The sequence below is a fragment of the Gossypium arboreum genome, chromosome 12, assembly GCF_025698485.1.
Source record: "Gossypium arboreum isolate Shixiya-1 chromosome 12, ASM2569848v2, whole genome shotgun sequence".
Classification (NCBI taxonomy): domain Eukaryota; kingdom Viridiplantae; phylum Streptophyta; class Magnoliopsida; order Malvales; family Malvaceae; genus Gossypium; species Gossypium arboreum.
Genome location: NC_069081.1, coordinates 362,793 through 506,971, shown reverse-complemented (window position 1 = coordinate 506,971; position 144,179 = coordinate 362,793). Strand labels below are relative to the sequence as shown.

The 144,179-nt window shown below is 30.9% G+C and overlaps 9 protein-coding genes and 1 long non-coding RNA gene across 21 annotated transcripts; 7 read left to right on the top strand and 3 right to left on the bottom strand.

Annotated features, from left to right (window-relative positions):
- Window positions 1-6,634: 6,634 nt before the first annotated feature.
- LOC108459369 (uncharacterized) lies at window positions 6,635-8,485 on the bottom strand. The gene is made up of 6 exons (XM_017758730.2): window positions 8,300-8,485; window positions 8,078-8,191; window positions 7,700-7,978; window positions 7,485-7,598; window positions 7,173-7,245; window positions 6,635-7,064 (listed from the first exon to the last, which is right to left on the bottom strand). The coding sequence occupies exons 1-6, from the start codon at window positions 8,366-8,368 to the stop codon at window positions 7,027-7,029; spliced, it is 687 nt and encodes a 228-aa protein (XP_017614219.1). The 5' UTR covers window positions 8,369-8,485; the 3' UTR covers window positions 6,635-7,026.
- An 874-nt stretch (window positions 8,486-9,359) lies between these two features.
- LOC108458330 (serine/threonine-protein kinase STY13) lies at window positions 9,360-12,998 on the bottom strand. The gene is made up of 6 exons (XM_017757682.2): window positions 12,153-12,998; window positions 10,797-10,918; window positions 10,430-10,638; window positions 10,167-10,341; window positions 9,858-9,992; window positions 9,360-9,772 (listed from the first exon to the last, which is right to left on the bottom strand). The coding sequence occupies exons 1-6, from the start codon at window positions 12,478-12,480 to the stop codon at window positions 9,569-9,571; spliced, it is 1,173 nt and encodes a 390-aa protein (XP_017613171.1). The 5' UTR covers window positions 12,481-12,998; the 3' UTR covers window positions 9,360-9,568.
- A 3,769-nt stretch (window positions 12,999-16,767) lies between these two features.
- Window positions 16,768-17,896, top strand: LOC128285629 (uncharacterized). Its single transcript, XR_008276144.1, has 2 exons — window positions 16,768-17,179; window positions 17,256-17,896. It is a non-coding gene; the product is annotated as an uncharacterized LOC128285629 (long non-coding RNA).
- A 17,905-nt stretch (window positions 17,897-35,801) lies between these two features.
- Window positions 35,802-43,492, top strand: LOC108460229 (protein NETWORKED 1D-like). The gene is made up of 6 exons (XM_017759645.2): window positions 35,802-35,920; window positions 36,158-36,364; window positions 36,641-36,733; window positions 36,852-37,143; window positions 37,469-41,706; window positions 42,018-43,492. Exons 4-6 carry the CDS (start codon window positions 37,041-37,043, stop codon window positions 43,215-43,217), a joined length of 5,541 nt encoding a protein of 1,846 aa, XP_017615134.1. The 5' UTR covers window positions 35,802-35,920; window positions 36,158-36,364; window positions 36,641-36,733; window positions 36,852-37,040; the 3' UTR covers window positions 43,218-43,492.
- A 141-nt stretch (window positions 43,493-43,633) lies between these two features.
- LOC108460230 (sulfate transporter 3.1-like) lies at window positions 43,634-49,553 on the bottom strand. The gene is made up of 12 exons (XM_017759646.2): window positions 49,063-49,553; window positions 48,770-48,977; window positions 48,280-48,451; window positions 47,896-47,961; window positions 47,363-47,476; window positions 46,330-46,446; window positions 46,072-46,198; window positions 44,716-45,002; window positions 44,435-44,625; window positions 44,249-44,334; window positions 44,101-44,177; window positions 43,634-44,016 (listed from the first exon to the last, which is right to left on the bottom strand). The coding sequence occupies exons 1-12, from the start codon at window positions 49,403-49,405 to the stop codon at window positions 43,843-43,845; spliced, it is 1,962 nt and encodes a 653-aa protein (XP_017615135.2). The 5' UTR covers window positions 49,406-49,553; the 3' UTR covers window positions 43,634-43,842.
- An 18,258-nt stretch (window positions 49,554-67,811) lies between these two features.
- LOC108457674 (serine/threonine-protein kinase Nek4) lies at window positions 67,812-74,960 on the top strand. 9 transcript variants are annotated; one of them, XM_053023221.1, is made up of 17 exons: window positions 67,812-68,173; window positions 68,295-68,369; window positions 68,832-68,951; window positions 69,137-69,304; window positions 69,489-69,555; window positions 69,942-70,007; window positions 70,164-70,210; window positions 70,330-70,375; window positions 70,469-70,549; window positions 70,675-70,717; window positions 70,845-70,894; window positions 70,979-71,060; window positions 71,201-71,250; window positions 72,312-72,385; window positions 72,632-72,683; window positions 73,116-73,574; window positions 74,106-74,960. In XM_053023221.1, the coding sequence occupies exons 4-17, from the start codon at window positions 69,219-69,221 to the stop codon at window positions 74,745-74,747; spliced, it is 1,845 nt and encodes a 614-aa protein (XP_052879181.1). In that variant the 5' UTR covers window positions 67,812-68,173; window positions 68,295-68,369; window positions 68,832-68,951; window positions 69,137-69,218; the 3' UTR covers window positions 74,748-74,960. The 9 variants fall into 9 exon arrangements, with proteins under 9 accessions (XP_052879181.1, XP_052879180.1, XP_017612231.1 ...); XM_053023220.1 differs by having other exon boundaries at window positions 68,256-68,369; XM_017756742.2 differs by lacking the exon at window positions 68,832-68,951 and having other exon boundaries at window positions 69,171-69,304.
- A 1,237-nt stretch (window positions 74,961-76,197) lies between these two features.
- On the top strand, window positions 76,198-78,473 carry LOC108457746 (uncharacterized). Of its 4 annotated transcripts, none has more exons than XM_017756871.2 (3): window positions 76,198-76,592; window positions 77,152-77,874; window positions 77,992-78,473. In XM_017756871.2, the coding sequence occupies exons 1-3, from the start codon at window positions 76,344-76,346 to the stop codon at window positions 78,238-78,240; spliced, it is 1,221 nt and encodes a 406-aa protein (XP_017612360.1). In that variant the 5' UTR covers window positions 76,198-76,343; the 3' UTR covers window positions 78,241-78,473. The 4 variants fall into 4 exon arrangements, with proteins under 4 accessions (XP_017612360.1, XP_017612361.1, XP_052879422.1 ...); XM_017756872.2 differs by having other exon boundaries at window positions 77,152-77,948; window positions 78,023-78,203; XM_053023462.1 differs by having other exon boundaries at window positions 77,152-78,473.
- Window positions 78,474-82,739: 4,266 nt separating this feature from the next.
- Window positions 82,740-85,778, top strand: LOC108459327 (VAN3-binding protein-like). Its single transcript, XM_017758683.2, has 7 exons — window positions 82,740-83,304; window positions 83,386-83,493; window positions 84,011-84,443; window positions 84,569-84,799; window positions 84,898-84,947; window positions 85,054-85,111; window positions 85,206-85,778. Exons 1-7 carry the CDS (start codon window positions 82,927-82,929, stop codon window positions 85,466-85,468), a joined length of 1,521 nt encoding a protein of 506 aa, XP_017614172.1. The 5' UTR covers window positions 82,740-82,926; the 3' UTR covers window positions 85,469-85,778.
- An 18,134-nt stretch (window positions 85,779-103,912) lies between these two features.
- LOC108457630 (protein TIFY 4B-like) lies at window positions 103,913-109,341 on the top strand. The gene is made up of 9 exons (XM_017756681.2): window positions 103,913-104,326; window positions 104,462-104,604; window positions 104,763-104,932; window positions 106,630-106,720; window positions 106,815-106,977; window positions 107,222-107,275; window positions 108,473-108,530; window positions 108,627-108,832; window positions 109,030-109,341. Exons 1-9 carry the CDS (start codon window positions 104,209-104,211, stop codon window positions 109,044-109,046), a joined length of 1,020 nt encoding a protein of 339 aa, XP_017612170.1. The 5' UTR covers window positions 103,913-104,208; the 3' UTR covers window positions 109,047-109,341.
- A 1,240-nt stretch (window positions 109,342-110,581) lies between these two features.
- LOC108457631 (heat stress transcription factor A-7a) lies at window positions 110,582-112,684 on the top strand. Its single transcript, XM_017756682.2, has 2 exons — window positions 110,582-111,075; window positions 111,851-112,684. The coding sequence occupies exons 1-2, from the start codon at window positions 110,788-110,790 to the stop codon at window positions 112,568-112,570; spliced, it is 1,008 nt and encodes a 335-aa protein (XP_017612171.1). The 5' UTR covers window positions 110,582-110,787; the 3' UTR covers window positions 112,571-112,684.
- The last annotated feature ends 31,495 nt before the right edge of the window (window positions 112,685-144,179 follow it).

Sequence of the window (144,179 nt, the reverse complement as noted above, 5' to 3'; positions counted from 1 at the left end):
AGACCTTCAAATCAGCACAGTATTTTGTGACAGTCAGAGTGCCATCTTTCTTACAAAAGATCAAATGTTTCATGAGAGAACAAAACACATTGATATTCGGTATCATTTTGTTCGTGATATTATTGCTCGTGGTGATATTGTTGTGAGCAAAATTAGCACTCATGAAAATCCTGCAGATATGATGACTAAGTCACTTCCTATAACCAAGTTTGAGCATTGCTTAGACTTGGTTGGTGTTCATTGTTGAAGTTAAACCCTTAAGGGGTTTTTTGGAAGAGGTGAAGAACTTGTTTATTGAAAGTTCGCGATGAAGAACTTGTTCATTGAGAATTTGTGTCAAGGTGGAGATTGTTAGAATTAAGTGACCCAAATTCTTATTTAAATAAAATACGATGGAAAATAAAATAAAAGTAAAATCCATATAGAACTAGACTTCTTTTATTTTATTTTAGAATAAGGTTTTAAACCTTATTAAACTCCATCTATTTTATATTGATTAGGATAAGGTGTTTCAATCCTACTAGAATATGGCTTTGCAAGCCTATAAATAGACATAGTTTATTCCTCTTGTATTTGAGTAAAAATTTTTCGACATAGTGAATTTTCTTCTCCTCTGCGTGGTTTTTTTCCGAAAGGGTTTCACGTAAAATTTATGTGTTCTTTATTTTATTTATTTTATTTATTTTATTCTATTTTATTTTTCACAATATATATATATATAAAGCAAATAAAAGGAAGAAAAAGAATAGAAAAATAGAATAGCATGAAACGAAACAGAAAAAGGAAGAAAAGAAAAGAAAGAAAGGGAGAAAAGGGAAAATTGAGATTTCAAGGTTTGGAAGTTTAATTGGTAAGTCAATTTAGCCCTTTTTACTTAATTTTGATGTTTTGGAAGCTTTGGAACAGGGTTTTGATGAAATTAAGAGGATATTTTGAAAATTTTTAGATTCCTAGATATTGTTCATGATGAATAAAATGATGAATTAAGGTCTAAATTGATAGAAATTCAAGTTCGAAGTGAAATAAGGATTGAATTGTAAAGTAATTCATAAGTTTTGAATGGTAGGGACTAAATTGAAATAATTTCGAAATTATGGTCCTATGGTGAAATTAGAGAGTTGAAATAAGTCTAAAGTGAAAATTTAATGAAAATATTGAGTTAAATATGAAGAATAAAAGTTAGTCTCGATTTAGGGACTAAATTGGAATTTAGGCAAAAGTTTGATAGAAATTGAAATATTCAATATGAAAATTGAATGGTAATGTATTGATAATATTTAACTAATTTCCGTAGCTAGCGTTGTGCCGGAAAATCTCGGCTAGGCAAGGAAAAGACAAAGTTGACGAGGGATAACTCGGAAATTACGGTTTATATTTCTACAATCCGAAAATAGTATTTAATTATTGAATTTATTACTTAATATGTATAGAAAGTGCTTTGAGATGAATATTTGAATTAGAATAGATATCGGTTAAAATTGAAAAGTGAAATTATTTATTTATTGTTGAATTTTGATTGAATATTATGATAGTAATTGAGGTGAGAATTATTGTGTCATATAATTGAAATGGATTGATTAGGTATGTGTTAAATTTATTGAATTTATACGGATATATGTGATTATTGTAAAATTGAATATTTGTTATTGAAAAGTGAAATGAATTATATTGAACTGAAAATATATATATGATTAGCTGAAATATGTACTGAATGAAAACTGAAAGTTTACTGAATACCCTATTAATAGTATCGGGCTAAGTCGAATATAGTTGGCATGTCATAGGATTGGAAGTGTTCAGGGATATTTCGATTTTGTATCGATGAGACATTATAAGTGTCACCTTACTGTTACTGTTCCGGATTCATTTCGAAGAGGTACTCCGTACCTTACTGTTACTGTTACTATTTCGGATTTGTTCCGATGAGGTATTCTATGTACTGTTACTGTTACTGTTTCTATTACCATTACGGTGTATTCTGGCTCCTGCCGATGAAACACTGTATGTTATTCCAGTGTATGGGTTGGATCCGTGTATCCGTCAATGTTCGAGTCATGTTAATAGGGGCAAATAAAGGTACTGAATATCTGACTGCTATTGAATAAATGACTGCTACTGAATGATTGAATGTTACTAAATGAATCGGATAAATTGATTGATACTGAAAAATATTGACTGATACTGAACTTGGATTTGAACGAATTACTGAACGAAATGTGATAGTTGAATATTATTTACTGATATTGAATAGTGAACTGAAGTATGAGTGAGATATATGAATGGAAAATATCATTGTTTAGATGATTTGTGAATTTATTTTCAAAAGCTAGTCAGGTTAATAGATGATAAAGATTAAATGAGTTATAAAGAATGTATCCATGAAATGAATAATTGAATATTTATGATCATTATATGATTTTTAAATGAATGTTATATTTTCATATTATTAAGAGTTTGGATTATAGAAATACCACTGAGTTCATACTCAGCGTACGGTTTGTTTCCGTGCGCAGGCTAGGTTAAGGTCAGACCGTTGAATCAACATCTTAGGCAGATCCCAAACTCAATAAAGTAATGCATGTTAATTGTTGATAATGGCATGTACCTAGGATGTCTTAAGTGTGTTATTTTGCATTGTGATTGTAATAATGAAATAAGTAAATTGATAATTGATAATGATAAATGATTAGTGTTTTAAGTCAAGTATTTGATAATATATAAAATGTGTTTGGATTGGTTTAGTATTGGTATTTGTATTGGTTGTGGTTTGAAATTTGCAGGGTTGGCTAATAAAGTGTGAAAGGCTCATTATTGAGTCCACACGGCCTGGCACACGAGCGTGTGACCAGACCGTGTGAGACACACGGCTTACACACGGGCATATTGTTAGGCCGTGTGTCCCTTGCACTTAAAAATGTCCAAAACAGAATGTCCAGGTTTTGCCACACGGGCAGAGACACAGCATTGTAAAAATTGCATTAGATTCGAATTGAAAATAAATCCACACGGGCTAAGCACAGGGACGTGTGACTTAGCCGTATGAAATCAAATTATTCGTAAGCTACAAGTCAGAGAGCTCCATGGGTAGAGGACACGGGCGTGTCCAAGTCGTATGAGCCACACAGTTAGCCCACCACGAGAGTGTCTCCTAGGCCACACAGGCGTATGGTACTGTTCATAAAGAAGAAATTTTGAAATTTTAAAAAATTATTGGAAAAAATGAAAATATATTTTTATTTAAATATTTGAATCAATTTTAAATTCTAAAATCCCTATTGTTATAAAAAATTTACCTCAATATCACCCTAATCCAATAAAATTAATCTCATCAAAACACTTTTGGTTATACTAAATCCATATATATATATACATATAAAATATTGAGTTTTCAAATGAAATAAGACTAGTTTCGTATTGATGTGAAACTTTTCACTTGAAGGTAATTATAAAAAAGAAGTGGGTTTCAGTTCACCAAATTATTTAGGAGCTCATCAACCTTCATTGACCTAAGACAAAAATCTTGTCACTGTCTTTTCATTATTTTTACATAGCCTTCCCCAACCCTGAATTTGATGATGCACCCATCACATCATAAAGGGACCTCCTCCATTTCATCACTTGTGAACCAGACCCCTTCCACCTGGCATTCTTTCACGTTCATATGTCCAGCTTTTAAATTATTATTATTTTTCCACGTTATTTTCAAGCCTGACTTCTTCTTCTTCTTTTTCTTCTTCTTCTTCTTCTTCTTTTATAAGTAATCAATTAATCATGTAATTATATAGTTTTAAAAGTATGGGAAGAGTTCATTTGGATTAGTTCTTGAAAGGGTCTTTAATAAAATCTTTCTTAAGGATACTCCTGTTGAATATGGGTGTTATCTTTGCCTTGAGATTAAGACAAAATATTGTATTCAAATTATTTATATTGACTTGTAATTTTGGAAGGGTTCAAAATATAAAATTTCCTTTTAATTAAAGGTTTAAAAGGAATTAAATTGAATTATAAATTTTAAAATGATTAAAAAATAATCAATAAGGTCAAGTATCAAAATTATAACTCATATCAAATACGAATATCGATTTAGACTAAAAATAACACAAATACTATATTTTAGATGCAAAATTATTTATTAATCCTAAAAATAATACATTAAAAAAGTTCATAAAAAGAAACAAATTTTTAATATCCTCAGCACCAAAACAAAATCCACCAGCTGTAGCTCAGATGGAAATCTTTTTATTATTATTATTATTTTCCTTAATTAATTGGATTCTTATGTGTAATAGGTGTCACCCTAAAATTGATGCTAGCAATGTAATGGTGATGCTAAATCTTGCTAAAAATGATCATCTGGTAACCTCTTTGACTTATGAAGCATAAACTACTTATAGAAAATATTGGTGCTCAAGACTTTAGAAATCAAACTTAAAGCAAACTGGTCCTACCAAAATCCCCAAAAGCAGTATGCTTAAGCAAAAGATTAATGGGAATTTAAAATAAAATTTTAAAAAAAAAAAAAACGAGAGCATAAATGAGTATTGGTATCACATAGCTTTCATGGTTTAATTGATCCTCACATTGGCCATGCTAACAACACTCCAAGAAGCTATTTTGACATTGAAATGTCTGATTTCAACTTCAACCAAATGCTTGCCATTGTAAGTACTTGAGAGACAAAAATGGAAATCAATGCTTGCCTGTACATGTTAAAAAAGACTTTGTGCTCCTAATACTCTAGTCCTGGAATTTTTCCTTGTACCTATATCAAGGGTTCACCCCACATGTACAGTTTCATTTGTTGCAGTCAACATCATTTAACTAACATAGCAGTACCATGTTGGTATTGGTTTTTATGGCTACTGCGAAATCTAAACCCCTTTTAGAGCTCAAGAAATGAAACCCATTTTTGTGAAAGGAATTTTCGGGTGGGTTTCACAATAGACACTAAAATCCATAGCTGACAACAAATGGTTGGTTAAAGAGAATTTGACTAGTTTATGTCTTTGCAATGAAACAGGCCAAAATATGCAGATACAATGGATGTTAGGATGTTGCTTTCGGCAGATTTCAATAAAGCAGAGATCGAAGCTTATGGTTAAGGTTTTCTCAACTTTGAGTGTGTCACGAATGAGTTCATTTGTCATTATTCAGTGTAATATACAAGTCTGTTTTTATTTTTAAAATCAACTCAAGCTAGTTTCGACTATTTCGTAAATTTTTATACGATTAATATTTTAATAATCTAACCATTAGATTTATGAATATATTTGTACTTGTCATACATGTAAATTTTTTAATCGACTCGATATCTCTATCGTATCAATCTAAAATATTGTTTATATTAGCCCTCAATTTTTTTCAAAAAATACATTTAAGCCTTTGCTTCTTCTTTTTTTCACTCATTTAGGTACTTAAACTTTTAAAATGCATAAACAAAGCCCTCAAACCTTTTCAAAAAAAGCAATTAAGCCCCCACTTTTTTTTTTTGCACTCCATTGGATAATTGAACTTTCAAAATGCATAAAAAACCCTCAAATCTTTTTTAAAAATAATTAAGTCTTTTTTATTAAAAATTAGCAAAAATTATAAAAAGATAAAATCTATAAATATTATTAAATTTTAATAAAAATTCAAATATTAAAAATTAATAACAATTAGAAAAATATAAAATAGTAAAAATATAAAAATTGTTAACTTTTATAAAAATTGTAAAAATTATAAAATATATAGAAGTATAAAAATATATAAAATTTTATAAAGTCGTAAGAAAATTATACAAAATGTAAAGAAATATAAATTTCATAAAAGAATTTATAAAAATTATTGTGCCATAAGAAACATTTTATAATTTTTCTATAACTTTTATTGATTTTTTATCATTTTATATCAAAAATCCCTCGTTAATTTTTTATGATTTTTATAAAATTTTACAAACTTTTTATGATTTTTATAAAAAATTCTATTTTAATAAATTTTAAAATTTAATAATTTTTCTAAAATTTATTTTATATTTTTTCTAATTTTTAATAAGAGCAGGGTTTTAATAGCTTTTTGAAAAATTTTAAGTGTCTTTTGATATATTTTGAAAGCTCAATTACCCAGTTAAGTGGAAAAAAAAATGGGCTTAATTGCTTTTTTGAAAAAATTTGAAGGCCTTTTTTTATACATTTTGAAAGTTGAAGTACTCAATTAAGTACAAAAAAAAAGTTTAATTCTTTTTTTTTTAAAGTTTAAAAGATTTTTACACCCTTAAGTCTTTATATTAATATATATTTAACAGATTAAATTTTTTTCATAAAACAAATAGTTAGAAATTTTTAATTTATATCAAACTTGACATATATAATTTACATGAATAGAATATGAAATATGAAAATTAAATTATTAAAATATTAATTGTTTAAAAATTACGAGATAATGTAAAACCATTAAATTTTAAACCAATATAAATGGATCACTTACCATATATATTATAAGACACATACCGCACTTTTAATTTATTTATGTAATTACATAAATAACCAAATGAGTCATTATTGCTTAGCCTATGAGGTAAACAATTCAAGCCCAAGACCTACACTTGAGAGGAAAGGAGATGGTCCAAAATGTACTAAAACCTGGTCCAGAAAAGTTTCCTTCCAAGAACATTTTCACTTTTATTTGCTGATACACACACATATATTCCAATGGCGCCCAGGTTGAAACTGAACCAGGAAGATCCACGCTTTACAATTTCAGGTTTCAGCCTTACTACTCGGCTGACCATCAGAAATGGAAAAATGATTAGAACGACTACTTTTAATCACTTGAATGAAGTAAGAGCTAATTGGAATACAGGATTCAGAATACACCCAAGTTGAAATAAATCATGTAATTGTACACCATGATCAAGTCCAATGTTCAAAACGAGAGCATTACAATTGCAATATACAGAAACTATCACAACATAAAGACCCTAAATCATTAACCACCTTCTTCCATTGCATTAAATCAAAATCTTTAACAGATTTCTCAAAAGGAGGCTCATCCAACCATTGTTCGCTTGCGGCCCCTTTGTCGCACTGCAGTTCATCGCCAACCAACAAGAACACAATAAATGAGATTAGGGTGGTACAAACATATGAAGTGGTAAACTTGCGAGCGAAACTTAAAAAAACAGACTGCAGTACCTTGAGCTAGCTTGTTCAATGTGGAAGACCACTGCTTTGATGATTTCTTGTATGCAGCAAGTATAAGATCCATCTATGCATCAAGTTAAGCACATCCGTAAGATGATGATAAAAATTCACTCAAAATGACCATTTTAGGATCTTCATTCAATTCCAAAGTTGCTTAGTTAAACTGATATGTAAAACCCAGATTTTTTTGGTATTTTAATGAACCTATTATAAACAAAAAGAAAGCTAATCTTCCAAAACACTACCATGTTTTTGCATACATAATGTTCATTAGCAAACACAAGAACATGATGTGTTTCTTACCACATTCCCACAGGAAGAATGCATTGAAATCAAGGCTCGTTCCAGTACATACAAGTCAACAGCTTTGTCTTCTGGAAGGGTTGATGTAAAGCTAAGACCAAAATCGATAAGGACCTAAACAAGGAAAAGGCCATTTAAAGATTATGCAAAGAGGAAGTAACGTTAACTAAAAGCATACTCAAAGCTAATTATAGAAGTAAAGAATAACCACTGACGAGCTTATTAGTTCCATTTCTGATCAACATATTTGAAGTGGTGAGGTCACCGTGGACGAGTCCACCGTCGTGTAATTTGCCAATCGCGTCGCCAATTTGGGTGGCGATATCAGTTAAACGCTCTTGAAAGACTCCTGTTGACCCAATTCCGAGAAAAACATCTTTAACGGAAGGCCCTTCGACGTACTCGAAAGTCAGGGTATGGATCACAGGGTCGACGGCGTAAAGAACCGGAGTTAAAACGCCAAGCCGTCGAGCCTTGGTCATGCACCTAGCTTCCTTCTCCGAACCAAAAAGAAAAAAAACACTAATTAATTCAATTGGTTTCTACGAAAGAAAACAAGAGCGGGGGGGGGGGGGGCGAGGAGGAACACGAACCGCGTTTAAACGCTTGAGAGTGAGTTTAGAATCAAGAGTAGGGTGCCTGTATTTCTTGGAGAAGCGTTCTTTGACGATGGACCTTTTTCCAGCGAATACGGACTCGAAAACTCTCTGTAAAGGGCAACAATAACAATGGAATTAAACAGAATTTGCAACATTTTTTCCTTTTTTAGGTTTCTTAGAAGGAAAAAGGGAGAGTTTTTTTTTTTCTTTACTTACAGCTTCAGCTCCTTGCTTAACGAGAACGAGGGCGGCATTTTCAGAATCAGGTTTAGGGTCAATCTCCATTGGAGAGGTTTATGATATCAAACACAACAACAGATTCTTCAGTTACCTGATAAGTTGGAGCACTACCAGGCGGCTGTAGCGAGGGATTGAGGAATTTGACCTTTTTTTTAATTATTATTAGGGTTTAAGTTTGTTGGGCCCTAAAATGGATAACAAATTAATATGGGTCCGCCCTCAAAACCCAAAAGAATAATTTGATAATTTTAAAATTTTCTCCAAGTCCTTGTACTATTCGTACATTCAGAACGTAGTCCTTCTAAATTTATTTTAAAAAAGTCGATCCTCAACTTTTAGGATTTAAAATAAAATTTAATTATTAAAATTTAAAAAATTGTTAAATTTAAGTTTATTATAATATTTTTTGTTATATGATTACTGATTTTTTATTTTAAAATATGACGCTAACAAATTTAACAAAAGAATTTATTCAAAATAACAATTGGACCTAAATTTTAAAATCTAAAAAGTAAAAAGACACGGCTAATAATCTCTTGGCCTAGTAATAAAAGCATAAGTTCTATCCAAGCAATCCTATTCCTCTCCCTCAATTAACAAAAAAAAAAAAACACACACCTAACTCCAGCTCATCACTCTGAAAGAAATTCCAACATAAACTGGAATCATTGCAGGAGCGGGAGAGCTACAATGGTGTAAAAGAACAAGAAATAGGTATAAAAGTTCAAAAAAGGTAAGAACTTGGCTTTGGAATTGGATTAATTATCATTTTTACCCCTCCAAGTGCAGCTCAAACAACACATAATTAGACTTTGCTAGTATGAGCTTTGAGAGGGATAATCTTTATTGTTTGATATAGACATAATCTGATCTTGAACGACATTATTGGTGCTGGTTAATGAAATTTTATGGGATATTAAAACACACACATACAAACACACATAATTTGTTCTTGCCACTCGGGTCTGGTGGAACATTTGTATCTGCATATCTGAAGTCTGAACATTATATTTCCCAATATTCCATTTCACCCATCTTTACCGACCAAAAGGGGTATATATATATATAAAATTTTAACCTTTACATACTACTATATGGTTACATTCATGTGTAGTATAGAAATCAATGACCTTATTGAAAAACCAGCTAGAGCCAAACAATGATCTGTTTCATGTTCTCTGGCAACTAAACATGTATATATGTATATATATGTACGACAAAATAAATGAATGAGCTAAAGTTTTATCAAGGGCCGCGCCGTGTGAAACAGAAACAACCAGGGGATTGGTCATCAGGTATCATGCCACCTCCCTTGCTTGTATCTACTGCTTCTAGCAACCTCACCACCTCATCCATGTCTGGACGTCTGTCGGGGTGTGCATCCCAACATTTCCGCATGATGCTTGCCAACGAACCTGGGCAACATCTTGGAATTTCGGGTCGTAAATTCTGCAACCAACAATCTCCTCTGTCAGTTAACATGTATACCGTCATACAGTAAGACCAAAAGTATCGAGGCAATTTTAACTCGTACCTGTCGTACTACTGCTGATGAAACTTCAGCAAAACTAAGATCGGCGTAAGGCATATCGCAGCAGTATATTTCCCATAAGCATATACCGAAACTGTAGACATCGCATCTCCTATTGTAAGGCTTCCCATCAAGGACCTACAAAAATGGTTGCATTATATTCTCGTTCTTTAAAGAAAAGGAAAAGGAGGGAACTTCAAGCATTTAAGTGATCCAATTGTTGTTGCGGTTGATCAGAAAAAAGTTTGCATCGTTACGATAATTACTGGATAAATAAATGATACAATTAATGGATGTCAAGGGAGTGGATACCTCTGGAGCCATGTAACCAAGAGTGCCTGTTTCCCCAGTCATATCTTTTGGATTCTGAGCTTCAACTCGAGCAACACCAAAATCAGCAATTTTCAAATTTCTACGAGCATCTAGCAACATATTTTCTGTCTTCACATCGCGGTGTACAATCTTTTTGGAGTGAAGATAGCTCAAACTGCAGAAGTTGAACAAAAGATATTCATTACTTTTCCGTAGAGTGAACACCGGAAATCCTAGCATGCATAACAAGAAAAGTTGCTCACCCTCTAGAGAGGTCCAAAGCAAGTTGAATCACAACCTTAAAGGCAAGTTTCTTCCTCCTGTTTCTGATCAAAAAATTCTTTAATGTCCCGCCAGGAAGGTACTCTACAACAACACAACATGCTCTCGATGGAAGAGAATTATTACTCTCGCTTGTTGAATCTTTGGACGGGATCTTAAGGTTGGAAGTTCCCATTGAAGCTCCAATAAACTGAAAAACAACAGTCACAACTTGTGACATTAGAAGGAACTCATGAAAACCGGAAGAAAAGAAAAGGCAGTGCCATCCTCCCATGCCAACTGCAACCAATATAAGATGTATAATGAACTGTCTCGCCCACATAAAAGAAACAATATCATCAATATTACCTTTGTAACATTTGGGTGGTCAAGCTTATGCCAAACAGCAACCTCTTGCCGGAAAGATGCCCGAAGAGCTGCAGCTTCAGCAGCTGTAGCAATCCCATCTTCCCCCCAATCCAATACTTTCACTGCAAAATTAAGAAGTTTTTGTAATTAGAGATATCAGCAAGCCAAATGTTTGCTTAAGAACTTTATCATTGCAGCGAAACAGATGTTTTCGGATCAAATAGGGGCAGAATATGGGCAGCAAGTCATATAGAGTCCATGACTTGACATCACTGATTACTTCCCCTATACACATGTTAGAATCAAACATCAGAAAACTTAAGGCCACCTTTGAAAACACATATTTGCATTCAAAACAACTGGAATTCAAATTGACCAAGTTTATTCAGAAATTTAAGGAAAGCCATCTAAAGAACTCGGTCAAGAACAAGGCGACTTGGAGCTCCATGGCAACTCCAATTAAGCCCTTTAAACCAAGTAAACAGAAATGGGCATGAGGCAGTTGTCCTTTTATTGAAAGTTCCATAACCAAAGCAAGTATTCATTGAAATCAAGATCAAAATTTTGTAATTTCAAAGTGAAAATAAAAAGAGCTGCCAAGGCAGTCTCATTTTGTAAATCATGCAGCTTCATTGACAGTTCTAGTAAGCATGCATCATTCGTATGCAGCATCTAGACAAATTGATACTAACTTAAGGTCAAGTAGAATTGAGATAAAAGTACTATAGAGGTCTCTGAACTGATAGTTAGATTGCATTTTGTTCTCTTTACTCAAAAAACAGGCAAATTAATTATTGTAGATCAAAGAGCAATCTAGTCTTTTTTGTTAAAATTTTCATCCGTTTCTACTATTAAAAATTGGTGTAGTTGATAAAATAACCAGCCACTTGTACCTCATACTGATTTACTGACTTACAAGGACCCAATTTGTAATAGTAAAAATAGATTGAAATTTTAGAAGGAACATTTTGTGCTTTAATCTAATATATAGGAACTAATTTAATCATTTATTGAGCAAGGTCAAAATACAATCCACCCGGTTGCTTTTACCTAGAATTGATGCTATAATTCCCTAGACATCCTGTAACTCACCTCAAGTTGCAAGCGCCACTATGCCACAAACTATTCTGTATTAGACATATGATCCTCGGCTAAAAATCCAACCCTAAATATTCTTCTACTCCTAAAGAATTCACATCCCAGGGTCATGTTTGAACAACATAGAAATTGTAATTGAACCCAACACAACAAATCAAAAACAGTAACTAATAACATCTGCATAGCAGTCGATGATGAACAAGAAACCCAAGATGGATTCTGGATTTTAGCAACATATAAACACATAAAACAGGTTACCTGCAACATCCTGGTTATCATAAACACCTCGGTAGACTATGCCATAAGTTCCATGAGCTATAACATGTCTTATATCAAGCTTAGCCAAATCGATTTCCCACTCGTCCTTCTTAGTCACAAGCGAAACATCTTTGTCCCTAGACCAAGCCTTGCTCAAGTGCTTATCCAGTTGCAAATCCCAGCTCTTAAAATCTATCTTATCAGCTCTTGTAAACACGTCCTTGTTGTCGCTGAGGTTCCCAATGGAACACCCCAAAGCCTTTTCCTCTATAGGGTTTGTCTCTGTTTTATCTACAGCTTTAGCCCCTTCACCCTTGTTTGTCGCCATAACGGTAAACAAAGAAAAAAAAAAACCCACAAAGTAAAACTACCTAAATCAACGAAAATTGATCAAAAAAATTCCTTTCGAAGCTGGAAAAAGTAAAGGCTGTATATATATTATAAAGTATAAAGGTAATCAGATGAAAGAGAAGGAGAAGAACAGGAATTTTATTCAAAGTTAGTGACTTTCAACTATATACATACCTCATTAAATTATTCTTCTTTCTACTTTAATCTCTAAATTATTATTTTATAAATAAAAAATTTATTTGAAATTTAACTGCAATTAGAAAAAAGTTAATATTGAAATTCCATCGTTATAGCATATTCCAGCATCAAAGATTAGGAAGAAAAAAATGATTAGAATTTTATTTAAATACGACCACAGCCAGCCTCACACCTGGATCTTCATTTTCCCATTTACAAATCAACAGCGAAACACCCTTTTTTCCACAAAACAGCTTCCACCACCACGACTGACGTCAAAACCATAATAATTATTTGGAAAAAAAGAGAATAAAAGTCGAGCATAGTTGACTTTTTATATTATTTAATTAAATATGATGGAAATTTGGTAAAATACCGTGCCGTGCTTTGCCGTTGTCCTTTTTGTAGGGTCCTTTGAATTGATGTAACGGTTGACTGTTTGATTGGCGCGTTTCGTTACACTACATTAAGTTTGGCTTACGCGCGCCCACCGAATATTTAATATAGGTTTATTTGTGGTTTTAGTCCCCGTTATGTTGCTGAAATTTAGGAGTTAATGCCTTTACCTTAATTTGACCTGATTTCATCTTTATTTTTATAGTGGTATTATTTTTTGTATTTTTCACATCCTTTTTATGGTCAATGTTTGGGTTTTTATAGTGTTTGTTTTAGAATCTAAATTCAGAGTTTCTCGACAACATTGTCTCCAAGGTTCGAACCTCCGTTATCTCTTTAGGAGTGCAATATGTCCTACCATTACACTTAATATTTATTGGTATTTTTATAGTATTATCAGTATATCGAAATCGGTAACACTGTTAATTTATATTAAAAAATTTATTTCAGAATATTTATTTTAATAGAGTTATTGGCAACAAAAAGAAATTCATGTCACCGATTTATTAATTTAAACCTACTAATAATATTAAATTTATGTCACGCCCACAATAAGAGCAAAAAAAAATATGTAATAAATATATTTATTTAAAATGTACATAAAAAGCAATTGATACTTTGATTACAATGGTAAAATTAATTGTTTCCGAGCATAGTATTTCAGTTCAAATCTAATTATGATCAATTTTTATTGATTTATTATATATAAAAATAAAAAAAATATCCTCGTAAAAATATAACTTAATTTGTATAAGAGAGAATATTTTAGTATGCTCTGTTCAGTTTTGAACGGAATTAAATTATATGTTTTCACAATACTAAAAATATAATTTTATCATTTTAATAGCTTATATATTTATAATTTTTAAAGGAATAAGTCAAATTTTTATCATTTTTGGGGCTAAAATGCAATTTTATCATTACTAATTTAAAATTTTATAAATTATAAATAGCCTAAATTGAAAGTTTATCATTTTAAAGGGTCATGGCCCCGGTCTCTTAGTGGCTTCGCCATTAACTATATTAATCCGTATTATTAACTCAAGTAAAACATTTAAAATAAGTATATATATATATATATATTATTTAAAATATTAATAAAATAAAGTAGAGAGAAAGGAATATTATTATGATAATAAATAAAGGATTAGTCATGGGCATGGATTATTATTGTATTTTATAAAATCATCATTTAAATAAAAATTGCATAAATAAAAATTACAATGTATATTAAAAGCGATGAGATATAATTTAGTTGAAAAAATTAAAAAATTATTATTATAAAATGTAAATTAAAATAATTATTTATTTAAAATGTTCATTATAAGCTCTAAGTAAAATTTAACAAATATTTTAGCAATATTATAATTTTAAATATTTCATTGGCTTAAAAAATATAATGTAATGTTAAATTATAGGGTAAACTATAAAATAGTCACTTTTGTTTGTCTTGAATTACATTTGAGTCATTTATGTTTGAAATGTTACGTTTCAGTCACTTACGTTATCGTTTTATTACGAAGTGGTCCTACGTGGCAATCCAAATTAAATTTATTTAATTAAAAATCTATTATCATCCCAACAACTAGACATCCAAATTGGCATTTAAAACCCATTTGGATTGCCATGTAAGATTGCCATTAGGGAGTTAACGGATTTTAACAGTAAAGTGACCAATTCGTAACAAAACAATAACGTAAGTGACTAAAACGTAACATTTCAAACATAAGTGACTAAAATATAATCTGAATCAAACAAAAGCGACTACTTTTATAGTTTACCCTAAATTATATATACATCAAATCATAAAAAAATATAAATGATAATAAACATAAACAATAGTGTATAATATATTTAAATTATTTTTATATCTAATTAACATAATGTTAAATATTAATAGTTAATTTATTCAAATTATTTCCAAAATAAATAAATAAAAAATCGACCTACCTGAAATGATTGAAATATTTCTACCAAATATTTTTAAAAATAATTAATTTTATATCGATACCTTTTAATTAGTCTTGATAATTTTGAGGAAGAACAATTATGAAATCTATAATTTGTATAAATAAAAACTCGACTATTTAACTAATTAAAAAATCGATATATATTATATATTTAGCCTAAATTTTTATTTTTCATTTATTTGACTTATGAATTTTTTACGAGATAAATATTGAGAACTAAAATTCAATATTAAAATAGAACACGCTTTCTCTATCACACCATGAATTTTCTTTGCAAAAATGATGCCTTCTTCACTTCCTTTCTTCAGAGTTGAAACTTAAAATGCGTTAAAACTTTGAATTAGACTTTTTCCAAGTATGACTCTGATTTTCAAAACATGTTTTACAATTTGACAATCTCTTTTATTTTTATTTAATTGTGCTTGCTGTCCCTCTCTATATATTTTTTAAATTTTTTGAAATTTATGTCTCTTTGTGTATAATATATTTATTGATATTTGTATCATGAAGATCCTTATATTAAGATTCAAATTATATTTTACCCTTTTTTATTTTAAAAAAGAAATTATTCCTTACGTGTTAGATAAAAAGTAAACAATTTCATCCATTTCTATTATAAAATGATATGAATTTTTTTCATATATATTATTTGATTTAAGTGATGTAGGATTGAAGGGTGGATCGGTAGTTTTTTTTTTTTTTGAGTTTTTTCCCCTTAATATACCACATCGGGCTTTAAGAGTTCTTTTTCCAAATAAAAAAAATTAATTTTATATCGATATTGTTTTTATGTCATTGTTTAACAATTGATTTTTAATAGAATAATTAGTTTACTCTTTTATCTAACGTAAATAGATTAATTTGTTCGTCTTTTGAGTAGAGGTGGCAAAATGTAATCTTAATATTAATACAAGGGTCTTTATGATACTTTTACCCACTTTGACTTTACTTTTTAAATTAAAGAAGAATTCTATCAAATTAGTCATTCTATTATTAAATAAATCAATTTAGTCATTTTATTATTAAAAGGAATTAAATAAGATTAAATTTATTCCTATCGGCGTGATAGTCAGGGTGTTCACTGTCTTAGGTGTGGCTTGAGTTTGAGTTATGCTAATCACATTATTGTTAGGGTTTTGTCCTCCTCTTATAATTTACCCAAAAAATTTATTATTTAAAAATAACATGAAATTTTTATTTTAAAATATTAATTTTATTAAAAATTTAATTTAATTTTTTAATAATATAAAATTAAACTACTCTATTTATAACAATGAGAATAATTTGATAATGTTCTAACCACCTACCAATTATTTTGACCGACAATGGAATATTAGTTAAATTTCAAACAACATAATTAAGAACTTGTTTTTTTTTTAGTAAAAGGATGTTTGTGGACGTGAAAGAGCAGAGCAAATGTGACTTTGGATTAGGATCAGCCACTTGTATTGCACAACAACAACAAAAACATCGTTTTGATTACTTAATTGATTCATGATTTTACATTAGCCATGCGTATTAGTCGTTCATCATATAATCCACTTCCTTATGATTGAGGGAAAAAGAAAACCAGAAGATCAGCCGTTAAAAAAACAAATTTACTTTAAACAGATGGTTGTGCACCTGGCCTTGTTGGCAGCATGTGTTTGGTGCATGTCTGCACGCCTGTAAGGATGATCATTGTGGAGTCATATATATATATAAGGCCAAATTAGGCAGGCGATGGCTACATCAAATGACACAGGTGTTCACATCTTGATTTGGAATGTTTTTCAGTTTCCCTCTCCATTTTAACTTTCTATTTTCGATTTCTGTGTCAGTGACAGTGACACTGAAACTTACTTTTGTAGCATATAAGATCAGAAGATTTTGTCTGCTGGTCTATCCATGGACTTATTGATGTCTTTCATGTAGTGAACCGGGTTTGTGGAGGATAATAGTTTGGACTTGGTAACTAAGTGTGAGATTGGAGGGTTAGTGTATATTTTTACTTTTTTAATTAAGTCATAAATTTAAGAGATAAAAAAACTATAGGGACCAAGGCCGCTATCTATCTCTTGGTGATACCCCTAAATTCTGGAAATTTTGGAGCTTATGCTCCATGATCCGCTTCAATTGTCAAGTTAATAAAGGGTATAAGTGAACTAGGAAGGCAAGTTACTTTAAAATACTAAAGAGTTTGAAAGTGTTTTTTATTTTTATTTTTCAGATAAATCATATCACTACTAGAAAATGGTCAGTTGCAGCAATGGGCCAAAAAAGCTGCCACCATAGATAGGGGGAACAAGAGGAGAGCACCAAGGGCACCAAGAGCAAGGTTGTCGCAACCAACCATCAGCATGCGTGCTTCCGGCAAAGACCTTGCCATGTGAAGCCCACGTAAAGAAAAAAACGATGCCAAAGCAATTGAGGAGCCAACTGAAAACACCGAGGAGGAGGGAGCAACAACAACCAGCAAAATGAGACCTAGTGCGATGACTTCAACTTGCCATCGGTGTTCAAGCTAATGGAGACGTAGAGAGATGTCGACACCGCAACATCGTGAGAGCGAAAGAGCTTCACTAAAATATCGTCAAAAGCAAAATACCAATAGGATAAGAACCAGCGAACCACGAACGAAAACTCATGGGGCGAGCAAGATCCTAGGCAGCCTTTCCCGGACGGCCTAAGGCTGAACGGAGAGTAAATGAAAAGGCGAGGTCTTGAGATTATTTCGTCTAAAAAAGGAGAAGGAAAAAATGGTGAGGTGAGTGGTAGCGGTCCAGAGACCCAACGACAGCTCAAAGAAAAGCTCAAAAGCCGAAACTTTGGTAGAGAGTCAATATGAAACTTCTAGAGAGAAGGGAGAGACTTGACGATAGTTTGATAGAAAGAGTTGATACATAAAATAAGAGTCATACGTGCTACCTGCTCAATTTGATAGCTGGTTTGATATGTGAAAAAGAATGAGCAAGCATATTAAGCTAATATATATATATATATATATATATATATATTAAGCAAAATATTTTAAAAGATAGGTCAATCTCAAATATCCGAACTTCACTATCCAATTTGTATTCAAGTTTATAATATGATATATATCTATTACTTTTCTGTATTATGTAGGTTTATTGTTTTTATTTTCAATGTTTGTTTTTATAGTTTATGTTTAGAGGTTTTTTACTATCTCTCCCAACAATGATATTTCTATAATTTGAACTCGCATTCTCTATTAGGAGTGTAATGAGTGATGAGTGTAAAAATTCACCCAAAATAAAAGTTCCAACGTCTAAAACAGAATTAAGCTCCATAATGTCAACTTTGTACTACATTTGTCAAGACATCAAAACCAAACAAAGTTCGCAACCATTAACAATCCTTCATTGTTTTTTGCATTTTTTTTAACATAAGCATATCATTGGGTTGCCTAGAGTGTAACTAAATCTTTCGACCCAAAAGGAAATAACAATTCAAGCCCCCACCTCGGTTACTCAACTAATTACAACTCTAAATGACTATTAGTTTTACTCATAATTATTACAATCATCAGAGCAAGAACCTTTGGTCACAATTCTAAAATTTTACTCATGGTCTAAATAACTAGCTAAGTAAATGACACTTTATTGCTTTTTTTCAATTTTTTTTCTTTTCAAAAAATAAAATAAAGAGGGCTATTTATGGAAATGAACATATGCAGATAAAGTATCTCAATAGTTTAGCAAAAAATAAACATCATAGAGATTTCGATTTATACAATTTAACTCATATAATTATACAAATCTAAAGTGTTTCTTGTAAGGATTAAGTCATGAAATAAAACTCCCCCAATGTTTAAATGCTTAAAATATTGAGGAAGCAAAATTCGAGCTATTGTTAGACAATGAAAAACATGCAAGGAAGGTGAAAAGTGCAATTCATGCACAAGAGCAAAGCAAGTTAACCATCCCTAACAAAGTCTTGGACACGATTTTGCCTGACCAGAATACAGAAAAAATTCGTCCACTTCACCACATGCAACAGTAAATATTAATTAGATTTCAATCTAAGCCCCTCCTCCCCCACTTAATTCCACATTGTCCCCAATGTGGTGGCAATTACAAAAACTTTGTGAAGGTAAAGAAATACTCCCCTATGGTGGTGGGATGCTTCCATGATCACAATGTCGCAGAGGTTGTGTGGAAGACACATTTAGTTTGTGGCATCAAAGTACCTAGATGAACAAAACATAATATCATATCAAATAAAATCAAATAAAAGAAACTAAGGCAAATAAATGGAAATTTATTCTTGGGTTGCCTCTCATGAGCACTTTTGTTTAATGTCGTTAGCTTGACATAACCCATTGACTCTATTCAAGTCAGATTTCTAATCCTTATTTCTTCTAAATTTTGAAGTTATAGCTTCCAATGTTCTCTTTTGCCTATGAAGAGATAAATAGATAGCAATTTCGATTCTCAAGTCGGTGCCTTTCCAAAATTGGTAAACTTTTTTATTTTGTTAGTACATAATTCCTTCAAAAACTTTTTATAGTAGGGTACTTGTTTAATGGCGTATAGAATGATATGCTCACCTCTACCTTGTGAAAAATTTCGAGAGTTTTTTCTTTCTCTTTCTCTTCTTTCTTATTTTTGGTTGGCCTTTCGAAAAAGGGAGGTGAAATCACAATCAATTTGGGAGGTGTTGGTTTTGTTTTTGCCTGCGACTTAGCATCCTGCTTTTCCTTGCTCAAATCGTGCCCATAACTTTTACTAGGAAGGGGTTACAGAATTGTATGTATGGGGGAATTGATCATATCTTCTTTGAGGTGGTCCTAGAAAGTTTCTAATAGTGCTAACTTGTTATCGATAGTCATCCTGTAAACTAAGACATGCATTTGTAGCTTGATTGGATGTAGCATAGATACCACACATCTTAACCTATATAGTATTTCTTGCAACAATACGTTGAATAATATTAGCAATATTATTAAGTTTACTTTCCAAGAAAGATACACTTACCTAATGTACTTTCATTGTGAAATTAGGAATAAGCCCAAACAATTGAGAATTAATATCCATGGTAAAACTTAATAGATTTATGTCTTCTCGATTTCTGGATTATACCCAACTACACACCCAATCAAACCATGCCAATTTGTTCTTTGTAAAATAAAACGACAGCTATGGATCAAGTTATTTTTACCAATTCTAAAATCTAATAAATCTTGTATGCTAATTTTGCTCCCAAAGCAAATCTTCGATGTTGTTTGAACTAAACCAAACTAATCGGTCAGGCTGAAAACTAGCTAGGGTATCGATCCAAAGAGTAGCCTTGAACTGATTAGACCGGGAATTGACACGAACCAATTGAACTAGTTAAAAAATTTGCTGGACCGATTAAAAATTGATTGAACCAGTAGTTGAACAGGCTAAAAAGCGATAATTGAACTGGGTTTTTTAATTTTTATTTTTTTAATCGAACCGGTTGGATCGTCGGACCGATGAACCGGCGACCTGACCAGTTCGGCCATCGATCTAGTTTAAAAATCATTACAAATCTTCCTAGTAATTTCATGTTTCAACTTATACTCTTAACACTTTTGACATGTGATACATCTATATAAAAAAAATAGACAAACAAACACCATATTTAGTAACATCTATATCCAAAATTTATTAGAATAAACCACAAAAATATGTCAATTAAGCTCGTTATCAATGTATCTTACCACTACAACCATACTTATTAGTACGTATTATGTAATTTATATCATATGAAAATTAAATATATTATAATATAAATATTAAATTATGTTAAGTTGTTTTATATGTAATGATAGAAAATAAATGTATATATATAATTACTAAATATTAAAATAATATAATTTTAAAAAGCAACATATATAAACATGCCCGAATTAAACATTTATAAAAATGAGTGAATTTTGGAAAAATTGAGACAAATCGAGTCATGAATTACTATGATATTAATACCATACAAGAGTTTGACTTTGAAGCTAATCGAGTCTAATCTATGAAGACTTTTAGTCATATACTAGTATCTATACCTAGCATTTGGATTTGGATTGCTGGAAGAGTTGCAAATTGATTTACTTAATGCCTCTTGCAACTTCGATTATCCAATGCGGCCAAGCACAGAAAATAAATGTAATATATACCAATAAAATCTAAACTCGAAGAAGCATAAGTTGAACATAAATTAAGCCATTTTGATACATACTAAACTTCAAATAGTTGAAGGAAACCACTAGATGTTGCCTTTTATACCACATGGTCTCAAATAAAGCGTGAAAAGCAAAAACAAAGATATAATGGGTGCCACCACTACAGTCCCAGGTAGGTAGCTTGTGGTCTCCAATGGTCTTATTATGAAAAGTGTTTCATCCTCATCAGACAAACTCAAGGCCCAGTTTCTGTCTGGAAATGATGATGCTGTGGCCCATGCCATACATGTTTGTGTTTCATCTCATCTTTTAAGCCCACATCATAAGATTTCACACCATTTCATCAGCTCATAGAAAAGTTTTTTGCACTCTTTTTCTTTGTCCATACATTTACAATTGATTCACATATTCCTAACAGGACCAAATCAACACTATTCTATACATGCAATGTGTCCAACCACATCAACCTTAATATTAAACACAATTTTCCCTAAAAAGAAAGGTAATGCTATTCTATAAATAAAACAGTTGGATTGCTTAACATTTTTCTATATATGAAATGCAAAATTATGGTAGAAGGTTACATAGCCCCAGTATTTTAATGAACCATGACTCCAACCAAGTGCCTTTAACTGCAAGCCTGTCTTTGAACTTTAAAGTGGTTTAAATGTTTTTGCAGAGAAAAGCAAAGAAAGCTCATTTAATAACCCTATCAAACAGGCAAGGCAACAACAACAGTCCATCCGAAGCTGCAAAAAAGAAAAGTGGCCTTAGAATTATTAATTAGTCGTTAGAGGAAATCGTGTTTAATGGCCAACCACATGCCACTGTGTGATGGGAATTGTAAAAAAAAAAGGTGGGGACAGTGGCTTCACACTTGCTTAAACTTCAATATACTACCAGACTACCAGTAGCAATGATATAGAATGCCAAGCTTTTTGAATCTTTGATGTGGATGGTGGTAGGGTCAATGTCATGTGCGTTTGCCTGTTGCTTTGAAGGACGGGACCCCCCCCCCAAATCCATGGCCCCCCTCATCAGGTTTCTTTTTTTTCACTGTTTTCTGTACAAGTTTTATGGTTTCATTTGATTGGATCTACTAAATCGAGTGATAAAGAATTTAATATATTTTATGTTTTGTTCGGAATTCTGTAAATAATTAATGGTTAAGATGATATTAAGAGAATTTATTTCTTTTTTAGACTCGACACAGTTTAACTCCGAATTTATTGAGACTCAATATCTCGTACGGAAAAAATGTAAAAGAGAGGTGGTGGATTGGTGGGAGCAACATGATGCTGTGTTGGCTGAATTTATCTTTGTAAGTCCCTCATTGCTGGAGAGTTCAAAGCAGAAGGAAGTTCCTGGCTTGACTTTTGTCTTGTTTTTTTCCTGTTCTGCCGGTGTTTCCATAATTCATCGTTGTTTATACATATATATTTAATATAATTTTATTTTTAAAATAAAATCAAATAAATTTTAAGGATAATATTAAAATTTTTAATATTGATATGACAATACACGTGACAGTTTACATACACTCCATATCGACATGATATTATTTATCTTATATATTAGCTCAATAAATAATTTAAGTATTATAAAATATTTAAAAATTAAAAAATGAGTTACCATGTTTGAAATTTTAATATTTTAGTCCATATTTTTATAATAAAAAACAAAATTTTAAAAATTAATGATGAAAATTAACTCAAAAAATTGAAAAGAACAGGTGCAAGGTTAAATTTATAATTTTTTTAATCCAAAACTATATGACAAAAAAAAAAAACATCACCTACCAAGCCTTTCATTTTGGGGGGTTGAATGGTTGAGTTAGGTTATGGTTTAATTCATCCTTTTAGTGATGGGGATAGTGGAAAAGGGGAAATTGCCACCTCTGAAGTTAAGTATTTTAATAATAAAGCTTTGCTTGCATCATTACTTTCTGTGAAAATCATAGGGAACAAAATTAAGAAAAACAGAAAAAGATTGGGCATTTGCCATGATGTTATCCAGAGGCAAGCATATGACCAAAATGGTCAAAAAGCTTATGAATTTCGTGCCAATGCTAAAAGGCACCACACACATGCTCCTGTTTCTTCAATTCAATCCATTACTCAGTCACTCCGCAACCTTAGGAGAAACATTGCTTTCTTCAATTTCTTATACTCTTATAATCAAGTTTTGAGTCCTTAAAACTATAAAATTATGAGATTAACTTAGATCGGAATGATCTTAAAAATTAAAGTTTTTAGGTATCAATCAAATTTTGTTATATCGTCAAAATTTAAAGACATGAAATAATTATTATACATCTATAGAGATTTTATTGCATGGACCATTCCTTCCAATTATTTCATAGCATTCTAATATTTTTTTCATGTCATTGACACAGACTTTTGGTAATTTTTTTAACCTTAAATCCCAACCTCAAAACATTGAATCCTAAACTCTTGACCATAAATTTAAAACCTCAAATTTATAACCCCAAACCATTAAACCTCGAACCTCAAAATCAAAACCCAAACCCGAACATTGAACATTAATCTTAAACTCAAACCTTGAACCTTAAGGTTTTGAGTTCAAGGTTCAGGTTCGAGTTCAAAGTTCGGGTTTAGGGTAAAATAATTACCAATATTATGTGGCAATGACATGGAAAAAGTATATAAAATTACTTTTTTTTTAAATTAGTTGCACAACAATAAAAAATATTAACTTATAGAAAAAAACAAAATGATTAAAATTTGTAAAAGAAGAAAAGATGTTGGTTTATAATTTAAAATAAATATTTTAAGTAATTTAATTAAAATTAATTAAATTGAAGAAAATATTATATATAGATGAATGTATAATAATATTTTATTATCTTTAAAATTTAATGATGTGTCACTATTTTATTGATGCCTAAAAACTATACTTTTTTTAAATAATTCTAATATAATTTAGATCCTAACATTATTAAAAAAGAAACCCTAAAATGCAAATGAAAAATTTTTTTTTTTTAGAAAATTCTCATTCGCCTATACAAATCATACATAAATCCAGTCACGTGAAAGAAGCTTCCCCCTGCCGTACAATTCCAACCTGTTGTTATAATTGAGTAATGCAATACTTGGCTAAAATCCATCGCCGAAAAAATAAGAAAAGTTTTAATTTGTTTTCATTTTCTGCAGTGAAAAATAAAAGATTTACGTATTCGATGGTATCATAAGTAGGGTTGAACAAAATCTGATTCGATTCAAAAAATTTGATAAAATTTTTAAATTTTGAATTAAATAGTTCGAGTTATTTGAGTTAATCAAGTTATTTGGATAAACTCGAATAAAAAAATAAGTTTTTTGTTTAACTCGAATGTGAATTACACGATTCGAGTTATCCGAAAATCCAAATAAGAAAAGACAAAACTACGTCATTTTGATAAATTTTTACATTTTCTAAAGTTAAAAGTCAAAACCATTAAGTTAAAAGGTAAAACTACGTTGTTTTAATAAAGTTTACTAATTAAGTTACAAGACAAAACCATTATATTATTTATGTTATTAAATAATTTTATACTTTGTTTATTAGTTAAATAATCGGTTCATATAAATGCAACATTGAGTACAAAATGTAACACCCCCTACCCGTATTCATTGCTGGAATAGGTACGAGGCATTACCGGAGTTTATTGAACATTTTCAGATAATTCTGAGTCATTTGTTATTCATATTTTGAAAATAATCATAACGTCTCTCTATTGGACCATTGAAGCCGCAAACTGTAACGCCCCCTTTACCCGAGACCGTCTCCGGAGTCGAGCACGAGGCATTACTAAACTTATTTGAGCACTTAAACAAATTCAAACAATTTATATCACACTTTCCAGACAAGCTATCCAACTGCGTTACAGATGCAAAAAAAATCATATCTCGAGTTACAAAACTAGAAATCTAAATCCGTAAATTTTCCCCAAATCTAGGCTCATATATCTACTTACTAATTTTTTTCTAGAATTTTTGGTTGGGCCAATTAGTACAGTTTATTAGTTGAAGTCTCCCCTGTTTCAGGGTTCGGCTGCTCTGACCCCTGTTCACTACGAACCAAATTTCTCCATGTGAAGAATTCAAATAACCAAGACGTTTATTTCTATTAAAAATAGACTCAATAAGGAATCCATACATATATAGTATGACTCCTAATTAATTTTTTATAATTTTTAATGATTTTTACAAATCAGAATAGGGGAGTTCAAAATCACTCTGACCTTGTCTCACAAAAATTCAAATATCTCCTGATATGAAAGCCTTTTGCTTACACCGTTTCTTCTATGTGAAACTAGATTCAATAAGATTTAATTTCATATTTTATTCAACCTATAATTATATTTTTATGATTTATGGTGAATTTTCAAACTCAGACTACTGCTACTAACCAAAAACTATTTTAGTACAAAATGTTGTTAACTAGTTTATAACATCTTTACTTCATTTCATTTAAACTCTATACATGCCATATAAATCTTCAAACTTAAAACAAAAGCTACGGAATTGATCTGGATAGTGTGCTTTGTTGTGTTGATCCGATCTACCCACTTCACTTCAAGTCAATCTACATAAAAATATTAAACACACACAAGTAAGCTTATTGAAGCTTAGTAAGTTCATAGGTTAAAAGTAATGCTTACCAAACATAATATTTCCAAACAATACCAAAACACTTACTAAAGTTTCCTGCGATTCACAACCATTGTTATAATAATTCACATAGTTGAGCTCAACAAGAATAACTACTCAATCTCTTCCATTTGGATCACTTCTCTTTATTTCTTATAATCAAATTAGGAAACGACTTACGAAATTGAGTACGCGTTGCTCAATGCCACGATTCACAACTCAGTATGGTTTTCCTCATTGAAATACCATACCTACATTTTTCAACTCGGTATGGGAAATGCCATACCTACATTTTTAACTCAATATGGATTTGATAATACCATACCTACATTTCACAGCTCAGTATGGATAATACCATACCTACATTTCACAACTCAGTATGGATGATACCATACCTACATTTCACACTTTTCCATGGAACAACCATGGTCTTATCCGTCAATTCATCACACGTCACGATACGAACGTACTCAATCCTGCGTTTTTCCTAATTTGCATTTCCACATTTATTCTTTCATTAACAAAATCTACACAATCCCACAACAAATTCGTATATAATAACACATTATAAACTTCAATCATTCACAAATAAACATCTAAATTCAACCATATGAACTTACCCGCTAATTTGTAGAAGATATTGAAATTTAGGGACTATTCGCAACTTTTTCTTTTCCTCGTTCTTCTTTGGATTCTTGATCTATAATATAAAATATTTCTACTCATTAGCATTTATTTGATTTCTATTTCACTTCACAATTTATGCTGTTCAAATTTTGAAATTGCACTTTTACCCCAAAATTTACAGTTTTTACAATTTAGTCCCTACTCAATTCACCCATCAATTGAACTAATTTTCTCAATTAACACTTTATTTTATCATTATAAACTATTTCAAAACCTTTTATATTCTGAATTTCAACAGCAACCTTCAATTCACAACTTTTTCACAATTAGGTCCTAAATATCATTTCCTATCAAAATCACTTAATAAAACCACCTTAATATGAAATTAGAACTTAAATTTCATAATAATTCATCATAAAATTCCCTTATCCATCCAGGGTAACTTCCAATTTCACCCATAAAATCAAAAACTAATGAATTCTACAAGTGGACCTAATTGTAAAAGTCATAAAACATAAAATTATCAAGAAAAGCAAGAATTAGACTCACATGATGTAAAAATATGAAAAACCAGCTTTCTCCAGACCTTCTATGGCGTTTTGGCTGAGAAAATATGAAGAAATGTCTAGATTTTTCAATTACATCATTATTTAACTATTAACTTTTATCTATTTCCAATTTTGCCCTTGTTCACATTGTTTTCTTGCTTATTTCATACCCAAACCGTCCAGCCATTAACCTTTGGGTCTAATTGCTCTTTAAATCCATCTTTTAAATACTTAAGCTATTTACTCACAATTTAAAAATTTTGTGTTATTTTCAATTTAATCCTTTTTAATTAATTAGCCATCCAAACGTTAAAATTTTCTAACTGAAACTTTAATACTAACTCAATGACACTCCATAAATATTTATAAAAATATTTATAGCTCGATTTTCAACTTTGAGGTCTCGATACCTCATTTTTGACCCGTTTGACCTAATAAATTCTTTTAATTCACTAATTTCACCATTTCACAAATTCTTCTAAATTCTTACTTGACTCATAAATATTAAATTACTATCTTGTTCAATCTTATTTGTCGAATTTAGTGATCTCAAATCACCATTTCCGACACCACTAAAAATTAGGCTGTTACACCAAACATACATTAAAAACCAACCGGAATTAAATCGGGATCATAAAAAATTTCACAAAATCTTAAATATTTTCATCTAAGTACTTACCATTTCAATGCTTCTTATAATTAAACATGTTACCATTCAATCAATAGCTTGACACTTGTCTAAGCGTCAAACAACATCATTGTTAGTATACTTGCACATATTTCATATAAATTCAACATTGATATACTTATTTTCTCGACATGTCACGCTTGAGTTTAATAATTGTCTTTACTTACATAATTTCCTTATATCAACATATCAAAGATAATCATATATGTACATGTCATGAAACATATCATTCTCTTACCGTTTCTTCATAAGTATATATCAATCATTTCATTATATCAATATTTCATGCTCCATCATTTCCATTTATTTTATGTATATTTGTTCCGGTAAAGTTTATATCAAACTTAACATAAATTATATTCCATGTACTTATTCTTATTTCGTTTATCTATCTTCATAATTATTTCATACAACTATTTTGTACATACATTTCCATATGACCAGTTATTGTAAACATTTCACACAACCATTTCATATAACCATTCGTCATCTGATACATATTACCTGAATATCAATTGTTCAATAGATGTCATCGCGTCTTCCATCCATGGTCTTATTTATCTTTGACATGATGCCATGGTGTCTTTCAACTATGGTCTTACTCATTTTCTGTCAGGTTGCCATGGTATCTTTCAACCATGGTCTTGTTCATTTCATGTTACATTGCCATGGTATCTTTCAACCATGGTCTTACACATTTTATATCATGTTGCCATGGTATCTTTTAACCATGGTCTTACACATTTTATATCCTATTGCCATGGTATCTTTCTACCATGGTCTTACACATTTCATATCATGTTGCCATGGTATCTTTCAACCATGGTCTTACACATTTCATATCATGTTGCCATGGTGTCTTTCAACCATGGTCTTACACATTTCATTTCGAAAGCACACTCCTTGAACCTCATCCTTACAATGGATTACCATCGAGCTAAATCCAGTAATATAAACTCATAGAGTATTGTCTGGATTATCGGTCGAGCTAAATCTCTTGCAACGACAATTACTCTAATGAGCTTGGATCCGAATTACAGTCCAAAGCTAAATTGAGACCCTAATTCGGATTACCGTCCGGCTAAATCCATTTTCCACATATTCTTCGGAGGGCTATATCAGATAGGATCACCCGTCCGGGCTAGATCCTTTTACCGTCAATTCCTTTTCAGAGATCCATCGAAATTTCCTTTCATTCAACCGGGATTTCTTCCCCTTTTTATCAAATATATCAATGCTTCATAAATTTTCATACAATGAAATTTCAAATCATATTCACATCAATAACGTACATTTCAAACATTCAAGAATATAATTCAAGTTACATGAACTTACCTCATTGCTTGTTTGTGTTTATAATTTCATTAATCCGATATCTTTTCTTTTCCACGATCAAGTCTCGTATTTGAGTCGTCCGGATCTTTATAAATAAATTTGATCATCATTTTCATTCATTTCATATTCTAATGCATTTAATTAATGCTCTAGGCAAAATTACCATTTTGCCCCTAAACTTTTAATTAATGACGATTTCATCCTTAGGGCCAGGAAAATAAAATTGCAATTTAATCCTTATTTCCAGCTATTATTCTCATACATATTGATAACAGTCCATGAATTCTATAAAATATCAGAATTTTCCATAATTTCAACTCTTTTCAATTTAATCCCTAAAACATGTTTTCCCCCAATCTTGAACTAAATTAATAATTTCATTCAATTTTATAATTTAAATAATAAAATAATCCATTTCATGCAATTTGGTCATTTCTGACATTTTTACAAAATTGCCCATAAAGTTTTACTTTTATTCAATTTAGTCCCTGAGCCTAAAATATGCAAATTAGCCATGCTAGATGAATATTCATACATATTTTTCCTCCTTCTCCTCTCCATTCCACATCCTTAATGTATATACACACTTGTAAGTAACATTATCTATAATTTTTATTATTTACTTTTATGAATATTCAAGCTGTCTATCTGCGTCATAATAACTAAATTATTTATATCTGGAGATATAGAATCCAAATTAAGATCCGCTAATTTTTCCTGAAACTAGACTCATATATATTCTTTCCATAAAATTTTCAGAATTTTTAGTTGATCCAATAAGTACAGTTTATTCTTTAAAGTCACCCTTATTCTGCTGTCTGACAGTTGTGACCCTTCTTCACTAAAAATTAATTATCTCATCATACAGAATTCGAATGATGTTCCTATTTGTCTCTATTGAAAATAGACTCATTCAGGATTCTAAATATATAAATTTAAGCCCATAATTATTTTTATACAATTTTTTATGATTTTAAAAAGTCAAAACAGGGGAACCCGAAATCATTCTGTCCTTGTCTCACAAAATTCATCATATCTCATGATTTACAATTCCATTGCTTACATCATTTCTTCTATAAGAAACTAGACTTAATAATATTTAATTTCATATTTTATTCATCCTATAATTAGATTTCTACAATTTTTGACGATTTTTCAAAGTTAGACTACTGCTGCTGTCCAAAACTATTTTAGTGCAAGGTATTAATTGTCATGTTATAACACCCTTATTTTCTTTTTCTATACCATTTCTCATCACTTTCTCTTATTTTCACTTCACTAACATATCAAGAATATAGGACCTTATGTAAGAAAACTTTACTATTACATTATTTTCATGCTTTGTCAATAATAACAAACTTAAAAACATATTGAAATCTTGATGTACTTACCTTGTTCTATTGATACTAATCTTTAACTTTATTTTCTCTCCTCCAGCTTCTATTTCTTGAATCCAACTTGATATTCTAACTCCTCATGGTCTCCTTAACATTTTTCTCTCTTAGTAGCTATGGAAATTCTTTTGATTTCTAGGTGAAAATGGTGAATTTTTTGTGGAAGGACCAAATTGTAAAGAAAGAAAACTTATTTTCTTCTTCCTCTCTCTCACGTTGGTTTGCATGGGAAAGAAAAGATGATGATTCTTCATCTTTCTTTCTTATATATACTAAATAAAATAATAATAAAATAATAAAATATCATTTAAAAATCAATTTAAAGTATTAATAAACTAATATTTATTTATTTAATTTATCTAAAATATCTCCAACATCATCATTTCTCTAGATTTCTCTCTCTTCCAATTGACCATTTTGCCCTTAGTTATCTTTTAAAATTCCATTCTTGAGTCATCACTTAATTTGGTAAAATTACAATTTAGTCCCTCATAATTCTTCACCTATTCAATTTGGTCCTAATTCATCAATTTTCCTTGGTTTCTAGATCATTCCACCCTTAAAATATTTGCACTATTAGTCCTTCAACTTTTCATATTTACTTTTTAATCCCTCAAATTTTGAGTATTTACTCTTGGGCCACAAAACTTTTCTCACTTTTATAATTTAGTCCTTTCTTAAATTAGTATATCATAATATACTTCCCAGTGACATAACTCAATTTTTCCTCTTCTTGTTACGTTATTTCCTTATTTTACTATATTAAGGATAATATCTTACTGTAAAAATTTTCAGGGTGTTACACAAATAGTAGAATTCGTTAACTTAACTAGACTTGACTCGAAATTTTTTGACTCGATTGGATCCGATTCGAAAAAAAATTCAAATTGAGTTAGGTTGCTAAAATAGGATTCGTCAACTCGACTAATGCTAAAATAGGATTCGTCAACTCGACTAACTCGAAATTTTTTGACTCGATCCGACTCGACTCGATCGAATACTCACCCCTAATCATAAGTCAACTGAGTACCAATTTAGTTAGAAAAATTATCGAAATATCTTTCCATATATTAAATAAGTTCTACTATTTGATGGTATTTTATTTTTTCATTTTAATAAAAATCAATAAAAATATTTATATAGTAGGATTTGAATCCATACCAATTGAATTCACAAAACCTTATATTTACTGCTCAACTAAAATTTCATCTTAATTTTCTTTTATACATTTTTATTTTAATATGCACAATTTATCATCTCTATCAATTGTATATCTATACTATTAACAAAGTTGTTGACTAGAGTTGATGTCACCAGTCAACCGGGCACCAACTTGATTAGAGAAATTACGAAATTGTCTTTTTGTAATTAAAATAAGTTATCTTATTCGAGGATATTTTAGTCTTTTTATTTTGACAAAATTAATAAAATATAGATTTGAACCCACACTAATTGGATTAATAAATCCTGAAATATACTATTATTTGTATTTTATACATTTTGATTTTAAAATATACAATTTATTATTTTCATTAATTATATATTCGTAATTTCCACACATATACGTGTGTGATAAGATTTTCAGTTCATATACATTTCTCTTTTCCATTTTGGTTTTCCGAAAATCTCTCTCTATATTTGTTTCTCTATATATATTGTGTATGTACTGAAATTATATATATATATATATAAAAGAGTTTATAATTATAACTTGAGCAATTATCTCGGTATTTGACATTGTTTAGATTTTATAACTTGTCTTATTTGTTGGTATATTTAGTTAAAGTAATAGTCAAATACACTTGACATTAATTACGTTTCATAACTTGCCTTATTTGTTGGTATGTTTGACGAAAGGTTGTTTGTTTATATCTTTTTTGTGGATGTTGTGCAACCAATCTCGTAATTATAATTGAAAAAAAGAGATTGGATCAAATTATTGGTATACTAGGATGAAAATATAAGTTGATTTTATGAAGATTTGATCTTTTATATTCTTATATTAAGGTAATTAGTTTATATTCTCATGCGACACATGAGTTAATTATGTATATTAACTTTATAATATATTTATAATATTAGTTTTTGTTTGACATCATTAATGATTTTTTTAAATTTTGAAAAGTAATATAATTCAAAATATTTTTAAAATATATAATGAATTTAGAATTGGTTATATTAATTTTATTTAATCTTAAAAATATTTAATATTAAAACAATATAAAAAATCATAATATCAAAATTTAATATTTTCAGTTATGTAAAATAAATAATTATAATCACTGTTTAATAAAATAAAACTGTTTAAAATTAAAATTAAAATTTTATTTTAAATATAAACCATAAAAACATTTCCTTCAGTTATTTTTATCGTTGAACATTTTTAGAAAACTTAAAACTTATTATCATCAGATTGTAATTATTTTTTTAAATATCTTCATTTAATTTTATAAATATCTACTTTTTTATATAATTGAGGGAAAGAAAATGGGATTGCTCGAGATCAAACCTAATCTTTCATATCTAAAGTAAGAGCTAATTGGCTACAAATATGGACTTTTAATTTTTAATAATATTGTTTTCAAATAAGTATTGTTTGCTTAAATAAAATTGTTTAACCAATAAATATTGGTGCAGTGATAAAATATATTGTATTTTATGGAGAGAATGAAAATTCAAACTTTAAAAACGATATTCTGAAAAGGATAGCTATGAACCCTAAAAAGAACCATAAAATTAACATGGAGGAAGATACTCAAAATAAACCATTTAAGACCATAAATAGTACTATTATTACATGCTATTATTTAATATGGTAAATGACCTAAATATTTATTATTACAGAATTAGTCCTTCCAATTTCACTTTTGTTATATCTTGTATTTAATTATGTAATGTTTTCACAATTTAAATTACAAATAGATTAATGTTAACATTCAAAATAATTTTATACATGGGAAAGAAAACTAGTCACAATTTTTTTTTGTGGTTTTTCTTTTTTTCCTCTAATACTACAATTAAACTAATATTATAATTATTTCTATGTGATTTTTATATGTATTAAATAATATCATAAATAAACATAAATTTGTAAGGGACAATTTTCTTTTCTTTTTTTTTTTCAAATGGTTATTTTAACAATTTAATTTTAGATTTTTATTATTTTAATTAGTCATTAATCTAGTTTAATTTTACATGTTAATTTTTTTAAACTATTACACTAACTAAAACAATTATTCAAGTGATTTAAATTAATTAGTTGTTGGTTCTTGATACATCAAAATTAAACATTTAAGATCCCATGACCCTAAGAGTCTGCTCTACTTGATAGCGCCATTTTTTCTTCTTTTTTTTTCTAGGGTTTTGGGCGACTTGGATTGTAGGTTTTGGATCTGGATTGAGATTCCATAGGTGATGGAAGAGGAACTGGCAAATCTCAACATCTCAAATCATGAAGAGAAGATTTTACAAGGCCAACGGAATGAAGATAAGAGTGAGGAGGAGTATAAGTTGTGTTTAGTAGGGAGAGTTTTGACAGATAATGTGGTCCACTTTTCATTTATGAGAAGCATTTTGGCAAATCTATGGCATCCGGTGGGAGGAATATCCATTAAGAATATTGGGGAGAAGAGGAGTCTGTTTAGGTTCTATCATGAGATAGATCTAAAAAGGGTTCTTTGGGGTGCACATTGGTTCTTTAATAGGCATTTTATCTTATTTCACCGGTTAGAACAAAGGGAAGATTCGTTGCAAATCCCGCTTTTCTTTACAAAATTATGGGTTCAAATTCATAATTTGCTGATGGGATTTATGTCCGAGGGAATGGCACATTAATTAGGTGATTTTATTAGAGAATTTTTGGAATATAATGTTGCTTCAGTAATTAGGGGAGTTAAAAAGTGTATGAGAATTAGAGTCAAGTTGGATGTTCGGAAACCTTTGAAGAGGAAAAAGAGAATAGCCATTGACTAGATCCATTCGACTTACACTTTATTTCAGTATGAAAAAAATCACACTTTTTTGTTTCCTTTGTGGGAAACTTGGGCATGGTGAAAGATTCTGTCCAATTAGATTGTTAGTGGAATCATAAGAGGTAGTTTTTGGTTAGGATTTGTCAATTATAGCGCCCCAAAGAAGGCACCAGTAGAGGTTAGTAAGTGGTTGAGAGATGAAAACTCAGTAGCTAAATTGGTGGGATTGGATATAGATGGTGACATTGGGGAAAGGAGGTTCGGTGTTAACTAAAATTCCTGTCTTTATTGGGAACCAAAAAGGGGCAAAAATGGCCAAACTATGAGATGGATGATGAGGGGCATATGGAGTTGGGGTCGGAGATGGAGGATTGCCCATTTGGGAGGATAGTAAGAAAAGACAAAGGATGCATCTGACGAATTCAATTGTTTCTCTCAAGGTTGATTCAAAGGATTTTGGAGTTTATTCTAAGATATTGGCATTGCTGTTAAGGAAACTGGTTGCACACAATAAAAATTTTGAGTTAGAATGTCTTTGGATTGAGGCATCCATAGGCAGTTAAGCATCTCAAAAATAAAGTGAAACATGTTCAACCCCAATTACGATTTCTTATAGAAACAAAGGTTTGTGTAAGAAGGATGAAACAAATTAGAAAGAAGTGTGGTTTTCCAAATGGTATTGATACGGACGCTATGGGATCTAGAGGTGGTTTATCTTTATATTGGATAAGAGATTGTAAAGTCCAGTTAAGTAATTTTTCATCTTCACACATTAATGTAGGGATTTGCGAAGAAGAGGGTATGACAACATAGAGGCTTACCGAGTTTTATGGGTCACCAAAGGAATGTTGTAAGGTCGAATGTGGAATTTATTACGGCAGTTAAGTAGAAACAACAATTTGCCATGGTTAGTGGTAAGGGACTTTAATGAAATTTTGTACTTGATGGTTGAGCAGTTTGCTTGATACATTGGCAGTACCACTTAAAAAAAAATTTTCTTTTCTTCCCATATGGTATTTATTTTATATTTAGGAAAAATACTCGTCTATTTTTTTATGTCGCTTGATACATCGGCGGCACCACTTAAAAAATATTTTTTCCTTCAATAATGATTGGTAGATGAGTGTGTGGAGTGTAGGGTGGTGTGACCTGATACATTGATAGGGCGAATTCAGAAAATTTTGTTAAGAGTTAAAATTAAATTATAATTTTTTATCATAGTAAAAATATAATTTTATTATTTGAATAGTTTATATATTTATAATTTTTAAATAATAAAAATATTAAAATGTAATTTTACTTTTATTAATTTAAAATTTTAAAAAATCTAAATATAAAATTTTCCACTGGGAGAGGAACCCCTGCCAGGCCCTGATTCATGCAAAACATTAAGGAAGTCTAAAATTTAGTTAATAACTTAAAAATCATCGATTCCCAAAAAGAAGCCATCCAAGTCAAAACGAAGGGAAGCACGAGGAACAACATTTGCTTAAACCATAATTAACCTCTAAAGGGTTAAACTCGTCATTTAACTTCCTCCAACCCCTTTTCTTCCTTGCTTGCTGCTTGAATTTCCTCTTCTTCAAATTACTGCACCAAAATGCCATTATAGACACGATTAAATAAATGCCTAAAAAGATTTTTTTACTCTATTTTCTACTTTTATTTATTTATTACTTTACTGTTTATTAATGATTTTTGTCATTTGCATTTGCTCATCTCTTTTTTATTCTCTTTTCCTCTTTTAACAGCCTTCTGAAAAAGCAACCAAAAACAGCGGAATCAGAGCAACACATAAAGAAAGTAAAGCAGAGTTGCACTTGAGAACGATTTTCAGCAATGGGTTAGACTGACAAAAGAATACCCAAGCTGCTTCTACTCTTTTTTTTTTTTTGTTGTTCAATATCAACTTCTTATAATCAAAACCCAGAAACCATACTCTTTTTTTTTAGTTTATAGTAAGTTCTTCATTCTATTCTACATTTCCCCTTTTTTTTTTGTTGCTGAATTTAATGGTTCTATACATTTTAGTATATTTTTCTTTTAACTTTGTAAGTTTTTCAGGTAATTTAGTTGTTGAATATTTTTTTTTGAGTTCATAAAGTTCACTAATTTTGTGATTTACATACAATGCTGTCGACAGTGAATCTGCAATTTTCTTCAAAGCATTTTTGTTTGTTTGATAAGATTCTACCTTACGACGCATGTTCTTTAAATTGTGCTGTGTTCATTAGGTAACTTAAGGCAGTTCCGGAGACAACAGTTACCAGTTACTAGTTGCTTTGTTACATAAAGATTTGGACCGTTGGGTTATCTTGACCGACCAGGTTACTTTTTATGCCGTTTCTGCTTTGATCTTTTCATGTTCCCCATCATATGATCAAGTCGTGTGTTTTCCTTCATTGTCAAAGCTGAATTGGTTGTTTTTTTGTTTGTTGATATCAGGAATTAAGCACAAGGACTGAGAGATTTCAAGACTTCATGTCGTTTCTCAAAGTCTCAACGTTAAAAGTGGCTTGTTTTTAGTATTAAAAACTAGTTCCGGGCTGATACATCACCTCATATTCGTAATTAAGAACTGTAACCGGTAGTCTGTGTCGTTGTTGGGAAGTGGTGGGGTTGGGGACTGAAGTCATGGCAACTGTGATGCATTCAGATTCTAAAGGCATGTACTCATGGTGGTGGAACAGTCACATAAGCCCCAAAAATTCAAAATGGCTCCAGGAGAATCTCACAGGTACTTCATCATTGCTGCAAAAATTGGAAATTATTCCATGTCATTGACATTCTTACAGCTATTCAGTTGTTACAGGAAGCAATGATATGACCAACTGTGAACAGTTGAGTGAAAACAGTTACATTATTAGTTAGAATGCACATCGAACCTTGGTTTCGAAGCTCGATAATCAAACCAAGTTTGCAAGAGCTTCATTGATTAATGAAATCCAATGAGATTTTAGTTTCCTTTTGTATCATAATTTTGTGTGATTGCAGCTTTGAAATGTTTATTCCTTTTCCATAACCTGGGTTTTGATTCGTGAAAATATCTACTGCATCAACAGATATGGATACTAAAGTCAAGCAAATGATCAAGCTCATTGAAGAAGATGCTGATTCCTTTGCTAGGCGAGCAGAGATGTATTACAAGAAACGTCCAGAGTTAATGAAATTGGTAGAAGAGTTTTATCGAGCATACCGTGCAATGGCTGAAAGATATGATCATGCAACTGGGGTGCTCCGTCAGGCTCATCGGACCATGGCAGAAGCATTTCCAAACCAGGTTCCCCTGGTTTTTGGCGATGAATCACCGGGAGGTTCAGCTACAGAGGTTGGTCCCTGTTCACCTGAGATGCCACCACATTTACGTGCATTTTCAGAGCCCGATGAGCTGCAGAAGGATGCTGTGGGACTCTCTTCATATGCTATCAAGAGGAATGGAGAATTTTCAGAAGAATCTGAATCTGCAATGAGCAGGAAGGGTCATAAACAGTTCAATGATATGTTCGGTTCTGATGAAGCTACAAACCATGTCAAGTTCGCTGAAGGAAGAGCAAGAAAAAGCCTCAACTTTCACGATACAGAGGAGAAAGACCAAAGTCTGCAGAACAATGGGGTGCCTGATCTCAGTGTTCAAGTCCCGTCTGAGTCCGAACGAGTGAGTAAAGCTGAGATGGAAATTTTAAACTTGAAGGATGCTCTTGCCAAATTAGAAGCTGAAAAAGAAGCTGGCCTACTTGAGTACCGGCAGAGTTTGGAGAGATTGTCTAATCTAGAGCAAGAAGTCTCTCGCGCACAAGAAGATTCCCTGGGGCTTAATGAACGAGCAAGTCAAGCTGAAGCTGAAGTTCTGACTTTGAAGGATGCCCTCACCAAATTAGAGGCTGAAAGGGAAGCTAATCTTTTTCGATACCAGCAGTGCTTGGAGAAGATAAATAATCTTGAGAATAGTATATCTCATGCACAAAAGAATGCTGGAGAACTGAATGAGCGAGCTAGTAAAGCTGAAATTGAAGCCCAAGCTTTGAAGCAGGACCTCACCAAAGTAGAAGCTGAAAAGAAGGATGCTCTTGCTCAATACAAGCAGTGTTTAGAGACAATAAGCGACCTGGAACAAACATTATTGAATGCTGAAGAGAGTGCCAGAAGGATGACTGAACGAGCAGAGAAAGCAGAAACTGAACTTGAAACTCTAAAACTAGTAGTTGTTGAGCTGACCAAAGATAAGGAAGCAGCTGCTCTTCAGTACCAGCAGTGCTTAGAGACAATTTCTAGCCTGGCAAACAAACTTGATCGTGCCCAGGAGGAGGCACAAAGGCTTAACCGTGAGAAAGATGAAGGGGCTGCAAAGTTAAAAGGTGCTGAAGAAAGATGTAGTATGTTGGAGAGAACTAATCAGAATCTGCATACTGAATTTGAGTCTTTGGTGCAGAAGATGGGGGATCAAAGTCAAGAAATAACAGAGAAGCAGAAGGAAATGGGGAGACTTTGGACCTCCATACAAGAAGAACGTTTGAGATTCATGGAGGCTGAAACAGCATTTCACACTTTGCAGCGTTTGCACTCTCAATCTCGGGAAGAACTCAGATCTCTAGCCACTGAGCTTCAGAATAGGGCTCAAAATTTACAGGACAGTGAAACACGCAATCAGGGTTTAGAGGCTGAACTACAGAGGGTCAAGGATGAAAACAAAGGCCTGAATGAACTAAATTTAAGTTCAGCAATGTCCATTGAGAATTTGCAAGAGGAGATCTTAAGATTAAGGGAGACTATAGCCAAACTTGAAGCAGAAGTTGAGCTTAGACTGGACCAAAGAAATGCTCTTCAGCAAGAAATTTACTGTTTGAAAGAGGAGCTCAATGACTTTAACAAGAGACACCAGGATATGACAGGGCAGCTGAAATCAGTTGGCTTAACTCCAGAAAACTTTGCATCATCTGTGAAGGAATTGCAAGATGAGAACAGAAAGCTAAAAGATGTCTGTGAAAGAGACAAAGATGAAAAGCTGGCCCTACTCGAGAAGTTGAAAATCATGGAGAAAATTATTGAGAAAAATACCCTATTAGAGAATTCACTCTCAGATTTGAATCTTGAGCTAGAAGGTGTTCGGGGGAGAGTAAAGACATTGGAAGAATCCTGTAACTCTCTTTTAGGAGAGAAATCCACCCTTGCTGCAGAGAACAATATGCTTATTTCTCAGTTACAGGTTGCAACTGAGAATCTGGAGAAACTTTTAAAGAGGAATAACGTTCTGGAGAATTCCCTTTTTGATGCAAATTCCAAACTTGAAGGATTGAGGGTAAAATTAAGTAACTTAGAAAATTCATGTTTGTTGCTTGGTGATGAGAAGTCTGGCCTGATAACACAGACAGAAGGTTTGTTTGCTCAGTTGGATGTCAGTCAGAAAAGATTTGAAGATTTAGAAAAAAGATATCGCGGATTAGAAGAAAAGTATGTGAGTCTGGAGAAAGAGCGAGAATTAACATTTTGTGAAGTAGAAGAGCTACAAAAGTCACTAGAAGCTGAAAAGCAAGAACATGCTAGCTTTGCATGGTCCCAAGTGACTGCTTTGGAAGCTCAAATCCATTTTCTACAAGTGGAAAGTCTATGCAGGAAGAAAGAATATGAAGAGGAACTGGACAAGTCCGTGACTGCTCAGGTAGAAATTTTCATCTTGCAGAAATGCGCACAGGATCTGGAAGAAAAGAATTTGTCCTTGTCACTTGAGTGCAGGAAACTCTCGGAAGCCTCCATGTTATCAGAAAAACTTATCTCTGAATTGGAGCTTGGAAATTCCGAAAAGCAGATGGACATAAAATCTTTATTTGATCAAATTACCATATTAAGGACAGGGCTTTATGAGATGTTGAGGACTCTTGAGGTTGATGCTATACATGGTCATGATGATACGATCGAACAAGACCAATCAGTTCTTAGCTGCGTATTTGGAAGACTCCGAGAGAAGCAGCATTCAATTCTAAAGTCTCTGGACGAAAATCAACAATTTTTTATTGAGAATTCAGTTCTTATTGCAATTCTTGGGCAACTGAAACTAGAGGCAGAAGATCTTGCTAAAGAGAAGAATTCACTGCACCAGGAGTTGAAGGTTTGGTCTGAGAAATTTTCAGAGCTTCAGAGAAGAGCTGGAAAACTTGTGGATATGAATGAAGAACTGAAATCAAAAGTGATAGAGGGAGGCCAAAGAGAAGAAGTTTTGCAGACTGAAATAGGAAGTGTTCGTAGACAACTGTTAGTTTTGCAAAGGGAACATCAGAGCTCATTGGAGGACAACCGTAAGGTGGTAGATGAGAGAAAGTCTTTGATGAAGGAAGTTTTAGACTTGGGCAAGGAGAAACATAATCTAGAAGAGGAAAACGATGCTGTCTTTGCAGAAGCAATATCTCAAAGTAACATCACTCTTATTTTAAAGGATATTATTGTTGATAATTTTGAGGAAATAAAGCATCTCACTGACAATTTAGATAAACTCAAATGTGCCAATGATGATCTTCATGGAAAACTGAGGATAATGGAGAGGAAGTTTGAAGATATGCAAATGGAAAACTCACATCTCAAAGATTCAATGAGAAACTTGGAGAATGAACTGGTTTCAGTTAGATCTGTTGGTGATCGGTTAAATGATGAAGTTTCAAAGGGAAAGGATTTGTTGGGCCAGAAAGAGATTGTGCTTTTGGAAGCTGAACGAATGCTCAGTTCAAGTCAAGAGGAGAGAGCCCAATTGCATGAAGTTATAGAGGAGCTGAAGACTAAATATGAGGAGGTCAAGTTGATAGGTGAAGATCAAAAGAAGCAAATTCTGAAACTATCTGGAGAGTATGATCATCGAAGTAAGGAAACTGAAAGCATTCGTCAGGGTAATCAGAAACTCGAGGTTGAATTGTCCAGATTGAAAGAGGAACTTGAAGAAACGAAAAACAGGGAGGATAGTTTGAGTGTTGAGCTACAAAAGGGAAGAAGTGAGGTTGAACGATGGGAATGTCAGGCTGCTGCACTGATGGGTGAGTTACAGATGTCTGCAGTCCGTGCAGCATTGCTTGAAGAGACAACTCATGAGTTCAGCAAGGAATGCGAAGCCCTTGAAAGTAGAAGTATTTCCAAAGCTATGGAGGTAGAAGAGCTGGAAAAAAGTGCTAGAATCTTGGAACGTGAGAATGGAGAACTTAAAGCTCAGTTAGCAGCATATGTTCCAGCTGTTGTTTCTCTCATGGACAGTGTGACATCGTTGGGGAGTCGAACTCGCTTGTCTCCAAAATTTCCCACAGATCATAATGGCGAAGTAAAGGTAATGTCAATTTGTTTGCTTATGAGTGACTTAATGTCTGCCTTTTAAATTTCAATGAACCAAATCAATGTGGTCTTCATACTATTTGGTTGAATATAGAACTTCAGTTCTAACCCAACCACATTATCTTTGACCTGTATGAGCATCTAGTGATTTATTTTCACAAGCAATTGATATTGCTGCCTCCAACTTGCAAGTTTGCACCTGTATATATTTACTAGCCTGATAAGGGTCATATTTGCTGTTACAGTATGATGAATTTTATGTGCCCTTTCAACTTGTTTTCTTCATCTCTTTGTCTTGTTTTCCAGGATGCCGATCTGACAACTGAATTGCATGACGAAAACTGTCAACAAACAGGTAAAGATCAAATTGCATCGGTTCCAGATGGTTTTCCTGACTTGCAAGGTATCCATAGGAGAATTAAATCTATTGAAAAAGCAGTGCTGGAAATGCAAGAGCTTGCGTCGACGGAAAACTTAAATCTCAATTCCAAACTTGAGACTGCTATGAGACAGATTGAAGAATTAAGATTTAGAAGCAACTCACGTCGAGAACGAGTTAGAGCAAAGAGGCACATAAATGCTAGACAAGACGGGGGGAAACTTGGCCATGGACTCGGTAGCAATGTCAAAATTCAGAGACCAACACCTGAAATTTCTGAAGAGGACAATGAGATGATGACAAAAGACATTATGCTTGATCAGACATCTGAGTGTTCATCCTATGGGTTAAGCAGGAGAGAAACTGCAGATCTTGATAATCAGATGCTTGAGTTGTGGGAAACCACTGACCAAGATGTTAACATCGCCTTGAAAGTTGGCAGGGCTCAGAAGATGGTCACTGCTCCAACTGGCAACCAACGAATTGGTGCTGCAAAGGCACACAAGGGCAAAAGTCTTTCTACAGAATCTCTTGTGAAGGAGTTAGGTGTTGATAGAGAGAGCTCTAAGAGATTTACAGAGCCTTACCAAGAAGGAAGCAAGAGGAAGATTATAGAAAGACTTGATTCTGATGCACAAAAGTTGGCTAACCTTCAAATAACTGTGCAGGATCTGAAGAGGAAAGTGGATATAACCGAGGCAGGAAAAATGGTGATAGGAATAGAATATGGTACGGTAAAACAGCAGCTAGAAGAAGCTGAGGAAGCCATCATGCAGCTATTTGATGTCAATCGCAAACTGATGACACACGTTGAAGATCGTTCTCGGTCTCTAGATGGGAAACCTGCATTAGAATCTGATGAGAGTGGTTCCTTTAGGAGGCGGAGAGTATCAGAACAAGTTCGAAGAGGGTCTGAAAAAATAGTGCGGTTGCAATTGGAGGTGCAGAAAATACAGTTCATGTTACTGAAACTTGACGAAAAAGAAAGCAAAGGACGAACCAGGATCATGGAGCGCAAAACAAGAGTTGTATTGCGGGACTATCTTTATGGCGGGATAAGAAAGAACCACAAGAGGAAGAAAGCAACCTTTTGTGCATGTGCTAAACCCCCAACGAAAGGAGATTGAGCCAATTACTTATCAGCTGCACATAATCAGTGCAGTTCTCCGGTAATGAGACTTCAGTTGCGTTGTCCAAAAATCTGCCTTCCTAAGTTTTTGTTTCACATAATTATTTTCTTTTAGAGGTCATCTTCTTCTTTAGTTTAGACATCCTGCTGTATATTTCAGGCACCATCTAATCTAAAGAAGCCGTAACTTTGTAGCCTAAAACTTCCCTTCTCTGTACGTTTAACTTGGCATAAATATGGATTTCAATGGAAATTATTTTATTCTTAGGTAAATGATTGCTGTTTCCCATTGCTTTAATGATCTCTTGGCATAAATATCTGTTGTGTATTTCAGTTACTTGTAACATAGAAAAAAAAAAAAAAATTCCCCCCTGCATTTGTGGCTCTAGTTGAATACTTGTTTACACAGTAGCATTGTTGGAAACAGCATTGAATTGAAATGCACTCTTTTCTTTTTTTGGGTTAAAAATCCCATTGCCGAGATATATGTCATCGTACAATTTGCAGGTTGTTAGAACAAAGCATCTAAGCTTTTAATAATTCGGGTAATTTCCTACTGATTCAGCAATGCCTAAGCAGGCTATGCATACTGATTCTCAGTTGCATAACCATACTAGTTTAGCTTAAACATTGTTCCATGGCTGTGATTCCTCCGGTTTGCATGTATGAAGCTTGTAATTACAGGCTTCAACTGCTTCTCCTACCGTTAAATATATCCATTCTTGACCTATGTTTTCCAGGAACTTGGATTTGTTTAGTTTCTTCATCACTTCAGCTCCAGGGTTAGCCAATACAAGCTACAACAGCACAAATAACTCAAAATCAGAATATATTTTCTAGTTTTACAGAATTCAAAGTACTTGTAGGGTAAAAATAAAAACCTTGAGCTCCCTTCTTTCAGTAGTTTTCTTGAGCTCTTCAAGCATGCTAATCCCACTAGTGTCAATGTTACCAACAGCTGAGAAACAAGGTTTTGTAATTAATTTCCTTTTATTTTGTTAGACATAATATGCTGCATAAATCACTCACCAGTCATATCAAGTATAACATACTGTAAGCTAGTTTTCCCTGTTGCTTTCAACTTGTCTTCCTCTTCATCAATCCACCTCGATATCCTGATAAAGATCAGACATAAGTTCAATTTTTGATCGAATTTAGCTGTCTGATATTTTTTTTCTGGAATTGATTTTGGTGTTTAATGTGAAACGATAGTACCTTTCTCTTAAGTAACTTGAGTTGGCAAAGTAAATTGGAGCATCTATCTCAAGTATAAGAACACCATGAACATGGTTTGCATTTGGATATTGCTCAACGTTTCTATAGATGGTGGAATCTGGAATGTTCCCAAGAACAGAGGTCCTTGGCCTTGCAACAAACAGCAGCAATCTCACCACTGAAATTGCAACCTGCAAGTTCTCACACATTTCAATTCATTAGGAGAGGGTTAAATAATGAATGTTATTTCATCTGTGCTTGGTTGGTATATAAGATCATACCGCTATGACTAAGCCAACCTCGACACTGGCGAAAACAACACCAATATATGCACCTATACACACCAGGAAATCGAATTTATCGACGTTCCAAAGATGAATGGCAGCTTCGTAATCAATGAGGCCAAGCATTGCAGAAATTATGATTGCAGACAACACTACGATGGGAGTGTAATAGAACAATGGTGTTAGGAACAGCAACGTAAGCATAACTGCAATGGCCATGATAACGTTGGACATCGCTGTTTTGCATCCCGCATTGAAGTTAACAGCTGATCGTGAAAATGGTCCTGAAATATATATGTACAAACAACATCAAGTTATTTTCTATCACAGTAAGTAAATTGAATAAAATTGGTGAAATTCTATAAAAGGTCCCTATACTATACATATTTGGTGAATTTAGTCTTCAAATTCTTTTTTTGGGGGGTAAACTATCAAAATAGTCACTTTTATTTGCCTCATGTTACATTTTAGTCACTTATATTTAAAATGTTACGTTTTAGTTACTTACGTTATCATGCTGTAACATTTTAGTCACCGATCCGTTAATTGCCATTAACAGTGTAATGGTAAGCTGACGTGCCACATTAAATCATCATTTTAAACGAAAATTTTAGGTTAAATTCTACAGTTGATCCCAATATTTTTTTTTTTGAGCAATTTAATTTATTTCTTTTATGTTATTTTAATTTTCTTCTTCTTTTTTTTTTCCATTCTCTTCTGCTTCTCACTCTGTTTTATTCCCCTTCTTCATTTCTTTTAATGTAGTTTTTCTATATTTTCTCTTGGTTAAAATTAGTCCACAAGCACGCCTCACTCAAAAAAATTAAATTATTCAAAAAAATAAAAGCACAGGGGCTAGTTTTAACAAATGAAAAATATAAAAAAACTGCGTTAAAAGAAATGGATAAGGAAGAAAAACAGAGGACGAAGCAGAAGATAATGGAAAATAAGTAAAAAAAGTTAAAAAAATAAAAGAAATAAATTAAATTGCTCAAAACGGAAAAAATATAGGGACTAATTATATAAATTAACCTCAAATTTTTGTTTGAAATGGTGATTTAATGTGTCATGTCAACTTATCGTTACGCTGTTAATAACAATTAACAACTTATTGACTAAAATGTTATAATACGATAACGTAAATGATTAAAATATAACCTTAAGTAAACAAAAGTGAATATTTTGATTTTTTTTTATTAAGAAACTAAGACACTTGGATGAAATTAATGAAAAAAGTTAGGCCTTAATTAGTATTGAAAAATATGACTAAAAATAATCAAATTATAAAATAAAAATAAAAAAATGAGCTCTCATAACCTAGATAAATTAAAAAAAAAAAAAAAAAGACTTTACCGGTTGTGAGATAGCAAGAAAAACAAGAACCAACGATATTCATGGTCCCAATGGCTACCATTTCTTTGTTGCCATCAATATGGTAGTGCTTGAACATTGCGAAGCTTCTCCCCACTGCTATTCCTTCCTGTAACGTATTCATGGATTTCCATCATTATTTCGAGTTTAATTTAATTTAATTTATTTTTAAATAAAATTAAAGGGTTTTTAATAAAAATATATATGTATAACTCTTTTTAACACTGGATGAGAGCTTACGGCAAGAGCAATAATGCCAGTGATGATGCCAGTTTTCAGACACGTTGTGATATACGGCTTCGTAAATACCAAATCACCGAATGACAAAGGATTCAACCCCTTCTTCAGGTTTCCTATCTGCGATTGTCACAATCCTTCATGTTTCATCACCCATGACATAATAAATAAGCAAATCATGATATGACAATATATTGGGGCCTATCCAATCGGTAGGTAGCGGCATACTAAACAATTATTTGGGACCTATCCTAGCCTAGACAACTTACCTAAAAGGCCCAACATCAATGCACCATTGGATTTTCGTTTTAGTATGGCAACACAATCCACATAAAATTTTAAATTTTCTATGTTTAATTTTAATGAATTATCAATTTTCTAGAGTGGTCAAAAATACAAATTTTTAATTTAATTAAAATGTCAAATTAATTCAAATTGAATTATAATTTTTACAAGGGGTTAGAAGTAAAATTTTTCCATTTATTAAAAGAGCCAAATTTTCTATCTGCTCCTTGACTAGCTTATAGCTACCTACAAATGATTTATTTAATCTGATAAAGCTACTCATTCATTCATTCATTAATTATTAATTATTATTATTGATGTTGAAAGCTTAAGGAAAAAAAAAAGGTCATTACATTGAGACAGTGCTTAAAATGCCAACAAATAGTAGGGGGTTTGACAATGACTTAGGTGGGTTTTAAGTTCTTAGACATTAATTACTTCACAATTGGTTTTTTTTATTATAATTTTTAAGGTTTAAATTTGTTGTTTCTAATAATTTCGTATTCATAATTCAAATCTACGAAAATAGTGATATTCATAAATTGGGTTCAGACCGAGTTTAATATATATTATATATTATTATATATTAAGAAAATTAAAAAAATGAGTCAAGCCGAACTCCAGTTTTTTATATTGAAACTTGAACTCATCTTTTATTTTAAAGCACCTTAAATTCATTTTTCAAATCTATTTCGAGTCAACTCAAAGTAAAATCATTTTCATAAAATTTTATATAAAATAATGAGGTTACCACTTGAACACCGTGTTTCTCGGCATGAGTTAGATAAACGAGAAGACTTCCAAGGATGACTGATGTCAAAGGCGCCATTGCTGATATCCAAAAGAACTTGGGTCGTCTCTTGCTCTGTTTATATATTATCAATGCAATTAAATTATTGAAAAAAGTAACCTACTTTTTTCTTTTCTCAGAATATACATTACTTAAGAAAGGAGATTCCTTTGAACTGAAATTGTCCAATTTAAGTCTTTCCAGTTTGAAAAAAAATGACCCCATAATTAAATTACTCACATAAATGAGATGGGAGCAGGTTTAGAATTTAGAAACATAATCAAAACATAAACAACCCAATGAGGGAAACTTTTTGCTTCTTATTATATGTAAAAGAATAGCCGTTTTGTTGGAAAAGGTCATTCATTCCTTAATTATTTTATTAATTACCATTATTGCCCAGTTTTTTGTCATTGATTAATACTTTAATGAAGATTAGATCTAAATATCTAAAAAAAAAAAACATTAAATTAATGAGGGTAAGATCTACTTACGAAATATCTGGTGACGAGGAGAAAGAAAAGGAAACCAACACCCAGAACACCACTCTCCCATCTCCACTGTCAAATATTTACTGTCAGATTATATGAACCGAAGAAAACTATGCCATGCAATGAGCCATAAAATGCCAAAAATTCCAATGGGGGAGAAATGATGTAGACATGCACACACATGTATATGTAACTCTTTAATTTGTATTATAAATAGAAATACCCGTGAATAATAACAACAATGTAAGTACATCACATGTCACATTTTATAATTATAGAAATATTCAACGTACCTTTTACTATCAATCATCAAGTTTACTACCCTTCAATATTCTATGGGGTTTTCTTTAAACTGAAAAAAAAATGAAAGTGAAATAAGATGATGACCTGATGGATTTGGCTGAAAACAGAGCGAAAGACAGAGATAATGTCTGTAGAATGAGTGAAGTGATCAAGTCCTAGAATTCCTTTTAACTGTTGTAAGATTACTACAGTGGCTGCCCCTGCCATGAACCCTACTATCGTCGCATGTGAAAGAAAATCCACGATAAACCCTAGCCTGCATCAACGACATTAACAAATTAAAATAATGGTTTTATGTTAGGTTATGAATAACACATATCTAGCCAGACAGGAACGAAGGACAAGAATTCCAGCAGCGACAAGACAAAGTACAACATGTTCTGTCTTCTTTTTTTTTTTTTTTTTTTTAAACTCAAATCACTTCATCAAGCGTTATTTTCAATCGTTTTTAACGCACGGTGGTTGCTATCCTTTACAGAAGCTAAAATAGGAAAAAAAGAGGAACGGGACAAAGCCATCAATGAAATAGAGATATATATATGTATATAAATGCATTAATTAAATATTAAATTACCGTAAAAGGCCTAACGAAGCTTGTAAAATTCCTGCAAAGAAAGTTGCAGTGAAAGCAAGGTGGAGGAAAAGCGTGGGATTCTGAGCAGCATTCACTTCCTGCCCCAACATAGAAGCTGTTAGAAGTGAGGCAACAGCTACGGTCCCCACTGCCAAATCTCTGGAGCTCCCCATCATCGCATAAACCAGTGGTGGAATAAAGCTTGAATCTACCATTTCAACCAAAAGGAAAGTTAATCAGTACCCTTCAACAACAACAACAAAGTTAAATCTAAAACATATTGTAGCACTTACAAAGGCCGAGAATGGGAGGCAAGTTAGCAAGCTTGGCATAGCTTATACCCTGAGGGATAGCAAGGCTGGCGATGGTGATCCCAGCAACGAGATCAGATTTCAAGAACTGGAAGCTGTAACGAGGAGCCCATTCAAGAATGGGCAAGAAATATTGGAGGCCGAGTATGAATCTCCGGGATGGCGTTTTGTTCTTGAATTGACGAAGCGGGTCGTCGGGGAAAAACGTTTCCTTGAGAGTATTCTTGAATGACATGAAGAATGGTTGCGGCGGAGGGATCGCCACTCGATGAGTGGCGCATTGGCGATCACTGGAGGAAGGGTACACAAAATCACCGTTTCCCATTGAACTTAAGTTTTACGAGTGGATTTGGAGACAAAAATGCAGGGCCCAAATCGTGGTTTGTTGGTGATGGAGAAGAGATGAAAATTAAAAAAGTTGGTGAGAGTGAATGGGATGATGAAAAATGGCCTGGCTTTATAGAACGGGAAATGATGTTAAAGGACGTCCTTCACTTGGCTGAGTGGGTTAAGGGACCCGCCCCAATTTCTATAATTATCCACGAGTCAAATACGCCAAACTCAATTAAGTAGATTAAATTAAAATTATTATATTAACTGATAATTAAGGGTTTTAAGATTTTTAAGTTTTAAATGAAAAAAAGAAAAAGATTTGTATTTAGAAATAATCACTTCTTTAAAAAAACATTTTTTCTAGAATTATTTTAAATATATTTTTAGTTCATTTTATTGTAAAATTTATTATCTTTTATAGAAAATCATTTTTCGCTATTATAAACATTAGATAAAAATTTTCACTCACATGGATGAAAAGTAATTTAATTATGGATCAAATAAAATTACTATTTTAATAATTTACTGTAAATTTCTTAGTTAGAACCAACTTTTACTGGATCAAGTAATAATAAATTTAATATCTTTTAAATATTATAAGTGTGTAATATTATATAAAATCTTCACTATCATTTTCATATTAATTTTTATAAAATTATTACATGAAATTTTCGACCCACTACAAAATACCAAAAGTTGGCCGACCAGGAAAATAAATTTCCTTGGCCGCACGCCTCGTGCAGATTTTGTTGTATTAAGAGGGCTGGGGGGAAGTTCTCTTTTAATCAGTTAAAGGAGGCAAAATCCCGGAAAGTTCACGTTTATTTATGTTTATAAGGACTACTACTTCGTGTGGCTTACCATGCAACGTGTTACATTCTGATTCGATATACTAAGGATCAAGCCTTTGATCGACACGTTACCCGGGGCAGTTAATTGCCGGTGATTTCGTTTTATCCACAACTCCCGTATTTGAACAAGCGGAAAACCGACGGTTGGTCTTGTTTCAGGTTTATTTCTAACTACGTTTAGAATTTAATTAGTATTATTTTATGAAATATAATCTTTTTATTTTTAAATTTTAAAAAAATTGGGTTTAATATAATGTTTTTTTATTACATGAATATGATATAAGTATCCTTGTATTTTAAAATATTAAATAAATAAATTTAACGGTGTTAATAAATAAATTTAAATTTTAAATATAAAACATAAAAATTTAAATTAAATTTCAAATAAAGTATAAGACCTTTCAGCATATTTAGACCTTTTATAATTTATTTATTTATTTAAAAAATAAATTAAAATTAAAATTTATTGAATAATAATATTGCCAATGTCACTTATGAAGATGGTTATTTATTTTTATTGCTTCGCTGTATTCTTGGTGCGAAGTTAAATCACGTTTCACCAGTTCTGTACATTAATATTATCTTTTATACATTAATAAACTAGGCATAGATTCAAATCCTGTAATGTAATGTGCTAATTTTATAGTGCTAAATTTATCTTTAGCTCAAAAGTATAATGACAAATATTAATCAAAATAAAGTATAGTGGTAAAATTTAACTTTAACCTAAGATATAGTGGTAAATTTGCACATTAATTCATTATTTTTTATATAAAATATATAAAATTATAAAAGCACCCTCAAAATAATGTTTCTTAAGTTCCCTCAAAATAATAAAATTTAGTGTGCGAGGTACGAGTATTTTCTTTATTACTCAATTAAATCAATGCCTAGTTGACTCGAGACAATAAGCTTTGTAAAATTTTAACCTATACTTATTTGAAGTGCTTTACTAAGGTGGTGTTAATGGGTCAATGGGTAAAGTATTAATACTTTTGTTACAATGGTAAATATTTAAACACTGAAACACCATTTAAAATAAATAATTAACTTTACCATTGTAAATTTTAATTAAATATATTCATTACATAATTTTCACTCGAATTATAAGTGTATCATAAATTTAGTGTTAATCTATACTATTAATAAAACTTTGTCTAAGTTGATACAATGGGTTAACTGGGTACCAACTCGATTAGAAAATGACTAATATACCCTTTTATTAATTGATTACTATTATTATGTTGATGGGTTTTTTTATCTTTTCATAAATTTATATAGTTTTAAAATAAAAGAATTAAAATATTAACATGTTAAGGGATTGAACCCGAATTTAATAGATTTATAAATAAATTCTTTATTACCACACCATTAATAATTCTTGAATAAACTTTAAAAGAAAATTAATTTTTAGCGTAAAATATTTTCTCTTATCAAATTAATTGTTTATTATATCTTATTTATGCCTAAATGATACAAAGATAATATAATGAACAAAACAAAACATAGAGAAATTAAAATATAAAATAATTATTATGTATCTGACTTCTAAGTCGATTTAGGATCAGTTTAGTATTGTTTCTAAGAAGTATTTTGGGATAAGAATGATGCTTTTGAGCTTTTCAAAAGTACTTTTGAATAAAAAAAAATCTTTGAAAAGCATTTTTTTTACCCAAAAGATTTTGAGAAGCAATGCTAAACTAAGCTTTAGTAAGATGAAAATGTCTATTTCAAATTATTTTAGAGTAAATTGTATTAAATATTCTCAAGTTATAATCATAAATTTTAAGTTATTCTAATTTTATTCCTAAATTATCGAGGTTTAATCAATTAGGTTATTTGGCTACTAAAATTGTTAATTTAACTATTAAATGATACATTTGATCTTTTATGACACAATTTAAAATTAAGAAAATTGAATGTTGTAAAAATAAATGTTTTAAAAATATTAGTTTTAGGTTCTATTTTTAAAATCTTATATGACATAATTTGATGCGTCATTTAATAGTTAAATTGATGGCTTTAATAACAAAATGACCTGGTTGATATAATATCAATAGTTTATGAAGATAATTAGAATGATTTAAAGTTTAAGAACCGATTTAAAATGAGGTTCATAATTTAGGGATGTATTGTGTAATTAATTCATTATTTTATTACATCTTTAAAACAAACGGCATCATATTATACTCACTTATAGATTTTTTTGTTTACTTTATTGGCGTTGTACACAATGATCCTAAAATATTATAACTTAGAAAAATATATATTTTTGATATTTTTATATACGTTTTGTCCTTTATATTTGAAATTTGTGACTGCCCTCGACAATATCATGTTTTAATAGGGCAAAAGCTAAAAATAAGTCAATAAATTATTTTAAATGTTAAATAATAAATCACTTAAAATATATAAAATAAATTGATCTTCAACTTTACAAAAAATATATTTTAATTCTTTATTTAATTTTTCACCTCTTTTAGCATTTAAACTTGTATCATTTGTCAAATTACTCTAAGATGGATGTAAAAGTTTAACATTTGTTAACTTTGTTAATATGACATCCACATGGCAATTAATTAAGTTTTTAAAATTTAAAATATGAAAAATATTTTTATGTTTATTATACTTTTTAATGATCTTAATTTTTTAAAAATATTTTAAAATTAATTAATTATTTACATTGTAACAACCCGTTTTTAAGAATAACCGGAATAGTGGTTTCGGGGCCACCAAATCCGATGAGTAGGTTTGTAAATATTATATTTAATATTTACGAGTTAATTGTGATTTTAAAAATGTTTTTGATATTGTGATATTTGTTTTATAAGTAATTTATTAAGTTCAAGTGGTATGACCTTAAGGTCAAGTGGGTTTAGAAAATGAGGTATTGGGACCTCATTTCTATAAACCGAGTTGTAAATATTTATAAAAATATTTACGGAGTAGCAAAAAGATGGTCTTAAATTTTCGTTAAAAAATTTTATTGTTTCGATAATTAATTAAGCAAAAAGGACTAAATCGCGTAAAATGCAAAAATTGTATTCTAATTGTCTAAGTGTTTATTTTCCATGTTTTACTAAAGTAGAAGTCCCTGTTTATCAATTAAATCATTATTTTATGATAGTGGAGATTGGTGGTTTGGCATATATGAAATTATGTATTATTATAAATGACAAAAAGGTAAATGGAATATTAAAATATATTAAATAAAAATAAAACATAAAATGACCATGCAAATTTTATTTCTTGGCCGAATATGGAGGAGAAAAAGAAAGCCATTGAAGCTTCCTTAGTTTCGGCACTTGCATGAAGTGATTTAGGTATGTTTTGTGTTCGGTTTTTGATAATTTTTATGTTTTTTAGATCGTTGCTTCGTATTCTAGCTAGCCCATATCTCTGATTTCAAAACTGTTAAAGTATTTGAAATGTTGCCATTGTTGAATGCATGAGTATTTTGATATTTGATGATGGAAAATAAATTATTTTTGTTGGATATACATGTTTTGTAAAGTGAATTTTGGTAAAAATGTTAAATTTGGATTAAATTGTGAATTATTAAAATTATGTGGTTGAAAATGTGAATAAATGAAAATATGGGCTGTTATAAAGTTGTAGTAAATTTGGCTAGGCATGGGTTTGGCCAAAATTGAATGAATTTCATTTTTTGAGCTTAGGGACTAAATTGTAAAGAAGTTGAAATATCAGGGATAAAAATGTAATTTTATCATAAAGTAATTTATGGACTGTTTTAATATCAAGCTTAATTATGGTTAAAAATGGTTAATTTGCATGTTTTTTTGAGCTCAGGGACTAAATTGAATAAAGTGAAACTTTAGGGGTAAAATAGTAATTTTACCAAAATATGAAATTGAGTTAAAATGAATATAATATGAATTGTAATAGTTGAATTTGATTGATTAGATCAAGTTAAGCCTCGTACGAGTCTATATCGAAGGAAAAACGAAGTATCAGATTCGTCGATCTAATTTGTCGTTACCGCAAACGAGGTAAGTTCGTATGCAATAAGCATTGTTAAATTTATGTTTCTAATGCTTTAATATCGTATAAATTGTATATACGTGAATATTTTAATGTCTGACGACATATCGACTAAATGTGACACTTAGTGTGCGGGGCAATCAAATATGGCACTCAGTGTATGAAATATTGAGAATGACACTTAGTGTGCGAAGTATCGAATGATTCAAAGGAAAATTATAAATTGTGATTGAATGATTAAATCGAGCAAAGTGAACAGGTATATATGCTATATTATATAAATTGTTTATGAGACGACTTTATAATGGTGATATTCGGGCTTTGAGCCTAGCAAGCCATGTGCTGGTGAATTAAATCGGGCTTATGCCTAGCAGGCTTATTGCCGGTGTATAAAATCAGACTTTGAGTCTAGCAAGCTTTATGGCGGTGAATTATTATAAGTTTATACCTAAAAGATTTATTGCTAATATGGTAGTTGAATACGTTAAACGAGCTAAAACGATCAGGTACGTGATAATTGATTACCTATTTGAAAATAAGGTAAGTATATGTGCAAAGAATGTATTGTGATGTATGTGGAAATGAAATATTGTTACGTGCCAATGAAACATAAATGAATGAATAAGATGTGATTTGTAAAGTTGCATATATGGAATTTGTCAGATGCTATATGAATGAAAAGTGAATTTGATTATAAATGATCATACGAGATTCATATGAGAAAGATGTATAATTAAATGTGTTATTTCCCATAATGTGTTCATTTGGCTATATGAAAGTGTGAAAGGGTTGATGTATGAAAATTTAATTGAATAAGTTTGTGAAAGTTAAAGTTGGTTAAGTGAGTAAATATAATATTGAATGATGATAATTTGATATGAGAACATGTTATGAAATTTAGAAAGGTTGTGTGAGATAGCATATTATGTTTACGGCATTGTAATGAAAGTATTTATTATGTTAAGTTTATTAAGATACGAGCCTAAGCTTAAAAGCTTACTCTGTGTTTTCTTTTTCTTATGTTTATAGATTTTCGGAGATTTGCTCGGGTTGGAAGTCGATGGAGACGACATCACACTATATTGTTATCATTTCAATAAATAACATTTTGAGACTCGGTTATGTGGCATGTATAGGCTAGCTTTGGAATTAATTGTTTTGAATGAGTATGTATTTAAAGCCTTGCGAAAATGACTTGCTTATTATGCTTAAGTTTGGTTTTACATGTTCTTAATTAAAATGTTTAATGAGTTTGGTTTTGGTAGTCTTTTTAATAGTTAGCTCATTTTGGAAATATGAAATATGTTTTATGATTGTTTTGGTTGATTGTATTGGTATGGGTTCAAATGGTTAATGATGGTAATGATTAAGTATGTTTTAGGTTAGTTAATAGAATAGAAATATGAAGTTTAGGTATATTAATATAGATATGAATTAGATGCACGCTGGAGTGTTATTTGTGTTCAAGTGTTAAGTATGGCTTTTATTTTTAGGATGAATTGCGCACTTGTATATATATGCATCATTAGTATGTTCGGCCATGTTATAATGTATTTAAGTTTCATATGTGATTGCATAATAATTCATGTAATATGATTCAATTGGTTTTATTATGCACTTGTGCAAAAGTTATCAAATGATATGTTTGATATACGATTAATGAGATAGAAATTGACATATATTCGAAGTATGAAGTGTAATGATATATAATGGAATATGATTTTAATTATGAAAATGACATTAATATGATGGATATAAGGAAGTGAATATTGGAAGTATTAAATATGTGAACATGTCTTTGATATATACAAGTTTGGTTCGAATTTAGTAATTATGGAATATAATCAGTTGGGTTTTGATATATGTTCGTACAGAATTAGTTGGAATTTTTGAAATGTGCTTATTTGCGATATATGTTCAGTAAGGTATGATTATTTCTGAATTGGAATTATGACCCATGTATTCGAATTTATAATAAGTGAATTGTGGATATTTAAACTTTATAAGTTTTAAATGTTTATTAATTCTTGGTGTATGAAAGGTGAGGAATGAGTGTGCTGAACTGTGTATTATACAGTAATGCCTCATAACCCTAATCCAATAACGGATACGGGTTAGGAGTGTTACATACATGGCATTCACGTGGTGATCCACGTGTATACCATATCAACAAAGTTAACAAACGTTAATATTTTCATTCATTTTGAGGTGATTTAAAAAAAACACAAATTTAAGAGCTAAAAGAGGTAAAAAAAAATGGGATGCTAAAATAATTTTTTTTTAAATTAGAAGGCCAAATAAGTCATTATACCAAAAAAAAAACAAAAAAAACCTTTACTGGTGCCAATTATAATGGCATTTTATGGGTTAACATCGTATGTCACCATTTGTCATGTCAATAAAATGTAATCATTAATGTAATTAATGTTAATAAATGGACTTAATTGACTTTTTTTGTCAATAAGGGTTCAATTTAGTGAATTTTTTCAATGAAGGGTTAATTGCTTCTTCTTTTTTTTCTGACTGTTTTTACCCTTAAGCCTTTTTTTTTTAATTTATTTCTTCTAAACATCTTTCAAATTTTAAAATCAAATTATCTGCTAATTAGATATTAGCTTGGTTTGTTTTAATATTATTGTCAGTGCAGTAGAAAATACGTTTAAGCGTGCTGAAACTTGATTATCCACCTAATTTAGGGTTAGGAATGAGTTATGAATAGTTCTAGGAATTATATCAAAATAAAAAAAACAAATGATCTATATTTATACTATTATTTAAGTCTCAAATTGAGTTGGCCTCAAGAATTACCAAATGACCTAACTTATAAAACAAAAGTAATATATTAGAAGTAGACCTGATCATGGGTTAGACTACCCGCCTAAGCCTGAAGGCTCACTGGAAATTTGGAAGGGTTTGAGCAAAAATTTTAGATTCAAAAAATGAGATTGGGCAAACAAAAAAAAAAAAAACTAGGCTTATTTAAAAAATGGGTCAAGCTTGGGCTTGAACATTCAAGGCTCGTATCCGACCTTTTTTAAGTTTGTAATATTTTATATTATGTTATTTTTACATATTTTGTAATTTATAATACATAAAAATTAAATCTATAGTAGTATGTAAGCGTTAAAAATGTTAAGACACTATATATAAAAATTTTAATAAATTAAAAATAATATAAATATATTTTAATTTTTTTAAATGCCGGTGAACAAACCTAAAATGAGCTTGAGTTAACCATTTATAAATATAAGCGGATTTGGGTAAAATTTTAGGTTTATATTTTAGGTCGGACTATGCTTGGAAAAAAATAAAATGTATTAATATCATGCCTAAGTTCGATCAGAATTCGACTCAATTGTTCTCATGATCACCTTTAATTAGAAGGGTTATATATGTAATTTAATTAATTTAAAAAAAATTGCTATCCTAAGCTTTTGAATTTGGATACACAAGATTTTTAATTACACAATCTTTCCAATACAACCAAGGCCAAATCAACAATTATTTACATTTTTAAATTTATCGATAATTATTATTATTTTTAAAATCATTGTTTAAATATATATTTTATATTTTTAATTTTTAGTAATAAAAAAATCAAGTCTCACACTAATTTTGTGAAAAAAAATATACAAATGTATATAAAATTTAAAATTATTGATCATTGTAGATGGGTTGTCCTCGTGGTATTGCTCTGACATTCCATTGATTGAGGTAGTATAAGATTACTATGTTTAGTGGTTCCTTCTTTGGAGGTGTGTGTTTTCACTAAAAGCAGGTGGCTTGGAGGATGAGGTAATTGGGTGGCTAGTCACCCAATGGCCAATCGAGTGGAAGAGGACTATCTAGACACTTAGGTGGAGAATATGCCAAATGTTGTAGGCCGGGAGACAAGCAGAGAGTAGTCCACGATTGTCTTTCAAGTATCTTCTTAGAGTGCCGCGTGTCCCATCTAAATAAAGAATATAACAAAATAATAGCTAAACTTTTAATTTTATAATTGAATTGATATCTAATTAATTAGTGACAACAAGTGAAATAAAACTATGTAAATATTATTGACTTGCCATAAAGCAAAGAGGCAAAATGCATGCCAAGTTATATAAAAATAATTAGTAGTAGTAGGATTTAACTGCCATGACTCAAACCCTTAATTTTTATATAATTTAGTTTAATAATAGCGTGAAAATTAGAAAAAAGCTGTCTTGTAATGTCACATGATAAATCCATTAAGATAAAGAAAACAGAAAGCCTGCATTGCAAGCGAGACTATCACGGGAGTGAAAAGCATTTTCCCATAACCAAACAAACAACAAGAGAGATTGTCATAAATTTTCAAAACTAATTTCTCCCACTTTAATCATTCTTAATTAATTTGCAATTAAAATGATTAAATCAACATTTACTAATATAAAAAAAAAAAAAAGAGAAAAAAACCCTTTTGTCTTCCCTGCGTGTCATAATTATCGTTTTCTTTGTTTTCTAACTGATCTATTTTATTCTGCATGATTTATGAAGGACAAAATTTAATTGAAGAATTTCGTGGATCCAATTATAAAAATAAAATTAACACAAGTTGCCAATGTGAATGTTGACAATCCTTGATTCGTTTTTAAAAAAAAAAGGATTAGGTTTCGGACATAAATTCTCATTGTCTGAATATGGTTTCAGTAGTGGTCAACCAGTGATGTTTATTAGGTTAAACTATTCTGTTAGTCCCTATACTTTTATAAAATTTGAGATTTAGTCTTTATATTTTAAATGTTTTTTCAATTTAAAAATCTTAACCCAATCATTATCGTTATTAATGATTTCCATCAAAATTTGTTTATTTTACGTCAATCATATACTATATCATAAAAGGACAGCTTGATTAATATACTAAATTAACAAATATTTAAAAATGATTAAACTAGAATTTCTAAATTATAAACATAAAGGACTAAATCTCAAGATTAACCTATTTATTAATATACGAGTATTACTTGTGTTTTGGAGAACAAAATTTCAATCAGTGAAGCAACTTGATGTATATTTTAGGATGTACACTGAAATAATTGGGACAAAGCCAAAACTAGATTAGCTGGCCTAAGAAATATCCATTGCGTCGAATCTTGAACTAAAAGAGTCAAGTACGGTAGTAGTTTACTCATTTGGTGCTCAACATTGGTATATAATTAATCTCTAAGATAGAATGCTGAAAAATTAGAAGAGTTTTTGGGAGTTGATTTGTTACATCAACAATGATATGCCTCTACAAAATTAAATTTTATACTGGTCGGTGCATTTTCTTACAAATTTCAACATGTCGACGTAAGAAGCCGTAAAAGGCAAGACAACTTTCTTACATGACCTCAGATCACGCTCTCCTCTAAGTGCTATGGTCAAATGTCGCACGTGACTTTTTTTTTTCTTTTATATGATCCGGAATATGTAATACTTCCCGTTGGCGTTTCTTTGACTCCAATTGCCCGATTCAGCTAGAGAGATAAGGGTAGGACCATTTTACCAATAAACGCCTGTTGCCTACTTTATATATGGAAATAGTTTATTTTTATTTATTTATTGAAATGAGCCGAAAATATTAAAATACGTTTATGTAGGGGTATTTTAAGAAAAAATTCTAGAAAAATATATCACTGAGGGAGCGTTTTGTACTGAGCGTTTTGTGACGTCAACACAAAACGCTCTTACGTAGATGCGCTTTGCTGACGTGGTAAAATGCTCCATTAGGGATGTATTTTAGCCCGTGTTTTTCTAAGATTAGGGCATTTGCATGTTTAGTGCCAAGACATTATGTGTTTAGGGGTTTAGGGTTTAGGATTTTTCCACGTTATCAAAGCGTGTCTACGCCAACATGTTTTGTGCTGACATGACAAAACGCTCCCTCAGGGACGCATTTTTCTAGAATTTCCCCTTAAAATACTCCTACGTAGACGCGTTTTAGTGTTTTCAGCCTATTCCGGTAAATAATAAAAAAATGGCCTATTTCCGTAAATAAAGTAAGAAATGGGCTTTTATTGGTAAAATGGTCCAAGGGTAGTTCCATTTCCCTTTTCTTTTTAATTTCTGGGCTCGCCTAACTTGGTACTGATAAATTGAATTAATTAAGCTTAAAAAATTAATTAAATTAAATTTTATAAAATTTTAATAATTTATTTAATTTAAAACGAATAGATTGATCGAACAAAAAATTAATGATCTTGAAACTCAACAAAGAATTTTTCAACCACTAAAGTTAATTTTTCATATTTCTCCCCTCATTTCCACCATTAATGACTTCGTTCCAAACCCCTTTTATCTTTTTTCTTTCTATTTCTTACTTGTTAATTTCTAGTATCAACAATTTGGAATCGTTTTTTTTTTTAAAGTTATCAAAAAATAAAAAATTTAGCAACCAATCACCATTGTTGACCAATGGAAATTCAGCACACATTACCAGACTCTCTATCTTATTTGTTTTATCATAGTGGCTGCAGCTGGTGGTTCCTACCAAGCAACCCACTTAATACGTAAAGGCACCAACAAGATTCTTAGAACCTATTACATGTAAATTATTGCATTATATATTGGTGATTATATTTCAAACCTTGGAAAATATTGGTGGTGATTATTTTAGGGTGGTGAGTTGTGGGGGAAAAGGGAGGCAGAAGATTTTACATTGGAGGATAAAAAGAAAATCTTGAATGAAAATGAAATTATTTGTTGTTTTTTGATGAGGAAAATTTTAGATATGTAGAATCTATATTTAAGATCCCTAGCTCTCACAAGTCACAATCATATAAGATTTGAACTGCCTTTCATCCTCGATTATCTTAGCTTATTCTGATCAGTTCATCAACAATGTACTCAATCATTGAAGCCAAGAATATATATTTATTGTTTATCCATTTGCCAAGTGGGAATATATTTTTGGTGCCACCACAAAATTCTCTCCACTTGAAACCACACCAGCTAAAAGCTTGTGCCAGTTTTAATGGCGTGTAATTATAATATAAAATATAAGGTTAACAGCCCTTTTTCTTTTTTTATGTAAAAGCCACTCATGATATATATAAAATGGAAAATGATTAACACATTGAAATATTCAAGTAAAGCTGCAATTGGAGGTAAACGATTACCCAAATCTATATATAGCCCCTTCTAATGTTTTTATCCAACTAAAAATGGTGGTGATGATGAAAAAGATAGCGAAGGAGAAAAAAAAAAAAAAAAACACTTTGCAGCTATGGTTACCATACAAGGTCATGGCCATTAATTATAATCATGAGACATTGGAATTCATCTATATCCACGAACTCCTACAATATATAAGATTTATGTGATGCACAAAGGTGCAATGATGTGATGATGAATCCCAATTTTGTGGTGTGGCGTAGTGGGGGGGAACTTGGCCTTCTTTCTCGTCAACCTCATAGTTCAGTCTCAATACTTATTTTGTTACGTTCAGCATCTATACCAAGTGGAAACCTCAAAAACTATTCATTAAGATAAGATAACCCTAACAAGGATCACATGTTTTCAAATATAAAAAGTGCAAGGAAAGGTCACTAAGCTTTTAGATTATCAATGCCATTTTAGTTTTTAATACCGTTATAAAAAAATGTTAAATGGACAGGGATGAATTTGGAAATATTTTTAGGCAGGTCAAGATTTAATTCTAAATTTTTGAGAGGTCAAATTATAATTTTATAATGTATTAATTTATGATTTCATCATTTTTGAAGGGATAAAACTGATTTTTTATTTTATTTTTAGGGGACCAAAATGTAATTTTACTATATATTAATTTATAATTTATTTATTTGTAAGAGGATTGAATTTAAAATTTTACATTTTTGGAGGGCCAACGCCTTTGCCTGCCCTTGCCCTAGATTTGCCTCTGGTGATAAGCATGAATTGTTTTAGATTAAATTATGATTATAATCCTACTATTATGTTTAAATTTAAGATTTAATATCTATATTTTATTTGATATAATCTGGTTCATATACTTTTATAGTATGACTAGTTAGTTCAAATAGTTGACAACCTTGATTATTTCGGTTAAAATGCTAACGTTAAATTTTTTTCTTAAAAACACCCATTCTAACTTATCATTGTCGAAGTAAATTTTTTTATCTATTAGAAATGTACTTTATGAAAAATCACGTCAAAATTGATATTAACAATTTAGACTAATTAATGTTATTGTAAAAATAAAGGGCCAAATTATGTTAAATTAAAATATAAAAATTAAATTTCAAATATGACCGTAGTAGAGGAATCAGAACTGTAATTTGACCATTAGATCATAAAGAAGTTGTACAAAGCCCTTGGGGAATCTTTTATATATGGATATATTTTTTTTTTCTTACAAACACTTTTTTCAGCACCATTTTTAATGCACAAAAATCTAGAATTTGTACTTCTTAAAGAAATTTCACCTTAGCATTTTAATCGAAATAATCGAGGAATATAAGTATTTAGACTGATTAATGTCATTTTAAATATAGAGAATTAAATTTTGTCAAATAAAAATATAAAGATTAAATTTTAAAAGTCTGTTTGGACGATACAGTAATAAAATAAAAATGTAATTACTAGAGTAGGAATTCACTCTCTTGTAATTACAAAGAATTGTAATTTACTAGGCGTGTTTAGTTGACAAAGTGTAATTATAATGTAATTCCTTAAGTCATGTTTGGTAGTACAAATTGTAATTACATAATTACATAATTTATATTTTTAAAATATATTAATTATTATAAAATTATTAGTATGATAAAAAAATTAAACAAGTAACGAAAATTAAAATCAAATCATTATATGTATTATGTTAGTCTAAAAGTGCAGTACATAATATGATTACTAATAAAAATAACGAGAAAGCTAAACATCATAGGCAATTTTATTTAATTGTTCTAGTGCATATTTGTTCCTTTTTAATATTTAACTTATGCTCCTTATCATCATCTATAAGTCCTTAAACGAGTTCATCATCGTCTGAATTTGAATCTGCATAATTAAGATTATTAAGATCTCCTTCTTCTATGTACTCTTTGAAGTATGGATCATCTCAATTCCACCTATGATTGAAGTTATGAAATATGCAACATGCTAGTACGATCTAACATTGTTTTCTTACGTTATACTAATTTGGTGTTGTTAATATGGGAAATATTTTTTTTAGAACAACAAATGTCTTCTCAACCACATTTTGGAGCCTTGGATGTCTTAAATTAAAGAGTTCACGAGTTATTTATAGTGCTTGTGTATGACATCATTTCTCAAATGGTATCATATCCCACGATATAGTGTAAAAAGTCTTTTTGTATTTGCGTAATTAGCATAAGCCTTTAATTAAAAAAAAACTTATATAAACTTATAATATTAATTATTTGGATTAACTAAATAATTTAATTATATCAAACTAAAATTTAGGAGCTTCTACGTACAGAAATGATTGACTTCGATGAGAATGATTGAGCATTTGTAAGACATAATAATGTCATAGTAACTCAAAGTGGGCTGAAGGAATGGGAATCCTCAAGTTCGATGGCCCATAGAAGTCGTGTTCTTTCTCCTTGGAAATCAACAGCGTCCCAATAAAATCTTGTAGCTGAATCATGGTTACTGTTGGGAATTGGGACATTTTACACTGTTTACTCGATGTGTCGACCTCATATCTATAATTGAGTCAACGGTACATGCAATTTGAGAATGAGCCCATCATTATACATGTGGGACGACTGTTGTTTACATCATAAATTATTATTTAATTTAGTTGAGTAATAAAAAAATAAAAATTTTTAATTAGAATTTTAAATTTAAATTATTAAATTAAGAAAATAATATTTAAAAAGTTTTATTTTCCTATTAAAAATTTAATTCGAATCAGACTCTAAATATGAACATAAAATACGAGAGTGTCTAGCACCAATCATTCAATTATTAAGTACGGGAAATTCTTAGAAGAGAAGATCCACAGACCGGTCAGTATCAAGGGTATGGAGGAGCATGCGGGAGAGGAGGGACAAAGTTGGTGACCACCACTTTAGAGGTACAAAGATTTAGGAGAAAATGAGTGGTGCTTAGAGGGCGAAGATTTTCTTTTTTATATTTTTTTATGTCTGTTTTACGGTTTATATTTGAAGTTTGTAATTGTCTCTTCCAATAATGTCGTATCCAATGTTTGAACTTTAACCCTCCCATTGAGAGTGTAATGTGTCTTACTATTGCATCCAACCACTTGTTGGTAGACGATGAAGATTTGATAAGTCATACCACACATTAAAAGCAAACGGTCCATTCTTTTGGTAAATTTTGCTATTAATCCCTGCATAAGTTATAAGTTTATTCTCTAAACTTTAATTTTGTTATTACTAAATAGTAAATAATAACGGTTAAATTTATGAAGTTTTATAAGTTGTTTACGGTTGTGTAATGTTGTATTAGCTTGCTGTTTTCAAATATTACTAAAAAAAACAATTAAAGAATTTAACTGTTGTCGTTTGCATCAAGACTAAAATTTAGAAAATAAAATAAAATTATAGAGACTAATAATGATCGAATTGGAGAATATGGACTAAAATCAACAGCTTTATACACAGTACAAGATTAATAGGAGAATTTAAGCAATCAAATTTAACTGCTACCATTTGGATCACAATTAAAATTTCAAAAATTTAAAAGTGCAAGGACTAAAATGACTAATTTGAACAATACAAAAATTAAATGTGAACAAATTAAAGCATAAGGACTAAATCCATAACTTAAGCATAGAATTTAACATTTATTTATCAACTATCATTCTTGAAATAAAAGGATCATTAGCTTCCAATAAGAATGGCTTATAAAGTTAAGGAAAAGCTGAGGCTATCATATGCGGCAATGGATCATCAAGAAGATTAATTCAGAGCAAAAAGGAAAAGCAAACAGTACGTATTACGTGACAGAGCTGCAAAATGGAATTTGAAATCCAGAAAGTGAAAGGAACAAGCACTTGTTGGTTGATGCTACAGCACATATCACTACATGTGTTATAACCTGCACATTTCCATGCCATTCAAACCTTTTTCTGTATCTTCTATGAATAAAAGTTTGCCATCCTCATTTTCTAACTTACCCACAATCATGAAGAATGCTAAATACTCCAGTTAAGGTCTTAAAGTTTTTAATGGTTATTCTTATAAGAGTTAAATTTTTTAAAATGATCATATAATGATCAAGTCTTTACGAGAGTGCTTAAATAAAATTTTTTTTATACATTTTTATGTGATTTGTAGTAAAAATTATTTATAGTGTATTCAAAGATATAATAATATTGGATTATTCCTGTGGTCCAAACTAGAAAATTGGAGTGGGGATCTTCTCTGATCTCTCTGCAAAGAAGAACGCATTCCACTAACATTTTGTGCCAAACTTTAGCAGCTTTTATCATAACTATCATATTATAAATGAAATCGTTTTGACCCTACCTTAAACTATGATTATCACTTCTCATTCAGCATATGGGCCGGTTGAATTACATACGCATATACATATGTCTACTTCAAATGCCACCACCAATGGTTAAGCTATTATGGATGCACCTTCAAGATGGGATTTGGCAAATTTGCCACCCACCTCTTCATCATGACATTACTGTTGTTAAGGGGAGACCGAGTTTGTCACAAGAATCTATAAAGCGTTATTTGTATAAAGTTATGAAAGTTATCTCCTAATTTTGATGAGAATTTGAACGCCTATATAAACAATGAGTTCAAAGACTTAAGGGATAACATGCTAACCCACGAATGTCCTTAATGATTCAGAGTAAAGGATTGACTCATACCATATGCAATTGTGCATGGTTCATCTTCTTTAGGCCATTGACAAAGTATTTTCGTTTTGTAAACTGATCATCACTTTAAACTATCTCTTCACGCACTTAGACAAATTTAAAAGATAAAATCTCTACAGTAGTCAATACCAACCCATTAAAGAAATTGTCAACATGAAATTGTTGTTAAGTTACTTTTCTTTTGTTTAATAGATGGATGTTTCCTAAAACTTATTAAGAATTTATGTTCTATTAAAAGAAAAAATATTAGAAAACCTTTGATTAATCCCCTTTACAAGGCCATGAATATTGAATCAAATTCTAAAAACTAAATCATTCAGCCCTATTTTAGAAGGGAGGGTCATGTTAGGTACATCACAAAGAGTACATAACTAGAAATTTAATGAAGAAATTGATAGCCTAAGGATACCAATTTCTATAAACCTCCTGCTGGCACACAACACTTATGTTACAAGTAGTTATCACCCCCACAATGATACCTACCATAAGTAATACGATTTTACGAAAATTGGAAGGATGAAAAATATTCTTTTTTCATAAATGTTCTTGGAAGGAAAGATGAAAAATGAGAAAAAAGAAAGTAATTTTTTTTCTTCGTTGCTTGGTAGAGTTAAAAAATGAAAGAAGATAAAATAAAACATCTGAAAATTCATAATTTTAAACTAACATCCACTTCTCTCTTATTTTCTCTCATCTCATCATTCCAATTTACTTGGTAGAGTTGAAAAATAAAAGAAAATAAAATAAAAAATTTAAAAATTCATAATTTTGAACTAACATATATTTCTCTCTTATTTTCTATCCTCTCATCATTCCAAATTAGAAGAATTGATTTTTATGTATTAGGATAAAAATTGATCATCCCTCTTATGTCTTTTCCTCTCACTTTTCTTATACACCAATCACACTCGAGAGATGAAAGAAGAGAGTATAAAAGCGAACAGAAGTCAGACATTGTCCCGTTTGAACCAATGGCATCTGCCTAAAATACAAAGCATTAGCGAGAATAAAAAGTCTAGACATAAATACTTAAATAATGTATACTTAAATAGGTTGATTCTAATTTACAGTTTTTTCTATACACCTAGCCCAAGATACAACTACCTGTCCGATAACAACAACAAATACAACACATAAAGTTTAAAGAAATGGTGGCACTGACTGTCCTAAGAAGAACCAATAAAACCTTGAATTTAGCAAAATTGTTATGGTTTCCCTGAATGGTTTTTTTCTGGGTCTCACCTGAGCTGGAAGATTTGGTAGTTGGTACCAATAGGCATTTACTTTCAACCAATTTAAAGGTTGGGAACTCATTTTCAAGCATATCAATCTAATTGACTTCAATTACCTTATTGGGCCTACCATATCAACTTGGGGCCTTCAACTCTTTGGTTCGGGCTTTTAAAGCCGACACCAGATTTTTTTTTAATGATATAAAAACAATATTAATTTGTAAATAATAATAATATTATTATTTAAGCTTTGATTAAATTAATATCAATGTCTACTCAATTATAAAATTACTAAATATTTTTAAAAATTATTATAATTTATATTTTTAATTAAATAACTTAAATTACAATAAAATAGATAAATGATTTAGTTGGGAGGTTTAAGAGAGTGAGAATCTTTGGTATTGGTATTATTATTTTTTTATGTTTTTTTTTTCCTGATTTATATATAATTTAAGCTTCAGTATTAGTTTTTAAAATAAATAAATAAGGTTAAAGGGCCAATTGGAATCTGGAGGAGTCCAAATGCAATCTTTATAAGGTAGCCAGTCAAATCAATCTCACCGTCAAACTGCCTTCCGCGAAACCTTTTAAAACGCTGTCGTTTTTTGACAACAATAATCATAAACTAACCGTAGGCTGAGGATACCAACAAATCCCGGTACGGCGTCGTAGAGAATCCGAAACCCGTGTACCTCCTTTGGTTTCTTTTCAAGTATATTTTGAATTTCAAATACTTGCCTTCTCTACACAAGTTTCGCTCATTTGCCGCTCTCTCAGTTTCCTCCTTATCTTTCTCCCAAACTCATTAATGATAAAAATAATAAAAGATTACTGCTGCTCTAAATAAGGTGAGAATCTTTCACGTGTTTTTGAAATTCAATTTCCATGATATCAGTAAATTCAAAAACTGATTTAGACATTTTGTTTAAGTTTTAGCGAAATGAAGAATCTATTTCTTTAATTATTTAGTTTCAAAGGTGTTCGAAAAGATCCCGCTTGTTCTCTTTCAGCCGCCTCTTCTTCTTCTTCTCTTCTTCGCATAAGGTAAACTGCTTCTTTTGCTTCAATGAAACAATAGATAGAAGAAACTGCTTCTTTAACCTCTTCGTCTTTTATTATTATTATTATTATTACTTTTTTAGCTTCTTACTTTTAGTTGTTTTAAAGAAACAGACTAGAGGAGAGCGACTCATTTTACGTAGGCCTGTAGTTAAGAGTTGCTTAAATGATTTTAAAATGTTTCTTGAATATATTAATTTTGGCCTAGGATTTGTAGAAATGAAAATGTTAACTTCAACTATCCGGTTTAACGTTCGACTCGAGTCTTAGCCAATTAATTATCTAGTTTTTTTCTTCTTTTTTTTTACTTTTTCAACGAAAACAACAAATTATTGGCGTACACATAGACGTAGTGGTTTTGTTTGTTTGTCCGTTTGTTTTGGATTTTACCTAGGCCTGCACGTAACATGATTTTAAAACGTTTCTTGAATATTAATTTTGGCTCAGGATTTGTAGAAATGATTATGAAAATGTTTACTTCAACTTTCCGGTTTAAAGGACGAATCGAGTCTTAACCAATTATCTTCATCTCAACGAAAATGGAAATTTATTGGCGTATTTAGAGCGGTACTGGTTTGTTTGTTTGTTCATTTTGTGGATTTTTTTTTGAAGTATGTATATTGCTTTTCCGCAGTAAGTTACTTTATAACTGATTTATGAGAGTAGTCAGCTCTGCGTTCAGTTCTCATCTTTTTTTCTCTGAGGATTCAATTTTTTGATTCTCTTGTTTTAATATTAGTGTTACATTGCAGAAATATTGGAAACTAATATACTTGTTGAAGTAAGGTTGAAAGCCCTTTGACTTGGAAGCAAAAGCGGGGCAAATCCTTCAATATGGAGCAATATGAAATTCTAGAGCAGATTGGGAAAGGGTCTTTTGGTTCTGCTCTTCTTGTGAGGCATAAACATGAAAAGAAGAAGTAAGTTTAATTGCAATTTCTATTTCACTCTGTTGTTCAAATTTCACAGCTCGCTTATGTGTGTCCATGCACTTTTTGTATGTATAGGATTGCACTATATTAGTTACATTCCTTTGTTTTGATATTATCATCATTGTCGTATTGTGTTAGTTGATATTTGCTTGCATTCTTCTTTTCGTTCTAGGTATGTCTTGAAAAAAATACGCCTTGCTCGCCAGACTGATAGGGTCCGTAGATCTGCCCATCAAGAGGTGAGTTCTTTTATTGTCCTGCTTGCATTCGTCTTACAACAATGTGACGCGATTTACATCTCGCTTGTCTTTATTAAAAGTTGGTTGATGTACGTGACTAAATAGTTTCTTTCAATTTGGAGATATCATCAAAATTCTGAGAAAGTTTTGAAATGAAAGATTTACTTGACTCATAGGTAATGTTGTGATTAAAAACATCTGCAAGTTGTTTAGATCTAGTATGGCTGGTTATGAATAAGTAGATACTTCATTATTTGCATATTAAATGATGTTCTTGTTCCCCTGCTTTTTAAAAATTTCTCCACGGTTGGCATCTCTTATACGCGAAGTTATGTTCCACTGTTCAAACAGTGTGTTAAATTGCTCTTTTGGTTCCTACGATGCAGATGGACCTGATTTCTAGGGTAAAGTGTCCGTTTATTGTGGAATACAAAGATTCTTGGGTAGAGAGAGTAAGTACTTTTTTCTTTTTATTCTGCCTCATGCTTCTTTGTTTCATAGTTTTCATGTTTTGTTTCCTCTGTTAAAGCTCTATAATCTTCACAGTTTACTATATGCATTAATAACTAATATTTCCACTGAATGTTGTTTCTTATTTTATTTTGCAGGGCTGCTATGTTTGCATAATCATAGGATACTGTGAAGGAGGAGATATGTGAGTTATGATTGCTATCTGATTGGTATTTTTAAATTGTTTTGCAAATAACAATTGCCTTGGGCATTATTTATTTGCTCTTTCATCTCACTTCTCCATGTTTCAACTGCACGTTGCAGGGCTGAAGCTATAAAAAGAGCCAATGGCGTGCAGTTCTCTGAGGAGGTAGTTAAACTCTCGGCCTACTTTGCAAGGACTTGGCTATCTGTAACACTTTAAATCGTACTTCTGTTTTTCCACTTCATAAATTATACACAGAGACTCTGCACGTGGCTGGTTCAACTCCTAATGGCACTTGATTACTTGCATGTCAACCATATTCTTCATCGTGATGTCAAGGTTGGAGATCTCTTTTTGTGAAGTTTGGTCAGTTTAATGCATGCAAATTTGTTCTTAAGGCATTCAAAACTATAATTTTGCTTCAATGTATATATATTTTTTTGACAAAAGATCATTTGTTTCAGTGTTCAAATATATTTTTGACAAAAAATCAAGACATACGTCTAGGTAATTGTTCTTAATGCCTAATTTTTGTGATTTACTTTGTTTACCATGTGCCACTCTCACCTTTGTGACTCTGTCTCGCGCTCTGTGTTTTAAACATAGCGTGTTTCTAAGACGTTCACCTATGCAGGTGATTTTGGTCTTGCTAAAATGTTGACTTCCGACGATCTTGCTTCATCTGTGAGTATCAGAGAGATCGTAAGAGTTTTTTGCAGTTTTAACTTTTGCTTTATTTTAATACTATAGTTTTTGCTCTACATACAGGTTGTGGGAACTCCTAGTTATATGTGCCCCGAGCTACTTGCTGACATACCATATGGTTCTAAGTCAGATATTTGGTCTTTAGGTAGCTTGCAACTATTAAAATTTTATTTTGGTCGAAAAGAAAAACTACTAAAGTTTTAGTAAAATCTGAGTTTCATTGCTGTTCTCTTCCCCTCTCACTGTCTCTATTCAGAATATATCTAATGTAATACATGTTTCCAGGATGCTGCCTGTACGAAATGACAGCTCACAAGCCTGCATTTAAAGCTTTTGTAAGTTTTTATAACTGCCTTTGACAAAGACCCTTACTTTTTGCCACTTCTTGACGTAATCAAAATTTTGTTGGTACGGAAAAAAATCACATTCTTTTAGCAATCTGGAAAATGAACCGATCATCACAAAACTTCTATTCAATTGTTTTTTAGGACTCAAAAAATAAGCATCTTGTTATTGAGTACTATGATGTTTGAAAGTATTGTCCATTTGAATGCTGGTGATTCAGTTTCTAACATGTCCTTGTTTTGTTTTCCTGTTCTCTTTCTCATCCCTAATTAAAGTGCTTATGGTGCGACAACATGAAAATTCCCATTAAGAACTTAGGCTGAATGGAGTTTTAAAAGTAAGCAAATTTAATTGGTGGAAAAGATTATTACCCTAGTTTTGGACTGACTTGCAATCTGTGTCTTAGATTGAAGATTGTCTGAAGGATCGTTATCCTAGCCTAGTCGGCATCTGTTTCCACATATGTTGAAGGCGGATTCACTGTAACATAGATCATCACTTACGCAAATTTAATTGGTGGGAAAGATTATTACCCTAGTTTTGGACTGACTTGCAATCTGTGTCTTAGATTGAAGATTGTCTGAAGGATCGTTATCCTAGCCTAGTCGGCATCTGTTTCCACATATGTTGCAGGGGATTCACTGTAACATAGATCATCACTTAATCAAATTTAATTGGTGGAAAAGATTATTACCCTAGTTTTGGACTGACTTGCAACCTGTGTCTTAGATTGAAGATTGTCTGAAGGATCGTTATCCTAGCCTAGTCGGCATCTGTTTCCACATATGTTGAAGGTGGATTCACTGTAACATAGATCATCACTTTACACTCGTCATAAATTAGGACCTGATCTTGACATCCTAGTGTTAAGTTGGATTGCTAATTATAGTGTCAGATAATAGAATCATATTGGAAGATAAATGTCCATATGCTACCTGTAAGATGAGGAATGATGTCATGTTCATGGATGTTGCATATCCCTTTAATGGTCTTCCATTCTTTTGCCTTTTTTAACACCTACAGCTAACTTCTATTTATGTCTTCTTATAAGGATATCCGGGCTCTCATTAACAAAATAAATAAGTCTATGGTGGCTCCTTTACCAACCATGTACTCCAGTGCATTGTGAGTCTCCTATCCTCTTTCTTATACGATATTAATGGTGCATTCTAAATACAATGTCACTTTTTTTAATATTTTCTGCACTTTGTTTTTCTCTTTTTCCTTTTATCAAGGGGTTGTCAAAGGTTTGAACATGGGACAAGGGGTTAACTAAAGATTTAAATCAAAGCAAGTCTTTTTTCACTGCATGAATGACATTCTGCCTTTATTGTTATCATTGTTTTCTCTAATTATTTTCCTGTGCTTCAGTCGCGGACTCATAAAAAGCATGCTACGGAAGAATCCAGAATTTAGGCCAAGTGTATGTTTCTTTTCCCTTCTCGTTTATCCTATACTGCCTTTACAGACGCAAACACAGGAGATATCGACAAGAGAAATAACATGTATCAGAAAAAGGAGATGAAAAGCAGTACTTGGACTTATTACTAGTATTTTACTTTTGGTAGTGGATCAAGTTATCAATAATTAGATCAGGCTGACAGATATTAGCTTTCAAGAAGTTGGTGATTTAGCAATTCTCTTAAAACTTTGAACTTGTGGCCTCAAAGTTGAGATATAAGTTCGTTCAAATTTTGGAAAAACGGAAATAAATGCATGTAACATTTTATATATGTCAAAACATCTTTTTCGGTGCATTAGCTTTCTAGATTCGAATATAGTTGTTGCAAGCTTAAACCCTTCAACTACTTTTTGTCTATAAACTAAAGCACCTCATGAATGGAAATGCCTTCAGGCTTCAGAGTTGCTCACTCACCCACATCTTCAGCCGTACGTCCTCAAAATTCATCTGAAATCAAGTAGCCCTAGGTGCGACGACTTCCCAACTCGGTGGTCCGATTCCAGCTTCATGAAGAAAACTAAATTTGTGGAGAACGATAGTATGCGTTTTAGTGACATAGGCAGAAGGCGGTCATTCAGCAACGACAGGGCCTTGAACCCTAGTGTATCTGAAACCGAACAAGACTCCTTAAGCGGTATTCGAAGAGTGCAGGAAATCCCAAGTTATTTGTTTGAAAAGTTCACAGAATTTTCTGTTGGTATTGACAATGAAGATATTACAGCTGACAAGTCAACAGCCACAAAGTTTTCCACTGTTGCTAAGACCCCAAGGTTGACTCCAGCAGTGTCCGTCACTTCAAGGAAGCATATAATACCATCGAAGATATCCAAAACTGGTCAAAAACATGATTTGGTAAGTTACATATTTATCTATATCAGAGTTAAATGATCTTAATTTCTTTGGTGCTTTGGGTGTGACATGCATATATCATCTCTCAAGTTCCCTATTCTTAAATTTCCAAGTAATTGAGATTTGAGATTAAGACTTTCATACTTCAGTAATTGTTGTTTTCATGTTCTCTAAAATGTTTTGGCCTGATCCCTTGATTAGTAAGGCTAGCTTGATAAAGCTATAACTTTACAGTGTTGGCCGTCTCTACTATAAACACCATGTAGAAAGCTTTCCCTTTCACCAAATTATGAGGCCTACTCTAGCCTAATTTGATGACAGCTGACCTCTGCTTTTTTACTTCTGTGATTAATCCTTGAATACTACTCTAGCCTAATTTCTTGAGTTTTTCGAAACAGAGAAATCATGAACATTTATAAGTTGAAAATCCTGGTCATTTTCTTATGTTAGATATGCAATATTTATGTGAACCGAGAACGATCATCTTTCAATGAGATCTGGGCGCATTTGTACTTAGCCTGTTAATATGTGCAGGTTCCAGTATCACAAACGCCATCAAGCAGATCATCCTACTCATCTCGCAGAGTATCTCTTCCATTGCCATCAAGGACTGCAGCCATTGTGACCCCCTATGGAGCCAATGTCGGTTCACTTCCCACCACGAACTCCCCAGATGTCTCTGTCAACGCCCCACGAATTGACAAGATTGCAGAGTTCCCTTTAGCTTCTTCTAACGACCCGGTTTTACCCATTCGTCAAACCTCATCAACATCAGCCAAGTGCTCTTCTTCTTCTTCATCGATTGACAGTGCTGACCGTTCTATAACAAAGGACAAGTGTACGGTTCAGATTTTGGAAAAAGCTGTCGCCACATCGAATGTCAGCGATCAAAGCCTTGGAGTTGCACAAGATGGGAGTGAAGGCGGCTCTGAGCATCACCGTGCTGCAGTATCAATCCATTCATCTTCTGAGTCACGGCAACGGCGGTTCGACACTTCGTCGTACCAGCAGCGTGCAGAGGCATTGGAAGGGCTGCTTGAATTCAGTGCAAGGCTCTTAAAACAACAAAGGTATGACGAACTTGGGGTTTTGTTGAAGCCATTTGGACCAGAGAAAGTGTCTCCCAGGGAAACTGCAATCTGGTTGGCTAAGAGCTTCAAGGAGACCCAAGTCTAAGCTTGGAAAAACTAATGCTTCGTCAGTGATGCCACTTGTACATAACTGACTTTGCCCTGCCCCTTTCCCTTTCCCTAGTTTCAAAAGTTGTAAAATTAGGATGTCTTCTTACTCGAAGACAGCTGGTGGATTCCTGATGCGGATTTGGATCTTTTGCATAACCCCTCTAATGGTTGCAATATGCAATTGCTGGAAAGCGGAAATTGTCTATAACTGAGCCCCTTGGTCACCCTGGAAAAGGAAATAAAAAATCGAAACCTATGCTTATCATCCGTAAAAAAATCAAATAAATTTTACACGTGGCAATTGGATAAGGTGAAATTCAAACTCAAATACCTGCCTATCTAAGACTTTCCTTTTAACTAACAAATTAAGACCTCGTTAACATGATTATCGGAATGATATAAAAATTTTAGCGACAAAGAGAGTTGCAGATGATATAGGCAACTTTACCCCAAATTTCACACCCAATGCGACTCCCTTTGATTTTTCTAAGGTGTGATACTTGCGGGTAAAAGTCACCTGTATCGTAACTTTCATTTTTATTGTACTTTTAAATATAAAAATTATTCATCAACTTTATATTGACAAAAATTTACAATTCAACTGCAAAGCATCACGTACCAAATAAAAAATTATTGTGGGTCAAAGCAAAAGTTATCATAATGAAAATGATAGCAACATATTTATTTCATAATTATTTCTCTAAAATTAATTAAGATATAAATATTAAAAAATATTTAAAATCAATTTTATGAACATTGAAGTTTAAAATAAAACTGGTGCCTTTCAAGGGCATCGGTACCTATTACAAAGTTTTAAAATTGTACAATTTAGCCCTATTTCATATTCAAATTAGTAACCAAGTACTCGTAAGTTTAATTGAAACTTGATAAGTCTATTTGTTTTACAATGATTTTAATGGTTTTATTTCTAGTGTTTTCAACTATAGTTACTCCGACAACAACTGTGACATTTCGGAGCTCAGACTAAATCATCGGATTGGGTGAGTGTGTTACAAATTTGATATTTATCATAAAATAATATGAATTTATACTATTTTTGGAATGATTTTTTTGTATTATTTAAATGAGAAATCAAAAATGGATTTGAATTATGATTTTGATTTGTAAGCTACAATATAGTAATTGTTCGAATGGAAGTAAATGTATTTTTATTTAATTTATAATTAGTTTTAATTTTTCGTGATGTATTATTAATTATTTTCTACTAGTTATTAAAAAAATTCAAAATTTATTTTAAAAACTATAAAACAATGCTTGTTTTGTAAAAATAAAGTATAAAAGAAAAACTTCAATACCCAAAATTAGTATAAAAATTTAAGATTTGATTTAATACGAATTTTCACATATAATTTAAAAATTTCGACCAACCGAACGCAGTCGTATTAGGATACAAAAGAAATACTAGATTTGGAAAATAAATAGGATTTGGGGGGTGGATCTAGACCCTGGTGATCTTACATGTACACCCCGATAACTTTTGCCCTTTACATTTGTCGCTTGGAGCTTTCGTTTTAAAACGAGGAATCAACATTTAAGTGGCGGCTCGCGGGGACACAGTGAATAGGGAAAGATGGAAGAAGGATGCGAAATTTTGCAGCTCTACGAAATTCCGTACTCGGATCTCTTGCTTCTATCATCTTCTTCCTCATCGTGTTCCCATTATCAAGAGAGAATGATAATGGAAAACCTGGGGCCGACGGGCCCTGGCCTCTTCGCTATTACAAACGTTCCCGACGCTTCGCTTCTCCGACGAAAGCTCCTCCCTCTTGCTCGCAAGCTGGCTCTTCTTAGCCCCGATGATCTCAAACGTATTCTCAGAGTAATTTCAACAAAAAGTTTATTCGCTGTCCTATACATAGCCATAATTAGCTTCAATTTTACTCTTACGTTCTTATTTTTGACAGAGTTCTAGACTTAAGACTTTTAAGTTTTAAATTCTCCCCGTATTCAACCTCTCCTAGCTTCAAAAAGGGAAAAAAAATCATATTATTGACACGAACCTTAGTAGAATCATAAGCAAAAGCTAGTTATTATTGAGTGTAGGAGAGGCGACTGCCGTATAGACCCACCGTGAAATCTCATACTTTCAATGTGAACTTCAAGCCCATACCTTACAATTAGGATTGCATCAAGTATTTATTTTCGTGTCTTTGCGACAAGTGTTAACTTATTGGATTTGAAATTTTTAATTATATGCAACAATTTTTCATTTTTAATTTCAAAGTAGAAGTTTATTAACACCTTTCTTCTTTTATATGGAAAGAAAAGAAAAAGGTAGCTCAGTTGTATATGTTTTGTTTTTACCTTTAATCTTTTTTCTAAAAAAAATTGTTTGTTGTTATTCATTATTCTTGTTTCTTTGTTTAAGCTATGTTTAGGACCACAACTTGGGGAGTGATGTTCCATTGAAAAACCCAGATAGGAATGTCTCCTCTTTCGCGATGCAGCTCAAATATGCTCAAGGTATGGAAGCCATTGAAAGTAAACCAAGCGACGGAGTAGGTAGCCTTTTGAATTTGGAAAATGAAACTATGGGTAGTATCGGTGATTTTGAGGATGATGTATTTGATAATCTTGAGAATATGTTCAAGGCACTAGGATTGTGCATGATGGAAATAGGGCTCTGTCTTGCTCGAATATGTGATAGGGCCATTGGAGGCAATGAGCTTGAGCAAAGCTTATTGGAATCATGTGCAGCAAAAGGACGACTTATACATTATCATTCAATGGTTGATAGCCTTGTTCTTAGAGAAGCTGGTCCAAAGAAGGGATCGAGTAAAAGAAATCCTAATAATCATGCAAGAAGCAAGGAGAATTTAATGAAAGGTGCTAATTTGGACACAATTGGTAATGAAGTTAGGTTATGTGAAATTCATCCCAACCTATGGCAACAGTGGCATTATGACTATGGTATCTTCACTCTTTTGACTGATCCCATGTTTCTCCTGTCCTCACACCGAACTACAGCAAAAAGTGAATTTTCCAATTCTAGCGATCAAGAATGTGCTTCACCAAGTGGGCATTCATACTTGCAGGTTTTTCACCCTAACAAGAATAAAGTCCTCATGGTGAAGGCCTCTCCTGAAAGCTTCATTGTTCAGGTTGGTGAATCAGCAGATATCTTATCCAAAGGAAAGCTACGGTCTACCCTTCACTGTGTGCGTAGACCAGCAAGGTTCGAAAATTTAAGCAGAGAAACTTTCGTTGTGTTTTTGCAGCCTGCTTGGAGTAAAACTTTCTCGATCTCAGATTACCCCATGGAACATTACAACCCAAGCGTTCATCATTTGGAACAAGCTGAGGAACATTACTTTGCTGATCAAGACCAAAATGCACTAACTCAGGAAATTCAAAAAATAGTTCCACCACTTTCAGCACGATTGAAGGATGGGATGACATTTGCAGAATTCTCACGTGAGACTACGAAGCAGTATTATGGTGGCAGTGGTTTACAATCTAATAAATGATTAGCTCATCTGATATCTTTCCCCTGTGGGAACATAGGATGTTCATGTTGGTAGGGCTTAGGCTTTCATCATGTAGGCATTTTTACAAGAGTTTTAGTCCTTATACTTCTCTCACATTCAGATTCACTTACTCTTATTGTTCCTTCACAAATATGTGTGCCTAATGCAGTGACTCAATTGTTTTTTCTTTAGCATAATAGAAATGTTGTTCTATATTTTCTGTATTTAATAAATGTTCTGTTTGACTCTGGATTGTAGTCAATTAACATATGTTCCTTTTATGTAGTATTATTTGCTATCTATTAACACTGTGAAAATTGTGAGGTAAAAAGATGCAGGAAACAGTTAAATTGTTGAACGGAATTTTTTTCTTTTACATCAGTAAGTGTGAATCTTAGCATGTATGTACTTGGCATTTAACATATAACCATTTATGATACTTTCAATTTGGCATCATTCCTTCTATTGCTGTAATTTGCTTTCAATCTATTTGCTCTTTTTTGTTTTTATTAAATTATAGATTGTTCGTTGGAAGCTGAACATTTTAAAGCTTGAATCTAGAGAATGAGAAATGGTTTTATGAAACGGGAAAAGAACTACCATTGTCTTGGGTACCTTAAGGTATTGAATTCTATATCTGAATATTTTATCTGTCTTTTTGGTTGTAGCTAAGGTATTACTGTCGGTAATAGTGATTAATTCCCTCGCCATGGGTGCTCTCCAAAGAGGTAAACAGATGGACATGAAATGACCTCTATTCTCATTAGCGGGAATCAAACCACCAACCAAATGATTAAGGGATAGGTGAGCAACAACACACCATACCTCATAGTTATATTTTTTTTGTTTGTGTTGTAACCTTAAGGTGGTACTGTGCTTACTCATTTGTCTATCATTTGCACTCAGTGGTTGTTTATTTCAGCCTATTATCTGGCTAAATAACAGGGAAAGCCCCCACTGTTGGGACTATTTGGAGTGGACAAAGCATTGCTCTGCTTAATGCAGCAGCGGACGAATGAAGTTCAAAATCTACAATGGTTACTATTATCTACTGGGTAAGTATCACCACCTCATGCAAAAATAGTAATTACACACTAGCCATAAATAGTATGTTATCTCTCTCTCATACTCTCATTATTTGCTTTTGGAACAGTGAAAAAACTTATTGCTTATGGGTTAAATGAATTGTTTTTTATTCCATTTAATAGTTCCCTTTTTTCTGACATCCAAGTGGAACAGCTTAGGCGTTGTGAAACCTTGATGGAAGTTAGTATTAACTATTAATGCCGAAATCAGGTGCACAGGAATATTGAACAAGAAGCTTTTTCAAGCTTTGACAGTGGCATTGGGTTTCTGTTGCTACAGTTGAGCTTATGTTTAAACCTATTGTTTACTGGTTGCTGCAGTGTTACAGCTTTGATGTTTAAAGTAAATGGTATAGTTTGGTACTTCAGTTTGCTCTTCTTTTACCTGCAGTGTTAAAGCTTTGATGTTGTTTTTACCTCTTATATTAACTTTGGCAAAGAAAATAAAAGTAAGTGAGGACCAGCGTCCTAGTATTTTTACCATGTGAGTACTGTATGTAAAGTTAAACTATAGTTTCCATTTAATCCTAAAGTAAACAAATGGTCGTCCCAAAAAGCCAAAAGATGAGAAAATTCCATTACAGGACTGCCCTGAATCTGATCGTCCCAAAAGACAAAAGATGATCCAAGGTTAAATTTGACTGTTGATCTCTCATTACTTCTATATTTTTTTAATTTCAACTTTTTTTTCTCTAAATATATTTTTTATCTAAGACCTAGTAGCTACATTGGGTGTTAATTATATTAAGAATTGAACTCTCCCATATAGAAAGATCATGATAAGTCGGAAGGTCACCGGAGAGAGATGAATTCCACCAGCCAACAATTTTTAAGGGTCACTAGAAACCTCATCTCTCGCTATCTTAACCACCCGAGCAAATGGGGGTAGCCAATTCAAGGCTAACCATCCGCTCTTTCAAGCTTTTGGCTTTCTGTTAAGAAAGTAATTTTCTTGGTCAACAAATCCCAAGTAGATTAAACTGTTTCATACCATCGAACTAAAACGAATAACAAAATTTGTCCTGTCACAAATATCTTCATTCCACCGAAGACATCTACCCCACACATTCAACAATGATGATTAGCGTAATCTCACATGAGACCCCACTTATACATACCCAAAAACTATGAAGAAAGATTCAACTCCTAAGCATACAAAACCTACACTCTGCAAACTTACTCCCACCATGTAACCTTCACACTCTCTCCACTTTTTCTATTTGTAATTTCCAACTTTTCACCCTAACTAAATGAATCAACCTTCACAATTGCTATCACATTCCCCGTTTTACTTCTCCCTTTATTGTACAATTGTATCAACACTAACTAATACAATGTTCCTACATTTTAACAATAATGTTCCTATCACCAACAGAAGAATGATGCTTTTTTTTTTTTTAATATGTAGAACATGGGTAGCTTCCAGTAAGTTAATTATTTTTGTCTCTTTAGAATGGGATAAAAATCATCTTTATTTATCATAAGTGCAATCTCTAGATGCAGCTACGATCCCCCTTCAACATAAAAGTCTCCTAGTAGACATTTATGTATTTCTAGTTTCTTTTTATTTTGCTACTTTAAATTTAATATAAATCCATGTGATTTTCAACAAGTGAAGCTACAACTTTTTTACCAATTAGCATATAACCTTTATTAATTGAATAATTAAAAAGTGGATCGGAAAAAGTATTATGGAGGCCTTTATATTAAGAGTTAGATTACGTTTTATTGTATATTAGATCAAAAAGTAAATTGGTTCTTTTATTAAAAATTTCATTCATTTTTGCTATTAAAAACTAGTCTATGTACGTCAACATGAGGTACATGCGACATGTCACGTATCGTTGTTTAGTTATTTTGTTAATCACGTCAAATTTTAACCGTACAAATGGATAAAATTTTAACGGAAATGATTAATTTACTCTTTAATCTAATATATAAAATTAATTTATCTATTTTTAGGTAAAAAATAAAATATAATTTAACTTTTTAATATAATAATATACATGATATTTTTAATTACGAGAGTGATGTTGAAAAATGTGTGATGTAATAATTTGGAATGCCAAGTGGAAATAAAAGCTGATAATCATTGATAAAACTGAAGCAAAGGGAATAAAGGGTGCATCTCTTTACTCAACTCAGTGGTCTCAACATACCATAAAAAATAAAATAGTATGCTGTATGCCCTTTGTTTTTGTAAGCAATGAAAGAAGGGTTAAGTTAAAATAGAGATGATGACGTATCCAGGCACGCGCATTTTAGCATTAGTCTCTGTCCCTGTGTCTCCAGCACCAGCAGTCAGTTTTGGTGCCCTAAAACTGTAATAATAGTTTTTTTTTTTCTTCTAAAAAACAGGGTTCCAAAGGCCAGAACTTTGTCGTTTCATTGGGACATCTGAAAACCCAAAACCCCTGTGTGTCGGCCTTGGACATTAACAACACCATAGCATAGCCAACAAGAGCCAAGGAGGGGAGGTTACCTTACCTGCTATCTCTATCAACAATGTCAGCACTGAATCTGCATAGCCATAGGTTGTTTTCTTGACCAAGATTTGGTGTGGATTTACTACATTAAATTAGCCAGCTTGTTTTGAAAACACTCACTAACTAAAACTCGATGTTATGCATTGTGGGGAATATACATTCTCTTATTTTATGTGGCTTTGCTGCATCTTCTTTTGTCGGTGCCATTTAATGTTGGTGAGAATTAAAAACAATCCATCCTCTATTTTCCCTTTTTTTAAATTCAAATTTAAGCATGTAATAAGGAAGACTCACAGTCACAAACCAAAATAGAAAGATGCTTGGATGAGATTGCATTTTTGTTACTTGAAACTTAACAAGGTAGAGTCTACTTTTTTTAATATTGAAACCAATGATGACTGACAGTAACCCAATAACGCATCCAAAGATCAATATTGTACCCTTGGCTTGCCATTCCTTTCCTTTTTGCCTCTGCCTCATTGCTTTTAGTCACTCATATGCACCCCCTCCATTATTTTTTCCAACTACTTCCTCCTAGCTCTCTTCTTTTTGGAATTAACTAGCCGAATACAAAAATAAATTTTTTTTTAATTTTATGATTGCTTCTTTTATAAATATGAATTTTTACTTAAAAAAGAAATTAGTAAGCAGATGAAAATGATGACATCCCAAATGGCATGTGTCAGTAGGATGGTTCATCACTGTATGTCTTTGGCTCCAACTCACCATAATTCATTGATTTTATAGGTTTAATCATGTTAATAGTTTTGGAGCAAGTTGAGTATTGTTTTTTTCCGCAATAGAAGACAACAATTTTGACGTATTTCGCCTTCCATAATTACACTAATGTAATATTAATTATTAAATTTAAAAAAAAAAGAGAAAATAAAGTAGGGGAGGAAAAGAAGAGTTAAACCAACCAACTTTAAAATTTGAATTTTATATTTGTAAAAGGACAGTCAAAACCATGCCGAAAACGTTGCTATCCATATATATAACACCCTCCGTCACCTCCCATAAAATATTTAAGTCCTCTGTTTTTCTCTTCTTTAAAGCTTTTAAAGAAACAAAACCAAGGCTCGGTTCAAGTACTATTTCTAGTTCAACTCAACTTCATGGAAGAGGCAAGTCCAAGGACCCGTCGTCGACCGGAGCACATTTCCCACCTTTCCCTCTCCGGTACACAGCTGCCGGAGAGCCCAAGAGGTCCAATGGAATTCCTCGCAAGGTCATGGAGCGCTTCGGCTCTCGAAGTGTCCAAAGCCCTCGCCCCTCTTCATCATCATCATCATCACCATCACCATCCAGTCAATGGTACTAGTACGGCTCCAAAGTCAGCCAGCAACTCCTCTTGTACCACCACTTCAATACCCGAAGACATAAATGGCAAGACCGAGGAGCTCGATAAGGCCACCGCTGATGTTTCCAATCAGTTCTCTTTCACTTCCTCTGCTACTTCACAGCTCGTCCTTGAACGCATCATGTCACAATCGGTAAAAGTGTCTTCCCTTAAACCCTTTTGCCTACTTTAGTGATTTGTTTTTTTTTTTTTTAATGGTTTATTATATTTGCAGGAAGTGTCACCATTAACGTCGGGCAGGCTCTCTCACAGTAGTGGACCATTGATTAATGATAATAGCCCACCAGTTTCCCCATCTGAGGAATTCGACGACGTCGTTAAGGTCTTTGTTTACACTTGATTAATGATAATTAGTTGCATTAGAGTAGGAAAATATAATGGTTTTATTTAAGTGGTGAAGAATGGTTAATTGGGTATTACATTGGAGACAGACATGACAGGGAGACCAATATATCAGCTTTCTGTGTCTCTTTTCTGCTAACCACACCATCACTTGTCTTTCTCTTAAACCCCATCTCTGAGTTGCTTTAGTGTTTCAAAGAAACAGAACATAGAGAGCGGGAAAAACTTTTGTCTTCTTCCAATAAAACCTTTTTATTTCCGATCTTCTAAGCTAGCCATGTATGTTTGCTTGTCTTATCACCTAAAGCTGCTTGTTTTCAGGCCTTTGAAAAAGTACTTCCCTGCTGCAAATTATATAATATTATACCATGTGATTGCCTGCTATTGGGCTATAATGCTTTAGGTCTGTACCTTGTTTATTTTGGCCCAAATTTCAACTTTGGGTTTAGACTTTAGACATTGAAAAACATTGGGTTTGTGGTCAAAATTTCTTGCAGTATTTCCGTACCCACAACTCCATACAACCATTATTCAATGGCGGTCGGACGAGTGGTGGTAATGGAGTCAACACACCCAGCGGGGCCAAGACAGTGGGGAGATGGTTAAAAGACAGAAAAGAGAAAAAGAAAGAAGAAACCAGAGCTCACAATGCACAGCTGCACGCTGCTATCTCAGTCGCTGCGGTTGCCTCCGCCATAGCAGCCATTGCAGCTGCCACCGCGGCTTCTTCTTCTACCTCGGGAAAGAACGAACAGTCTACCAAAACCGACCTGGCTGTGGCATCCGCGGCTACGTTAGTCGCCGCACAATGCGTGGAGGCTGCTGAAGCCATGGGTGCCGAACGTGACCATCTTGCGTCGGTTGTGAGCTCTGCTGTTAATGTTCGCTCACATGATGATATATTGACTCTTACTGCTGCTGCTGCTACAGGTAAAAATGTCCTATAAGCCTATAACCAATCATGTTATTGTATATTAGTGTCGGGATGAACTTGTACTCCATTGAAATGAAGCTCCATTGGATTAATATTGGAGTGTTTTTTCACTTCATTGCAGCTTTACGTGGGGCAGCAACCTTAAAGGCAAGAGCACTAAAGGAAGTGTGGAACATTGCGGCGGTCCTTCCGGCGGAGAAGACGGCAAGTGTTGGATTCTGTTCGAAAGGCAGCAATGGCAGCCATTCGAACCGCAACAATAGTGGAGAACTTGCCCCAGAGGATTTCCTTACTGCCTGCAGTCAAGAGCTTCTCGCCAAGGGTAGTGAACTTCTCAAAAGAACTCGGAAAGGTATCGAATCCGGTCCTTTTCGTATAATTACACATTTGTTCTTGAGTATGAATATGAACTATGTAGTTTATATGAATCATAATTACACATTTCTGTAGGTGATCTTCACTGGAAACTTGTCTCGGTTTATATGAATAGGACAGGCCAGGTAGCTATTGCTTTAGTCCCAACAGATCACTATTTATATTTGATTGAATTTTATCCTAAGCAATTTCACTAACATCATAAACATCATAATCATCTCACTTATGAAGGTGATTTTGAAGATGAAGAGCAAGCATGTTGCTGGGACATTCACCAAAAAGAAAAAGAGTAAGTTGCAATAACATGAAGATGATGTTGTCAATGCTCATGTATAAGAAATTGTTGACTGCCTTAAGAAACTTACACATATTTGGGGTTTCAGATGTGGTTCTGGAGGTGTGCAAGGACATTCCGTCATGGCCAGGGAGACACCTATTCGCTAGCGGAGAGCAGCATCGTTATTTTGGATTGAAGACTGAAACGAGAGGGATTATTGAGTTCGAGTGCAGAAGTGAGAGAGAATATGATATGTGGATTCAAGGTGTGTCGAGGCTTCTTTTGATTGCTGCTGAAACTGAAAGGAAGCACAGAAGACAAAGTTCAACTACATGGCCTCCTGGTGGCCAGAATTTGGACTTAGATTAGCTCATCTGCCTTGCTTTTAAGCTAGATTGCTTACAGAGAGCTCAATGCAAAGCAATGGACGAACCATTCAAGCCAAGGCAAATATCTGTGAACATTTTGAGCTGATGGTGCAATCAAAAAGCTGCGACTGTAACTTTTTTTGTAGAGTGAGAGAGTGGAACTAGTAACTTAGGGATCTATCAAACAGTCAAATGTGTGTGTAAGATTGGGCTATATATGCTTTCTTTATAGGTATTTTTTTTGCTTTAGTGCATTGTTACCCACTTTAACTCGTTTCTATACAAAAGAATCAGTAAATTTTAAGTAGGAAGCACTGGAACAGCAACAAGGATAAACATAAGATTCAGTAAAAATCATCAGATTCTGTGTCATTACAGAAAGCAAAACACAAGCATTTATGGAATATAGAGACGGGGGATTCTCTGCAGTCGGAAGGAATCACTTGTTTTGTGATAATCTGTTCAAGAGACAAAGGACGCCATAGAGAGATTGACATCAATTCTTTCCTTCCAATTATGGCAAATTTCATTTATTTTGTCAAGCTGTTATGCAAAGCAGTGTCAATTATACTAGAAGAAGATGAGTTTCTAGATTATCTGGTCTCGGTCTTTGCACTGGCTCATAACATAAATAGCTCCTTGATACGTTGCTAATGTTGTCTTTTTGTAAGTCTGAAGAATGATGAAGCTAAGGGAGAAGAAAAAGAACAGTATTTGGGCTGTCCAGATCATGAATGAACTTCTAAATCATTATACATGCATGGTAAAGATCAAACGAGACGTTACTACTTAACCAATTGAATCAACCCATAGTAAAGAATTGCACCATAAAACCTAACCCCGATTACCAATAACCTGCTATTCTAATGAACTTAGCACTTTACGTTATCGATTGCACTATAATGAAATGAGTATATGGTTTATGAAGAATTCCATGCCGGTCTACTTCTTTGCTAGTTCAAAAAATAAGGACGATAAGACCCAAATATATCTTCACCGAGACACATAAACACTTCTCCGAGGTTGGTAAATGGCTAACCGACACTTAAAGACTCATGCTCCGTCGTCGTGGCTGCACTAATCACAATCGTGGCCTTCGCCAAGTCAACCACCGTGCCTGGCGGGGTCAAGTCCGACAATGGGTTTTTTTTTTTGGTGAACGATAAGTTGTTATGTGCTGCACTTTCAATGCGTGCAGCGACTTTGCATGCCTGTGACTCGCTTTTTGGCTATTAGTACAGTTTCTGCTTTACCTTGATATGGCTTGGGTTCTCTTCAACAAGGTGCCCACACCGTAGCTACGAGACCATTCCTCTTTAGTTTCTTACCCTTTTCTTTTTCACTTTTCTTTTCCCCTTTAGTTTCTTACCCTTTTCTATTATCAGTTGAACATGTTCCTAGTGACCCACTAGTTTCGAGATAGGGACTGGACTGATATATTCATCTAACATGTTTTCTTGTTGATAATTATGCTGTTGGAATAAATTAAAATGTATTGTTTCTGCATTTCTTTTAAAATGTTAATTTATGTGCCTATATATATATATATATTTCATTAATTCAAAATGGTAGTATAATATAAAAGGTAATGAGGTAATAAATAAAATTCACATCACAATTACTTAAAAAACATTAGGTAAGACAATGCTTACAAGATGTTTGTAGAAAACAAGTGGGGGCAAAAAAGGAACTAGGGGAATTTAATCTAAAGACTTGTTATACTTATATCTTGCGAGTCTATTAACAGTATCCAGTGAGCTCGCCTCATTACTCTACATCTCCTTGAATCTTACCAAATCCTTGCAACTTGAGACCAACAATGAAGACTAGATCCCACTGACCAAGACTTGGAATGCCTACTGCGGACCTATAATAAGACAAGAACATGTTGAGGGACCACACCCTGATGGTAGATTGCCTAACACCCATACACTACACTTTTATTATCGTGATAGGACAGCCTGTACCTAAGAGAGAAGAACATCAATAGATCAATTGAACCCAGATAATATGGAACCAATAATAAAAAAAGACATGTGTAACCTCGAGAATGAACTAACAACACCTTTTATAAGGCCTAAGAACCAACCATAACTCTCTTTTTGACCATCTTGACCACCTACAACTCTCTACCTACTTGGAGAATCATTCTCAACCGCCCTTTATTTCTCTATATATCAACAATTGGTGTAGTGAGCATGAACTTACTTTTGACCTTCAGAACAATGAGAGATAGCATATTCCAATTTTTAAACTTAACATAGTCCTTCTTTTAGGTGTCCCTTCTTTTTATAAAAGAAACACCATAAAGCTTGGGGTTACATTTTAGCCTTCCCCTTTTGCTTGGCTTGGACCATCTTCTTTCCTTGAGTAATTGTCAGTGCACTCTCTCCCATTTCCAGTATGAGTCTAGCCTCTTCTTGATCACACATGGTCAAAAGCTCATTAATAAACCACTTATCCTTAGGTGTGTTATTGGAGACCTTAAATGGCCCATACTAAGGTGGAAGAGTGTTCAATATGAAGTGCACAACGAAAGATTTAGACATTTCAACCTCAAGTGCTCTTCATTGAGCTGCTAAATCTCTCATCTCATTGATGTGATCACGTACACCTTTCATGATAGTGAACTTCATTGATGTGAACTTCATTGATGTGAACTTCATCATTAAGGTGTTGACTAATGACTTTTGAGAAGTTTTGAATTATTTTTCAATAGCCGATAATAATTGTTGGACATTCTCATAATGCTCAATTGAACCACGAACATCAACAGGAATCTTATTTTTTATGAACATGATAATTAAGCGATTAGATCGCTCCCATTTTTCAGTAAGAACAATATCAACCTAATTGATTGTTTTAGTAATATGTGGCTCAGATTTCCTTATGGCATAGTCAATATACAAGCACCCCAATTGGGAAAAAAATACTCTCCTTCTAATACTTAATGTAATGACCTGAATTTTTACAATTATCAAAAAAGAGCATTTTCGGGTCTCCATTTCTAAAAAATAGATTTTTAAATATTTATTAAAAATATTTATGAAATTAAGAGAGTAATTAATTAAAGTTTAATGAAGCAAATTAGCTTAAATAAAGGATAATTAGATAAAAGGATTAAATTGAATGAAGTGTGAAAGTTTAATTATAGAATAAAGAAAATTAAAAGGACTAAATATGTAACACCCCTAACCCGTATCCGCTGCCAGAACAGGGTTTCGGAGCATTACTACCATTTACAGATCACTAAAAAAAAATTTAAATACTTACCAATTCAATGCATCATATAAATAAATATATTACCATTCAATCAACAGTTTGACAGTTGTATAAGCATCAAACAGCAACATTGTTAGTATACTTGCACATATCTCATATAAATTCAACACTGATATATCTATTTTCTCGACATATCGCACTTGAGTTTAATAATAGTCTCAATTACATAATTTCCTTGTATCAACATATCAAAGATAATCATATATGTACATGTCATGAAACATATCATGCTCTTACCGTTTCTTCATAAGCATATATCATTCATTTCATTATATCAATATTTCATGCTCCATCATTTCCATATATTTTATGTATATTTATTAGGTAATAGCTTATATCAAACTTAACATAAATTATATTTCATGTACTTGTACTTATTTCGTTTATCTATCTTCATAATTATTTCATATAACCATTCGTCATCGATATATATTACGAATATCAATTGTTCAACAGATGCTAGGCGTCTCCCATCCACGGTCTTATTTATCTTTGACATGATGCCATAGTGTCTTTCAACTATGGTCTTACTCATTTTCGTCATGTTGCCATGGTATCTTTCAACCATGGTCTTGTTCATTTCATATCACGTTGCCATGGTATCTTTCAACCATGGTCTTACACATTTCATATCGAGTTGCCATGGTATCTTTCAACCATGGTCTTACACATTTTATATCGAGTTGCCATGGTATCTTTCAACCATGGTCTTACACTCGAGTTGCCATGGTATCTTTCAACCATGGTCTTACACATTTCATATCGAGAGCACACTCCATGAACCTCATCCTTGCAAAGGATTACCGGTCGAGCTAAATCCCGCAATATAAACTCATAGAGTATTGTCAGATTACGGTCCAGGCTAAATCCTCGCAGCGACAATTACTCTAATGAGCTTGAATCAATTACCAGTCGAGGCTAAATTGAGACCCTAATTCGGATTACCCGTCCGGGCTAAGTCCATTTTACACATATTCTTGGGAGGGCTATATCAGATAGGATCACCGTCCGGGCTAGATCCTTTTTACCGTCAATTCCTTTTAGAGATCCATCGAATTTTCCTTTCATTCAATCGGATTTCTTCCCATTTTATCAAATATATCAATGTTTTATAAATTTTCATACAATGAACATTCAAATCATATTCACATCAATAACATACAATCTCAAGCATTTGAATATAATTCAAGTTACGAACTTACCTCATTGATTGCTCGTGTTTATTATTTCATTATTCGATATATTTTCTTTCCATGATCAAGTCTCGTATTTGTGTCGTCCGGATCTTTATAAATAAATTTGATCATCATTTTCATTCATTTCATATTCTAATACATTTAATTAATGCTCTAGGCAAAATTACCATTTTGCCCTAAACTTTAATTAATGACGATTTCATCCTTAGGGACGGAAAGTAAAATTCTTGCAATTTAATCCTTATTTCCAACTATTATTCTCATATATATTGATAACAGTCCATGAATTCTATAAAATATCAAAATTTTCCATAATTTCAACACTTTTCAATTTAATCCCTAAAACATGTTTTCCCCGATCTTGAACTAAATTGATAATTTCGTTAAATTTTGTAATTTAAATAATAAAATAATCTATTTCATGCAATTTAGTCATTTCTGACATTTTACAAAATTGCCCATAAAATTTTACTTTTATTCAATTTAGTCCCGAGCCTAAAACATGCAAATTAGCCATGCTAGATGAATATTCATACATATTTTCCTCCTCCTCCTCTCCATTCCACATCCTTAATTTATATAACATACAACAAGTAACATTATCAATAATTTCACTATTTACTTATATGTACATTCAAAACTGTCCATTTGCGTCATAGTCACTAAATTATTTATATATTAAGCTACAGAACTCGAAATTAAGATCCGTTAATTTTTCCTGAAACTAGACTCACATGTATTCTTATCATAAAATTTTCAGAATTTTGGTTTAGCCAATTAGTACAGTTTATTCATTAAAGTCACCCTGTTCTACTGTCTGACAGTTCTGACCCTCTTCACTAAAAATTAGTTATCTCCTTTTACAGAATTCAAATGATGTTCTAGTTTGTTTCTAATAAAACTAGACTCATTCAGGATTCTATAAATATAAATTTAAGCCTCTAATTATTTTTCTTCATTTTTTTATTATTTTTCAAAGTCTGAACAGGGGAACCCGAATTCATTCTGACCTTGTCTCACAAAATTCATTATATATCAAAATTTACAAATTCATTGCTTACACTGTTTCTTCTATGAGAAACTAGACTCATTAAGATTTAATTCCATATTTTTTTCATCTTCTAATTTAATTTATAAAATTTATGGTTATTTTTCAAAGTTAGACTACTGCTGCTGACCATAACTGTTTTAGTGCAAGATATTAATTACCATGTTATAACACCCTTATTTTCTTTTTTCTACACCATTTCTCATCACTTTCTCTTATTTTCTCTTCACTAACATATCAAGAACATAGGACCTTATGTAATAAAACTCTACTATAACATTATTTCCATGATTTATCAACAATAACAAACTTAAAACATATTGAAATCTTGATGTACTTACCTTATTCTCTTGATACCAATCTTTAACTTGATTTTCTCTCTCCTCCAGCTTCTATTTCTTGAATCCAACTTGATATTCTAACTCCCCATGTTCTCCTTAACATTTTCTCTCTTGGTAGCTATGGAAATTCATTTGATTTTGGGTGAAAATGGTGAATTTTTGGTAAAAGGACCAAATTGTAAAGAAAGTAAAACTTTCTTTCTTCCTCTCTTTCTCTCACGTTAGTTTGCATGGAAAGGAAAGATGATGAAAATTCTTCATCTTTTTTCCTTATATACTAAATAAATAATAATAAAATAATATTAAATATCTCATAAAATATTAATAAAATAATATTTATCTAATTAATTAATTTAAAATATCATTAACATAATCATTACATTCTAGAATTCTCTCTCTTACTAATTGACCATTTTGCCCTTCATGATCTTTTAGAATTCCATCCTTGAGTCATCATTTAATTTGGTAAAATTACAATTTAGTCCCTCATAGTTCTTCACTTATTCAATTTGGTCCTAATTCATCCATTTTCCTTAGTTTCTAGATCATTCTACCCTTAAAATATTTACACTATTGGTCCTTTAACTTTTTCATATTTACACTTTAACCCTTTAAGTCTTGAGTATTTACTCTTAGGCAACAAAACTTTTCTAACTTTTACAATTTAGTCCTTTCCTGAATCAAGATATCATAATTTACTTCCCAATGTTGCCATAACTCAAAACTTCCCTTTTTATCACTTTATTTCCTTATTTTATTATATCAAGGATAATATATTACTGTAAAGATTTTCAGGGAATTACAAAATAAGTAAATAAACCAAAAAGAGTGCCAAGTGTATGGCAAAAATAAAATACAAGTATAATAAATATAATACACACATTTGTAATACATATATTTATTTGCTTATTATTTAAGTAAATATTAATGTATTTATTATTATTAAATTAATATTATATGATAAATAAATAAAAAGTTGACAAATGTATGGTATGTATAGTGACATGTGTGATACTAATATACATACATTTGTAAAATACATGTATATTTACTTATTATGTAAGTATATTATTAAATTATATATTATTATTAAGTAAAAGATATTTATATAATAAATAGATTAAAGGAAGACAAATGTAATAATATATGTGTATACAAATGTAAAATAGATATTGGATATTAAATAGATATTTTATTATAGCTATTATTAAGTTATTATAATATATATATATATAAAGTAAAAGGAATAAAAAAGAAAAAGAATAGAAAAAGAAAGAAAGGATGAAACGAAACAGAGAGCAGGGGAAAGAAAGAAGGAAGGGAAAAAAGAAAGAAGGAAAAAGGGAAAAATTGGGATTTCAAGGCTTGAAAGTTAAATAGGTAAGTCAATTTAGCCCCTTTTTACTTAATTTTGATGTTTTGGAAGCTTTGGGACAAGGTTTTGATGAAATTAAGTGAATATTTTGAAAGTTATTAGATTTTTAAATATTGTTCATGTTGAATAAAAAGATGAATTAGGGGTTAGATTGATAGGAATTCAAGTTAGAAACGAAATAAGGATTGAATTGTAAATTAATTCATAAGTTTTATGTTGTAGGGACTAAATTGATGAAATTTTGAAATTAGGAAAATATGCTGGAAATTTAATAGTTAAATATGAGTTTAGTTAAAAATTGAGTAGAAATAAAGTATGAATTAAGATAGAAAAGTAAGTGAATTTAGTTAGGATTAAATTGAAATTAAAAGTAGAAAATCAACATTTTGCACTAAGACTATTTTGGACAGCAACAGTAGTCTGACTTTGAAAAATCACCAAAAATTGAAGAAAAATAATTAGAAGATTAAAGTTATATTTTTAGAATTCATAATGAGTCTATTTTCAGGAGAAATCAATGGGAATATTATCCGATTTCTGTACTGTGACATAATTAATTTTTAGTGAAGAAGGGTCGGAACTGTCAAACAGCAGAATAGGGGTGAATTTAAAGAATAAAATGCACCTAATGGCTAAACTAAAAATTTTGAAAATTTTATGTTAAAAATATATATGAGTCTAGTTTCAGGGAAAATTAACAGATCTTAATTTGGAGTTCCGTAGCTCGAGTTATAAATAATTTAGTGACTATGACACAGATGGACAGCTTGAATATTTATAAAAGTAAATAATAAAATTATAGATAATGTTACTTACAAGTGTGTTATATACACTAAGGATGTGGAATGGAGAGGAGGAGAAGGAAAAATATGTATGAATATTCATCTAGCATGGCTAATTTGCATGTTTTAGGCTCGGGGACTAAATTGAATAAAAGTAAAACTTTATGGGTAATTTTGTAAAAATGTCAGAAATGACCAAATTGCATGAAATGGATTATTTTATTATTTAAATTACAAAATTGAATGAAATTATTAATTTAGCTCAAGATCGGGGGAAAACATGTTTTAGGGATTAAATTGAAAAGTGTTGAAATTATGGAAAATTCTGATATTTTATAGAATTCATGGATTTTTATTAATATGTATGAGAATAATATCTAGAAATAAGGATTAAATTGTAAGAATTTTATTTTCCTAACCCTAAGGATGAAATCGTCATTAATTAAAAGTTTAGGGGCAAAATGGTAATTTTTCCTAGAGCATTAATTAAATGCATTAGAATATGAAATGAATGAAAATGATGATCAAATTTATTTATAAAGATCCAGACGACTCAAAAATGAGACTTGATCGTGGAAAATAAAAGATATCGGATTAATGAAATTATAAACACAAACAAGCAATGAGGTAAGTTTGTGTAACTTGAATTGTATTTTAAATACTTGAAATATGTGGTTATGTGATGAAAATATGATTTGAATGTTCAATCCATGATAATTGATGAAATATTGCTAATACTCGATATAAATTGAAAATAAAGCCCGGTTGAATGAAAGGGAAATTCGTGGATTTTTCCTAACCCTAAGGATGAAATCGTCATTAATTAAAAGTTTAGGGGCTAAATGGTAATTTTTCCTAGAGCATTAATTAAATGCATTAGAATATGAAATGAATGAAAATGATGATCAAATTTATTTATAAAGATCCGGACGACTCAAAAATGAGACTTGATCGTGGAAAATAAAAGATATCGGATTAATGAAATTATAAACACAAACAAGCAATGAGGTAAGTTTGTGTAACTTGAATTGTATTTTAAATACTTGAAATATGTGGTTATGTGATGAAAATATGATTTGAATGTTCAATCCATGATAATTGATGAAATATTGCTAATACGCGATATAAATTGAAAATAAAGCCCGGTTGAATGAAAGGGAAATTTGATGGATCTCTGAAAAGGAATTGACGGTAAAAAAAATCTAGCCCGGACGGGTGATCCTATTCTGATACAGCCCTCCCGAAGAATACGTGTAAAATGGATTTAGCCCGGACGGGTAATCCAAATTAGGGTCTGAATTTAGCTGGATGATAATTCAGATCAAGCTCATTAGAGTAATTGTCGTTGCGAGGATTTAGCTTTGGGTGGTAATCCCGACAATACTCTATGAGTTTATATTACTGTGATTTAGCTTGGGTGGTAATCCCACTGTAAGGATGAGGTTCATGAGTGTGCTCTCTGATATGAAATGTGTAAGACCATGGTTGAAAGATACCATGGCAACCTGCTATGCAATGTGTAAGACCATGGTTGAAAAATACCATGACAACCTAATATGAAATGTGTAAGACCATGGTTGAAAGATACAATGGCAACGTGATATGAAATGTGTAAGACCATGGTTGAAAGATACAATGGCAACGTGATATGAAATGTGTAAGACCATGGTTGAAAGATACCATGGCAACGTGACATGAAAAGAATAAGACCATGGTTGAAAGATACCATGGCAACCTGATATGAAATGAATAAGACCATGGTTGAAAGATACCATGGCAACGTGACATGAAAAGAATAAGACCATGGTTGAAAGATACCATGGCAACATGACAGGAAATGAATGAGTAAGACCATAGTTGAAAGACACTATGGCATCATGTCAAAGATAAATAAGATCGTGGATGGGAGACGATATGACATCTATTGAACAATTGATATTCAGGTAATACTTATCAGATGACGAATGGTTATATGAAATGGTTGTGTGAAATGTTTACAAGAACTGGTCATATGGAAATATATGTACAAAATAGTCATATGGAATAATTATGAAGATAAATAAACAAAATAAGTATAAGTACATGGAATATAATTTATGTCAAGTTTGATATAAACTATTAACGGAATAAATATACATAAAATATATAGAAATGATGGAGCATGAAATATTGATATAATGAAATGAATGATATATGCTTATGAAGAAACGACAAGAGCATGATATGTTTCATGACATGTACATATATGATTATCTTTGATATGTTGATACAAGGAAATTATGTAAGTTGAGACTATTATTAAACTCAAGTGCGATATGTAGAGAAAATAAGTATATCAACGTTGAATTTAGATGAAATGTGTGCAAGTATACTAACAATGATGTTGTTTGACGCTTAGACAAGTGCCAAACTATTGATTGAACAGTAACATGTTTAAATATAAGGAGTATTGAAATAGTAAGTACTTAGATGAAAATAAAATTTAAGATTTTGCGAAATTTTTTTTATAATCTCGATTTAATTCCGGTTGGTTTCTAATGTATGTTTGGGGCTTCGAGGGCCCAATAGAGAGACATTATGATTATTTCTAAAATTTGAAAATGTTCAGTAATCTCCGGTAATGCCTCGTACCCTATTCCGACAATGGATACGGGTAGGGGGTGTTGCACTTAACGTTCTCACTAGTTAATTCAGGGATATTTACTCTATTATCAAACATATTCACAGGTTGTAAAACTGCAAAACAAATTAACATACATGCTTAACAAAAATTCGAGACAAACATAAATCATAATTGACCAATGCAAATTATGTAAATAATGAATCTAATGACATAAAAATTGCATGCGGGCTAAATTTTTAATTCAATTAGATACATTTTATGATAGAATTATTTACTATTCATTTGATAAAATTATTAAATTCATTTTCATAATTCTTATAAGTAACTATGAAAAATCATTTAATAATTTTATCTTAATAAATTATGCAATGTGATTTAATACCTATACTTTCCGTATGTGATTTTTAACTTTAATAATTTTATTTAACTAAAGATATTGTCGTGGCTAGTTTTTAACTAAATAAATTTATGAATATAACTTAGCTAGATATTAATCCTTCAACTTTATTCAAGATCGTTGCTAAGTTGTTATGCAACATCTAATGTCTATAACCCTTACGAGATCCTTAGTACAATAAATAATTTCATTTAATTAAAGTTGTTGTGGCTAATTCTCTAATTAAATAAAATTATTTGGATCCCTAAACACATATTCTAAAGTTTTATTGCTAAATACCTTATGCAATAAGTCTAAAAAATTTATGCATCTAAAAGATGCATGAAACTAATAATTAGATAATTCACATACAAACATTTACTTGATGAGATAAAAAAATATTCAAACAACAAATTTCTAAATTTTTTACTAAATTATTTATAAAATAATTAGTTTTAGAAATTTCACTTTAAAAAATCCAACTATTTTGCACAAAAGTTTAATCTGTCATTTTTATTTTGAAAAAATTTACAAACTTTTAAAACTAGAAAAGGCAGAGATTAGTCTGGCTCTAATATCAAATGTAAGTATAAATTATGGCTTAAACGTTAAAATGCGACGGAAAAGATCGAACATAAATATCTCCGGTTATTATTTGAACCAAATGTCAAAATTCAGACTTTGTTATACCATTGTCAAGCGCGTCAAGCAACCGATGAGAACGTCAAATTTAGCTATATGGATACACGGAAATCCCCAAAGTCTTTTTAGCACTCAAAAAATCTCACTAGATGGAATTGTTCTTAGAATTTTTATTTTTTATTTTTGCTTAGAAACCTTATGCGTAAGGTATTTATATTGATGGTTCCCAATCAAAAACCATCAAAACATGTCCCAGTATCACACATACAAGATGTGAAAGTTGAGCAACAAAAGTTGGGGGAGCATTCCCACAAACTAAATGCATGTCCAACAATAGGCGCGTAATAAAAAATAATTTTGTAAGTTATTATAATTTTATGAAAAGTTTAATACAAAAAGATTTAAAGGAAGTGAACATGTAAATGATAAAATTTTATATCAAGAATAATACGCTAAAAATTACTTTAAAATAATTTTACATTTTCTAATAAAACACGTGAATCTTACATTCCGATCAAATAAATCAAATAAAGTGATCATATATTCCACAACGATTTTATATTTTCGTAATTCTATTAAGTTTATCGACTTAATTACTTATCATTTTAAAGATTAAAAAATATTAAATAAAAATATATAAATTCACATATAATGTGGTTACTGGTTACTCTAACTCAATTATAGATTAAAATCACGATTTGGTGGTGGAAAGGGCAACTGTACACTGTATATATTGAAATGAAACACTGCAGGTGCGTCAACTGACAAAACAGTCTAGATGTTGTGTTTTGTCTTCTAGTGAAAAGAGGGGATATTGTTGGTCATGACCCCCCCCCCAATTATTAAGTTGTTATTATTGACTCTAAGTTTGAGAGGACAAGGTCAAGTTTACAAACGACAAATTACAACCTATTATTATTAGGAAAACTAGGTTGGATCAAAATGGTGAAAGTGGGATTTTTTTAGAGTAGAATACAAAAAAAAATTGGAATGGATTCCACTAATTTATAATTAAATTAATAATGGCAATAATAACCAACATTATTATACTCCACGTAGGAGTGAAGTCAGAAAAATTTTTACGGGATGAAATTAAATAGTAACTTTTATGATAGTAAAAATATAATTTTATTATTTTAATAATCTATATCTTTATAATTTTAAAATATTTTTGAAAGATAATAAAATATAATTTTATTTTATTAATTTAAAATTTTAAAATTTTAAATAAAATATATTTTATTTTAAGTTGACTGCAGCGTCCCCGACACAACGCATACAGATAAAAATTCATATTTCATCTAATGATAAAAGATTCGATATTTATTAAATAAGATTATAAAATCGAATTTTGTGCATAAATAAGCAACGTTTGAATAGCTTAACTCAATTTGATTATAACTTTAGTCATGATTTATTTTTCTCCTCTTGTACACTTTTTTCTTTAGGTAGCGTTTGCAATTCAATTTTGCAAAATTTTATCTTTCAAATTTATGGTTTATTAATTCATTATTCTTAATTTTTTAGGATTAAAATATTTAAAATTTTATTGTTTATAATTCAAATTTAGATTTTGAATATTATTGTTTGAATCGGATTGGATTAATTGATTGAATTGAAAATTGTTTAGGGTCTTGATCTAGAGAAATATATTAGATCGATTGAAGGGTATTTGAACCATCTTATTTTATTTTGTGATGATTTATTTAATAGAATCGAATGGATCAATCGAACCGCTTGTGCTTATCAAACTAATCGAACCAATTAAATTTATTTGCACTTAAATAAGTTGACTTACTTAAATATAAATTAAAAGTCAATGGGGTTATAAATTAAAATCGAGAAAATTACGGTATAAATGAAATTTTTAAATATTTATGCTATATTGAATAAATAAATAAACATTAAGCTTCGTCATTATTTTGAAAATCAGAACGAACCAGCTAGTCAGACCAATTGCACTAGGCATAAATGGACTTACTTAAGTATAAATTAAAAGTCAAGGGTTTAAATTTAAAGTTATGACATTTATGGTATAAATGAATTTTTTGAACACTTATACTGTATTAAATAAAATATATGAAGTTTAGTTATTGTTTTCATAACTGGACCAACTGGTTAGATCGATTGGATCGAAAACTGACCAGGGTACCAATCCAAAATAAGGGGTCAATTTGGTTAACTCGTGAACTGGTTGAACTAGTTAATTGACATTTGACCGGTTGAATCTATAATGACTCGATAGTCAGGGGTGCAGAAAGTGAGATTCAGGACTGTTTTCGTAAAAGCGAACTCGTATTAAATATTTTAATAAATATTTATGAAGTTATTTATGTAGTTAATTAAATTTTAGGTAAAAATTTTCATGAAATTAAGAGTTATTAAGGTACAAGGACTAAATTGCATAAGGACTAAAAATTACATTATAGATTAAAATAAATTAAAGGACTAAAGTAACCATTACACCATTGCTCTTCTAAGAGAACGGTCATAATGTGGCATTTATGATATATATATATATATATATATATATATATTATGTTAATTTAATACATATATATACATGTTATAATTATAATAATAATAGTCATAATAATAAACAAAAGGAAAGAAAGAGAAGATTTCATTCTCTTTTACATGCAAAATATGGTGTAACATTTGAAATTTAATGAAAATTGAGTTGTGTGTTATTAATCTATTGTAATTATTTTATTTCGTAGCGAACATCGTCCTAGAATCTTCGAGTAAGAAAGGGAAAGACAAAGTCGATGTCGAGTAGCTCGAAATATACAGTTTGTGTTTCTATAATCCGAACTAAGTTATAAATTATTGCATTTTGAATTGTTCCATATAGTAAGTAATTAAGGTGAGAACTCTTGTACTTTGGGCCAAATTGAAACAATTAATGATTATAATAAACAATTTATGTGTATCAAGAAATATGGTATTCTTATGAATATGTGTATTGAGAAATTTTAGTTGTTATCAAATTTAATATATACTTATATGTGTGATGATGTACATATGTTAAATTGGAACATTGGATGTGTTGAAAGTGAAATGAAACCCTATTAACTGTTTCGAGCTAAGTCGAATATAAATGGCATGTCATAAGATAGGAAGAGTTCATAGATTTCTTCGACCTCGAGTCGATGAGGCACTGGGTGTCAACTTATATAGCGCTGAGCCTAGTTATTACTTTAGATTTATCTGATGAGACACTGGGTGCCAAACTGGTATGTTGGTTGGATCCGTGTATCCGTCCAAGTTCGAGTTGAGTTAATAGGGAAAAATGAAATATAGAATGATGAAATGGGATATGAATATTGAAATGAATTCATATATTGAACAAAAAGATGAATTATGCTATTGCATGAATTGAATTACGAAATGCTATATATGAAATACAATTGATATGTGTTTAAACATGTGGAATCTAGTGGATGTAAGTAAATAATGAGTAAATTTGTATTATTGATTTGAAACATATGTTCATAACTTTACTTGTTACATTCTCACATTTTAATTATTCATATCAAGTTTAAATTGTTTGTATTATAGAAATACCACTAAGTTATACTCAACGTGTGGTTTTATTTTTCGTGTACAGGTTAGGTACCTTCATTTTATTGTCGACTCGTTATCTAATGACAATCCTGGGCTCAAGTGTGGTGATGTTTTATTTTGTAATGGCATGGACTTTAGAGGTCCTTTGTTTGAGGTTGTTTATAATATGATGATATTTTGGTTTTCAAGTGCAATGATGGTTATATTTATATATGGTTGTGGTTGAGGCTATGTTTGGTATGATAGTTTAGCTTAAAGTTTGGTATGTGTTTAGCTTGAGGTTGGTAACCTAAGTAGCTAAATGTTAGTCCAATGATGGAAAATTTGGTATGAATAAAGGTTTTGAATGGATGTGGTACCAATGAGGGTACATTGGTTAGGCACTTATGATGGTTGTTTTGGCTTGTTTTGAGCATGTTTAATTGAGTTTTGAATAGGTTAAATGACTGGTGAATTGGTTGCTTAGTGTCTAAGTAAACACAATTTAGTAAACTTGAGTTGTAAACTTGAGTTTTAAGGTACATTTAGGTACACTAGCTTAGGACATAGTCTGCCACATGGCCGTGTGACACACACGAGCATGTGCCCTAATCGTGTTGTAAAACAGTATAGGTGCAGATCCCACACGGGCTGAGACACAGCCATTTGTCTCAAATCAGTGAATTACACGGGTAAAGACATGGGCTGAGACATGGCTGTGTGTCCCAACTTCGAAAGTCACACAGTCTGGGGCGTTCCCCATGACCGTGTGACCTTTGTTTTTAGGTATTTTTAAAATTTTCCCTATACTTCTAGAATTATTTCAAATTAGCCCCTGTTTGATTTTAAACTGTTTTTAAGGTCCCATAAACTTTTATTAAGGATTGTAAGAGTATTGGCACTTAGTTTTGGAATGAAAATAACAAACTTAAATTAGGTGAAGTAAGTCATTCTACTAATATCATCAAAAGTAGATAGGTATAGTATAGACCAATAATCTGGTGCTAATAATTAGAATAGTCTTGTTATGTATCCAACTTTTAGCTTTCAAGAGGGAATAAATAGTGATAAGAGCGTAAACAGTAGAAGACCAAGTTTAGCATCGTATGGCATGATTCATTAATTGATTGTATAAGACACTATTATGGAAATATTAAATTAGCATGTATTGCTCCCAATATGATGTGATGTAAATAGTTAGCTTAGAGTTTTACTTACGATGTAATTAAACGTTGTGATTGGTTAGTAACGCCTGCGACCCTAATCTGATGACAGAGAAGGGTTAATGGTGTTACAGAATCGATTTTTATCTATTTTTAAATATTTTTATTTTTAATAATTTATTCAATCAAACAGATTGAATCGAGAATCGATGGTTTGACCGGTTCGCCTATTGGTCTAATTTTGAAAACCTTAAGTTCTGTTGATGATATATTATAAGTAAAATCAGATGATATATTGATGAAAAAAAAACTCATTAATTTGTATACAAATAAGGATTAATCCCATTCTACATCCTCAAAACTATACAAAACATTGTAATTGAATTTTAAAGTAACAATTACATATTTATTATGTTTTTAATCAACCTAGCCATTAATTTAAACTTTAAATTATTGTTCAAATATAATATAAAATATATATAAATATGATATGTTTAAAAATCAATAGGCCACTTAAATTTTATCAACACTATCTATTTTTTAACACGTCACATCTAAATTATTTATGTAATAGGCACTCAGGCGTTTACACTTCAATTCGTATGTTTTAGATATTCTTTATGTTAAATTTGAGCAAACACCTAAATTGATAAAATTAGAAGACATTTAGGACTTAATTTGAATGGTTTAAAGATTAAAGATAAATTGAAAAATTGAAAGATAATTTAAGGGCATTGGATGGAAATTAAGCGAAATAAAGAAAAAGAAAAGGGGGCATTAAGGAGTGGGTGTGTAGGGAGGTGTGGGGAAAAGCGGGGTTGGAATTAGGGGAGGGGAGAGGGGGAGAGAAAGATGAAACGTGGTGGTGTGATGGAGGGGATAAGTGGGCCAGCGGCCGTGGTTGGATAGGACTGTAGCAGGGCAGCTAGTGCTACTTGCGGGGGGCTTAAAGATGTGGTCCACCGGTTAGGTTTAACAGGGAGTGGAAGACACGTGGGTTGTTTGACAAGTGGTGGTACAGGGCTGATCATCCCCGCACCTATCAATGCTTCTGGGTCCTTAACACTGTATCATCCGTACCACGATTTATGCTGCCTCCATCACGTGATTCAACTCCTCCGTCCCTTCATTTCCCGCCCTTTGCTTTTTACTCTTAGCTCCCTAGAATCCTCTCTCCTTCCACGTCGTTTAATGCTTTTAATTAATCAAATTTTTGGAACAACTGCCTCCACTTTATTCGTTTCATTTATTTTCTAATTAAAACTGAAGTGGGCTAATATGGTAATTTGCAGAAAACTGAGTCATTACGTGGCGTAACCCGGGGTGGGCTTAAAACAAAAATAAATAAAAAGGTCTAACTCTTCTGCCAAAAAGACGTTTAACTCTGCCCCACATCCCTGTATTCTTTCAACTTTTAAAATTTAGTCTCTCAACTTTTGATTCCCTTCATTCAGTCAATTTGCTTTTGTGATTGATAAATTAAAGTATAATTAAAAGAAATACGTTATGAATTGAATTTTCATTTAAGTTTCCTTTAGATCACCGATGAAAATATTTTTAATGATAAGACATATGTTTTGATCCAAACGTGACGATAAGATTAAATATGGTAAAAAATTTCTTTTAAAGGTATTACATAAAATGGCAATATAAATATAGAATATATGATTAAAATTATTTCTATTTTAAAACAAAAATAAAAATGAATATTTTTAAAATTGGTAAAAAATATTTTTAAAAACAATATATTTTATTATTGAATATTTACGTGATTACTTATTTTTAATTCATATATTAGTTTTGTAATAGACTATATTTTACTAGCTTATTATGTTATGTTAAAATTATTTATTTTAAATAAATATATATATTAAAAATTAAGCAGCTCTTTTTTTTCTTTTGAAAGAAAAATTAAACAAATAGAGATTCAAAATTTCAAATTAAAAGCAGGAAGACTAAATTTTAAAAATGTAAGAGTACAGGGATTATGGGAAAAATTAGACCTAAATAAAAATATAAAGCGAAGAAAAAATTATAAAAAAAAATGCATATAATGAATTGGAAAAAGGTTTAAAAGGAAGGCTGAGATGACACCATAGTGGAGACCTAAGCTTGTCTCAAATTCACGCGTTCTATTTCCTTATCACTTTCTCTCACTCTTTTCATAACGAAAAGTCCGAAAGACCCTGGAGCACCTTCCAATTTACGAAATTAGTAATCACTGAAATCAGTGAAGAGAGTGTAAAAAAAATCCCTGACCTTTGCCCCTTTCTCTCGTCCGATCGATCTCGCAGCGTCTAAGAGAAGGAATTTGAGAAATTAGTGCTCCAAAGGCAGCTGGTTCCTGTTAACCGGAAATTTGAAGCCATGTCTCCGGGAGAAACGGTCTCCCGGTCACCTCTAGACAAGCCTCTTAACCAGCTTACTGAGGATGACATTTCCCAGGTCACTCGCGAAGATTGCCGCCGTTACCTCAAAGAAAAAGGTCTCTCTCTGTGCATCTATTTTTTTCTCTTCTAAATTTATGTATGTTTTCTGTTTTGAATGTGAAAGTGTGTGCATGTTCTGATTCGAATTTTTGAACTCCTATTCCTTTTCACAATTTCTTCTTTGCTTTTAGGGATGCGGAGACCGTCTTGGAACAAATCGCAGGCGATTCAGCAGGTGATCTCGTTGAAAACTCTTCTAGAAACGACGTCTGATTCCGACGCCGTTGAAGCTCGGAAGAAACTTTACCCTCCCTGCCCGGAATATCCGCCTTGCGTGCGTGTATTTCTTTTTTGGATAAATTAATCTTGTTTATGTTATTTTATTTCAGTTTCCAAGGCATGAAAAAGTTGTATTTAGTTTAGTAGAATATTTTACAAACTTCTCCTTTTTTTTTTGGTCAAACTAGTCAAATTAAATAAAAATTTTCGCAGGTTGTTTCTGATTCAAACGTTCTACCGAAGGAAATTACACCGAATAACGGGATCTTGGTTCCAGTTCCCGAATCCGTTCCTTGTCCCCATTCAAATCCCTCGAAATCCGATTTGTCCGGCGACAATTCTGGCCGAACGGTCATCTCTGGAAATGATTCTGTTTCTCCAAGGTGTTCTTTTTACACTATTTTTTTGCACCCTATTTTTTCCTTTCTAGATAACCCTAGTTCAATGAGGGTGAGGTCATTTAATTATCTTTTTCTTTAGGAAATTTTGTCCAACATAGAGTCAACTGTTAAGCGTTTCAATGTGAAAGGAATGTGAATTTCGCACATGTGCCCGAGTATCTGTGTGGTATCCGTAATTTCGGACGTCGAGTTTGTGCTTGCAATTACTACAAAATCCTCAAGTCAACAATGACGGCATGCTAATCATAAGTTGTTCCTTTCCATTATTTTAGACTTGCAATCTGGAGGATCCTTTAGAGTTACCTATTTATGCTCTAAAACTTTTAACCATTTAATTTAGTGGCTTGGGATGAGTGGGAGGGTCAACATGTAGCTAAATGACGTGGCGCACAACTGTTGATTTATTTAGTTTTGTCAGAGTAATCTACTGGTCTTGGCATCAAAATGGAATGACATTGAAGTTGGCTATACAAGAAAGTTGGAGTAAGTTCCAAGCAGAGTTTTGTGCTGGTTAGAGTGCTTGACTAGCATCTCCCATGCGTATAAGAGTGGTTGGTTGAGATTAAAGTTTCTCGGCTTTGATTAAAGCGTCATTTCTGTCTCAGGCTTTCTTGAATTGGACTGCTCCTAAATTTATGGATCCCTATTTCTTGATGAGAAAACCAAACTAGCTCGCATAAACAGATCAAGAACTCATCATGGAGAAAGTAGTTGATCGGAATTTTGAACTAACAGGAGACAAAATGGCTTTTGTAAAGGATGTTTACTTAATGATTTGATTAACTGAAATTTAATGGAAGCAAGAAAGCTACAGCTTACATTTCAATGCATGTTATGGTATAATACAACACTCAGATAGGAGTCTAACTATTTTCCTTGTTAAATGTGTGGTTATTGATTTCTTGTTGATGTTTTTCTCTGATAAATACCAACTCTAGAGGAACTAAATACTTCTGTCAGGAATATTCAGGTAGTTGAAATCTTTTAGCTGCAGTTTCATTTCTGCCCTGCTTTAGTCCTTGGTGTATAACTTGCATGGCTACTGGTTACAGGTTCTTGTATATATGTAGGGGCAGCTAAAACGTATGCTTTTCCTCTTCCTCTTTGATTTCTTGATTTTGGCATGTAAAACTATTACTTGATCGAAGCTTTACCTACTAGATGTGCAGTTAAAAGATATGCTGGTTTTATAATCATATGTTTTGTCTTCATAAAACTTTAAAAAGTCATTCACCCCCTCCCAAGTATCAAGATACCTGTTGATTGTATGAGTTTAGACTACAGTATCATACATAAGGTTGTGGCTATGAATGTTTTCTGTCAGCTTCTGTAGTGAAAGATTTTGAGGAGATTGTTGCACCTATTGCCTTACTGGATAAACTCCATTACTTCTTTACTTTGATAACTTGCCTAATTTCATGTTAGGTTGTCTAATTAAAATATTGCATCTTATTGGTTTGGTGCATATTATTTTTCATCTAAAAAAATTACTTATGGTCATAGTTCAGCAGAGGACCAACTCCTGCAAGATTTAGAGTAACTTGATTTGGAGTGAAAATTTTGGGCTTGATGTAGACTTATCTTGAGCATTTCTTTTAAGGAATATATCATATTACTGGTTTGCCTAAGTTGATGTTGCCGATTGAGGTTCTAAGAGTGAAAATTTCCCAACTGCCCAGAATTGCAGGCGCACCAAAAGAGTCAGCAGGACAGATGACAATCTTTTACTGTGGGAAAGTGAATGTCTATGATGATATGCCTGGTTGTAAGGTTATCTATATTCTTTTCTTAATAGTTCAGATGTTATATGGCTTATCTCACTATAAATAAGTGTTGTCATATTGACTTACAATGGTTTTTGCAGGCTGAAGCAATCTTGCAGCTTGCTGCAAGCCCAGTCTCATTTCCTCACGAAATTCTAGCTGATCAAAGGACCACACCATGGTCCATTCCATGCCATTCACAGGCTGCAAGTGTCAAAACAACCCCATGCTCACAAATGGTTATATTGCCACCTCAGCAAACAGGTAGGATTTTGGGTTGGTTTAGGTGCTTTTTTAACTTCGGCTTCATTTCTCTTCTAAGTCCATGTGGAGTTTGTGTGACTTAGAGTGGGAAAAAGGAGTAATAAGCAAATAAGCATACATCTTTTTTCTTGGATGAATCTGTTTCAGTTTATAATGAACCATGTTATATTCCAAGATAATCCTCTATTGATTATTGACGTGCCTCTTTCTTTCTTTCTTTCTTTTTTTGCTGTAAATCTGGCAGAAAACTGTCAATTTCCTCGAGAAGAGAGCAATGCATCTCTTGAAGACAGCCTTGGTAAATACTTCCTTCTAATTGTCTCGTAAAATTTCATAACTTCTTTACATGCTTAGCACCTCTCCTCTGATTAATGGCAATGGATGATGGTTTTGCCATGAATACGCATTAGCTGTATTTTGTTTTGGTGTTGGGTTAGGTTTAAACTTTCTGCTATAGAACCTGTAATTTTTTTCCCCATTAAGGCTTCTCTTTTGAATAATGAACTTAAGTAATTGAACAACAGAGATGCAGCTGTGTTGCCAATCCTTGATTTAATGAATTATGATTGAAACTTGATCTTGTTCGTAGTTTTCATGCTCATTAGGACTTTTTTGCCTTCCCTTATCATCTTCATAATGATGTTAATACAATAGAACCAGCCTCCAGGTGCCCCAAACTCCTTTCCTCCCTCTATCCCTTGTTTCGTTCCCGTGTCAAATCATTTTTGTTGGTTGTAACCTAGAGCAACTTTCGTACTTCTTTTCCTTGTTACTCATCAGGTCAAATAAATAAGCTTCAACAGACTTTGATCATAGGCAAGAACTGGTGTTCAAATAAAACTTTTGCCTGGAATAGGCATGATAGAATACAAATTTTACAATTTATTAGAAAGCTATATTTCAGTTGCTTGTCTGCTTGAATAGAGATTTCTGGTATTTGACATACAGTTTTTGGGTCATGGCCTTTGATTATTTCTTGTTTCTCGTTTAATTTGATGTGAAATAGGATATGGTTTTTTTTAGATGGTGCGCCACCAGGATGAACTAATTGATTCTGGACCATGACATAACCACTGTGGTGGAACCTTGATAAATCTAAAGAGATGCGTGCCTGACCTGATAACTAATGTAGTAAACTTTTATCTGTTGGCTTAGCTGGTTAAGGTCCTTTCCAACCTGGAGTGTAGTTTTGTTACAGATTCAGCTTTTATCTTGTGCCCTCAATTTTTTGCAGCTCATGTCTGGACCTTTTTTATTCCAAAAGTGAAGTAGGACAATGAGGGGTATTTTATTTTTTGGAAGCTGGTTTTGTATCGTTTTGTGTATAAACATCAGTGTGACAAAACTGATGTACTTTCATAGCTGGAATAAAAGGCTATGTTGTTATGATGGTTTTCACGAAATATAAAAGATGTTGGTATCCTTTATGCTATGACGATAACTTCATTTTCTCCCCTATTGGCTTTAAATATTCATTTTTGTAACTTGCTTCCAGAAGGACCTACTCGCAGAAAAGCATCGGTGCAAAGATATCTTGAGAAGAAGAAAGACAGGTATCTTTCATGGCAAATACGTTGTACATTAGAATCAAATACTTGTACAATCTAGTTTGCTTTGCTGTTCGTTTCTCATACCCCTGTTAGATGAAGGTTTAAGAACAAGAGAAAGTTGGCAATGTCTTCATCTCCGACCTTAGACATCTACTTAAATCAAGTGGCAGATCAGTTTTCAAATGAGCAGTTGAAACAAAGTGAACCATATTATTCTCCCCAAGCAGAAGTGCAACGCATGCCTCTTGAGTGCAGCTCCATTGAAAATGTTGCAAAGATTCCCCGTCTTACTACTGATGGAAAAGGTGACCAGTAATTTTTTTCTCTTGCATGCCTGTGTTGTCTTTATGCAATAAATGGGCTTTGAACCTAGGAAAGGCAGGGCAAATTTAATACATATATAAACGTATTTGACCTGATGATTTTCAGAAATGCATCATATTTGAACGGTCAGTTTGCACAATATAAATATATAATGGACTATGTGATCGCTTTGTTGCAGATTCATTCAAAATATGACCAAGAATGGAGCCCTAACCATGTGGATACGGCGTAGTGTTCCTCCATCTAAGGCTTTGTAATATAATATTTAACATGTTATATCCTTTGCGGCCATTATTAGCAACTACTTAAATGAGGAATCTAGTTTAGTGTTGCTGATCTATATTTTCCTTTGTACTGTTTTTCATTTAAGCTAAATGATCATTTGGCAACTGAAAGAAAAAAGAGCCTTATGTTATCCCATGGTCATTTTAAGCATATCAAGTCAGTAACAATCCTTGTGAAATGGAAAACAAATGAGCCGTTTTAAGTATTTTTATTTTTATTTTTTGGTTATTTTCATGTTTCTTTTATTTTTAAACAATATTTTTCTAACATTAGTGTCTAAGGTCCGAACTTATGATTTTTTTGTCTTTTCAGTGTAATATGTTTTATCATTGTAAGCAATTTTAAAAAAAGTTGTTTGTTATGGGTCATCCCAATTAATATGGGCGTGCTTTTCGTACCATTTGGCCGGTTGCTTAGTGTAATAGCATGAAAAACAAACTTGAAAAAAAGTTTATTTAGTACATTAGTACTAGAATAGTTGTAATAACATTGGCATTAAAATAGTTTACTGTTGTCAACTAAGTCTGATATATTGATAAAATATTTTCATTGAAATGAAGTTTTAGTTAATCTCAGGTCGGATGTTTGATAGCTTAACTTTTTCTGTATCTTTTAAAAAGAAAATTTATTGTTTGGTAGAAAGTGAAAATTATAATTTTTACAAATATTAAGTTATTTTTAAATTTTATTGTATATATTATATATTTTCTATTATTTTTAGTAATGTTTAGTTAATTTCTAACACTAACTTCTTAAAAATATAAACAAAAGGGTCATGTACTAAATTGAATAATTTTAACCATAAATAAAATAATTAATAGATGTGGAATGCATCTATTTTAAAAGTAGCTTTGGTTAGAAAACTGGAGGATTAAATTAATAGAATTTATAAATATGAAGGGTTAAATTTATTAAATTATTTTGAATTAGAATCAAATTAATAGAATATTTAAGTATTAAGAACTAAATGTGTTACCAAATCAGGATTGAATTCAAATGTTAGTACTTAAATTAAAAAAAATTGAAGTTAAGTGACCAAAACAGAAATGTAAACATAATTGAGTGACCATTTGTACAATTTACCGGACAATAAATATATTTTATACTAAATCTAAACTCAAGTGTTTATTACCTTAAAATATAAAAGGACTCCCACGTGCATGGAAAAATGGTGTTAACTCATAAATGATTGAATATGTATTTATAATAAACTACACTTTCCCCATTAATTTAATTTTTTATTTAAATTTTATTTATTTTCCTTATTTTTCTATTTTTACTCAAATGAGGAAATCCATGTTATAACTCTAGAACTTTCTAGTCTTTAACATATTGCTTTAGCGGCGTCTTTATACGCAAGCGTGGCAAAACTACCACGCTCTACTATAACGGCATAAACTACCTTACCAAATAAGAAACTTCCAAAAGAAATTTATCAAAGGTTCCGTTAATACTGATTTTCTCTGTCACTTTCCACTTATAATTCTACTCTTCTCTTTAGATTCACCTTCCAATTTCTTTTCTTCAATTGGAGTATATGCCCCTGTTTTCAAATCCTCATTCATGAAAACAAATTTTCAGCATTTTACTTAGCAATTGTCTAAGAAGGCAACTGAATTCAAATCAAATCCTTTTTTTTTTTTTTTGAATCATGAATCAGTATTTTCCTTTAAAGGAAGAGTTCCATTGTTCGAATTACTCGCAGTACGAAGATGAGACGCCGCAACCTATGGAGGGTCTCAACGATTCAGGGCCTCCGCCGTTTCTGTATAAGACGTTTAACATGGTGGACGATCCAAGTACTAACTGTGTAGTGTCTTGGAGCAGAGGAGGTAGCAGCTTCGTTGTATGGGATACTCACTCTCTTTCTAGTAATCTCCTCCCTAGATTTTTCAAGCACAATAATTTCTCCAGTTTCGTTAGGCAGCTCAATACTTATGTAAGTGTTCTTATCTTAAACCACGTTTTCAATTTCCAATTTATATTTCTCAAAGGTTAAGACATGGATGCTTTTAAAGCTTGATTATAATTTGTGTGAAATGGTTTTCTCTTCTAAATTAATGTTCTTCTCGGCATCTTTTGATTTCTGTGAAAGTCTACTCAGTTCATAACTTTGAAGCAATAATTTGTTGTTTATCTGTTTTCACAAATTGTTAATTAACTTACATCTCATGCTATGAATTATTTATTAATAATTTAACCATTCATCTACCCTATGAAAATTAAGATATTAAGCTTTTATTTTTACTTGTTAGAATTTGATTTCCATATTTTTTGATAAATATATAAATTTAAACAGTTTATTTTGTTATTTTGTTGCATATAAATGTTGAAATATTGATTTTGTTATTCTTTGTTCACCTATTGATTTTTATATTAGTATTTTAATGATAATATTTAACATTATTTATCTAATTCTAGTTGAAGTAGCTTGTTATTTTTTATAAAGATTATATATTAACCAATTGAGAATGATGAAATTCTCCAACTCCATTTGTGGTAGAAAATTTTTTAAAACACTCTTCCGGGTTTTCCTCACCATTATTTTCTGCAATTTTAACTTTCTTAGAAGTGGGGTACTACTTATTTAGTACTCTTTGTCAAGTACTTGAATTGTGATTTGTAATTTCATTTAACCTGATTTTTTTTTTGTGTGTGTGGTTGATAGTTGATATATGAAACTGAGAACAAAATTCTAATTTTTTTGCCTACAGGGTTTTCGAAAGATTGATTCAGAGAAATGGGAGTTTGAAAATGAAGGGTTTATCAAGGGCCAGAAGCATCTCCTGAACAGTATCAAGAGAAGAAAGAACACATCTCAAACGCCAGTAGTAATTCAACAATCTCTAGGCTTTTGTGTTGAAGATGGTGAAGTGGATCGCTTGAGGCGAGACAGGCGGGTTCTAATGATGGAACTAGTGAAGCTAAGACAGCAGCAACACAACACTCGAGCTTATATTAAGGCCATGGAACGAAGGCTCCAAGGCACTGAAAAGAAGCAGCAGCAAATGATGTGTTTCTTGGCTAGCGCAATGCAGAATCCAGCTTTTCTGAATCAGTTAATACAACAAAAGGAGAAAAGAATGGAGCTTGAAGAAGCCATGTGTAAGAAAAGGAGACGGCTACGGCCTGTTAGCGTCGTCCGCGTAGGTGAATCGAGCCGAAGTAGCGGAGGAGGATCAAACCCTGTTAAGACTGAAGTTTTGGAGTTTGGTGACTATGGATACGAAGTAAAAGTAATGGAAGCACTTGCATTGGAAATGCAAGAGGGAGCAGGTGACAAGGACGAAAATCGAGAGAGACAGGGCAAAGAACTCGATCAAGGATTTTGGGAAGAGTTATTGAATGAGAGGTTCGAAGGAGGTGAAGATGAAGATATGAATGTGAATGTGTTGGTTGATCAATTGGGTTATTTGGGTTCAACTCCAAAGTAGAGAAGGTGATTTGGGTTCCAAGTCCATGCGAAGCTTTGATGCTTTCTTGTTATCAGTAGTGTCCACGCAAGGATGCTTGTGATAAGGTATATATTCTTCATTATGAGAGAAAAATGATCCTTTGCTATATTTTGTCATACTTCAATATTTAGCCATTCAATGGGTGCATATAATATTATTTCTTTTTTAAACAAAGGTGTGGACTAGACTAAGCCAAAACGGGTTCCTACAGATAAGTGGAAAATAATCCCACATCAATTAGTCAAAAATTGGATTGTAACTGTCACCATTTTGTGAGCCACTTTTTTCAAGAGAATAAATTTGTGAGGAGGTGTTTACATTCAAAGATGATAATTTTTCATCGTGGATGCAGTTTGACTGTCCTTATATGAACATGTAAGATAAAAAGTGATTGCTCTTGTTACTTATGTTTATTCGCTGCCTATATTTCTCTTTGGTTTGGTTATGATAGATCATGGTTCATCATGGATGTTAGCTTATAATCTTTTGAAGACAAATTATATGTTATATTAAGTTACGGACCAATTTAGAGAAAAAAGGAGTATAAACTCGTTAGGTTATTAAGTTCCAACAATCTTTTTAGGAACGATCTTGAGTAAATGAGATCTCAGGCTAATAAACTAATTGTTAGGTAGGGAAGAAATCGCGAAGGATTTATCTTCATTGTGGTTGGCTAATAATAACGTATGCTTTTAAATAACCAGTTTTAAAATGGTTGATAGAATGTAAAATGATTAAGAAATCATTTGTTGAATTTTAATACAAGTTTAAACGTTTTGTTAAAAGGGTAGTCCTTACAATTAACGATGCAGGAACATGTTTATTTTCCTGGATATACCATATGTGTGTTGTAACAAAACATTAGATGGTGACAGACCTTATATTAGTGTTGTAAGCCAAGAAAGTATTGAATACATTGAGATTATATGAGAGTAAAACATTTCAGGTTGAATGCATATATCTATTTCAAGTGTAAACAAAACATTTAGAAATTGAAGCTATTTTGCACTCCAACTTATATGCACTAGTTGTTTCTATTTGATGGTTATGCAAGGGTAATGCAGTCTCAGTGGTTGATTTTTTCAGTATTGTCATTTGTGGGCTTTTCTATTAAAATTTTAAAAAAAATAATACAAGTAATACAATATTTCTAATATTTACCAAAATGGGTCCAAACTGATTTTCAGTTGAATTTTCACATCCCAAAACTAGAGGTGAATATAGGTTGGGTTCAATTTAAATTTTAAGTTTTAGTTTGGTTTAGTTAAAAAATAAGTTCAAAATTTTATCTAAATTCGACTCAGATAAAAATGATAAAACTTGAGCTCGATCATATTAAATTTTTTTATATAATTTTTTAAATATAATATATCAAAATATAAAAACATATGTATATCTAAATGACACTAAAATATGTACAATTTAATAAGTAAATATCTTTAAAATAGTAATAAAATTAACAATAAAATAAAAGTTATACAATATCTAAATAATAACAATAAAATAATAGCAGCATAACAACAAAATAATAGTAAAATAGTGAGAAAATAATAAAATAAAAAAAAAACAAGAAACAACAATTTTTTTGTAAATTTAGACTAGGCTTTAGATAAAAAAATCTTACCAGAACCTATTATCTAAACATATCTTTTTTTCTTAAATTTATTTTTAAAATTATATTTTATTTATATTCTCTTACTTTCGGGTAAAATTAAATAACCCGACTCTTACTCAAATTTCCGTTGTAGGAAATAAAAAGACGGTGACCCGTCTAATTGGTGCAGGCACGCGTCCCATCTTCACTAGGAAATCGGGCTAGTCAAACCGATTTCAAGCCTTGGTTCAGGCCCGTGACCTGTGTGGTTATTATAATATTGATTTGAAATATCTAAGTTGTATATTTTGTTTTGTGTTAGCATATTTAAAGTATTATCACTACATATATTTATTATTGCAAATTATATAAATGGCATCATCATCATGTTCTGTGACAGTTGTAAACCACACTTATTTGTATATTCTCGAATGGTAAAATAAATTGTTTTTTTTTAAATAATATTATGGGATTGTTGTTAATAATAATTTAGATAAAAATTAATAATTTCCATTTTTATATCATCAAATTTGAGCAAAGACTACGACTGTGTTCTAAAAGCAAGGAGGCACCACAAATGGGATCATCTAGATCGTCCTTTGTTAATTTTATTAGATGTAGCTGAATTTGGTTTTGCTTTCAAGATCAAAGGATTTAAGTCTAACCGAGAATTAATACCTATATTGGTCCAACGTTCCTTTATTAATCTAAGTCTTCTTTTTATTACGATTTGATTATCTAATACTCTTTAGTATTAGTTAAATATTAAATAACTAGTGAACTAATATTTACTTTTATTTTACCTTGCGTGAAAAAATCATTAAGGACAATATGTAATGGTATTAATGTAATTTATGATTTTTTTATTAAACTAATTTATTTGAAAAATACAAATATACAAAACGAATATACTACACTAAGAACACAAAATCCAATAGTAATAGGGTACACCTGATGTATCTAGAGCTACCTCCTCATTTTAATAATGGTCATGTGGTACAGTTGGGGTCCATTGTTTCAGTATTCTTGTACCGAAAAATGTGTTAAGTGACGAATCACAACTTGCAAGATATTGAAGGCTACCTAATTTTACTTCAATCGTGAGCCTAATGTATTATAGTTTATCCTGGTTGAGAAAGTGAGATCGAGAGATAAGCAAGTATCAACCAATCGATTAATTAGTTGAAGGCTAAGTAACGGCAAAATATTGGGGAAATTGTGTATAATGATGATGGAAGGACTTAGTTGTATAAAAGTGCTTATTTAAGTGTTGGAATGGTTTAATTGAATAAAAATTATTATCTAGATCAAGAAACGGCCAATTGGATTTAAATCGAGAAAAATTTAAAGTATCGGACTAGTCGTCGACTATGTTTTTGCAACCATTTTAGTCGAGGTAAGTTCGTATAAGGATTAAATTATGACTTGTCGTTTTGAATGAAATGTTAATAAATATTTATGCTATGTATAGATTAGATTGATAGTTGTATGATATTTTGGTAATATGGATCAAATTATGATGTTAATCAAATTGAATGATATGTTTGAAAATGTGCATTTCATGGAAGTATATTTGAAAAGGTATAATGGAATGCAATTAAAGGAATTGGATATGTAAAATGGTCCTGTTTGAACCTCATGAATACTTAGGATACAAATGACATGTCATTAGGGTTATTTACTGTTTCAGGTGTTGGTCTTAGATGTCCTACTGATGGCTAAGATTCTACATTTGTTGCGAATTTTTCACAGCTCGTATGAGCAGCATCGTGTAGCTTAACATTCTGACCCACAACTCATGTGAGCATATACGGTTACATGTTACAGTCACAGCTCGTATAAGCAGCATCGTGTAGCTTAACACCTCGGCCCACAACTCATGTGAGCATATACGGTTACATATTACAGTCACAGCTTGTGTGATCATTTCTTGAGTATCCAATGATATTTCATTTGGTTCAATGGGTGATTAAAGCTTAAATCGAATATGTATGAATATGAAATGATCTATAATATTGAAAGACGAAATGGAAAATGTTGATATGTGTACTAGAAGTGAAAATGGTGTTATTTGAATATATAATGGATGAAATATATATATTGAAATGCTTATTATGCTATGTTCCATGATTTGATTGGATTTATATGTTCATAGATAAACCTACTAACCTTGCGAAGTGGTGTGTATAGGAAAGAAAAGTATTTAATTTCCTTTTTTCAACCCTTTTATATTTTTTTCAAAGGGAAAATTCATTTTTCCTTTCGAAAACTCCCTTTGACCCCTTAAATTATTTTGGTAAAACACCAAAATTTTTTGGGAAAAATCCCCAAAAGAAATTATTTTTCGAATTCAAATCCCGGAAACAATAATTTTTACCCTAAATTTTTTTTCTTTTTTTACCCACCTTTTGGGAAACCTTTTCGGGGGCCCCTTTTCAAAAAGGGTTTTAAAATATTTTAACATTCAATTTTTAAAAAAATTTTTTGTTTTAAAACCCTTTCCCTTTGAATTTTTTTAAAATTTAAGAATTTTTCCGTTAAACCCATTTCTTTTCCAAATAAATATTTTAAACTTTTTAAACCCGTTTCAAATCCCTTTTCTTATTAAACCTACCGGGTATGTCCAAATTTAAATCCCTTTTTAAATTAAAGGGTTTTTAAATTTTTTTTTTTTTTTCGAAAATTTTTAAAATGCCAAAAAACCGGGTTAACAAAACCCCCTCTTTAAAAAATTCAAAAGTTAAATTTCTTTTTTTTAAAAATAAAAAAGAAAAAATTTAAAATTTTTTAAAATTTTTATTTTCCCAAAAACGGGGCCCGGGTCCCTTTTTAAAAAAAAAATATTCTTCAATTTTTTAAAAAAAAAATTTATTTTCCAATTTTTCCCTTTTCCCTTTTTAAAAATTAAGGGTTAAATTTTTGTCTTTTTTAATTTTTCCCCTTTATGTTTTCTCCCATTTTCCCTCTAATTAAATTTTTCAAATTAATTTTATTTACCCTTTTAAAGTTTAAATTTAACTTTTTAATTCCACATTTTACTTTCCAAAAATTCTTTTCAAAAATTAAAATTCCTTTTCCAAAAACTTTAAAACCCCGGTATTTTTTTAACCCGTCAAAAATTATTAATTTTTGGACATTTAACAAAAAATTCACCCTAATCGGTCTTTGGAAAATTTTAAAATTTCCTTTGGGTTAAAGGAAAATTTAAAAACCCAAATTTTCAACCGTTTTTTAATTAAAACCCTTTTTTTATCAATTTTTATTTACAATTTTTTCTAATTTCCTTTTTTTCCAAATTAAATATTTACCTTTGATTTTCAAAAATTTTAAAAACAAAAAATTAAGTTTTAAAAAAAATTTTAAATTTTTAATTTTTTTTTAAAACCTTCAATTTTTCCTTTAAAAAAAATTTTTTTTCTTTTTCCCTTTTTCTATTTAAAATTTTTTAAATTAAATTTTTTTCATTTTTCCTTGGTTCATAAATTAAAATTTTTAAAAAACCCCCATTTTAAAGGTTAATTTTCCCTAAAAATTTAAATTTTTATTTTTTTCAATTTTTTTCCACAAACATTTTTTTTAAACCCCTTTTTTTCCCCTTTCCCCCTTTAATAATTAAATTAAAAAATTGGGGTTTTGGTTTAAAAAATAATAAAAATTATTTTTTAAATTTAATTTTTTTTATCAATTTTATAAATAATCAAAATAATAAATTTTTTTAAAATTAATCAAAATTTAAAATTTCAAAATTTTTCCTTAAATTTAATTTTTTAAAATTTTTTTTTAAAAAATTTTTTTTTTTTCCAAAAATTTTTGGGGTTTTCCCTGTTTTTCCCCCTTTTCCCCTTTTAAATTTTTTTTCCCCCAAAAAGAAGGACTTTTAAACCTTTTCTTTTTTAACCCAAAAAAATTTACAAACCTTTAAATTTTTAAAATTTTCCAAATTAAAATCAAAAATCAATCGAAAATTCCTAAAACCCAAAACCAAATTAAGCAACAATTTTAAATTATTAAATTAATAAACTCCATAAACCAAAAAAATTTATATTTTAATTTAAAAAACAATTTCGAAAAGGAAATTTTTCCGGTAAAATTTTAAAATGCAAATTTTTTTTGGGGTGCCCAATTTAAAATAAGACTTTTCCAATTTCCTTTTTAATTTAAAAAAATCAATTTTCCCTTTTTTTTAAAAATTTTTCCAATGGTTCCCAAATTTTGGGTAATTTTTAAATAAATTTTTTAAATTAAAAGTTTTTCCCTTTAAATTTTCTATAAATTTTTTAAACCCCCAAAAAATTTTTAAAAATTTTTCCCAAAAAATTTCAATTTTTTTTTTCAAAGAAATTTCCCTTTTTTCAAATTTCCTTTTTTCTTTTCTAATTAAACATTAAAAATTTCCCATTCAAAATTTTTAAAATTTTTTTTAAAAAAAATTTAAAATTTTTTAATTAAAACACCCTTTAACTTTTTAAAAAAAAAACTTTAAGGGTTTTTTTTTAAAAAGGTTTGGGGCCCTTTCCCCTTTTTTTAACTTTTTAAAATTTCAATTTATTTTAAATTTCTAAAATTTTTCCATATTTAATTTCAAAAATTCAAAACCGGTTTTGAATTTCTTTCCCAAATAAATTTTAAATTGTGAACTCCCTAAAAATCATTTCCCAAATTAATTTCTTTTCCTTTGTTTTGTTTACCTCAACTTTAAATTTTAAAAAAAAATTTACCCCCTTTTCAAAACCCCCTTTATTTAAAAAATTTTTTTTTCCCCAAAAATGATTTTTGGGGTTTTTTAATCCTTTTAGAATTTTAAAAAAATTTTTAAAATAATCCCTTTTTTTTCATTTTTATTTTTTCAAAATTTAAAATTTTTTCCCTTTTTTCGAAAAATTTTTTCCAAAATTAAAATCCCCTTTTAAATTATTCCTTGGCAATTCAATTTTAATTCAATTTTCACCAAAAGAATTTCAATTTTTTTTTTCAAAAACATTTTCCTTTTTATAAAATTTCCTTTTCCCCGGGTTTTAAAAGAATTTTTTAAATTTTTTTAAATTATTTAATTTTTTCAAAAAAATTTTTTCCCCAAAAATAGCCCTAAAACCAATTTAAACTTTTTTCCCTTTTAAAAATTTTTAAAAAACCATTAAATTTTTTAAACTTTCCCTTTAACAAATAATTTTTTCTTCAAACCCAAAATTTTTTTACCTTTTTTTTATTTCCCCTGACCTTTGGGGACTTTGGAAGTTAGGGAAAAAATTAAAAAAAACAAAAAAAATTTTTTGTCGCTGGGCCTTTGGGTTTTTCCTTTTTAAAAAGGGGAAATATTTTCCTTTAAATTAGTCCTGAATTAAAGGGAATAAATTCAATTTTAAAATTAATTTTAAATTTTTCTGCTTTGGGTTTAAAATTTCCCCCTTCCCGCAAAAATTTCTTTGGGTTTAAATTTTTTTCCCAATAACTTTTTAATACTTTTAAAATTTTAACCAAAACCGGGGTTCCTTTTCCCAAATTTAAATTTTAAATTTAAATTTTTTAAAAATTTTAAAATAAAAAAAATCATTAAAATTTTAAAAATTTTGTTTTTCCCAAAAAAGGAAAAACCCCTTAAATTTTCTTTAAAACCCCTTTTTTTATTTTTAAAATTTTCCCATTTCAAATTTTTAAAAAAAAAAATTTCCAAACCCAAATTAAAACAAACCCAAAAATTTTATTTTTAAATGATTTGCAAAATTTTCCCAAAAAACCCTTTAAATTTAGGGGTGGTTTTGAAATTTTTGGAAATTTTTTTAAAAAATTTATTTTAAAATTTTTGGGAAAAGGAATTTTTTATTAAAATTTTTTTATTTCCCTTTTTTGGTTTAAAATTAAGTTTGGGAAAATTTGGGAAATATTTTAAAAGGATAATGGGTTTTCCCCAATTTTTAAAATTAAAATTAATTTTCCATTTTCCCCTTTTAAATTTTAAAATTTCAAAAATTCTTAAATTTAATTTCTTTTTTGTTTTTAAAAGAATTTTGGTAAGAACTATTTTAATTTTTTAACCTAAAAATTTTAATTTCCCCCTTTTTTTTTTCCACAGTTAATCTTTTGGTTAAAAAAATTTTAATTTTTTTTCAAATAATTTTCAAAAATTTTTTACCCCCTTTTATCCAATTTTTTTTTTAATTTTTTAATTTTTTGAAAATTATTTAAATTGAAGGGCAAATTAAGTTTTATTTTAAATATTTGTTAAAATTTATTTTATTTAAAAAATTTTTGGTTTTTTTTTTTTCCTTAGTTTTTTTTTTTTAAAAAATTTTTTTAAATTTAAATTAAAGGAATTTTTTTAAAAAAAAAAAATTTAAAACCCTTTAAAATTTTTAAAAAATTTGTTTAATTTTTTATTTTAATTCCCGGGAATTTTAAAAATTTTAATTTTTTAAAGTTTATTACCCATTTTTGTTTTTTTTTTTGGAAATTTACTAATTTTTTTTAATTTTTTTAACATTAAAAATTTCCCTTTTTAAATTTGGTTTGAAAATTTTTTTAAAATTTCAAATAAAATTTTTTATTTAAAAAATAAACTTTTTATTTAAAATTTTTTTTAAATTTTTTAAAATTTTTTAATTTTAATTTAATGGGTTTAAATTTAAAACCTTTTAAAAAGGAAATTTTTGGAAATTAAATTTTTGGATTAAAAAATTTAAAAAAAATTTTTAATTTTTTAAATTGTTTTTAAATTTTTTATTTGTTTCAAAACCCAATTTTTGGGCAATTTTTTTTTTTCCGGGTAATTTTTTTGGGGTTTTCCAATTTTGTTTTTTTTTTTCCCAAAAAATTTTTTTTTTTTCAATTTAAATTTTTAAAAAAAAATTTTTTCAAATTTAAAAACCCAAATTTTAAACCAATTTCTTTAATTTTTTTTAAAAAAATAAATTTAATTTCCCACTTTTTTCCCTTTTTTTTAAAACCGCAAAAAAAATTTTAAAATTTTTTAAACCCCAAATAAACAACAATTTCATTTTTTTATTTTTAATTGTTTTAAAAAAATTTTTTTGGGGGGTTTCCCAAATTTTTCCAAAAATTTTTTAAAATTTTCAAATTTTTTAATAAAATTTTAAAGTTTTTTAAAAATTTATTTAACCTCAAATTTTGTTGGTTTATTTCTTTGGGTTTTTTTAATTTATTATTTTTTTATTTAAAATTTTAAAGAATGTTTTTGAAATTTTTAATATCCAAATTTAAAATAATTTCTTAAATTTTTAAAAACAAACAGGGAATATCGGTTTTACAATTCTTAATTTTAAAAAATCCTTATTTTTTCAATTTAAAACAAACTAATTTAATTAATTTTTTTTAAATTGATTTAAATTTTTTATTTTTAAAATTTTAAACCCTTTTCTTTTCCTTTTTTAATTTTAATTTTAAATAAATTAATTTGAAATTTAAAAAAATTACTATTTTTTTTTTTTTAAGGTTTAAATTTGGGTTTTTAAATTTTTTAAATTGCCAAAATTTTCTTTTAATTTCCCTTAATTCCTTTAAAAACTTTAAAAACCCTTTTTAAATTTTATTTTTTTTTTAAAAAAACTTTAATAATAAATTCTTTTTTTAAAGAAAAAAACATTTAATTTTTTAAATTTTGGTAAAATTTTTAAAAAATTAAAAAAATATTGGGTTAAAAAAAATTTAAAGATTAAATTTTAAAGGTTAAAAAATAAAAAATTGATTTTTTCCAAATTTAAAATTAAATTTGAAAAATTTTATTTTAATTTTTTAATTTTTTTTTTGGTCCCAAAAATTGGGTTAATTGGTTTTTAATTTTCAAACTTTAAAACCCCCTTTTACAACCCAACAAATCCTTTTCATTTTAATTTTCTTTAAAAAAAATTTTCTTTTTAAAATTATTTAAATTTTACCATTTTTCCCAATAAAAATTTTGGTTTTTTTTTCCCAAAAATTTAACTTAAAAAATTTTTTTTTAAACCCCCTTTTTTTTAAATTTCCCAAAAAATATTTAAAAATCTTTAAATGATTTTGTTTCCAAAATTTTATTAAATTGGTTTTAAATTTATGTAAAAAAATTAATTTGTTTCGGGAAAAATTTAATTTTTAAAATTTAAAAAATTTTTAAAATTAAATGGTAATTACCTTTAAAAATAAAAAAATTTTTTAAAAAAATTTTTAAAATTATTAAAAACTTTTTAACTTGAAATTTGGAAACCAATTTTTTTTTATTTTTTGGTTTTTTAAAATAGCCTTTTTGCATTTTTTTTAAATTAAATTTTTGGGTAACCTTTTTAAAAAAATGTTAGAAATTAAAATTTAAAATTAAGTAAACCTTTTAATTTTTCCCAAGTTTTTTGTTCAATTTATTAATTAAAACAATTTAAAAAAAAAATTTTTTTTTCCCGGGAAAATTTTAAAATTTTTTAAAAAAATTTTTTAAAATTTTTAAATTAATTTAAAAATAAATTTAAAGATATTAAATTTCCAAATTTTTAATTATTTATATCAAAATTTTAAATAATTAATTTTTAAAAAATTCAAAAAAAAACCATTTTTACAAATCAATTTAATTTCTTTTAAAGTTATTTTTTTTTTTTTTTTTTTTAAAAATTTAAACCATTTGATTTTTAAAAAATTTTTTTTTTTTTTGGGGAAAAAAAAAAAATTAATAGGGCTTTAAATTTTTTAAATAACATTTTATTTCAATTTTTTTTATAAAAATTTAAAATTTGGTTGTAAATTTGGGAAATAATTTTTTTAAAAAAATGGTTTAAGGGAAAAAAATTTTGGTTTTTGGAATTTTGGGTTAATTAAATTTAAAATTTATTTTTTTTTTTCTACTTTTGATTAAAAAAATTTTATTATTTTTTAATTTTTTAAAATTTTTAAAAGTTTTTTTAAAATTTTTATTTTGGTTCATTTAAGTTTTAAATTGAACAAACACCCTTTTAAAAACCAAAAATTTTATTTTTTTTTTAAAAAATCCTAAAAATTTTTTTAAAATTTAAAATTTTTTTTTATAAAAAAAATATTTATAAATTTAAAATTTAATTTTACACTAAAAAAATTTTTTTACAAATTTTGTAAAATTTTAAAAATTTTCTAAAAGGTTTATTTTAAATAAATTATAAAAAAATTTTTTAAAATAAAAGCTGTTTTAATTAAAAAATTTTTTTGTTAAATTTTTTTTGAAATATGTTAAATTTTATTTTTAAATTTTAGTTTTTAACAAAAATGGAAAGGTTTTAAAACAAATGTATCGTTTTAAATTTAAAACCCCAAATTTAAATTTTTTTTTTAAATTTTTAAAAATTTTTAATTTAAAAATTTTTTAAACAAATTTGAAAAATTTCTTTTAAAATAAAAATTTATTATACAAAGTTTATTCCCCCCCCATTTTTTAAAGAAAATTTAAAAATTTTTTTTAAATTTTTTTAAAATTTTAAAATTGGTAACCCTTTAAAAGTTTTAATTGAAATTTTAAAAATTTCCCCGAAAAATTTGATTTTTTTCAAAAATTTTTAAAAAATTTTAGAAAAAGGTTTCAAAAAAGGAAAAAAATTCCAAAAACCTTTTTAAAATAAAAAACTTTTATTTTTAATTACCCTTTTTTAAAATTTATTTAAATGTAAAATTTTTTAAATTTTAAATTAAATTTTTTCAAAATCTTAAAAAATTAAAATTTAAGTTTTTTTTAATTTTTAAACCCCCAAATTTAAAATTTTAAAGAAATTTATTTCAAAATTTTTAAAAAAAAAAATTTTTTTTTTAAAAATTCTTTCCCCTTAAATTTAAAATTTCCCCCAAATTTTTAAATTTAAAGCCCCACCTTAATTTAACCAAAAGGTTATTAAAAATTTTTAAACTAAAAGTAAAAAAAAGGGCTTTTTGTAAATAAAAAAAAAAAATTTTAATTTAAAAAAATTTTGGGAAACGAAAAGGGAAAAAAAGAAAATTTAAAAAACCAAATTTTTTTAATTTTAATTTTCCAAGAAAAAAAAAATATTTTAAATTTTAATTTTAAATAAAAGGAAATTTTTAAAACATTTTTGGGTGCCCCTTTCCCTAACCCCTAAAAATTTTTTTTCCCTTTTAAAAAATTATAATAAAAAAAAAAAATTTAAAATTTTTCCCTTTAAAAAAAAGAAAATTATAAAAAATTTAATTAATTTTCCCCAAAATTAAAATTTTAATATTAAAATTTTGAAAAGGGGTTTTCCTTGGCCCCTTGGGTTCCCCCAAAACTTTAAAAAAAAAAATTTTTAAAAAAATAAAATTTTTATTAAAAAAAATTTAAATAACTTTCTAATTTCAAACCTTTTATTTAATTTTTAAAATTTGGTGTATTTTAAAAGAATTTTTTTAAAACAAAAATTGATTTAAATCAATCCTTTCCCTTTTTTTTTCTTTAAATCAAATTTTCCCAAAATTTTGCAAATTGAAAAATTTATTAATTTTTAAATTAAAGTTTTTAAATATTTTTTCTTTTTTCAATCTTTAATTTCAAAAAGGTTTTTAAAGTACTTTTAAAAATTTAAAATATCCTTTTTTAAAATTTGAAAATTTTATAAATTTTTAAAAAAATTTTGTTTTAATTAAATTTTTAAAAATTATTTTATTTTATTTTAATTTTTTTCCTTTAAAATTTTGATTTAAAAATTTTTTAACTTTTTTTAAAAAAAAATTAACCTTAAATAAATTAAATAAACAAAAATTTTTTTAAATATAAGAAAAACACATTTTAAATGGTCAGGAGATATCACACTATCAATAATAATTTAAATGGCATGTATAGCTAATCCCGTATTTGCTACATCGATCCTAGAACCGGCTAAACCGTAGCTCTGATACCAATAAATGTAATACCCCTACCCGTATTCATTGCCGGAATAGGGTACGAGGCATTACCGGAGTTTACGAATTAATTTTTTTTTCAATTCAACATATTTTCATGATAGATTCATGCATTTATATAAGATAACGTCATCACATATCTATAACCAGGTTTGTTAACCATACTAATGGCTAACTTTACATTCATTTCACGTTAACATTTACTTTGTTAGCTTATACATGCCATTGATTTCCAAAATAATGTTTCTTTATATACCGAAATCCTGAGGTTGACAGTGTGATGTGTCTCCGACCAAATCCGACCTTCGAGCTCTTAACACTACAAAACAAGGAAAAAGGAAACGGGGTAAGCACTTTGTGCTTAGTAAGCTCATGTAACAAGAATTATACTTACCTAATATTTTCAATACAATATAATAAACATTCATATATCCAATCAATGCATTATTACCCTAACATGCACAAACTCAACATTCAAGTTAGTACAATAGTTTCCATGTATCAATATTATATATATATATACCATGATTGATGTACTCATCAATACCATGATTTTCATTCCCTTATTATTTTTCATATTTATCCCGTTGAATTTATCGGAATTTCGATGGATTTTCAGAGGTACACTTTTAGTGTACAATTTGGTCCGTCAATTCATATTCATGTGCGCACATTTCCATTTCAGAGAGCACACTCATGAACCTCAACCTTGCGGCGGGATTACGGTCGAGCTAAATCCTCGCAATATAAACTCATAGAGTATTGTCGGGATTACCGGTCGAGCTAAATCTGCAGCGACAATTACTCTAATGAGCTTGGATCTGAATTACAGTCCGAGCTAAATTCAGACCCTAATTCGGATTACCCGTCCGGGCTAAATCCATTTTACACATATTCTTGGAGAGGCTATATCGGGATAGGATCACCCGTCCGGGCTAGATCCTTTTTACCGTCAATTCCTTTTCAGAGATCCATCGAATTTTCCTTTCATTCAAACGGGATTTCTTCCCATTTTATCAAATATATCAATGTTTCATAAATTTCCATATAATGAACATTCAAATCATATTCATATCAAAAACATGCATTTCAAGCATTTAAGAATATAATTCAAGTTACACGAACTTACCTTGATACTTGTTTGTAAACAGTAAAAATCTATTAATCCCGAACTTTTTCCTTTCCTCGATCTAGCTTCGTATTTGAATCTTCTGGATCTAAATAAATAAATTTAATTATCAATTTAATACATTTCATGTTCATATGCAACATTCTCTATAATTCAACTATTATTTATAGTTCATTCAAAGCTGTCTACTTGAGTCATAGTCACTAAATTATTTATAACTTGAGCTACGGAACTCCAAATTAAGATCCGTTAATTTTCCCTGAAACTAGACTCATATATATTTTTACCATAAAATTTTCAGAATTTTTGGTTTAGCCAATCAGTACAGTTTATTCTTCAAAGTCACCCCTGTTCTGTTGTCTAACAGTTCTGACCCTTCTTCACTAAAAATAAATTATCTCTTTATACAGAATTCAAATGATGTTCTTGTTTGTTTCTATTAAAAATAGACTCATTCAGAATTATAGAAATATAAATTTAAGTCCCTAATTATTTTTATTCAATTTTTTATAATTTTTCAAAGTCAGAACAGGGGAACCCGAATTCATTCTGGCCTTGTCTCACAAAATTCATTATATCTCAAAATTTACAAATCCATTGCTTACAATATTTCTTCTATGAGAAACTAGACTCAATAAGCTTTAATTCCATATTTTTTTCATCTTCTAATTCGATTCCTACAATTTTGGTGATTTTTCAAAATTAGTCTACTGCTGCTGTCCAAACTGTTTTAGTGCAAGCTGTTTATTACCATTTTTCCCCTAAGCTTTTAATAAATGATAATTTCGTCCCTACTCAATTAGCCTCTCAATTGAGCTGATTTTTATCAATTAACATTTTATTCTATCACCTTAAACTAGTTTACAACCTTTAGGAATCAGAATTTCAGCAATAGACTTTAATTCCAAACATTTTCACAATTAGGTCCCAAAAATCAATTTCCATTGAAATTGCCTAATAAAATCTTCTCATAAACAAATTAAAGCTTTAATTTCATTCTATTTCATCATAAACTTACATAACTCAACCATGGTGACTTTAAATTTCATCCATGAAATCAAAACTAATGAATTTAATAGTAGGATCTAGTTGTAAAAGTCTTAGAAACACAAAATTACAAGAAAAAGGCAAGGATTAACTCACTTGGTGCAAAATTATGAAATACCAGCTTAGAGAACCCTCCTATGGCGTTTTTAGCTGCTGGAATTGAAGAGAAATGAAGAGAAATCTAGATATTTCCTATTTAGTCCTAGTTTTATTTAGTTAAATTTGCAATATTCCAATTTTACCCTTAATTTATCAATTTTTCTGCTGCTTTCATACCCTTGCCGTCCAGCCCAAATAACTTTTGGGTCTAATTGCCTTTTATATCCTTTCTCGTTAGACTAATAAGCTATTTAATCACTCTAGCAACTTTTACACCTATTACAATTCAGTCCTTTTCATTTAATTGACTACCCAAACATTAAAATTTCCTAACGAAATTTTAATACCACATTAATAACATTTCATAAATATTTATAAAATTATTTTTGACTCGATTTTACGAGATAGAGGTCCCGATACCTTATTTTACCCAATTTCTTCAATAATTTCTTTTTCTAACTAATCACTAAATTGATAAAATTTTCCTATCAATATTTTCATACGATTTTCCTATCATATAAATTTTCAAGCAAAAATATTGAAATAAATTTCTCTTTAAATCGGATTTGTGGTTCTGAAACCCTTTGTTCGATAACATTGAATTTACGCCATTACAACTCTCCCCCACTTTTAAGGATTTTCGTCCTCGAAAATCTTACCAGTAAAGAGGTTTGGGTATTGTTTCCTCATTGCCTCCTCCGGTTCCCATGTTGCTTCCTCAATCCCGTGCTTTTGCCACAATACTTTCACCAAATTTATCTTTTTATTTCTAAGCTCTTTTGTCTCCCGTGCCAATATCTTGACCGGTTCTTCACTGTAAGTCATATCCGGTTGAATCTCTACTTCTGTCGGAGAAATAACATGTGAAGGATCTGATCGATATCGTCGTAACATAGATACATGAAAAACATTATGGATTCTATCAAGTTCCGGTGGTAATGCCAATCGATAAGTGACCGGTCCAATTCTTTCTATGATTTCATAGGGCCCGATAAATCTTGGACTCAATTTACCCTTTCGACCGAATCGAAGAACTTTCTTCCAAGGAGACACTTTCAGAAATACCTTGTCACCGACTTGAAATTTAATCTCTTTTCGCTTAAGGTCGGCATATGATTTTTGACGATCGGAAGCTGCTTTTAGACTATCTCGAATAACCTTTACTTTTCTTACATTTCCGGATCAAATCAACCCCATGTATCTTCCTTTCATCGAGCTCATCCAATATAACGGTGTTCTACATTTTCTACCATATAAAGCTTCATACGGAGCCATTTTAATACTAGACTGATAACTGTTATTGTAAGCAAATTCAATCAAAGGTAGATACCTCTCCCAATTACCTTCAAACTCTAGTATACAACATCGGAGCATATCTTCCAATACTTGAATTACACGCTCGATTGACCATCATTCGAGGATGAAATGCGATCTTTGAAATACAACCGAGTACCCAAGGCTTCTTGCAATTTGTCCCGAAGCGAGACGTAAATCGGGATCTCTATCTGATATAATGGAGACAGGCACTCCATGTAACCTGACAATCTCAGATATGTACAGTTCAGCTAGTTTATCTAAAGAATAATCCATACGTACCGGAATAAAGTGAGCTGACTTTGTCAATCGGTCTACAATCACCCAAATAGCATCTTTTTTCCTCGGAGACAAAGGTAGCCCCGATACAAAATCCATAGTGATTCTTTCCCATTTCCATTCCGGTATAGTAATTGGCTGAAGTAACCCCGAAGGTACCTGATGTTCAGCTTTAACTTGTTGACATATTAAACACCTTGATACAAACTCAGAGATATCACGTTTCATTCCCGACCACCAGTACATCTTTTTCAGATCATTATACATTTTATTACTCCCCGGATGTACGGACATAGTACTCTTTGTGGGCCTCGCGTAGAATCTTCGTATGAGCTTTGAATTACGAGGTACACATACCTACCTCGAATAATAAACAATCATCGAAAATTCACATACCATCGAATCGCACTGTATCTTGACTCGAGATACCTTGGTGTCGAGTACATAAGCCAAGTAAGCATCATACCCTTTTGACATACCTTTGTGCTGCCATTCTGAAATCATATCGATAACCCTCTCGTCGATCAGATTTAACCCGAGCAACTCACCATTCGACATTTTAACACAATATATTTTTGTTTACAATTTACTACCGCATCATCTTTGGGTTAACCAATCCATACCCAATATCACGTCAAATTCATCAAATGGCGGTAACATCAAATCAGTAGGAAACAATAACCTCTTACCATCGGTGGACAATTTTACAAATTTTATCCACTAACACAGACCGCCCAGGGGTTCGAGACTTTAACCACAAATTCAAGAGGTTCAACAGATAAATTTTAACAATTGCAAGTTTAACACATATATATGAATCGTAGAACCGGGATCAATCAATGCAGAATATCAATTATCAAGTAAAGAAAATGTACCGATAATAACATCGGTGTGAAGCATCTTCTCGCACGAATGGCATATGTCCTAGCAGTGCTCGTACCTCGTGCCTACCTATAGTATCTTTTGTAGCTCCTCGACTACCACGACATTCTGGGATGGTCGAGGTGGTCGCCCCTCGAAACTAGATTACTCGGCCGATATATGTTCAACTTCTTTTCAACCCTTTCGGACAATCTCGAGAAATGGTCAAAAGAACCACATCGGTAACAAGCCCCACTCTTAAATCGACATTCACCAAAATGAGCTTTATTACGATCGGCATCTCGGTTTAGGAGTGCCAACACTGCCAACACTGGTCACTGATGGAGTAAAAGGCCTTGGATTAGTGCGTTGAGAACCTCGTTCTTTGCCCGAATACCCAATGGCTGAAGTAGAACGATCCGATATTTCTTCAATTTCTTTGAAGCGAAAAGCGGGATTTTCCATCGGTCTTTTACTAAAATTGAGCTTCCTCTCACTGTTTCTTTTCTTTGCTCAATTCTTCTGCTTTATAAGCTCTCTCTGCCAATGTAGCAAACTCTCGAATTTTAAGAATTCCGATCAGTAACTTAATGTCTTCATTCAACCCTTCTTCGAACCGTTTACACATTTCAACTTCTGACTGTACCCATTCTCGAGCATATTTACTCAATCGAACAAATTCTCTTTCATATTCAGATACTGATCTATTGCCCTGTTTTAGCTCAAGAAATTCTTTTCTTTTCTGGTCAAGGAACCTCTGGCTGATATATTTTTTTCTGAACTCGGTCTGAAAGAATTCCCATGTAATTTCTTCTTTCGGAACAACTGAAGCTTTAGTATTCCACCAATGGTAAGCTGTATCTTTTAGCAGTGAGACGGCACATTTCAGACATTCTTCTGGTGTACAAGATAATTCTTCTAAAACCCGAGTAGTATTTTCTAACCAGAATTCAGCCCGTTCGGAATCATCATCAACTGCTGCTCGAAATTCTTCGGCCCCATATTTTCGAATTTTATCTACTGGAGCTTTCCTTTTACGTGATTCAATACACATACCTTGTGGGATCTCGGGAACCGTGAAGGAGCAGGAGGGAGCTTGAACTTGCTGCACTCTGAGGTTAGTTCTTAAGTATTGATTAAACCATTCATTCATCATTTGAAAGAAGGCTGTTTTTGCCTCCTCCCCTCGACCCTCTGTCTCGGGCCTTCTACTGCTAGTTTCTTCTCTTTGTATTGAAGCCGGAGCATGACTCCCAGCTTCCTCAGATTGAGCTCGGTCAGATGACATTACTATAAGAAAAAAACACATTTTAAATGGTCAGGAGATATCACACTATCAATAATAATTTAAATGGCATGTATAGCTAATCCCGTATTTGCTACATCGATCCTAGAACCGGCTAAACCGTAGCTCTGATACCAATAAATGTAATACCCTACCCGTATTCATTGCGGAATAGGTACGAGGCATTACTAGGAGTTTCTTAATTAATTTTTTTTTCAATTCAACATATTTTCATGATAGATTCATGCATTTATATAAGATAACGTCATCACATATCTATAACTGGTTTGTTAACCATACTAATGGCTAACTTTACATTCATTTCACGTTAACATTTACTTTGTTAGCTTATACATGCCATTGATTTCCAAAATAATGTTTCTTTATATACCGAAATCACGAGGTTGACGATTGTGATGTGTCTCGACCAAATCCGACCTTGAGCTCTTAACACTACAAAACAAGGAAAAGGAAGCGGGTAAGCACTTTGTGCTTAGTAAGCTCATGTAACAAGAATTATACTTACCTAATATTTTCAATACAATATAATAAACATTCATATATCCAATCAATGCATTATTACCCTAACATGCACAAACTCAACATTCAAGTTAGTACAATAGTTTCCATGTATCAATATTATATATATATATACCATGATTGATGTACTCATCAATACCATGATTTTCATTCCTTATTATTTTCATATTTATCCCGTTGAATTTATCGAATTTCGATGGATTTTCGAGGTACACTTTTAGTGTACAATTTGGTCCGTCAATTCATATTCATGTGCGCACATTTCCATTTCAGAGAGCACACTCATGAACCTCAACCTTGCGGCGGGATTACGGTCGAGCTAAATCCTCGCAATATAAACTCATAGAGTATTGTCGGGATTACGGTCGAGGCTAAATCCTGCAACGACAATTACTCTAATGAGCTTGGATCTGAATTACAGTCGAGCTAAATTCAGACCCTAATTGGATTACCGTCCGGCTAAATCCATTTTACACATATTCTTCGGGAGGGCTATATCAGATAGGATCACCCGTCCGGCTAGATCCTTTTTACCGTCAATTCCTTTTCGAGAGATCCATCGAATTTTCCTTTCATTCAAACGGATTTCTTCCCATTTTATCAAATATATCAATGTTTCATAAATTTCCATATAATGAACATTCAAATCATATTCATATCAAAACATGCATTTCAAGCATTTAAGAATATAATTCAAGTTACACGAACTTACCTTGATACTTGTTTGTAAACAGTAAAATCTATTAATCCCGAACTTTTTCCTTTCCTCGATCTAGCTTCAGATTTGAATCTTCTGGATCTAAATAAATAAATTTAATTATCAATTTAATACATTTCATGTTCATATGCAACATTCTCTATAATTCAACTATTATTTATAGTTCATTCAAAGCTGTCTACTTGAGTCATAGTCACTAAATTATTTATAACTTGAGCTACGGAACTCCAAATTAAGATCCGTTAATTTTCCTGAAACTAGACTCATATATATTTTTACCATAAAATTTTCAGAATTTTGGTTTAGCCAATCAGTACAGTTTATTCTTCAAAGTCACCCCTGTTCTGTTGTCTAACAGTTCTGACCCTTCTTCACTAAAAATAAATTATCTCTTTATACAGAATTCAAATGATGTTCTTGTTTGTTTCTATTAAAAATAGACTCATTCAGAATTATAGAAATATAAATTTAAGTCCCTAATTATTTTTATTCAATTTTTATAATTTTTCAAAGTCAGAACAGGGAACCTGAATTCATTCTGGCCTTGTCTCACAAAATTCATTATATCTCAAAATTTACAAATCCATTGCTTACAATATTTCTTCTATGAGAAACTAGACTCAATAAGCTTTAATTCCATATTTTTTCATCTTCTAATTCGATTCCTACAATTTTGGTGATTTTTCAAAATTAGTCTACTGCTGCTGTCCAAACTGTTTTAGTGCAAGCTGTTTATTACCATTTTTCCCTAAGCTTTTAATAAATGATAATTTCGTCCCTACTCAATTAGCCTCTCAATTGAGCTGATTTTTATCAATTAACATTTTATTCTATCACCTTAAACTAGTTTACAACCTTTAGGAATCAGAATTTCAGCAATAGACTTTAATTCCAAACATTTTCACAATTAGGTCCCAAAATCAATTTCCATTGAAATTGCCTAATAAAATCTTCTCATAAACAAATTAAAGCTTTAATTTCATTCTATTTCATCATAAACTTACATAACTCAACCATGGTGACTTTAAATTTCATCCATGAAATCAAAAACTAATGAATTTAATAGTAGGATCTAGTTGTAAAAGTCTTAGAAACACAAAATTACAAGAAAAGGCAAGGATTAACTCACTTGGTGCAAAAATTATGAAATACCAGCTTAGAGAACCCTCCTATGGCGTTTTTAGCTGCTGGAATTGAAGAGAAATGAAGAGAAATCTAGATATTTCCTATTTAGTCCTAGTTTTATTTAGTTAAATTTGCAATATTCCAATTTTACCCTTAATTTATCAATTTTTCTGCTGCTTTCATACCCTTGCCGTCCAGCCCAAATAACTTTTGGGTCTAATTGCCTTTTATATCCTTTCTCGTTAGACTAATAAGCTATTTAATCACTCTAGCAACTTTTACACCTATTACAATTCAGTCCTTTTCATTTAATTGACTACCCAAACATTAAAATTTCCTAACGAAATTTTAATACCACATTAATAACATTTCATAAATATTTATAAAATTATTTTTGACTCGATTTTACGAGATAGAGGTCCCGATACCTTATTTTACCCAATTTCTTCAATAATTTCTTTTTCTAACTAATCACTAAATTGATAAAATTTTCCTATCAATATTTTCATACGATTTTCCTATCATATAAATTTTCAAGCAAAAATATTGAAATAAATTTCTCTTTAAATCGGATTTGTGGTTACGAAACCACTGTTCCGATAACATTGAATTTACGCCATTACAACTTTAGTCGAGGTAAGTTCGTATAAGGATTAAATTATGACTTGTCGTTTTGAATGAAATGTTAATAAATATTTATGCTATGTATAGATTAGATTGATAGTTGTATGGTATTTTGGTAATATGGATCAAATTATGATGTTAATCAAATTGAATGATATGTTTGAAAATGTGCATTTCATGGAAGTATATTTGAAAAGGTATAATGGAATGCAATTAAAGGAATTGGATATGTAAAATGGTCCTATTTGAACCTCATGAATACTTAGGATACAAATGACATGTCATTAGGGTTATTCTTGTTTGGTGTTGGTCTTAGATGTCCTCTTGATGGCTAAGATTCTACATTTGTTGCGGATTTTCACATTTCGTGTGAGCAGCATTGTGTAGCTTAACATTCGACCCACAACTTATGTGAGCATATACGGTTACATGTTACAGTCACAGCTCGTATGAGCAGCATCGTGTAGCTTAACACCTCGGCCCATAACTCATGTGAGCATATACGGTTACATGTTACAGTCACAGCTTGTGTGATCATTTCTTGAGTATCCAATGATATTTCATTTGGTTCAATGGGTGATTAAAGCTTAAATCGAATATGTATGAATATGAAATGATCTATAATATTGAAAGACGAAATGGAAAATGTTGATATGTGTACTAGAAGTGAAAATGGTGTTATTTGAATATATAATGGATGAAATATATATATTGAAATGCTTATTATGCTATGTTCCATGATTTGATTGGATTTATATGTTCATAGATAAACCTACTAACCTTGCGAAGTGGTGTGTATAGGAAAGAAAAGTATGCTTATGATCTAATGAAATTATGCTTAATTGGTTTAGACATAAATGTCGGTAAGTTTAAGTTTTCATTATTTGCGCTTATTAAGCTTATTACTTATGTTAGTTGTTTTTTTTTTTGTAGATCATTGAGAAGCTCGATCAGTTGGAATCTCGTCGGAGCACATTCACACTATTTTTCCTTCATTTTGGTAGTTTTTGGTTGATTTTTGTTGTTGGTTATAAATAACATGTAATAGGAGCTTTAATGTTATTTTAGCAATATGGCATGGTTTGAGTTTATGCCAAGCTTATTTGTTTTTATATATCATTAATTGTTGGTTGGTAAATATTGGTGTAAATATGTATTTTAGTCATTTATGAATGCCTTGTGAATATAGATGGCTTATGGTATAGTGGAAAGTGAGTGAAATGATTAAATGGTGTATGAGATTATGTTTAAGATACGAATTTGTGAATTTATTTGAATTGTTTTGGTATGTGGATTGTGGTGCCAATTGATGACATATTGGTTAGGCATATAGAATGAATGATTTGACATGTTTTATGTGTGTTTGAATGTGTTTTGACCATATGAATGTATGTAGAAATGGTTTGGTTTGGTGCCCAAGTAATTGAGGTTGAATTGGTTTGCATTAGGGGTCATTTGGGACGCACACGGACTGGGACACAAGCTGTCACACGGTCGTGTGCCACACACAGCCACACCATACAGCCGTGTGTCATTTTAATTTTAAGTGCAGGTTGAACCACACAATCACATAGAGTTACACGGCCATGTGACCTTACTTTGAAGGCACACGCAGTCTAGCACACGGCCGTGTGACCCTATTTTGAATACCCACACGAGTAGACACATGGACTGGGATACGACTGTGTGTCCCATATTTCGAATTGTACACGGCTGGCCACACGACCATGCCTTCGAGCCACACGGCCGTGTGACCCATGTTTCCAAAATTTTAAAATTTTCTAGAATTTTCGGTTTTATTTTAAATTAGTCTATGATTGATCCCAAACTATTTTTAAGGCCTCATAAGCTCGATTTATGATCCGTAAATGTGTTTATGCTATGAATGAATATTGAGATTGAATGTTGATATTTAAATATGATTAATTGTTTCTATGTAATGTTAAATGTTATGATTTGTTCGGTAATACTCCGCAACCCTAATATGACGATGAAGACGGGTTAGGGGTGTTACAAAACTAACATGAATAATCAAGTTTACCTAATTCATCAAAGCAGAATACGACAAGGTAATCTATATTTATTTCAATCTAACCACATCTCATTCATAGATATACATATATTAGATCCTTCATTATCATATTTTTTAGCATTTTGCACAACACATTTCGTTTTCACCTTTCATATTAACTGTATTACCCGATGAAACTCTATGAACAATTAGACAAGTATTAATTACATCATAGGCTCTTCTGTGCTGAGCATATAATCGTGTTAGATTACTCGTCCAGGCTAATCCTTTATATTGACACATCAAATTGCTTAGCCAAACCTATAAATACATGTAAGGTTACCAGTCTAGGCTAAACCTTTAAAAAGACAACAAATTGTTAGCCCATCATGTATCTTCTTCTGTAACAAATGTTGGAGCTCAGTATAATAAAAAATCAACTTGTAACTGAGAGTAAGATACATTTACAAAGTTTCATCAGGGTAATTTTCATCGTACAAGTTCATAGTTATATGTTCATTAAAATTATAGGTATTCACATTATAACATACATAAGGTTCAAAACATAAATATACCATATGAACTTACCTAACAAAATCAGCAAATTAGATTCACAGTAGGGACTAATCCACAATTTCCATTTTCCTCAATTATCTTCGACTTGAGTCAAATCCTGATTTAAATGGTAATTAATTTCAAACTATCAATTCCAAACATTCCACAACAACATACTATCATCATATATCAATTCAATTTCATTTATCAGATATTCCTTCATTTTTTACATTTTATTCAATTTAGTCCCTAAAACCAAATTTGCCATAACTTTCAAATTTGAGCTTTGATTTCAAAATCGATCTTAACTTAATCCTACTACAGACCACCAAAACCTATAATTACAAAAAAATCATGCCAAAATCAAAGTTATTGCACTTTCGCCCCTATGTTCAAAACTAACAATTTTCACTTTACAAGGTAGTCGTTTTCATGACTAAGCTCAAAACCTATCAATTTGATACCAAAAGCTTCAAGATTCATCAGTGGTAAATTTTTTGAACTTTAACAGTTTCACAAATTAATCCCTAGGCTAGTTAAATCGAGCTCCAAGTATTCCAAACACATAAAAATTACAAGAAACGACTTCAATTTACTTGCCAATTGAAGGACTTAAGCTTGAAATGTTGGAAACCATATTTTTCTTTTATTCTACTCGTGTAGATGAAGAAGATGAGCATTATGCTCATTTTTTTCATTAGTATTTATACCAAGATTAACCTTTAGTTAAAACATGATTAGTTAATTTAAGCTTTAATTAAACTTAACGTAATCACCATAAGTTAACATAAGTGGAGGATGTCATCATCTTCCATTATTCACCAATAAAAATGGCCAAATTGCTTATTTGGTCCCTTACCTAAATAAAAATCTATAGCGATTAATTTTTTACAATTTTTACGATTAAGTCCTTATACTTTAATTAACTATCCGATTGAAATATTAATGAACCAAACTTTAATTAAACATTACACTAACCTCATAATTATTAAATAATAATAGTTACAAACTCTCTTGTCAAAAATGGGGTTTTAAAACCATTGTTTTTGACGTCACTGAAAAATCGAACTATTACAGTTTCACTCAAAGTATAGGTACTATTTCGGGAATAAGTTTATTGCTATAAATATTACAAATAGGCTTAATTTTAAAATTTTTATTTTTTTTTGTGCAAAAAAAATAATTTTGAATTGAGTTTTCTTTTTTGAACATTCACTTGCTTACCCCATACACCTACACCTGCACTTACTCCACTTTGTAATGAGAGGTCAGATGAACAAATTTAACAACTTTGGTTAGTCAAATGCACCAACACAAGTTAAAGAGCGAAGCCTAACTTTGCTTAGTAACAAATGGTTTATGTGTCAATTGTTAGTTAAATCCAATTCTCAGGTCTACGATGCTGGAAATTGGTTTGGTTGAATCGATTTAATCTCCCATCAAATCCATCAATCTCTTCAAGTGACAAAATTGATCTAAACAAATTGATATCAATTGGTCAATTAATCAGGTGAAATGGCATTTCTATGGAAACTGATTTGCCTGGTTCAATTTTACTTTTCAGGTCATGCATTTAAGTGGTTCACTTTGACCAACAAGACCACCGCATTTTTCTACTTAATAGTTACAAAATTATAAATTAAATTTTTTTAAATATTTCCTTTGAAAATTGGGATTAAAAAATTATGAAAATTGGTTTTATGGATCTGCTTTTGACCCGCAGTAAAAAATTGTTCTATTTTAGTAAATATTAAAATTATTTTACTACTTGATTTAGATGGTGTTGTTCCTTTATCTAAAATTTTGTAGTTAGACACTATAGAAACACTAGCTCACAAGGAGCAAGCGTACATTAGATAGACATATACCATACAAAACCTTGTTGAAAGTATGGCTGCCTATGCTGTTTGTATATATGAAATTATTCTTTTGGTTAAATTCTAATTTTAGTTGAAGATATGTCAAAATAGTTGGTGTTAAATTTGTACTTGCATTATGCCTTTTTCTACAAGATCATGCTTGATCAGAGAAAATTAGTAGCAAGTGATAGTAGGTACATGTTTTGTATATTTATCTCTAAAGTTTACTCTCTTTTTTTCTCTTGACTTTTTGGGTAAAAAATTTTAGTTAATTTTGCTATCAATATATATTATCATAATCACATGCTTAAGGGATACGATGCTATTACAAAAGGACTATTATATTTATGGATAAGATGATTCATAATGTGGGTGTTGTGCTATCATCGTCCTCAGCCCCACTTTGAGACCATATAAACGGGCCTTTCTAGTATTTTGGGGTCTGAATTTTAAAGCCCTTTCAGTCCTAGTTGAGCTCAGGCTTTCAGTACCTTGAAACTGCTGACACTCACCCCCAGAAATTTGCACTTAATCCCAATCCAAAGAGATAAACAAAACTTAGTATTTTGTATGCCAACAAGGTTTACTTATCAGCTAATCAATGCCATTTCCTATTATCCTTTTTTTATTATAAAAAAACATACTAATTTGCTAGATAACACCGATTTGAGAAGATATATTTGATGCATGGGCAACTCATTAAGTACATATTTACACATTTATTTTTCAATCTAATGTAGGGTTAACATACCTGTCAATGTTATTGCTAGATATAGTAAACACATCAAGTTTGACTGGTCATAGCAATACTGCAATTCAGAATAGGAGAATTGGTTTAGTGTTTTTTTTTTTTTTTAAATCTAACATTCTTATTTAAGTATCTCGCCCAACATACTTACATATAGCACCATGTGCCTTAAAGGTAACAATATATGAGCTTATTACATGGCCACATAAATAGCTAAAAATGGGAAACAGAATCATTGATAAGATAAAGAAGACAAAGGAGAAAATGATAAGAAAATTTCCTGTAAAGCATAGAAAAAGACCCCCCAAAAAGAAAACATTGATGCACAGAAATACTTAATTTGTGAGATTGCGGGGCAAGAGAGCCAAAATTGCATGCGAGAATCTTGTAATGGTAATAGAAGGAACCCGTGAAAAAGCGCATGGGCCCCCTTTGGCCCCTTGGACGGTTCCCTAATCCCTATTCTTTCCCCAATTCCCCCTCTCACATATATATATATAGAAGTAAATCACAACAAAATAAAAATTTGCATTGCCAATTCAAGATTATATATATAGTAACTCTACATGAGTATTCGAATACCGGAAATTTATATTATATTTTGTGAGAAGGGATTGTATGAAACTGTGATACTATGTCATCCTTAACCTTTTTAAAAATCAAGAGAAAAATTCTGATTTATCATTCTTCTATTAGAAAAAGATAGAGATAACGTGAAATCATAATTTCATACAATCCTTTCTCATATTTAATTTCTTGACCCATGAATGGTGATTCAGTCTTTAAAATGTTATATAATTATATTAATACATCCAACACTTGAATAGCTATAATCAGCATCCATCATTATTCTTTTCCTCCTCATATAGTCATGAATGCCCAAAAAAATTTGCATTGATTTACTGTAATTGTTTGTTAACATTAATGTTTTTAGGTACTTGTTTGTAGTCAAGAATTTAAAATCGAATCTTACATTCAATTAAAGTTAGGTTTGGAAAAGACTAGCACTGGGAAGAGCTAATATTAATCAGTGACCACCCTATTTAGCTTTGTATTTTGCCACTTCAATATTTTATAACACCATTTGTATAAAATTAAATATTTTAACGATTCAACTATTATATTTCATATTTCATTCATAAATATTATACACGTTAAATTTCGAGTGAAAATTTTTTAACTGTTTGTTTTATATAAAAAAATTCAACCGTTAAATATATATTAATATAAACAATATTTTATATTGATATGATAGAGAATTTAGATCAATTAGAAATTTTATATGCATGACAAGTATAATTATATTGATAAATTTAATGATTGGATTGCTAAAATATCAATAGTAAAAATTATGAAAGTTTATAAAACAATGTTAGTTTTACACCAATACAAATGGATTCCTCCCCGTTCTTTCGCTTTTACTATTTTCTTAAGAGGAACTTCTCTACCCATTTTGGATAGAAAAAAAATAGTGTTAAATTCTACTATTGATCTGAATTTAGTTCATGTACTTTTGAATTTTGGAATTTAAATTTTGACTTAAATAGTAGTAGTTAAATTCATTAGGTCAAATTTTAGTATTAGTCTCGTACTGTACACAAATTGTGGATTTATTTCCTATTCTCCATTTTGATAATTTTTAGTCCCTATAATTTTGGAACTTAGAAATTTCAATCATGTTTGAAATGGTATCGTTAAATCCATTGACTAAAATGATGTGGCTTTTTTTGCGAGTATTTCATGAAAATAGCAATCTAACATTGCATTATACATGTAATATGTTTCCAAGGTAAGATTTTCGAAATAGCAGAAATTAACATTTACTATGTGAATTAGGATTGAAATTTTGAAATTCAAAAAGTACAAGAACTAAAAATGATCAAATCAAAATATGTAGACTCAATCCTCAACTTACACATAATACAGTGACTAATAGCATAATTTCACAAGGAAAGAAAATCAAATCCACACACATATACCTTACTAATTGAACTATTTAACATTAGGGTAAAACCTGAGAAAATCTTTTATATATTCTTGTTTTAGTTTGGAAATATAGTTTTGAGCTATGTAATCTATACCATATTAAAATATGGTTTAGAGTAGATTTAAACTTGTGGTTAGTGTCTATCCTCAGATAAAAATGATAAAACTTGAGCTCGATCATATTAAATTTTTTTATATAATTTTTTAAATATAATATATCAAAAATATAAAAACATATGTATATCTAAATGACACTAAAATATGTACAATTTAATAAGCAAATGTCTTTAAAATAGTAATAAAATTAACAATAAAATAAAAGTTATACAATATCTAAATAATAATAATAAAATAATAACAGCATAACAACAAAATAATAGTAAAATAGTGAGAAAACAACAAAATAATAAAAAAACAACAAGAAACAACAATTTTTTTGTAAATTTAGACTAGGCTTTAGATAAAAAAATCTTACCTATTATCTAAACATATCTTTTTTTTCTTAAATTTATTTTTAAAATTATATTTTTATTTATATTCTCTTACTTTTGGGTAAAATTAAATAACCCGGCTCATGAATATGTTTACTCAAATTTCGGTTGTAGGAAATAAAAAAGACTGTGACCCGTCTAATTGGTGCAGGCACGCGTCCCATCTTCACTAGGAAATCGGGCTAGTCAAACGATTTCAAGCCTTGGTTCAGGCCCGTGACCTGTGTGGTTATTATAATATTGATTTGAAATATCTAAGTTGTATATTTTGTTTTGTGTTAGCATATTTAAAGTATTATCACTACATATATTTATTATTGCAAATTATATAAATGGCATCATCATCATGTTCTGTGACAGTTGTAAACCACACTTATTTATATATTCTCGAATGGTAAAATAAATTGTTTTTTTTAAATAATATTATGGGATTGTTGTTAATAATAATTTAGATAAAATTAATAATTTCCATTTTATATCATCAAATTTGAGCAAAGACTACGACTGTGTTCTAAAAGCAAGGAGGCACCACAAATGGGATCATCTAGATCGTCCTTTGTTAATTTTATTAGATGTAGCTGAATTTGGTTTTGCTTTCAAGATCAAAGGATTTAAGTCTAACCGAGAATTAATACCTATATTGGTCCAACGTTCCTTTATTAATCTAAGTCTTCTTTTTTATTACGATTTGATTATCTAATACTCTTTAGTATTAGTTAAATATTAAATAACTAGTGAACTAATATTTACTTTTATTTTACCTTGCGTGAAAAAATCATTAAGGACAATATGTAATGGTATTAATGTAATTTATGATTTTTTTATTAAACTAATTTATTTGAAAAATACAAATATACAAAACGAATATACTACACTAAGAATACAAAATCCAATAGTAATAGGGTACACCTGATGTATCTAGAGCTACCTCGTCATTTTAATAATGGTCAGGTGGTATAGTTGGGGTCCATTGTTTCAGTATTCTTGTATCGAAAAATGTGTTAAGTGACGAATCACAACTTGCAAGATATTGAAGGCTACCTAATTTTGCTTCAATCGTGAGCCTGATGTATTATAGTTTATCCTGGTTGAGAAAGTGAGATCGAGAGATAAGCGAGTATCAACCAATCGATTAATTAGTTTAAGGCTGAGAAACGGCAAAATATTGGGGAAATTGTGTATAATGATGATGGAAGGACTTAATTGTATAAAAGTGCTTATTTAAGTGTTGGAATGGTTTAATTGAATAAAAATTATTATTTAGATCAAGAAACGGCCAATTGGATTTAAATCGAGAAAAATTTAAAGTATCGGACTAGTCGTCGACTATGTTTTTGCAACCACTTTTGTAATACCCCTACCCGTATTCATTGCCGGAATAGGGTACGAGGCATTACCGGAGTTTACGAATTAATTTTTTTTTTTCAATTCAACATATTTTCATGATAGATTCATGCATTTATATAAGATAACGTCATCACATATCTATAACCAGGTTTGTTAACCATACTAATGGCTAACTTTACATTCATTTCACGTTAACATTTACTTTGTTAGCTTATACATGCCATTGATTTCCAAAATAATGTTTCTTTATATACCGAAATCCTGAGGTTGACAGTGTGATGTGTCTCCGACCAAATCCGACCTTCGAGCTCTTAACACTACAAAACAAGGAAAAAGGAAACGGGGTAAGCACTTTGTGCTTAGTAAGCTCATGTAACAAGAATTATACTTACCTAATATTTTCAATACAATATAATAAACATTCATATATCCAATCAATGCATTATTACCCTAACATGCACAAACTCAACATTCAAGTTAGTACAATAGTTTCCATGTATCAATATTATATATATATATACCATGATTGATGTACTCATCAATACCATGATTTTCATTCCTTATTATTTTCATATTTATCCGTTGAATTTATCGAATTTCGATGGATTTTCAGAGGTACACTTTTAGTGTACAATTTCGGGTCCGTCAATTCATATTCATGTGCGCACATTTCCATTTCAGAGAGCACACTCCCGCGAACCTCAACCTTGCAGCGGGATTACGGTCGAGCTAAATCACGCAATATAAACTCATAGAGTATTGTCGGGATTACCAGTCCAGGCTAAATCCCCTGCAACGACAATTACTCTAATGAGCTTGGATCTGAATTACCAGTCCAGGCTAAATTCAGACCCTAATTCGGATTACCCGTCCGGGCTAAATCCATTTTACACATATTCTTCAGGAGGGCTATATCAGGATAGGATCACCCGTCCGGGCTAGATCCTTTTTACCGTCAATTCCTTTTCAGAGATCCATCGAATTTTCCTTTCATTCAACCGGGATTTCTTCCCATTTTATCAAATATATCAATGTTTCATAAATTTCCATATAATGAACATTCAAATCATATTCATATCAAAACATGCATTTCAAGCATTTAAGAATATAATTCAAGTTACGAACTTACCTTGATACTTGTTT

Excerpts from the sequence above, each read along its gene's own strand:
- LOC108460229 (XM_017759645.2), top strand. The coding sequence starts at position 37,041 with ATGGCAACTGTGATGCATTCAGATTCTAAAGGCATGTACTCATGGTGG. Across the intron at positions 37,144-37,468 it reads GCTCCAGGAGAATCTCACAG|ATATGGATACTAAAGTCAAG; the intron begins GTACTTCATCAT and ends CTGCATCAACAG. Across the intron at positions 41,707-42,017 it reads ATCATAATGGCGAAGTAAAG|GATGCCGATCTGACAACTGA; the intron begins GTAATGTCAATT and ends CTTGTTTTCCAG.
- LOC108460230 (XM_017759646.2), bottom strand. The coding sequence starts at position 49,405 with ATGGGAAACGGTGATTTTGTGTACCCTTCCTCCAGTGATCGCCAATGC. Across the intron at positions 47,477-47,895 it reads TCCTCGTCACCAGATATTTC|AGCAAGAGACGACCCAAGTT; the intron begins GTAAGTAGATCT and ends ATATATAAACAG. Across the intron at positions 44,178-44,248 it reads TGTTATACTTGATATGACTG|CTGTTGGTAACATTGACACT; the intron begins GTGAGTGATTTA and ends CTTGTTTCTCAG.
- LOC108459327 (XM_017758683.2), top strand. The coding sequence starts at position 82,927 with ATGGAAGAGGCAAGTCCAAGGACCCGTCGTCGACCGGAGCACATTTCC. Across the intron at positions 84,444-84,568 it reads TACTGCTGCTGCTGCTACAG|CTTTACGTGGGGCAGCAACC; the intron begins GTAAAAATGTCC and ends ACTTCATTGCAG. Across the intron at positions 85,112-85,205 it reads ATTCACCAAAAAGAAAAAGA|ATGTGGTTCTGGAGGTGTGC; the intron begins GTAAGTTGCAAT and ends TTGGGGTTTCAG.
- LOC108457746 (XM_053023462.1), top strand. The coding sequence starts at position 76,344 with ATGGAAGAAGGATGCGAAATTTTGCAGCTCTACGAAATTCCGTACTCG. Across the intron at positions 76,593-77,151 it reads ATCTCAAACGTATTCTCAGA|GACCACAACTTGGGGAGTGA; the intron begins GTAATTTCAACA and ends AGCTATGTTTAG.
- LOC108458330 (XM_017757682.2), bottom strand. The coding sequence starts at position 12,480 with ATGGCGACAAACAAGGGTGAAGGGGCTAAAGCTGTAGATAAAACAGAG. Across the intron at positions 10,639-10,796 it reads ACCACCCAAATGTTACAAAG|TTTATTGGAGCTTCAATGGG; the intron begins GTAATATTGATG and ends GTTGTTTTTCAG. Across the intron at positions 10,342-10,429 it reads GCTTTGGACCTCTCTAGAGG|TTTGAGCTATCTTCACTCCA; the intron begins GTGAGCAACTTT and ends CAACTTCTGCAG.
- LOC108457630 (XM_017756681.2), top strand. The coding sequence starts at position 104,209 with ATGTCTCCGGGAGAAACGGTCTCCCGGTCACCTCTAGACAAGCCTCTT. Across the intron at positions 106,978-107,221 it reads ATTGCCACCTCAGCAAACAG|AAAACTGTCAATTTCCTCGA; the intron begins GTAGGATTTTGG and ends TAAATCTGGCAG. Across the intron at positions 108,531-108,626 it reads CTTGAGAAGAAGAAAGACAG|GTTTAAGAACAAGAGAAAGT; the intron begins GTATCTTTCATG and ends TGTTAGATGAAG.
- LOC108457674 (XM_017756742.2), top strand. The coding sequence starts at position 69,219 with ATGGAGCAATATGAAATTCTAGAGCAGATTGGGAAAGGGTCTTTTGGT. Across the intron at positions 70,718-70,844 it reads AAATCAAGACATACGTCTAG|GTGATTTTGGTCTTGCTAAA; the intron begins GTAATTGTTCTT and ends TCACCTATGCAG. Across the intron at positions 71,061-71,200 it reads GTCAGATATTTGGTCTTTAG|GATGCTGCCTGTACGAAATG; the intron begins GTAGCTTGCAAC and ends ACATGTTTCCAG.
- LOC108459369 (XM_017758730.2), bottom strand. The coding sequence starts at position 8,368 with ATGGAGATTGACCCTAAACCTGATTCTGAAAATGCCGCCCTCGTTCTC. Across the intron at positions 8,192-8,299 it reads TTAAGCAAGGAGCTGAAGCT|AGAGTTTTCGAGTCCGTATT; the intron begins GTAAGTAAAGAA and ends TGCCCTTTACAG. Across the intron at positions 7,599-7,699 it reads GAAATGGAACTAATAAGCTC|GTCCTTATCGATTTTGGTCT; the intron begins GTCAGTGGTTAT and ends TTCCTTGTTTAG.
- LOC108457631 (XM_017756682.2), top strand. The coding sequence starts at position 110,788 with ATGAATCAGTATTTTCCTTTAAAGGAAGAGTTCCATTGTTCGAATTAC. Across the intron at positions 111,076-111,850 it reads TTAGGCAGCTCAATACTTAT|GGTTTTCGAAAGATTGATTC; the intron begins GTAAGTGTTCTT and ends TTTTGCCTACAG.